Genomic DNA, 144179 nt, shown 5'->3' with positions numbered 1-144179 from the left:
TGACCTGAACAAGATGCTGAAGTCTCGTCTCTAAATGTCACTTTCATTTCTATTCATTAATCTATAATGTTTGACATACGGCTGGTTCCTTTGAGGTTTAGCAAGGACCTCCAGGTCATTACAGCAGCTCAGTGTTCATAATAATCTAAATATTGTGTTCAATACAAATATGTTTGCATTAGAAGAATGCTGCAAGTTAAGGATTTAGTCTGAAAAATTTGATCAAATGGTCTCCAAATTGCACCAAATTCACTCTTTGGTGAAAGTTAGCCACAGTTATCATTAAAATTACCGTTATTATTCAGCTATTTGTTTGCTTCTATCAGCCAGATGTGATTAAGCATCAGAAATCACGTCTACTTTAGACTTGGACGTAGCGCTCCCTGCTGGAGACGTCTTAAAATTACAAGATTACTGAATTCAAACTGAATTTAAAGGCTATTTAGTCTTTTTATTTTATTTTATTTATTAAGAAGTATTTTGTTTACTTGTAAAATAAATAAATAAATAAATATACCTTTAAAAATATAATTCATCCAGCACAAATTGACAAAATGAATTCAAATGCCAGATAATTACGAAGACTAGTTAAATTAAAGTAGCACGTGAGTAGTCGTGATTCTGAATCATATATTTCTCTTTTTAAACAGAAAATAACTTACATGTTGCTATTCTTTTAATAAAACACGATGAATAATTGATGAAAAGTTTAAAAAACCCGAACTTTTATACACACCATTTGCTACTGCAAATTTGTAACTACATCTCTGTTATGCACATAACAATATTTAATAAGTATACAATTTTGACGTATTTTCATTCCCTTCATCTTTGACATGAGATTTGTTTTATGCGTCATATCGAAAAAAGAGCTCAGAGTGATACCTCGTGTCATATCTTCTCTCTGGACATCCTCTGCCTGTTATTGGTCAAGCCGCTGCCACTTCTTCGGCGCTGATTGGTCGAGTTGTGGGGTGCGTCACGTTCGTCACGCCCTTATCGGAAGTGGCTGCAGACGAGCTTTTTGTACACCTGTGATCATGACCCGCAGAGGGATGTGAAAACTGCGTCGAAATGAGTAACCCAGTCGCGTTTTAACGATTTAAACGACTTTTATGTAGAGATAAGGAGTCGAAGACAACTTCCGGTATGATGTTGGCGGCTTACTGGTCGGTTCTGGCCATAATTTGGTCGGTTGGAGCAGCTAAAACGGACGGAGACGATGATTGGGTTCATCTGCCAAACAGATGTGAAGGTAAAAGTGAAGCTCAGCAGCTGTTAGGGTCACTTTAAGCTCCTCAGTGGGTCATCCGGTCCGCTGCTGGGCCTCAGTCACACGATCAGTCCCGATGTTTACTTTGTTTTTGCTGCTGATCTGAACTGTGTTCCAGTACTTTTCGGCCTATGTCAGGTATTTTAAAATGACCAAAATGACGAGATATTGGTCACAGTTACATGTTTAATTCAATTGTACGTTTATATTTAAACTTTTGGAATCTCACAAATTATTTTTGATTTCGGAAGTTTATACTCAAAATGTTAATTTCTCACCTAAAACCTGGGCAGTTTGCATATGATCTGAAGACAAATAACCTGTTTTTTCAATATTTCTTTTCATAAATTGTCATAATAGTACATTCAGATTTTATCTGAAGGATTTTGATAATTGTACCTTTGGCTGGAATATCTGGAGTTAAAATGTAATTCTGGAATCTTAGAAATACATTTTAAATCTCTCTATTCATATTTTCTGTATTATGATGCAATCCAAGTTTGCTAATAAAACAGTAAAGTTGAGATCAAACTGTGGCTGGAAGCAGCAGCTCTGCAGTTTGTGCTGCAGAAAGAAATTCACCTCGGTGACGTTTTTGGCTTTTCCTGCTTCAGTCTGTAAGTTCGTCAGCATCGAGATGAAGTCGGCCTTCGAAGAGACGGGCAAGACGAAGGCAGTCATCGAGAGCAACTACAACTTCATAGATGGGAAGGGAGCGCCGCCGGTCAAATACGTCAAGTCGTAAGTTTCTCTGCAGCTCTCAGTGAAGCGGTTGGGTTAAAAAGCAGAAATGAGACCTTGATTCTGGCACCAGGGGACGAGAACCCGGTCAGATTCAGTTCCTGTGGAAGAACTCGATATAGAAACGGGCCGAGCTGCTGTCACATCTCAGGAAATACTTTCTGAAATGTTAATTCATCTGCAGCAAAAGTGTGGTGAAGTTTTACTTGCTTAATGATTTAGTGTTTCTTCTTAGTTTGAAGGTTGGTCTTTAGTTTGTAGGTGATATTTCTTCTAGCTAATAATTTATGTTGCTGGTTCAGTGATCACAGCTTCAAAATCTACAAATATTACAAAGTATTTTGGTCTAGTTTCTAGTGAAAATATCTCAATACACTTGAAATTAAGATACAACTAACTTTTCACCAAACTATAGCTATATTAAATTAAAGATGTAAAACATTTTTACAGTGATCTGATCTTAATGAAAGTATGTTAGTACCTGCTTAAATGTTTTTTCAAAAATGTATTTTAATATGTCAAATTAAGCTAATTTACGTACCTACATAATATCGTTTATTACTTGAAGGTGGAGAAAATCAACATGATTTAGGTAAAGTCCACAGAGGCTTTTCAGAAAAACATGCAAACTGTGTAGAAAATATGAAGGAGTGAAAAAAAAACACCAAAAAAACAAAACCCGGCTCTATGGAGCAAAAATGATTCTTCTCTGAAAGGCTGAGGCCATTGAGGTGAGAATTGTGGGAGGAAGTCAGAAACAGAGATTTGATTTGCGTCTTTCTCCTTCTGCAGCTCAGGGTAACTGTAAGCCAAGCCTAAACCGGACAGCCATGACCTCTGACCTTTCAGCAGGGATAAAGTTCTATCACAAGCTGAACCGGGTCCGTTTGTTGTTTTCCAGAGATCTGCGATTCATCGAGGTTGTGGAGAACGTGTGCCAGAGGCTGCTGGAGTACAACCTGCACAAAGAGAGGAGCGGCAGCAACCGCTTCGCCAAGGTCAGACTCTGTCAGGGGTCAGAGGTCAGGGGTTTAGGCTCATCTGGATCTGAGGTCTGCAACCTTTATGGTCCTGTTTGCCGTCAGTATGGCGAGAAAAACTTATTACATGACCAGATTATAATTTTTGATCTTTATAATAATTAATTTATTTCTGTTTTTAGGATTTAGAATACATAAAAACATAAAATAAAAACATTTTCTTCTTTGTGACGTTGACATTTGTGAAACTGATGGCAAGAAACTCAGATCTAAAACTTTATTTCTGGTATTTTAGCGTCATTCTGTTTTAATTTAAAGCAATTGTTCCATGAATAATGAAGTACATTTCTGCCAAAATATCTCAACATTTCTAGAGAAATTATGGAAATTTCAGAATTTCAAAAATTTAGGAAATTTTGACGTTGGAAATTTCAAAGTTTAAGATTGATCTAAAACAATTTGAGGGTTTTTTCTAAATCAAATTTTGAACTTTTCAATCTGAAAAACTTTGTTTTTCCAAGATAATTTCTGAACTTAAAGTCAAAATGCTGTGAGGTTTTTGTTAGAAATTTACTCTTTTCATAGCAATATTATTGCATCGACATAAAACTTTCGTTGTTTCTTTGTAAATTGTGGAAGATCCAAAGTACCACTGGCGGCTCCGGACCCGCGGGTTGGAAATCCCTGATCCAGATCAGGTTTTGGGGGCAGGATGTTTTCTAGACAAACAGGAAAAGTTTTAAATGAAATTGGACTCATTTTGGGGATTTTTTAAGATGTTTCACTTCTTGTCTGTGGAGCTTTTTTGTGTGAATTCATTTGGAAAGGAGAACATTTCCTTAAGAATACCAGTTTTCCATGATTCCTGACCAGGTGTGTGTGTGTGTGTGTGCATATGTGTGTGCGCGTGCAGGGCATGTCGGAGACGTTCTCCACCCTTCATGGCCTGGTGCACAAGGGAGTGAAGGTGGTGATGGATATTCCCTATGAACTTTGGAACGAGACGTCTGCTGAAGTTGCCGACCTCAAGAAGCAGGTGTTTGTTTTGTTTTTGCTTCTTTTCATGTGCACCGTGGATGAATAAACGGTAAAAATATAAATTAAAAGGGTGAAATAATAACATACAATATTGATTATTTGCACAAAACAACTGGATGTTGTTTTGTGCAATATTAGGGTCAGAATAAGATTATTTTTATGAATAAAAGTTGTTTTAAAGTGAAAAAAGCTTTGATTGTTATCAAGTTCTGACGGGTCCAGCTCAGCTGGTTCTGACTTTGAAATAAACTCAGTCGTTTCAAAGTTCTGCTGCTGATCATTCATAAAAAGAATAACTTCACAAGATGCTCAACATTTCTTATTGTAATATTTATTTTTTGTATAGGCGTTTTATTGTAAAATCACTAGTTAATTCTCCAAATGTTCTGACTTTATGTTGTTACTGTAAGTTTATTGCAAATTGTGACTTTTTTCAAATAACTCTTCGACTTTATTCTTGTACTGTTTTTATGGCTTAAGTTTTTGTAAATTACAACTTCAGCCAGGTAATTCTCAAACTTCATTCTTGCATTTCTCTGATTTCTCACTTTAAAACTTTTCTTGTATTATTGCAACTTTATTCTATGGTTTTACTACAACTTTATTCTCAAATTTATTCTCGTTTTATTGCATCTTTCTTTTCCTAGTTGTGCAACTTCATTCTCATTTTGTTACAACATATTTACAGGGTGGGTCAAACAAATCAGAGAAAACACTGCAAATTCTCCCGGGTCTGGGTTTAAAGAACAGTTTGTGAGTGTGTGGACGTCTGAGCGGCGTTGCGTTTGCTGTGTGTTTCCAGTGCGATGTGATGGTGGAAGAGTACGAGGACGTGATTGAAGACTGGTACAAAGGGAACCAGGAGGAAGACCTGACCACTTACCTGTGTGACAAACACGTTCTGAAAGGAGGAGACAAAGGTGAACAAACTCAATATGATCTCAGGTTGTCGTTTGTTTTTCTGCTGACTGAATGTTTTCCCTTCGGCTGTTCTGGATTTAGAAATCTCGCTCAGCTGGAGAAATGTTTCCACTGGCAGGGTCGCACATAACGGAGATTAAAAATCCCCTCTGGCCCGAGTTCACACCACATTCTTCTTGTCCTTTTTCAGCATTCCCAAGTTTAAAGGTGCATTTTATCAGGGAAAAAAGTGTTATTTATTTCCACTTGCCTTAAAACATTCCTCAGTTTGCAGATTTTGTGACTTTACAAGATTTTTTTCTTCAGAAAAACCTTGTTTGGTGTACAGAAAAATGTGAAATAAAAACAAATTTACGAGAACAGATCAGCTGGACCTCAGTTGTTTCTCTGCTCTGTTTGTGTTTGAGCAGCAAAAACATGTGAAGCTGAAGCAGAACTGATGTCATAAAAAGCATTTTGGGAGCATTGAGCCGCTGGTTCTCAGGAGTTTATTTATACGCAGCAACCAGAGCCAAAAAACATCTGATCCAGAAAAATCCTCTGGAAACCAGAGCACAAAAACCTCCAGAGCACAAAAACCTCCAGAGCACAAAAACCTCCAGAGCACATTCTGACTGACTTCAGCTAATATTTTCACCAGTTGTTGCTTATTTGATGCAGCAATAACCTACATATTCATTCTGTCTTAGCAACATGCGCTAAGTTTGATGCATGGAAGACAATAAATGATCCATTAACAACTTCAAATGTCACTGACATTTTATTTTGTCAGAATTACACTAAAAAACATCAGAATATATTTTTTGTTTTAGTTTGTCTTTAGGACTACATTTTATTCTTTTATTCCCCTTTTCCATAATTATCATGTTTTGTTCAAGAAATACATTTTTATTGTGTTTTTGGTAAAATTTTACATCAAATTTGTTTGGTTCTTTAATTAAAAATATATTTCAGATATATTTATTGAAGAAAAAGGGAAAAAAACAGCAACTTGAGATTATTTCAGTAATCAATTATAATCGATTTGATTATTTTGATGAGTAATCAGTTGTTGTTTTCTGACTTTATTCTCCTTTTACTTCTTTATTTTCATAAATTACTTAATTCAGGTAATTTTATGACTTTATTTTTGGATTCTACCCTTATTATAAATCCTTATTTTTGTTTAGTTTTTGTTCAATCACACAATAAGACATTGATCATGCGAACATTAACTTTAGGACTTAATAGATTTGGCCTTTAAATAACTCTTTAGAATTAAGCTCCTTTTATTTCCTTCTCTTCCTTGTTTCTATGTTGATCATTTTTGTCTCTAATTTTGTTCCTTCTCACACCTTCGCCCACTTCCTCCATCCAGCCTGCCTGAATGAGAACTGGACTCCAAAGAAGAAAGGAGACCAGGCAGCTATTGCAGAGGACAAGAAGAAGAAAAAGAAGAAGGGAGGCAAGAAAGGAGGAGAGAAGGGAGACGGAAGCTCCGACGGAGAGAAGACGACAAAGAAGAAGAAAAAGGAGAAGAAAGTGAAGAAGAAGAAAAAGAGCAAATCTCCGGTGGAGAAGTCGGACGGAGGGCAGACGTCGGATGAGGAGATCCAGCCTCAGGTGCCTCTTTCTGGGCAGAAAACGGAGCTGTGAGCTGCTGGATCTTCCCTGCCTGTTTCAAACAATCTGCAGCTGTCGTCTAAACAGGAAATATGCCAAACAAGCACTTCCTGTTACCGAGTTTTAAAGTCCTTTAAGCCGAGACGTTATCGTTGTTTTAGGACTTCGTGGTATTTGTCGGACGGTTCGTTTTCATTCTGAATTCTACATCCACGAATCATTTAAATTTGGGAGCCTTTAATTAATGAATTTATTACACAAGAGTCTTTATAAAAACAAAAATTAGTGTATTTTGGACTGCTTGTGTCATAAAGATCATGGTTCTGTTGAAAAACTCAGTTTTGCCCCAAATTTAAGTGACGTGAATCAAAACTCACTGAAAGATGAGATTAAATAATTTATGAATGAAAATCAAGTATAATCTAATCCCACTTCCTTTTAAAAGATGCTTTTCTGATTGTAGATTAAACTTCCTGGGAAATGAAAAGTGTGGTCTGAGTCGAGACAGAAAACTTTCACTTTAAAGTTGTGAAACTTTTGTCATATTTTTCTGCAGATCGTCTTAACAAAGTGACTCGTTCGTTTCCTATTCTCTGTTTTCATACCAGTAAATTCGTCAGAGCTGGACCTTTTGGTACATTAATTTTCCTTTAAGTCTGTTTTTGTGCACTGTACAAAAGTTGCTATTTAAGGTGTGTGTGGTTGACCTCAGCTGTTGCATTTTTGTGTATTTTTATGAGATTTTTACTCTGAAGTAAGATGCTGGTGTTGATGTATTGGAGCTGGAACTATTTGAATCTCTGCAAACATTGAGTGAATTAAAGTAGGTCAATATGTTGCCTCATTTTATCCGGTTACAGAAGACTGTATTTTTTTAGATAACTTGGTTATTTGTTTCAAAATTATTGCATTTATTAAGGCTTTTAAAGTTATGATGCAGTGCCTTTTTCTGGCCACTAGGTGGAGTCCGAGTCCCTTTAAAATACCAATAGAAATTTTGCAATTTGTCTTAAATCTTCAAATCAAACAAACTTTATCAGGAAGTTAACTTGAATTATAAAACAATTGTACTATATTTGTTTATTTAGGGGAAAAGTGATCTAAAACCAACCTGTCCTTTATTTAAACAGTACCTTTATCTGTTAAATTTGAGTATGACCAAATTTAACAAAAAATATTAACACATTAAATATATCTGATAAATATTGTTTTTATACAAAGACTGTGACATTAAAATGACAGAGTCTGGTGTAAAATCGCTCCCGTTTCAAATCTTGACGCCATTATTGTTAGCAAAGATGGCGTCTACCGAACAGTTTCCAGTTATCCCAAAGGTCACGTGCTGGGACCCAAATTATTTTTTTATAAGGATGAATTAAGTTACAAATGTTGACATTTTTACTCTGTTTTTTGTTCTGCTTGCAAATAAATTGAATAATTGATTTGTTTTATTGTCAGACAAAAATATAAATGAAACTAAAATAATTTTATCTGTAAATAGAAAATTAAAATAATAGGAAAAGATCAACTAAGTGGGACTGTAAATAAAAGATAATTTTTGGGGTCATTAAGGTTGACAAGCTTAGATTAAAAGTCCATTATAATTATTTTAATCCTAGAGCAAAATGAAGCCAAGTACTTAATATACTGTATATTGCTGTATATTGTAGTTTTCTGGGGCAGTAACTACACATAAGGAACAGACTTAATGTGAAATATTGACATTTCTTGTTTTAGTGAAATTTCTAAAAACTCAAATGGTGCTTAGGGCAATAAAGATCATCTACCAATAAATCTGTAAATCAATAGATCTATCTATATATAGAGAGATATATGTACTAGTATATTAGTACATATATCTTTATTAATACTCTAATATTAGTATTAATATAATAATATTGGTATATTAATACTAATATAGTTATTATCATTGCCATTATAATCAAAAAAAAATTTCCTTGCCAATTTATTATCAAATTTGCACAGAATCTTTGTGGACTGATGGAGGAATCCTGACAAAGAATCTGAAACAAATACAAGAAATGATTGTTGATTTCTGGAGGATCTGCATTAAATCAAACTTGTTTCCATCATGGGAGAAGAAATGGACATGGTTGAGGGATATAAACACCTCGGTGTTCATCTGGACCACAGACTGGACTGGAGCAGCACCAGAGCCAGAGACCTAAAAACGCTCAACAGACTGGTAAAGAAGACTGGTTTTGTTCTGGGAAACCTCTGGAGAGGATTCTTCATAGGATCAAGAAAATTAGGGACAATCCTGTCCATCCTCTTCATTCGATTGTCTTGTCTTCAATGGCTCTTTGAAGAATCTTGATGAAAATAAAAATTTCTGTGGGATCAATAAAGTATTTTTTAACAAAAACAAGAAATTTAACTACTACTGGTAAAAACGTTTAAATTAAATTTACAGTTAATTCACAGCGTCAATACTTGGCCGAATGTTGCCAACACTAAAGAAACTCCACAACAGAAATGAGAAAAAACACAAACGTAAAAATCAAAAAAGCAAATAATTACGAGAAGAATGCAATATAGACTGGAGTCACAATGAACAACAGTGACTCCAATCTATATATATTCTTATGGATATATTCCCATAAATATGTCCTGTTTTGGTGTTAAAGTTCAATTTCTTTCTCTCTCACAATAGTTCCTCCTCCCTCTATAGCAGTTTCTGTCATGTTTTCTGCAACCTCCATCAAAGATTCTTGCTCCTGTAAAAAACTAGCCTGGAGAGGGAGAGCTGGGAAAGATGGCGCACTTGATGTTTGCTTTTCATATATGTAGACAAAGCCCCTTTCATTAATGTCGTCCATCCAGTGGCCACTTGCAGTAATGACCTGGTTGTCATCAGCCTTGAATACCTGTTTTCCGCGGATCAGATAGGTGTAGAAGTTTATCAGCTCAGGATCACGGCAGATTATAGATGAAATATGGTACTGCTGATTTCCGTTTTGTCCTGGCACATCAATTGTTGGATTTGGAATCACTGTTGCACTCCAACACCTGGCCGACCGATGCAGGAACAGGACTATCACTTCACTCTTACTCAGGAAGTGTTTCCTCTTGAAAACTGACTTGCAGTTTGAACAATGAATTTCCCTACTCTTATCCAGCCAACACCTTAAGAGAGAGGCAACGTTGTTAAAATGCATTGCAGGCAGAAACACAAGGGGGCTGCTGTTCAAAAGTCCAATGAAATCTGCCTTACACTTTTTGCAGGTCTTCTCACTGTTTGTAAGCATGTCCATGTTTCTGACACTTAAATTTAGCCAATCCAAAACAGCTTCCAGTAAATACGAAGTCTGGTAGTCATTCCCCAAGTCTGTCGACATTTCACTTTCTCTAAGTTCCACCTGAACTTGGGACATTTGCTGTGGGAAAAAATGTTTTCCTGGATTGCAAATTGCTGTATAGATGAGGTTGGCGAACAATGGTGTGGCTGATGATAATTCAAAAAACTTCTGGGGATTCTGAGACAGGCACTTTTTGGTCAAATTTAAATTCAGTATGCCTTGCAAACTGGCATTAATCCAACCATTTTTGGAACTGTTTGAAAATCTACAAAAATGGTAAATGTCATTTACTTTGTTTTAGCTGTCTTGGTCTGTGTCATCTGTGGTTTCGTTGAGCACTTTCTGAAGCACAGAACAGACGTCCCCAGCCGGGGACGTTTGTTCTTGTGGGAGAACAGGGAAATCATCTAAACTGGCCATTTCAAAGCAAACCTTCTCACCTGGGGACAGATCAAAAGCGTAACAGTCAAAAACTTCTTGGTCAAAAACATTATTCTCAACTGGGGACGGGTTAAAGAGGAAAGCGTCAAATGGGTCATAGTCTAATGGGTCAAATGGGTCATAGTCTAATGGGTCATAGTCTAATGGGTCAAATGGGTCATAGTCTGAGAAACAAAAAGGAAGCTAAGCGAATAGAAATGGCGTTTTGAGGAGCATTGACTGCAACTTCAGTAGAGAAGTCAGTTTTAATGCGTAATTGGAAACAGGACGGGTTTGTCAGTGACTTCATTCATAATTTATTTATGTCTATGAACATACATCTATTCTTTGACAGAGCAACTCTGATTTCCATCATGCAGACACAGTTTTGTTTCTTTTCTAAAATATGTTATATATATGATTAAGCCCTGATTTTATCTTAAAACTGTTTAGGTTTTACTTATAAACTCATTGGACAAGAAATTACATCCTTTCCTACTAGTCTGAACCGGAAGTGATCAGTGCTGGTAGGGAAACAGAGCACAATGGATAGATAAACCATATGGCTTCCAGACCAACAAAAAGAAAAGATATTTACACCATTGACCAACGTGCAAAAGTATGAGATATAGAAGTTGGCTCATCTATTGTTGTTAAAGCAACTCCATAGCAGTTGTCATGACAGAGCTGGATACCTACCAAGATGGCCGTCAGATAATAAGTTCCCGGAAGTGTGACATCACATGAGATCTCTGTGTTTTAAACTGAAGCTACTCAACACTATTGTGACAAATGAGGTGGAGTTGGAAGTTGCAGTCGAAGGGAAACTTTGGTTTAGTTGAGGATTATTTCAACAATTCAATGATTAATTGTTTCAGGTCTAGAATTTTTCATAAAAAGCAGGTGCTGACTTGTAAAATGATTTGATTTTGGACATAATAGCGGTTTTTAAAAGCAATTTTCCCTCCTGTGACGGAGCTAATGGTTTTGCACATCAGATATGATGATCTAATTAAGTTTTCCTGCAGTACCGTATTTGAGCTGTAGGAGTCACCCCATCATTTGTTTTACTGACATCTTCTATATTGCTTTGCACTTGACCAGCAGCCAAATCCACTTAACCAGAGACTAAATGAAATGGTGTGTGTGTGTGTGTGTGTGTGTGTGTGTGTGTAGGTGGGTGTGTTTCCAAAGTTAATTCAGTTCGTCAGCTTTCTCGTCCCCTTTCAACACTTTTTTAATGTGTCTCTCTTTCGGTGTGTGTGTCTGCTTGTGTTTTTTGTTAGAATTGAGATATCTCCTGCTATCACTCGACAGGTGTGTGTATTTTTACATATCCACCTTTCATATAAAAAATGTTTTGTCTGAAATGTGTGTGTGTGTGTGAGAGAGAGATGTCCTGAATGTGTCCTGAATGTGTTTATTTTTTGAATAATTCACAGCTGGGTGTTTATAGAAGAAACTGTGGCCTCAGAGCTGCAATAACACAGGGCAAATATTGTGACTTACACACACATGAACACACACTTTATCAGCCATTTCAGGGTTGACGGTTTATTTGGACACTGTGGACGGTGGAAATGGAATGTAAAGAGAGCAGACACGTGAACACACACATTTATATTACCCATGGAGATTTCTCACTATCTTCATGTGCTCCATATCTTTGGTCTGTGTTTTTTTTGCATCCCAGTGAGGAAAATTGATGTGTGTAGGAAAGGCTTCCAGGGTAACCTTGAACTATTTTAGATTTGAGCTGCTTGACTTGAGCATTCTGGTAGTTTACACAATGTCTGGCTCAGATTTTCAGTAATATTGGGATGATAGATGAGGTTGAGTGTTCAGTCTGTGCTGTACAGATAATTTATTATAAAGCAGTTGGTAGCACTGATGTTTTGTTTATTTTTAAGTAGTTATGATCCATGGTGGCGAAACCAGAAACTGTTACAAGTTATTGTAAGTTACTGTTACTGTCACCAAAGAATGAGTTACCATATTTTCCGGACTATACAGACTTTAAATTTGATCAAAAAACAACAGTGAGGTTACATGAGGTTCTGGAGTAAAACAGGTGGTCCTGTCCTGGAAGCGATTTTGTGTGGTACACGACTTTCACAGTGCTCAGTTAAAATGTTTTAGTTATGTTACATTACAACTATCGTAGTTGATCACATGTCTATTGCGATATACTGATTTATTGTCCAGGCCTCGGTTAGCGTGTTGCCACTGCTTTATTCAGCCATTGTTTACGTTCTGATTTATTGCGTCTGTCTTCTTCTGGTGTAGAATTATGACACGTATTTTATGTCAATCAATACAATAAAATGGGACATTACCGTTCAGACTGCAAACAATTTGTGAACTACTGGATATTCATCCAGTGAAGTGTGAAGCAGCAGAAATCAGATTTGTTTCTTGTTTCTTGGTTGAAAAGATTGGAATTGGGCCGTTCAGATTGCCTGAAGAAAGTTGGACTGCCTGCTGTGTAAACGTAGCCCAAATTGTCCTCAAAAATTAAAATGTGTGTCGCCCGTCACAATAACACATTTTGATGGACGATAAATTATTACCGAAATTTTTGCAATAAATAATATTAACATTTTGAGACCATTTTGAACTATTGTAATAATATTAATGCAACTACATCCTCTCAAAAAATATATAAAGAACAGTAGAACTGGAAAACAATTTAAATACCCGCAATAAAACAATTATTAAGATGGATCATGAAGTTTGAGGTGATTAAAATTACATTTAAAAAGTTAATAATCACTGAGTTTAGATAGGAAAAACAGGCAAAAAGAACAAACATCAATACTGGGTATCAAATGTTTGCGTCATTTCTGAAAACCCCAGCTTTTTAACAATGTTAACTTCTCTTTAACAACTGTTGTCCAAATGAAAATTATCGCGATCATTTTAATTTGTTAATTGATTTATTGCTGAAGGGATCGTTATTGCAATATTGTGGTACAGAAAATGCAAATGACAAAGAAGAACCGCTGATCTGCAATGCATGTAAGCTCATTACGTAAGTACCAGACTTCCTGCAATAAGTTTGGTGACTTTAATGCAACATACAAATAGTTAGAAGGTAAAGAAGTGTGTATTTATGTCAAGCTTTATGTTAAGGAGCCGTTGAATTATCACATATTGCATGTTGATCAGTGTAATGCCATAACATTTCTAAACTGACTTCAGTAATGTTTAGTTCAGATTTATTCCTGCTGACAGAGGCTTGTTGTTCAGTCTGATGTGATCTAGAGAAAAGGAAACAGACCTTTAAATGGAAATAAATATTCTTTTCATTTGAATATTCATCTGGTTCCCTCTGTTCAAATGTCCTTTCAAGTCATGTTCTTTCCCATCTGGCAGGTATCCAGTTATTACTACATTATGTACTTCATTGCATCTATGAGAGCTACTCTGATGTTATGTATTTGGAGACAAATGAAGGTTGTCTATCTGCTGGCTTTTACCATCCTGATGAGCCTAATAAGTGAAAACTGCAGTAAGGTAATGACAAATTGTTGAACTGCTGAATCATGTGGTGTCAAACATTAAAAAAATTATTTTATTATTTTTTTTAGGATTTTGTTACTTTGTTACTTTTGTTAAAAGTAAGATATCTATATCTGATGTTTTCAATTTACATTGTGACTGGTCCAAATGGCATTTCTAAGATCTTGAATTGGTATTTTGTCATGTCAAAATGTCACAGATGTATGTAAAATTTCAATTAACATAAATGTTAAAAGTAGTTTTAAAAATGACCTTTTCTACGCTGTTTTAGCATGTTTCAGGCGATAATTAATTGTAAACTGATTCAATATTTCTAAAGAAGACATCAAGTTCACAGAGATTGAATGTAAATACAGATACTTTACCATTCAGTATTCAGGTTTTTTTAGCGACTAATTGGTTTCAGTGTAGCACTGAACCAAACAGCGTCCTGACAACAATATCAGCACACTATGGTTGAAACGATTAATCGGATGAATCACAATTAATCAACTAATTTAGTAATCAGTTAATCAACTCATAAAATGCCATTTACTAAAATAACTGCACACTCAGAGCCGATATTAAGCCAAAACTATGCAACATGTGTATTTTATATTTATAATAAATGCCTGTAAAATTCAGTAAAGCAGTGTTGTTTTTGTATTTTAGGCAATATATATATATATATATATATATATATATATATATATATATATATATATATATATATATATTTTTTTTTTTTTTTTTTTTTTTTTTTTTTTTTTTTTAAAGGAACTTAATTGTTTTCATGCATTTTATAATGTACTTCTAGGATTCTACGAAAAGTCTAAAGCGGTTAATTGTAAGAATTCCAGAATGTGCCAATTTTTAAAAATCTGATTAATCGATTAATCATCATTTAAGCCCAGTTCACACTACACGATTATCGGGCCGATTTTGCCCTCACGACAATCTTAGAACGTTCTGAGTTCTAAGATTGTCGCTTCCGACAATCGTAATCGATCATCCTGTAGTGTGTTACGACTGATCGGGTCCAGTCGGTGGAAAGTCGGGACCGATTTGATCTAAATTGATCTAAAATCGGGGATATTGAACGTGTTTAATATGTCTGTCTGTGGTGTTTCCCCCCGACTGGGAGCGAGAAGGAAGTCTGTTGAATGTCACAAGTAGCCAATCAGAAAGCGCCGTGACGTAAACGGTCAGTTGGGGGAGGGGGGGGGAGTTTAACTGCCATCTGATTTTCTAATAATGAATATGCAGGAAATGCTTTCTTCTACTTTAAGCTGCTCTGATGTTTCAGTCATTCCGTAATATGCCTATATGCTACAACAACATAAACACAGCGAAAAATTATAAAATTATACGTAAACGGTTAATTAAACGACAAAATCGAAAACATTAAAAACAGCATTTTTTATGAAAAAAAGAAAAAAAACTCACCTCCATGTTGCGATGCAACAAATATAATCCTTGCTCGCGATGTATCCAGTTCTTAATCCAAAGCTTTGATTTTTGGTTGCGTATTTTTTGGGTTAACATAAGTCGCAAACTTTAAGTTACCACTGGTACGTCGTTGTCCCTGTTTGTTCGTAGCTGGAATTAGAATGTGTTGGAGTGAAACCTCACACTCTATGATCGAACCCGTTACATTTTAAATCGGCTAGTGTCTGGTCTCTCTCTCTCACGTTTTCAGAATCGACCGACTTTTCAAAAATCAGTGTGAACTGGGCTTAACCCACATGAATTATGCTAACTGTCTGTATTTTTAATGTTTGTTTTGTTAGTTCTTAGAATGTCATGCAGAGGGCACTAGGTCCAAATTTCTCCTGCCTGTACGTGAAGAAGAGTGAGGCAGCGGGGAGAAGAAAAAGAAATGGCGGACTACAGAACAGAAGTAGAGCCGTTACTACTCATAGATGCTGCTGTGATATGAAACAAATCTGTTTATTAACATACATGCTGTACGTTAACGTACATTCTGTTCCGAGATTTCTCCGGTGAGTCTGTTGTTTTATTTTCATCCGCTTACTGACGCAGAATGGCTACCTAGCTGGAGCTAACCGGGGAAAAAACCAACCGGAGTAAAAGGTGTCGGTCTGTAAGTAGCACAGTTCTTTATTACTGAGCGTTTTTGGTTGATTTTAAACGCCAGTTTGGTTTTCACTGAGAAGTAATTGAAAGATCTCACCGATTCCCGTGTAGGTTGGTTAGTTTGGACGGCCGATATCTGAACGAGCCAATGGAGCTCCAGGAGCAGGAGGGACCCGCCGCCATCTTTGTTACTCGGACAGAAGCCTGGAAGGACGGAGGGACCGGCGCTGCTGGATCTTTTGCTTGGATAACAGATAAGCTTATTGGACAAAAAGGGTCCCTCAAATCCTATAAATTGATTTTTCATTCCACTATTTGTTCTTTTTCTTAATTGACAATGTGCACATTGACTGAACTGTTATATTATAACTGTTATTATATTATATTATTATTATATTATTGTTATTATGTTATAACTGTTATATGACGGACTGGAAAATATGATTTCTTTTTGAAGTGAGCTTTAAAGCTATAGTTTAGAAACCCTATCCTCATATTTTAAGGGTGGACAATTGACATTTTTTACCTTTATTTTTATGAAGGTAATTAGTGTTACCTGGGTAATTTTTTTTTTTGTGCGGAAAGAAAAATAACTTGCATGCTTATAATCCTCCTGTGTGACCCTAGAACAAAAGTAACTTTCCTACTGAGTTTATTGCTAATTATATTAAATAGTGATTACAATCAGAAGAACTGATTATATAGATTAATTGATTACTAAAATAATAGTTTGTTACAGCACAGCACAAATTACACACCTGGAAACCAGCAAATGTTTGTCTCTAATGTGCAGAAATAGAAGTAGTAAAGCAGTTGGACATTTAAATAGCTTTGCTACAACAAGTACCAAATGTCCAAATCTAAGTACAACTAAAGGTTAACTTGTCTTAGTCTTTTGTTTCCTCTGAAAGGACAACAAATGCAGCGTAAAAGCAGAACGAATGCGAGTCGTGCTGCTGCTGCTGCTGCTGCTTTGCTCCACCTGGTGTATTTTTGTCTGTGGTGGTGTCCCAGTTGTGTTCGACTTCTTGGTGTTGAGAAGCAGGTGAAGGGTGTCTGGTGACAGAATGCCTGGTGTGTAGCCTATTTTCCGGGTTTTGACCTTCCTGGAGAACACAGAAGGAAGATGAATTGGAGCGCTGAGGCTGTCCACTCTCAGGAAAGAAAAAAAGGCCTACAGTAATCGATCGATGCTGCGCGGCTTCTTTCCTCTTTAAACTCGCTGCTTTTACACAACTCTCAAGTTTAACTCCGTCACCTCTGATTCGGCTTTCCTTACAGGTAATAATGGAGGTCAGCTTCAGGTTTGTACATAAAAAGTTTTCTGTGGCGCGACATGGAAACACTTCAAACATCCGCCAAACAAATCAAAGGAAGTAAATTACAGTCAGTGAGTCAAAAATATAAAACCCTAAACTCTACAGCTAACAGGTCGTCAGGGTCAGCTGGAGTTAGAAAGGTCAGACTGTCAGATCTGTATCCCATCTTCCTCCTTCACACGTCGTTCTTCTTCATTTCACTTCCAAACTCCTTGGCTCAGTTTTGCGTCTCCAGGAACTTTTGATTCTCGCTCTGCCTTGACTTTCAGGTCGTAGCGGCCGAAGCTGAGGAGAGCGATGGCATTTTCTGCTGCAGCTTTAGGGGTGTTGATGTGAACGAGGTTGAAGGTTTTACTGCAAGAACGCAGAGCTGGAAAATAGACACTTTCATTAAAAAAATAAACTAGAATAAAAGGAGAATTAGGTCCATGCTAAATTTGAGCAAGTTGTAATATTGACTTTATTCTCATATTATGACTTTATTCCTGTATTATTTTGCCTTTTTTAATGACTTAATAGTCATATTTAACTTTTTTGTTGTTCGACTTTATTCTCATACTAAAATATTCTTGTATTATTTGGATTTTTTTGTATGACTTCATTTTCATATTCATCTTTTTTCTTGTTTGACTTTATTGATGTAATATTCTGAATTTTTAACACATATTATTACTTTATTCTTGTATTATTTCAACTTTTTTGTATGACTTCACTCATATTTAGAGTGAATAAAGTCTCATACAACTTGATTCTCATAATATTAGGATTGACTATCATATAACTTTATTTTTGTATTATTTTATATTTTTTGTATGACTTCATTCTCATATTTGACTATTTTCTCATACTATTATGACTTTATTCTAGTAACATTCCGACTTGAACTAAATAAATAGGGGTGTAAGTTTATTCATAATGATTTCTGACTAAGTATGTTAAGTCATAAACCAGTTTCAGATATTTGGACTGTAAGTGTTGGAGCTGATTTTATGCTACAATGGCCTGCCATACGGCCTCATATGTCTTCCTCCTGCTGGTGCTTCGCTGCTTTATTTGCTACATCACATGTTAAACTGGTTAGTTGCGTGACAGCACAACAATGCGTCCACTGGGGACTTGTTTGTGTTTTAATGTGGCCACTGCTGGGCATGTTCACGGTTCACGAGAACTAGCTTAAAGTTCAGCTCACAGTCCAAATCTGAACTCATTTATGTTCACCATTTGGACCTCCAGAGCCAAATCCAAAGCCACACTGTGAATCTGGGTCATGTTTATTTAATTGTTTAGATTTTTTTCAAGTCTGTAAAAATTTGCTATGAGTCATTAGATGGCTTCAGGTTTTATTTAGACTAGTGCAATTAGTATAAAAAGCTTAATACTCCTGATACTGTGTTCAATGTGAAGAAATGTATATGTTAATATAACAGTAGTTATGTGATAGACTGGTTTCCCCCAGTTTATTCATTAATCTTTTGACTAACTTGTTGTTGTTATGTTTATTTATTATTCAAAGTTACTTAAGTCCCAATGAAAGTCCAACAGATTTACTTTCACAAGTGGAGCATTACTGCTTTCATTAGTTTGTTGATTAATTGACTTTATGTCCAACAATCTTTTCTTCCTTTTTTGTGATTTATTTTTAAAATGCTTACTTTGGCATATGTTGTATAAGAATAATTACATTAGATGAAATTGAAATGCATTTTCTTATAATTTTAGCATGGAAGCCCTTAATAAGCTGTATTTAAAATGACAAAGAGGCTGAATGTCTACAAATACTGTATTTGAAATAAGTTAATATGTTCTTATCTTCCAGAGAAGAGAGTCAACAACAAATAAACAACACAAAAACCTTGGAAGAAGAAATGGAGCGCAACTTCCTTCTTGGCGAAATGTAAACAAAATGGAGTAGCATCAGATTTTACTGGTTGCCTGATGTCTGTTCTGTCTTTGGTAAAAGACGACAAGCCATTTCTCCGGCTAGTGCTAGATACACTCGTTTGTTTAGGATGTTTTTACCCAGAATGCCCTGCACTGTAGTTCACTTCCTGCTTTTGGAGCTGTCTTAGGTTTGCTTGGTTTTCAGAAAAGCATTGAAACTGTTAACTTTAAACCAACAGAGACCGTAGTTTTAAAGTTGTAACTATAACTTAGTGTTGTCAATCAAAATCTTGTGTGGCGATGCTCATCCTCCCTTTCTCCTCCCCTTCTTGCTCTGTGTTGCGCTGCAGCTAGCATAGCCTGCTGTGATTGCGCAGGCTAGTTAGCGTACACACTGATGATGGTGGATAAACGGATTCCCTGTAACGATGAGTTGTTTCTCCACCTTTAGCACATTTTGCATCACATTCATGGGGTTGATTGTTGGCACTAAGACCCTCCTCCTGGTTCTGATTGGTTGTTTTTGGTCGGGATTGGTGCATCTCATCATACACCAATAGTAACTCAGGGAGATTTCTTTTCACAGATTATCTGTCATGACATGGTTACAGTTTTAATAAATCTGTAAAAAAATCAAATTTCTTATAAAAGTTACATGAAGCAGCTTTTGACCAAAAAAGCTAATTGTGTTCTGCCTAAGGAACCTGAGTCTCCATCTGATTAAAGTGAACTCAGTTCAGGTTGACTGGATGAAAGCAAATCGGACACCGCTCCAAAACCATTAAGTGGATGACTGCACAAAGAATTCTGGGTAAATTTTGTGTTTGTCTAGTCCAAACACAAAATAGAAATCCTACCACCGCTAATATCGGTCGTTACTCCAGTTTTGTTTCCATTTTGTGAGAGAAAGTTGCTCTCTGTCTTCTTCAGTAGTTTTTATGTCGTTTCCTTTTGTGGCTTCAGGTGCAGCGCCGCCACACGCCAGGTGTAGAAATGTTTTTTCAACTAGTTCGGTTCGTTTTACACACAGCAGCTCCTAATGGAACCGAGCCTAAAGCAGCCCAACTTTCTCCTGCTGTTGCTGTTTTGTACTTTTAGCTGAAAAGCTGAGAATGGTCTGACCGCAGCGTGGGCTTCCGGACGCACGGATCGTTGCTCATGGAACTGCTCGGTGTCGGGTTAAATTTCCAAACGCACGCTGATCTCCCAGCCTCGTGGGGACGGTCCAGCAGTGACACTAACGGCAGACTACATGGCATTTAGAGCAGAAAGGTGTGACATGCAGGCCTTCACACTCACTGTCTGCCTCTCTCACACACACATTTGCATACGCTCAGTCCGCAGGGCTTGCCATTATTAACAGCTGACCTTTGGACATTTAGGCTGTGAAATGATCACACAACAGACCTGAGGACTGGATATCACAACTCACTTCATATCTATTCTGCTCCTCGTTCTCTCTCGTTTTCTAAAAAATTTAACAGTTCATTGCTTCTTGTTAAAAGGTTGGTTTATTAAATGTGAATACAGATTTATATTTTTTTGGTGTTTTTGTATTTTGGCAAAAACAAAAATCATGTTTAATTGGCTCTGCGAATCCTTAGCTAAAATAAGCTTAATTGAATTATTGGGTTGTTTTTTCTTGTCTTTTTTAACTTGATGCTCATGTAGGCTGTTTCCATTCAGCAGTTCTTGTGAAGCTCTGTATTCGTTTTAATCAAGTTGGATTTCTCAGAGGAATCACAATTAAATCCATTTAAAATGTTAAAATCATAAACAAAAGGGAAGCTCTGATATGAAAATTTGGGCCTACGTCTATATCTGATATTAATATGACTGATAATCGGTAAAAATCCCCAAAAGCGATTCATTTCTTAAAAATCCAAGTAATTAATTAATTGAAATGAACATGTTAAAGTCCCAGCCCTGGTTTTCTGAAGCTACTTTCCTCAGATGTGAATGAACCGGCTCTCACTGTTTGTGGTCCGTTTCTAAGCAGATTGTTGACGCTGAATTGGGTCACCAGAGTTGGGTCCAACTGTAACTACTAAATGAGAAAATCCACCCATAATGAGACGGTTGACTTTCTGCAGGAAGTTTTTGTCAAATCTTCTCCCTTTCAACTAAACTCAAAGTGTTTTTTCCTGGCACGTTTGAAAGAGTCCAACTCGGCCAGAGCCGCGGTTTACTTCTGCCGCTCTTTTTAATCGACGTGAAAGCGTTTCTGGAAATGAAATAAAAGTGAATAGAATAACAATTTGCCAATGTGAATCCTCAGTCAGGCTGCAGGAGTTTGGTCTCTTCTGTCCTCCTTCGCTCTCCATCTGTTTTCCACATAGTTGCGCTCCAACCAGATCTCAAACCAAATTTAAACCCAGAGATGACCAGCTGCTATCTGCGCGAGGCTGTCCAAGGTCATCCAGCTAAAACAACACGGCAAATACAGACCGGTTCCCTCCGGATCAATTTTCACCTCAATCACCCTCCGTCCAGTCATGAAGTTATTTTAATTCCTCTTCCTCCGTTCTCACGTTCTGTCCGTCTCCGTCTCCCTCTGGTCAAGTGTCCGCTCTGCCTGCCAAGCTCCTGAGTCTCTTTAAAGGAAAAAAAGAGAAAGTTTCTAATTCGGTATCAATTTATGTCCAAAGTTGGAGTGTGTGTGTGTCTGTATTTCTCTTTTTATTCCCGTGATGCCATATGGGCCACACACACGTCCACCCCCAGGATCGCGGCTCACAGAAATAGTTGCTCCAATGTTTTGCTGAACACATGCGTGTTCTTTTCTCCCCGTCTGTTTTTGTGTCTGTAATGATCAAAAGTTCTGCTTTTTTCATGATAGTTTACTTTTAATTTGTTGTGATTCAGTTCAATTAGTTAGTTTGTATTAGTTATTAGCCAAATATTGCTTAGTTTCAGTAGAGTTTTTATTAGTTTTATTTTTTTCATACTTTCTCTCAAAAAGGTGGTTATGTTCACATCGATTGGGTAATTAACACTCAACAGATGACGGCAATTTCAAAAACTATATCTGGTTATTATTGAACAAAAATTGACTCTGGTGTTTAGTCCAAACTTTTTCTGTCGCCATTTACGGATGTGGAGTTTGGAGCTTAAATGTTTGGGTGGGAGAAACAAAAAATTCACATGGGTTCAAAAGGTCAATAAATAAATTCATGAACTCAAAAACAGCTGATATATCTGTAACTTTAGTTAGCTTTATAAACATGATATAGTTCCAGTTGTAGTTTTTTCCCTGTTAATTACCATTTTTATTATTTATTTTCCAATTAACAAGAATGTTTTCTCAATCTCAGCTTTTCTTATTTTGTTATTTTTAGTGAACTGTAATAAACTTGTTGTGCATTAGATTTGATTTTCACGGGACATTTCACATGAATAAAACAAGAAAAATGTAAATGGGTTTCATCTTTAGTCCATTTATAGTTTATGGCTGATTTGTGATAAGAAGCTGGAGACTGAGATTAACATTTTAATAATGTTTTAATAATCCAGGCATTTCTAAAATAATTAGAATATCCTCATCTTCCTAAAATACCTCTTTCAATCTAAAAGATCAAATATTTGTTGGTCATTTCAGGAAGTGAAATTCATATCTATTCAGATTTATCACACATAGATTTAAATATTTCAATGCTTTATCTTTTTGTAATGTTTATAATTATGTCTTCTCCAAATTATTGAATGTATTTTACTCGACCATCCCGATAATGCTTCAGTTCTCCTGGTTGCTGGTGCAGCTTTTCCTACCACACTTCTTCCTTTCACTCAATTTTCTCATTGATATGCTTGGATAAAGACCTCTATCACAAGACATTACAATTAAAACCACCTTTTTTTATCTCATTTATGGAGTTTTTATTTCCAATATAATCACTGAAGTTGGGCAAAGGAAAAGCAATCAGTATTAAATCCTTTCTGCAGTCAAAGAGTTGAGTTGTGGCTCTCAGCTGTGTTTACTTTGCCTCTCCGGAAGGATTCCTTGGTTGAGTTGTTAGTGGATGTTTAGGGCAGGTGTTCTCACGTTTGCTCCATTTTGACATCCAGTTTTCTTGACTAACATACCGAGAGCCAGATTTTCTCGTCTCTTCCTGCTCAGTGTTTTCGCTGTCCATTTGTCCTCGATGGAGATAAACTGTTGTTTACACTTCAGGTCAAGCTAGAAGTCAACTGTGACTGCTTCTATCAGTCTGAAACCACAGAAGAAGAAAGGCAAACTAAAAAAGTCTTTTAAAAATTAGGATTTGACTAGTTTAGGAGACTCATTCTGATAAAATGTTTAGTTGTGCACGATTAATCCAAGTATATTTTGATAAACGGTAATTGTGAGCCTCTTTCCAATAACGTAAAAAGTTTTTGAGTGTGTGTGTGTGTGTGTGGCAGGTGTTTTGCGTCACCACCCTCCATCCATCAAGTCAAATGGGCGAATGACAGGAAGAACAAAAACAAATCCCTCGCTCCAGCAAGAATAAACGTCTGATGTCGTCCACTGACAAGTGTTTATTGTGTGTGTGAAAGGGAGAGATGAAGGGACACACGTGTGCGAGTTTCACTCTGAACGAATACGATTCAGAAAATGTGTGGGAGAAATTGAAAGAGAGGGGGACGAAGCAAACGAGCGCTGAGAGACAAAGACAAAGAAACAGTGGTGTTTATTCATTTTAACCAGTTCAATAGGCAGAAAACACACACACACACACACAGAGTCCATGCTGTAAGAATACAAACAGCAGGTACAAAATTAGCAATCTATTCAGTGATTGCTTTTCAAGGTTTCTGTGTTTTATCAGTAAAGAAGCATCAGAATAAATATAAAGGCGGAATTAATGGCTACAAATTGTAGAAACTTCCATAAACAAACTTTAGGAGAACTGAGTGCAAATATTTCTGCTTTTAAAATATATATTTTTTTCTTTATTATACTCATTGATCATTCTTGGTGGCTGCAGGATGTAAAATATAGTCTTAAATGTTTTTTAATACTGCCATAAAAGTATTAAATGAGACAAGTAATTTGAGAAAAGATCAGTTTCTTCCACTTCCTCGTGACAAAAAAACAACCAATCAGAGCCAAGGGGGAGGGTCTTAGAAACCCTCAGTTACAACACATAAAAATGATTGATTCAAATCAATAAATGTTCTTTAAGGTTTCATTAACCGTTTTTATAGTGATGTTTTAATTTGTTTTATGTTCTAGGTCAATGTTGAGTATTTTTAGAATTTCCTTCAGATTTTTTGTTTATTTCACACACAAGGATTTGATGAAGGACAGAGTTAATCTTTAGATTTTGTCCAGCAGAGGCTGATGTCCAAAATCCTTTCTTCGCTGATCCACTGAAAATTACTGAAGAGATTAACTACGATTACACACACACACACACACGCACACCCCACACACACACACGCACTCCCCACACACACACACACACACACCCCTACACACACACTCAGACTCTGGCTGGCAGGTTGGACCCCAGGGTTCAGTTTGGGAAGAAACTCCCTTCCTAATTTTCCTCATAAAGACTCTAATGAAGACTAATGACGGAGGGTGTGTGTGGGTGTGTGCGTGCATGTGTGTGTGTGTGTACTTGATTATCTAGCCTATTATGGACCTTCTCTGGAATATTCTCTAACCTTCTACGGTCCTTATGGGGACCGAAGCCTTGTCCTAACATGGTGGACCCCCTTTTGTCCAGTTGGGGGTGTGGTTTTAGAGATGTGGTGTGAATTGTTGAGCATAAATGTGGTTACTAAAATAACCACATTTTAATAAAATGTGGTTAAAAAAAAACAAAAATTGATGGTCACACTTTGCGCGACAGCAAAGTGAAAAATAACGCAGACAAAACGTTGAAGAATAACTCAATCACTCATTTTTTGTGTGGGCTACGCTACACACAGACTTGCCGTCGTAACAACTGACAACAGCGCCACATCAGGATTCAACACCAAAAAACATGAACATTTCCCACATAAAGAACAGAACATTCAGTCTGGTACAGTACTGTTTTCAAGCTTGATGTTCATTTCATGATTATTGATAAGTGATCGCTGTGGCAGATTACCTACCGCTGCTATTAGCTAAGCTAACATAGCACTGGTTGATTAGCTCATTTAAACTCCTGCTCTACTTATGATCTGTCAGAGGTGGTGTTTAATTAGCCTTTTCTATTATGTTTTAAATTGAACCGAAACACTTCAAATTTCACGGCACATCTAAATGTCAGGTTTGTCAAAGTCAAGCTAACATAGCTAACCTACTTCCCTCATTTTATTATTTTTTTAATTAAAACTTTTCCTTGACCTTATGTAGTTGTCAGTGTTGACAATTAGTAGCACTTTTGTCACTCAATTTGACTTAATTTTTAGATGTTAAAGCGAAACGTTTTATTCTCATCTGGTTTTGCACTTTAAACTTCACACTTGAGACTGATGTTTAAATTACTTTGCATTTTAAGCAATAAAATGTATAAAAACAGAGCAATTGTTTTAACAGCATTTTCTGTCATATTTCTCTTACTATCTTAAACAGCTATTACAGAACATGACTTTTTTTTCGATTAGTAAACAGAATAATTGATTACAATTACTAAAATAATCTAATTTCACACTTTATTTTGTCAGATTGTTCAATCCAGTATTTTTTTTAGATATATGTTTGAAATTTTAATATTGCTAACTATTTAACCATTTGTTTAGTAAGCTAACGACTAAAGAAATATTCACTTCCTGTTATGTTTTTTTCTAAACCAACACTTTCTTTTCCATAAGATGACTTCAAAACGCTGCTCCTCCTTCTTCTTCTTTCCTCCATCTTGTCTTGACCCTGGGATCCTTCAATCTCTTTTCCCACACTGTCACCTTTTCATCCTTCCTCGTTGTCTCCTTCTCTTTCTATCTATCCTTCTTCATCTGCGGCTGCTTCCCCTCCGCCGTCCATCGCTCAGTGTTTCTGCCTCCATTAGTGGGAAATGGAAAAAGTGACATCAGCTATTTGGTAAACGGAGAGAGATGGAGAGACAGAAAGAGACAGAAGATGAAAACTCTGGATGGAAAAATGAAAAACAAAGGTCAAGAGTGAGAGTTGGGATGATTGTAAAAAAGGGGAAAGGAAAACAGGAGGAGAGACATGAGAGAGTGAATAAAAGACAAATTGGAGAAAGAGAAAGAGGTAGAGATCCATTAAAGAGAAAGTAAGGGAAAGAGGGAAAGGCCTCACCTCATTAAGCTCCTAATGCAGAGTAAACATACAGTCTAAATGGAACATACACCGTGTGTGTGTGTGTGTGTGTTTACTGTCAGTTCGGTGTGTGTGTGTGTGAGAGCGTAGCCGTCATCAGCAGGTGGAGATCAGGAGTGTGTGAGCATAAACGCCTTAACCTCCCTGACAGACAGACGGATAGTGTTTCGTTCTGGTGATGCGTTCGCTTACAGACTCGGTTAAATGACAACGAAGCAACACGCTCGGTGCGTTCAGGACCATCCGGAGACGGAAGCGCTTTCCACTGGAGACTGATTATCGTTTATTGATATTAAAAACGCCGTTTGGCCTTTAAATTGGATCACGATTATCGAGGGATTATTTGTTTGTAAACACGGCGGACGGCCTTTAAACTCTGGTTACCAGCTGCAGTTTCAACATTAGCGGACATGTCGGTTATCACAGATAGGCCTCTGGCAATAAGCAGTAAATTGATTAATCACTTGATAAATTAAAACAATTGATTTATAGTTTTTCTCCCTTTTTTCCAAAAACTGAATGATAAAAGTCTTCAGTTTGGTGTTTTGGGCTCCACTGTTTTGAAAGACAATCTTGTTCACAGAGACTTCATAATTTATTGTTTCTGTTGTTTCTTTCTTTCTTTTGGATATTCCAAACATCTTCCAGTTCCTGTGTTTAAATGTTGATCTTTGAGAACATGTTCTTGCATTTTAATGGCATAACTACTATTATATCGCTTGAAAATGTTCTCAAAACAATCATTTATCACAATAAATTATGAGACAATTGCAAATTTCATCGTGACAAGCTTAATGTCAACAATGTAAAACTAAAAGGTGTTTAATCTTCAAAGAAAACAGAAGAGAATGAAAATGAAAATGGCTGCCATTTAGTCTTTGCAGAACTTTTAACTAAACGTTTAATAGTTTATTTTGACGTTTGAACCTCCAATGCTTGCTGACTAGTGTGTGTGTGTGAAACACCACAAGACATCCCAGTTCATTATAATACTGTATATTTGCAGTCATTTCAAACCCAGAGAACAGTGACAGACCGAGATCATCAGAAGAAAATAAAACAAACAAAATGCTGAATGTTGTTTCTATCTACACAGTATGTCCCTTTAAGCCCAAGCCCCGCCCACCCTGACCAGTTCGCTGCCCTCATTCGTCCCACACACACGTTTGAAAATCAAAAAATAAACAAAACACGCAGTGGAATAAACAAAGCTTCAACACAACAGTCTGCACTCGGAGTAGGTCTGAAAATCTAGGAAATAAAAAGGTTTCTGGTTTTAGATGAGGAGCGCTTGATTTCAACACCTGCAGAAAATGCAGGTCTATTTTTTTTCTAATCCAAAATCATTGAAAAGAAGTTTGCATCAGTGCCCTCCTGTTTTAACCACCAGAAACTGTTTCTTTTTCTGCTTTCTGGAATAAAATGTGAAAAACATCAAGGAGCAGATTATACTGTACCATGTTTTAAAAATCACTCCATTGTAGTAAAAATGATTTTTTAAAGTTTTGCATCATGTCAGAAACCGATTCCACATTTTTAAGGGGAATAGAAAATAGTTTACACATCGAAAAGCTGCGCCCGACATTTTCAGAGCATCGCCTCCTTTACGGGAGAACCGAGAAAACGACGGGATAGAAAACAGAGAGGAGGAGAAAACAAGTCATGCAGAGAAGCAGTGCTGTAGTTAAATGTGAAGAGAAAAGAAAAGGGGCAGAAATGGTTTATTAGAGGATGAAGAGTTCAAAGTGTAAAATCAGCCATCAGAAGTTTTCCCATGCGTTCTTTTAGTTGTTTTCCTCCATTTCTTCAGTGTTTTTGTCCCGTAACTTTTTATAAATCCTTTCCATTTCGCTCCTCTGACTGGCCGATCCAACAATCAGCCAATGAGGTCGTCTTTATATATATATATATTTTTTCCCCATAAAACCGTAAGTCAGGACCAATCAAGAAGAGTCTCTTGCAGATTAAATCGCCGTTTCCCACCAGGCTGTCCAATCACAGATGCGTCTCTTATTTTCTTTTCCAAACGCGAGTTGTGTTCGGTCCTGTTCCGTTTTCTCAGGAATGACGACATATCCGTCAGGTTCTGGGAGGAAAAAAGGTTCTGGAATGAATTCAGAAAAACGGGAATGAGCGCAGGAAGGTTTATCTAAAAAGAGGAAGCAAAGAGAACCCCAAAACAAGTCCAGTGTGTCTCTTAGTAGTCTCATTGTTTTGTATCCGTGTGGAGAGGAAACGAAAACGTCTGGGGTTTGCGTTCGCCGTGATGTAATCCAGTGGATGTCGTGGAAAACGGCTGGTGGAGTTTGTACAGGAAGAGGAGGAAGGATTGTTCTCCGATCTAGAACATCATGGGGGTCTTCAGGAACGCCCGGGACTCTGGAGGGAAACACAAACGGGATTTTAGAGGTTTATTATCCCCCTGCTTTTATTTCAGTTTTATGTGTCAAATTTTAACAAACACTTCAGAAACTGCTAGTCAATAAATCGCTTTCTGTTTCTGTACAGCAGAGGTGGGAAGAGTTCACAAAACACATGAAGAGTCAAAATATCTCAACATGTTTTTACTAAAGTAAAAAGTAACCATCCAAGATACTAGAATTTTGTAAAAAAAAAAAAAATCTAGTCAATACTGAGAAACTGATCAAATTATCAGCCATTTAATATTTAAAAAATTACATTATCAGACGGACCAAACTGTTAGGCAGCAGTGTGATCGAAGACATACCGCCACCTGCAGGTGGGTATTAGTATAACTTAGACAAAAATGTTTCTGACCATCTTTGCAGGAATCTTGCAATAAACTCACAAGAGTGAATTTATGTTTGATGCAGGTACAAAACTGCTTTGATTTGATACAATAATACCTGAAGACACAACTGTGACCTTAAAGGTTTTATTTATCTCTCTGGAGTCCAGAGGGGCCACATTAAAAGCTCTGGTGGGCCAGATTTGGCCCGCGGGCCTCGAGTTTGACATGTGATTTAAACGTCATTATTTTGCTGTTAGACGCTCCTGGAGCAGCAGCTGCAGCTTCGGCCCTAAATGAAGACAATCCAACGAGTTTCCATCTGCTCAGGAAGTGGGATCATGATTATTTAAAGAGGAAGTCGTTTTCTTCTTGTTCTCCCTTTATGCTGTATCCGTTTATGATAGAAATCTCATATCCCCAGTTTTGCCAGGGTGGACCCCCTCCCTCCCTTCTTCCTTTCTCTCATTTCACCTCCGTGGCTCTCCTTCCGCTCCCTGCGGTGCTCTTGCTGCACCCACCCACGCATTAAACACACTCGTACATACAACAGAGACGCTCGCACACCTTCCTCTCCCCGCGGTGTCATTGTTTTCTGCGAACGTTGCAAACTGTTTACATTTCTGCATAACAGCAACCATAAACCTGCCCTCCCTCCTCTCTCCATCTTTTCCCCCCTGCCCTCTGCTACTTTGATACTCGTCTTTTTACCTCTTCACTCCTTAAAGATTTGAGTAAGACGTTCTGCGTTGAATATCAAACTTTCTTAAATTTTCTCTTTCATCTTGCTCACTTCCTCCTTCATATTCCCTCCTTTTCATCCCTCTCATCTCCTGCCCTTCCCTATTTTTATCACTTCACAATCCACTCAAACCCCCTCCTCTCTTCCTCTTTCATCCCTCTCTTCTACATGCATCCCATCCTCTTGCTCCCTCCTGTCCTCCACCTCTTATTTTTATCCCGCCCCATTCTTCTCTCTGTCCTCTCCTGGCCTCTTTTACGTTTTCTTCCCCTTCAGGCTGCAGGTTTAAAGAAAAAAAAATTAAAAACTGCTCTGAAACTTAAAGAGTTGCTGTGACGATCCCCTCAGTGCTGACCTTAAAACTGTAATCTGCAACTTTCCTCTGGTTAAAAGTACCAACTTCATCACGACTTTAACTGCAGGACGGTCAGGGTTTCGGCTAACGATGCTTTTATTTTTGGAAAACAGAAAAAAATCTGAGCGCTTAAAAAAACAAAAAGACACCAAAGCGACAAAGATCAAAGTCAACAGCAGCTCAAAATTAAAGGAGGAAATTATTTCAGTAACTTTTGAAATTGGACATTAACAACAACAGTAGCTGTGTTAACATTGACCATATAAAATTGAAATTACGGAAATAAATTTGGCAACTTAAAAAACACCTTTTTGATAAGACTTAACTGGGAGGATTTTTCAGGCATTTTGAAATTAGTACATTTTAGAAAACTCCAATGGAGACATGGATGTTACTACTGGCGAAAACGACAAAGAAGACAACAGGAAGTGGTAGATTCATGACGGCATTAAATGTTTTTAAAGGATCACATTAAACTTATTCACACGTGATTTTAATTGTGATTCTTATTTAATGGCAACACTGCAGCAAAATTGTTTTTTCAACATCAGCGGAATGTCGACGCAAATATTTTGTGGTAGTGTGACAATGTCAAAAATTATGATAAAACCTATCTGTTGCATCTAAGGTGCAATAAGGACCGACTGCATTTGGAAGCATTTATAGCGCCACAAATATTCTTCTGGAAAAGCACGTCCATTTGAAATAAGCTTCTTCAATAATATATTCAAATTTATTGATGCTTTTGTGATTAAAAAAAAAAAAAATTTCCAGTAATGTCATTAATTGAAATTGAGACATTAAAGATCCATTCACTTCAAAGAGTCGCTCAAATGACCCAACGAACAAGACATTTTATCCATAATATAATTTTATTTTAATTGTTTTTGTGAGTGAAATCCACAAAAAGGTTGAATCATTGTTTCTCACAGAAACACTCTCAAGGTCTGAAAGTGGTACAATGTGGGAAGACGATTCTTCAGCTGTGAATTATTGAACCCTGTACAGTTTGAGCTAAATAATGTTTTCACATGGCGGAGACAGGAAGGAGGGAATGAGCTCGTTACAACTTCTCATTCCGACTCTTTATCAGTTGTTTTTCTGAGTGAAACCAATGTTTATGAAGCTAAATTGGGGCCATAAAGTTTGTTCAAACAAAAGTTTTAAATCTTTTTTATTTGCAGTTGGCTGATTAAAAGACTTTTACTGAACAGCAGTAATCAGAATCAGGTGTGTTAAAGCAGGGAAACACTTTAATGGGAAATAGCGTCACTAAACATCTCAACAATGTTTTTTCTTACTCTGACATTTTCAAATAGAGCAGAGATCTGCAGATCTTTGGATTTTTCACAATAACTTTTAATAAAAACATGGGTAAAAATAATAAACCAGCTAATAGAAAGAGAAATGCAGGTTTTATTTTCACGGAATAGTTGCAGAATATCACTAAAAGTACCAGCAACATGTTTTTAAATCTACTTTTTTTGTCATTTGGTTAAAAAGTCCATAAAAGTCAACATCCCTTGGAAGAAAATCTATTCATGTTTTATGCTTTTCTTTATTTTACAACCCCAGAAATGTAAATAAGTCACCGCTGTGTAGGAAAAACAAACATCCTGCAGCAGATGCTCATCAGAGTTATAGGCCATCTTTTTTCAAAAGGTCAAGACCCCTGAAAAGGTTGTAGACCCCTGAACTGGAGCATCCGCAGTAGCTAAAATGCATGAGGATTAGCCACCATCACCACTTCCAACAAATACTTGAAACTCTTTTCTGAAATCATTTGTAACCATTTATTTTAACTTCAAATACCAAGTGTGCATTTTTATGCACTGATACTCAAAAGCAACAGCCTTAGTGCAACCAAAGAAGCAAACAAACATGATTTTACTGATTTCTATCCTTGCGATTCCTAATCAGTAGCATTGCGCCGGCTTACTTTCAGCTTCCCAAGCTGTATTTTCTTAATATTTCAGAAACAAATCTATGAATACTGAACCATAAATAGATGGAAGTCTATGGAAAAAGAGTGAATCGATCATTACCGACGCCATGTTGAGGGAGGCAACATGGCGTCAGAAATACCTTCTTGTGACTTCGAGCCTTCATTTGAAACTCCTCTGTAAGACAGGAAATGGTCAACTTTGATTCCTCTTCCTTCAGTAACAACTTCTGCACTGGAGAGTGTTCTCGGCATGACCTGATAGTGCAAAGTATAACTTGTGGTGTGTTCACTGGTTAAAAAAAGATTGGATCTTTGCATTTCTGACTGATCAGTCAACCTGAAAGTCAATGGAACTGGAACATTTTCATCAATATTAAGGAATTATTAACAAGTTCATATTTCTACCTGAATATTTACTTGTATTTTCTGTCAAGTATACTAAGATATTTATAATAGAAAACAAAATAAAACTTTTTTTGTAGTGTTCTGAACGTTTCCATATTATGCCAGTGTTGCCGCCCTTTGAAAACTCAAAACATTTATAAATATTATATTCTATTAGCTTCCCACCAGATGTTGGTATTAATATTTAATCAATGTAAAGCAACTTCCTGATTATTTCTTCCTCTTTTTTTACTGTGTTGCTATTAAGGGATAAAGGTTTTCTTCTCCTCACATCTGTCACCAAAATTAAATTCACCTCCTGCCTGTTGTGTGTGTGTGTGTGTGTGTGTGTGTGTGTGCGTGCGTGTGTGTGTGTGTTTGGTGTCCTGGTTAAAAATGACGCTGACCTGCCTCGTTAGGAGTCTATCAGCAGGGTGGAGAAAATGTCACCGGGTCTCAGAGCAAGGTCGCATTTTTCAGAGCTGTCCCAGGAAATCCTCATTTCTCCTGCAGCTGCACCCTTCGTTTTATTTCCTCTCTTCTTCATTAAACTTTTTCATTTTTATTTCCATTATTCTTCAGGTCTTTTTTCCATTTCCCTGCTCTCTAAAGAAGCTTGATTTACTTCTTTCTTCCATTTTTTCCCTTTCGATTACTACTTTGTGTCTTCTTTCTTCTCCAAATACGCCCAGGATTCTTCGTCCATTTTTTCCGTACTCTCTCCCATGTTTCTCGTCTTTTTCACTCCCTTCTTTCTCCTCTTCTCTTTTTGATTGTAATGCGATGTCTTTCTTTGTATTCAGCAGTTTTCTCCTCACTCGTTAATTAAGAGTGTAGAAGGTGAGAGGCAGGGGAGGCGTGTGTGTGCGTGTGTGTGTGAAGCTAAACCACCGTAGGTGCAAAATGCTTTTATGGCAGGAGGGATGAGTGTGTGTGAGAGAGAGAGCAAGGCAGCAAAGGGGTCCTACTGGGCCAATCAACATTAATGAAATCAGGTGTGTGTGCGTGTGTCGGAGTGCTTGGCTTGCAGAAGTGAGGGGGATCTAAAAGGGGTCTAAAGAGGAGTGAGAGCTAATTAGAGCTCCCTGTCTCACAAGTATGTGGATCAAACACACACCTACGGAGTGCGAGTGCGTGTGGAGATGTTATACGCTCGCAGAGTTTCAGGTGAAGGTTTTCAATGTCAGGGAGGACTGAGCACAGCTGGTGGAAAGACGATGACACACGCATACTAACACACACATCGCTACTGTAAATGTGAGGGCCCTGCTCGGCTTAACGCACTTCATAACCCTGTAATTTAAGCTAATCTGGAACCTTTCTGCCCATCTCTCACCACTTAGGAACAAAATCAATGCCACCCCTGAAAAGTGTATAAAAAGCCTCTAAATAAATAAATGTAAAGGATTTTATTTATACAAAATTTCTAGGAACTCCAGGGTTTTCCCTCAGTGCATTATAAGCCTGGCGGGCCACCAGGCTTTACCTGCCCCCTGCCAGTCTGTTCAGTAACAGAACAGACAGATTAAGCTGTGTTAATAGTTGATGCATTGAACTGGGCACCGCCCTGTTAGCCTCACGAGTTATAATGAAACAGAGCATCTCTGAATTTTTATAACTTTCAGTAATTTTAACAGAAAACATGGTGAACAACCTTAGTCCTTTTCTAGTTTTGTTTCTGAAAATCCAAAACCCATCCCACTTTTTTAAGAAATTGAGAAACTAATTTCAAATGTTGCCATTTTTTTCAACCAATACTTAAAAAAAGCACATGAAAAACCTCAATGAAAACACAAGTGTGAGACAACGTCACTGCAGCAGAAAACTACCTTAATTTCCCCACATGTTTACCGTGTGAACGTTACTGTAGTAAACTGTTCACAACCGTTGGACAGCAGTAACTGATCCACGTCTGGCCCTGGTTTAGAAACTGCATAATAACTGCTTTAAATGCATTCATAGGCTAAATAAAATATGTTAAGACGTGTGTGTTTCCTAAGGTACACTTCAAAGGGAGGCCACAACGTCTGTCTAATGTCTCCACTAATCCAACTGGGGCCCCCACACACACATGTGCCCACCATGTGTGTGTAAACTCAGCCTTTGAACGTACTTGTGTACAGTATGGTATCTCTTAATATGTGACGTGTGTGTGTGTGTTGTTTGTACCTTGTACAGCGCCGTTGTCTTGCTGGTTTCCATTAAGTTCAGGTTTGTCCTCGGCTACAGCAGCGTCTGGTATGAAACACAGAGACAAGACAGAGTCTCAGTGGGTCGGCCAATAAAAGCCCAAAAGCACCTTGTTACCGGTTCCACACGGGAAGCTGAGACACAAAGACGTTTGTGTTTGGATAGCTGCATGGTTTCACACCCAGATCAACTGGAATATTAACAGCAAACATCTTTCTTCAGGTTTCATCAGAAAACGTTAGTCGCTGAAAAGTGTTAACACACAGCAGTGAGGAATGTGTTAAAAGTAAAAATACCAACAGTTGTTTTCACACATTTTGTTCATGGGGCGGCCCTGAAATCTGTTTGAAACTGCTTGAAATTAGTCAAATTCAAAATTTGTAATTCATGTCAATTCAAATTCTCCAAAGAGTTATTATAGATGGTGACGGCTGTTAAAAATGGATAATTTATAATACTGAGCCTAACAGAAATTAAATGTTTGATTGTCAGATTCTGAATGAATCAAACAGGAAGTGCTTTCAAATGAACATTTGTTTTCCAGGAGCGTTTCCTAAAAAATGTAGGTGCTGATTTTAGGATGTCACATATTTTAAACTTTTTTTGTTGATTTCATTCCTAAAAACAGATTTTTCTAAGTCTATATAAAACTGTTGGGGATAAAAATGACTTGTTAGAATAATGTATATTTTTAAAAAAGACATCGCTGTTTATTGAAAAGTTATCTGAAGTGAATAAATCTTGACAAATTGACCCTGCAGGGTCTGAAGAAGAAACATCGGTAAAGATGTTTGTGCATCTTTACCGATGTTTGGCTGGCGTCGTACCGTTCTTGGAGTTGTTGTTGGCGCCGTGCAGCGGCTCAGGAGACGGGGAGGAAGAGGACGAGTGTTTGAGAGCGTCCTCGACTCTCTCCCTCCTCTTGGACTCGAACTCCAGCGCCTCCTGTAGCTTTCTCTTCGCCTTCTTCTCCTTCTTCAGTCGTTTCTGGATGGAAGCTGGACAAAGACATTCCTGTCATGTAGCGTCTCTTCAGACGTGAGAAGCTCTGAGTTTTGTTTCCAACCTCTGCTCTGTAGCTCGGAGTTGAGCTGTCGTTCCAGACTCTCGCGCATCTCTCGTTCTCTGTAAAGCTCCATTTTCAGCTCCCTCTTCTCGGCCTGGATCTGTTTGTCCTGCGCTCGGGCGTTCTCCACAGCCACCTTGAGCAGGCCCTGAATGGTTCGGCAGGAAATAACAATAATGCTTTTAAAAACAACTGCTTTACCCAGAAGATGTCACAGAACAGACAGTTCAAAAAAAAGGTTTGAAAGAAAAAAGTAGTGATGAACTCTGACCTGAATATTCAGAGCCACATAAAGACGGTTACAAAGTAGGCCTTCTATCATCTGAAGAACATTTCCAGGATTAAATAAGACCTAGAAAAACTAATTCTAGTCGCAATGATTACTGCAGGAGTGTCTTCAGGCCTGGCTGAAAAACATCTATCAGATTCAGACTAAAACCAGGAAGATAGAGCACCTCACCCGAGTCCTGGCTTCCTGTAGCCCGGAGAATAGACTTTAAAATACTGTTAGTTTATAAATCACTGAACAACTGAGCACCACAATACATTAAATATCTGCTGTCGTCACAACAACCTTCCAAACCTCTGAGGTCTCATGGTTCTGGTTCTGCTCTGCATCCTCAGAATCAGGACTAAACATGGAGAAGCAGCATCCAGTTTCTATGCACCACAAATCTGGAACAAACTTCCTGAAAACTGCAGCGCTGCTGAAACACTGAGTTCCTTTAAATCTAGACTTAAAAACCAGCAAATTAAAGTTGGCAAAATTTCAATGTTTCAATTTTTGTTTGTGTTCCAGGTCTTTGTATTTTTATGTTTTACATCATAAAAACCTTGTTGCTGAAATGTGCTATACATATAAACTTGATTGATTGATTGATTGATTGATTGATTGATTGATTGATTGATTGATTGATTGATTGATTGATTGATTGAAACCATCATACCTGTATGTTGGTGAGCAGAGTCTCTACCGACGACAGACCGTCGGCGAACAGAAACGGAGCAGGAAATCCAGGCGGCAGGGTCTGACCCAACGGAGACTCTTCTGGAGGGTCAAACAAAACAAACATCAACCCAATCACTAAGTTTTGAATAAAGCAAATATGAAAAATACTGTAGAGTGGAGCTCCAATATTCACAGGGATCACATCTCACCTCATAAAGCTAAAATTCACAACTAAAAATAATAATTAAAAAAACACTAGCTAATAGCTAAGGAAGCTAATGTCTTTCTTATGTCTGCTCTTTGAGATGCAGCCAATCATTGCAAGGAAACTGAATGGCACCCTCGATTGGCTATGTTGAGTATGCTAGCCAATAGTATGTCAAGTAGCATTGTGCATACTGAACCGCGAATCGGCTCCAGTCCAATGTTTGAGATTTGTTAAAGTACCCCTACTTTATCACACTGCTAGATGATGGTAAAGACCTTCCAGGTATGTGTAAAATTTGCATCAACAGGCATTGTTGTTAGTTTCAGGAGAATATGTGCTAATCAAACCTGAAACTAACAAATCTTGTGCTGATGGAGAAAATTGAAGGTCATTAAAAAGCAGAGAAACAATTCACCTTAAACACACCATCTGTACTTATTGATTAAAACAAATTATTAGGCATAATTTGTGTACTTTGAGTATATATTCTCTACTCCACTACATCCTCTTAGCAGGCCAGAGGATGTTATAATGGATTACTCAGATCTTGGTAAAGTTAGGAGTTTTTATGTTAAATAAACATAAAATGAATCACTTGGAAAAATAAAGAATACTTGGGGATCTCATTTTGTACTGATTTTACAAATCAATCATGAACAAAATGTATTTTGAAGATAGAAACAAGTTACATGTCAAAGTGAAAATTAATTTCTGCAATAAATTTAATAAAAATTTTAACATACGTAATTGGATAAAATATTCACACCCTTTGAAGTGGCTGACCTAATTCAACTGAGGTCCCAGTAAGTGCTGTTTGCACCTTTTAGCTGGAAGAATGGAGGAAAACTGAGACCCATCTGCTCAGACTGGCATAGAGACTGGGAGGGATAAATATTTAGTCACCTAATTTATTTTCTAAAAATCAGTTTTCACTCACATTAAATGTTTTGTCATTTCTATTTGTAAAATAAAGTCAAATTTTGTTGATCATGGCTGATTTTTGAAGGCAATACAAACAGGAGTGAATGTAAATCTGAACACAATGATGTCCTTATCCATATCCAATCATAGTTGATCTCTCTGCTGTTGCTTCATGCAGCTCTAACGCTGGACAGTAAGTATGCTTTGGGACTTCCTGGTGTTGTTTTAAGAATCAAATGCCTACGGACCGATTTCTGTTCAGCACAAAGCCTGGAGAGCTTTAAATATTCACGGTTTCATTAATATTTCACTATACAGTTCTGGTTCACAAAGGAATAATGCCTCTGTTGCACTGCAAGTTACCATAATTATGAGTGTTTCAAACAATTTAAAGAGGCTTGATGCATTTTCTTTAGGAACTTGATTTGTTTTAGGAGAATCGACTATTTGTGATGAAACCCTGATGGATTTTGTTCATCTCCACTTTTAGAAACTGGATGATTTTCATGAAGTGTAGCTGTCATCAGTAAACTTTATGAAATGTTTGAGTTTCCTAACGTTACAAGACAGCGAAGCGGCAACGTGGAAATCAATTACACACACACACACACACACTCAGAGGTTGTTAGTATTCAGACAATCATGTGGGGTGCTAATTGGCAGGGATTAAAGACATCCTTGATTTGTGTGTGTTCATTGCGAGTGCGTCACAGTGTCTGCTCAGCCCTTAATGCCCAACACTCCGACAACTGGGTTAACTCTGCTGTGAAATTAACGCTGATTAAGATGCACTCTAACACACACACTCCCTATCTGCCACTTCATCCATACATCCCTCGACTCCACCATCACACACTCGCTCATTTTCTCCAGCACTTTTTGCTCCTCTGCATCCTCCACTTTCTTTACTTTTTTACTAATGTTTTTGTTTTCATTTCATTCTAAAACATTCAACTAAATTATGTCAGCTTTATTGTTTACAGCTAATTTAACTTTGACTTATTTTGACCCAAAATTCCTTCGTTGTCATCAATAGTTTAATTTTGTCCACTTTTTTTTTCTTGTTTTACTTTATTTTGACCAAATAAGGGCTTCCAGTTGTCTCCCATCTTTTATTTTGAAAGGTCACTAACTTTGCTTGTCACAAAAACAAATTTTGCTTGCTAGAAATGTTTTCGATATGATCATGTTGTTTTGATACCATTTTCAAATAGCATTTTGTAAAGAACACTTAATTTAAATATTGTTTAAAATTAGTAATTATTGTTACATTTATTCTTTTGCAATGTTTCCAGCATTTTTCTTTATTTCAGCTTAAATTGTAACTTTGCTGTAAGTTAGATTAAGTAAATAATTTTGTCATTTTAACAAATATCTGTCTTGTTAAAAACTTACTTTCACTTTACAGAAAGTTGGAAATCCTGAGCTGGATATAACAAAATGATCCCAACTTAAAGTGGACGTTGCGGTTTTTAGCAGTTCCAGTCTGCAGTCACAAAGCAATTGATCCAGATTGGCTCAGAAAAATCTTTACTTGCTTTTTAAAGCGGACCTATTATGCAAAAACACACAATTTGCTCGTCTTTTGTCATTTTATTTGGGTTTCTACTGATTCTAAAAACAGACCAAGCATTTAAAAAACATACCTAGCAACACAAGTTAAGTTCCAGCACATTTGGCCAGCTTGTTTCACCAACTCCTTTTAGGTGATGGAAAACACAAGTTAACCATCCATAGAACACTTGCTTGTTGGTTGTGCTGGAGGCTCCACTTCTGCTTTTCAAAGATGTGCGGTTGTACAATTGAGCATCTGTTTTTTTAAAGTGACAGGAGGCCCTAAAAGTATAATGACCATGTTTAGCGTATTTATTGCTCTGATCCCACATAAAAAAACAAAAACAAAGAAATCACAGGTGGATGCGTTTTCGTTTTATTTCGCCCGTATTGATTTTAATTCCCTCTGCTGATGTCTGCAGAGACACATCAGGAGCATAAATGATAAAATGTAAAGCGAGAGTGAAAAATTAGATGAACGGACCGCGTTAGAAGAATGGAAAACTCCGAGGGGCTAAAAGGGGACGGGACAGCATGCTTTTAGTGCATGACCTGCTGACCCCTTTTAGCCATGCCTTCTTCACTCCATCTCCCACCTTTTTCCCTTCCTATCTATCCATGTTTCCTGTGATTGATGGTTCAGAGACAGCTGATCAATGGCTGATGCTTCTGTTTCTCTGTTTGTGTTGATCTGAGTGTTTGTAGGGATACAGTGGATGAGAAAAGGCCTCCTAAGTGAGAACAATTTGTCAGATGTCCAAAGAAAATGGTTGATGGTTTAGATTAGTGTGGATAATGGAATATCCTCACTGCTGTAAGTAAGTGTGTGTGTGTGTGTGTGTGCTCCAACCTTTGTCCTTTGTTATTTTCTTGATGGGTGCAGCAGAGTTGGTCAGTGCAACATCAGCATCACCCGACACCAATCCTGTTTGGGAAAAGACACACACAGTCATTATCTAGGTGTGTGTGTGTAAACATGTGCAGCATGTAAGTTCTTACATCCACCTCCTACATGCAATTCATAACGTACTTCAGTATTTTTTAATAAAACAAGGAGCTAAAATGTAATAAAACTGCTTAAATCCCACGTATAACTAAATTGGTGCCACTTTACAATAGAGCTTCGTTTACAGACGGTTGATCGATAATTTATAAATATTTTATCTGCGCAAATATAAACTTTATATGTTGAAATTGTGTTGTGTACCCAGTCTTTCAGGCGAGCTGGAGGCCGAGCTGCTGGGCTGCGACTGCAGAGGAGTGTTGGTTTCATCAACAGATGGAGACAGAGAGGGGCTGTCGCAAACTCTCTCCTAAAAACACAGGAAGGGAAGCGTCACACACCAACAAGTTAGAGAAACAAAAAATACAAGTTTTCCCTCAAACGTTTAGTCAATTGGGTCACAACAGGTATTCTTTAGGAGTTCAATGGTCGTAATGTTCTGATTAATTGGTAGGAAGGTTAAAAATATAAAGAAGATTATGGGAAGATGAACCAACTGATGGTTTTTAGTTAATCTAAAAAAGATGAACTCTAATAGACTGATTTTGGTTTTATCTTGACAGAAGTTCTCTCAGAATGTTCTACAAAGCAAACAAGTTTAATTAGTTAAAGTTTCAATTAGTCAGAGCCTTCTTAATGGTTATTGACTATTGTCAAGCGTCCCAAGTTAAACGCAACACAATGAAAGCCCAAAATCTGTGCTTGAAAAGCCCAAATCTCGTGATGCTTTCACAACTGATTCACCAAAATTGAAACATTTGTGATATTTTCAGCTGATGTGGTTCACGTTCACACTGCTCTGTGTCAAACAAACCAAACCAGTTCCCCTCCTCACCCGTGGGGGCGCTGCACCAAGAGCCATGGAAGAAAATGACACAAAACCTTCTGAATAAGAGTAACGCAACTTCCTTCTTCATACATTGTAAATAAAAATAAAGTCAGATTTTAGTGGTAGTAGGATTTATCTTTGGTTTATCTTTCTCCCGTTAGTGTTTGACACATCGGTTTGTTTTGGATGTATTTACCCAGAATGCCCTGCACTGAAGTCTTTTTCTCGCTCCAGTCTGCTTAGCATTCACATTTGAACTTGAGCCGTACCAAAGTTCATTTCAACCAAACCGAGACTCGCAGTTTGTCCAGAGTTTGATTGAGTTTGATTCACACTCCTCCAAACGAACCGGACCTTCTAAACAAATGAACTGGAATTTGATCAAAACAGACTGAACCGGTCTGCCATCAGTTCTGCTGCTGTTACCTTGATGACGGGTGCGCGGTGAACGTGTGTGTGTATCTGCTGTGCGGCGGCGGCCATGTTTGCGATGGTGCTGAGGTGGTTCATCTGGGACATGGCCATGGCCACGGACGCAGGCGGCAGCCCCATGGGCAGCAGAGGGTGGGGCATCATCATGAACGGCAGGTCCAACCCTGAGACAAAAGGAGGAAAAGGAAATTGTTACTTTTTAAAACTTTCCACCTTAATGCAAAATATAAGGTGATGGGACTTATTTTGGTTTAAAATCCATCATTTTGATGATTAAGATGCTGTGACATGTCGCTAAAAACTTCATGTGTCTGAATTAACTTATTCTTAAATTATTAGGCCAGAATTTCTCCACTTACAATAATAACCAACGCAGATATTTGATTAGAGAAAAAAAAAATCTTCTCACATCAGATCTTGATAACTTTATAAAAGGTTTTTTCTTATTAAATTACTTTTTCTTGTAATATTTAAGACGTTTTGGTAAAGTTCTCTCTATTCTGTGTATATTATCTCTGTTTTTATATTAAAACAATGTAAATTTTGTTTTCTTCATAAAATTCACAGAAGGAATGATAAGTTCCACTTTTTGAAAAATATTTTCTGTCATTTATTTTATTTTATTTTTTAGAAACAAAAGAACAACTGAAGCTGGAATGAAAAAGGACAAAATTAAATATATATTTTTTACTTAATTTTGGCCTTTTTGATATACCAGCTTTGATTTTTTTTCAATTTTGGCTGAAATTAAGTAAATAAAATAAAATAAATTATTTAATTTTGACTCCTTTGGTTCTCCGTACAAATGGAGCCATATTTTGCCTTTAGTGAATACAATCACTTGAAATTATTTTTTCTTTTTACTCTGGTTACCTTTGGATGGTATTAAAAACTGCCTGACAATATGAAACATTTAAGCTTTAACCTTTGACCTCGATGACCCCGTCGCCCTAAAAACAGTCCCCATTTTCAGAGTGGCGCTCCACGGACACACACACGGCAGCTTTCTTTGCAATGAAACAATAACACTGATTGCTGTTGTCGTGATGACTGAAGTGATAGAATAATCAATGTGAGTGTTTGTCGCTTCCTGCTGCCCGGTGTGAGAGAACAAATGCATTACTTCTGCAGAAAGAAAGGGCCGAGTATCTGTTTGTTTGCCTGCCCATATGTGTGTGTGACCTGTGTGTGTGTAATGGTGGTGTTGATGAATTGAGTCATTTAGTAGAGTGTGTGCTGATTAATCCAAGCAGAGTGGTAATACAGGAGATGGGGACAGATTAAATGGCGTACATTAACAAATATTGCCATCTTTTAAACACACTGTGTGAATGGGTGTGTGGGTGTGTGTGTGTGGGTGGAGGTGTGTGTGTGGGTGTGTGTGTGTGCAAGCTTGGAGAGGTATTTCTGCCAGTTTCACCAACTCAAATTTAAGACTCTTTAAGGCCGTTATGAATGAAATTTAAGACTTGTATCGTGACAGAAGTGTATAAAAGAAAAATTGCGTGTTTTACATCATGGTGCTCAGCTTTTTTACCCAGAATGCACTTAGCCTGGTTAGGGGTGGACGATACAACTGAAAAACAGATCACAATATAAGTTGATATCAATAATTATTGATTAGTGTTTTTGCTTTAAATATCTAAAATATTACCAAACTGGAGTTGTGACTTTTCCTGTTTTTCTCTCTGCAGTGTTTTTACTTCTAAGCTGTTATGAGGCACAGTGGCAAAACCTTAAACTGCTGCTGCGCCAGTTACTCAACAGGCTGTTGCTAGGTAACAAGTAGCTCAGCAGGTTGTTGCTAAATGTGGCAGGTTCAGTGGCTAAACCCTTTCCTCTGCCTACATCCCCCATAATGCTGTGCAGTTTCTGGATCGGATCTATTGATACTGATCACATCACAATATATATTATTGACTTACTGTCAAACTCTAAGCCTTGTGTGGCAAAGATGGACATTGTCTTTGCCACACAATAATTCACCTACCGAAGAGAGATGTGCTAAAGCTAGCTTGCTAACTAGCTAGTGAGTAAGTGTTATTAGCAGCTTGTTAGCAGTCGCTGTCTGCTTGTGACTCAAACTTTTGTCAGACAGAAAAATCTTACTATAGTAAATATTCCTACCACAATAAAAGTCCAACTTCAATGTAATTTTCGACACATGAATGCAAATCCTTTTAAGGACTTCCTGTGGATGAATACTCACGGTTAGCCAGTAGCTGCTGCTGTTGCTGACTGATGGCTCCCAAGGCGGACCCCCTCCCAGGACCTCCCGCTGCACCTCCTCCTCCTCCTGCTGCTGCTCCTCCTCCCACCGCAGGCGCGCCGCCGCCGCCTCCTCCTCCTCCGCTGTGGACTCCAGCAGGGGGGCTGGTCAGGCGCTCTTTATCCCAGGAACACTCACTCCCTCCTGGGTAGAGGTGCACACATTTATATGCAGTCAGTGATGAAGACTATCGGATCCAGAATGTCACACAGGTCTCACCTTCCTCACTTATAACCAGCATTAACTAGTCTCCACACATTAACGCGTTTGTTTCCAGATGGCTGCATTAACCTAGTTACAGCAATCCAAGGCAGGACTCAGTGAACAGGAAAAATATTCCTCCAGGCTGGTTCAAGCCGACACCTGTGATTTATCCGCACTCAACTAAAAACGCATCATTCAGGATGGTTTATGGGTCGCAGCGTACAGCCATATTCAATAAATTACAATATACATTCTGATGAGGCTCGTTTGGCAGATTAAAAGGACATTTAAGAAGGTATTAAACACACTTTCCTGCTGCTGCAATTTACTACTATTTTAGTGATTATTTTACCGATTAATTTATTAATCAGATACAAAAGATTCTAGAAAATTTTTTTAACATTTTTAACTTTTCCAATGAGAAATTAATCGACTTTTTTTAGAAAATTTCTGAACTGATTCTCAAAACATTTTCAGCTTTTTAAGTTCAGAATTGTCCACGTTTTTCTAGAAAATTTCTTTAAAATAATCTAAACATTTGAGTTTTTTGGCAGAAATTTTGTCATTTTTTTTCTTGTCAACATCTGAAAATTAGAAATACATTAACAGATGCAAAAACAACTTATTCCTTAAATAAGAAACTATACGTTTTATTGCCTAAAATGCAATTAAAAGCATTCTTAGCTAAATAAATGCTGAAATGCAGATGTGTCTTTGTGTTTCTAATAACATGGAAATCTCAGCCCGTTTTGTTTGACTTAACATCGATTATTTATGAATTAAACAATAACTGGATAGCAAAAGGTGCTTAATAGAGATTGTATTTTTTGAATAATGGGAAGCCAATATTGCCCTTGAGGCATCGGATATATTTACACAGAAAGGTTTTTTATATTAAGCGCAAAATGTAAATATTTTGTACAGTTTTGGCTTTATTAATGCTTAGGTTTTTGTTTTAAGCAAATAGGCTTTTTAAAAGTCTATACTATACTTAATTTCAATATTCAATTCACCACAATTAGGTCTATTAATCACTTCTGTCTAACACTTTTAATTAAGCCTACATCTTTATATTAGTTTCTTGAGCTGAACTGCGTTTTCCTGAGATGCTCAGAATAATTAGTCGTCACAAAACCAATGAGCTATTTAGAGTTTTAAAAATAAAAATGTTTTCCACAGTTTCCTTTGAAATAGATCTGTAAGTCTTTAGTATTTAAACAGAGATGGAAGTAAATTATTTATTTTGTTTTGATTATAGTCGTTTTGATTGATATATTTCCGTATTTCCTCTGTTCTTGCTGGGCAGAACGGAGAGCAAACAGACCGAAGGTAAATCAGTAACATTAACCTCCGCTTCCACTTTTTCCTCTACTTTAACGTTGGTCTCTGCACTTTTCGATTCTATTACTCATAATTGTGTTAGTCTCTTCCTGGACCATTTTTCAGATGTTCTCTCCAGAGAGAGGGAAGATGGTGTTTCCTGTAACTCATCACATGAGCTGAACCCGACCTGTTCTGTATGTCGACTCGGTTCTGACCCAGCAGGTGGAGGCCAAACTTTGCACTTTAATAAAACGGAGATTAGAGCAGATCTGGGATTAAAGTTTTCTTAATGGTCTGCAGAAAAACATAACAACTGCTTCGTAATAAAATAAAGACGTTTATACACAAAATGTCTTAAACAAAATAAATGTTTTTATTTTTATGACTGAATGATGACAAAATAAGGAAAATATAAATAAAGTGTATAAAATACATACCAGTTAGAAATGCTTCTTTTTCACTTGGTTCTGAGTATTTTGTTGCAATTTTTAATTTGAGCCACTAGATGGCTCTAAACTACAAAATATTAGGGCCACTCTAAGAAAATAAAAACAGGAAAGTTGAGAATATAGTCAAAATAATATGAGAAAAGCATCAAAATAAAGAATAAAGTTGTGGCATTATTACAAGAATTATTATTATACTCTAACTGTATTCTGTTAATATTATGACTATCCTCTTAATGTGCCTATTTTTGAAATATTGACTTTATTCTCTCATTATTTCAACTTTATTCTTGTAATTTTATTTTTTCTTAGTCTGGCCCTATTACTCTGCTGCACTAAACATGAGATGAGAGAAAAAAAACCCTCGTCTTTATCGAGTTCAGGCCCTAAAACAAGTTTTTTACAGCAGGAAATCTGACTAAATGCGTCTAAACATCAGGAAAAAAAACATTTATTGTAGCTTTCCAGCGTTTTAAACGTAGTGATTATTAACCAGCAGAGACAATTGATGTTTTAAGTGGAGTCAGATGAATTTATGGCATTAATAAATTATTAAAAGCCTCCCACTGTGTCAGCTAACTCAGCCTGATTATTAACAATGACAATGTTCTGTTTGACTGGAAAATGTATTTAATGGCCGTCTCTCTTCACGCCGCTCGCTCTCTCTCCTCCTCTGTGTGATCCTGCCTCGCTCGCCCTCCACACCTCTGCCTCCGCTCCACCGTTCTCCCGCTCATCCATCTTCATCTCCCTCCATTAGTTTGAATTAGCGACCGTCTCTCTCTATTATTGCCTACTGAATTCCCTGCGCTCGGTGTGTGTGGACGACAGCTGGGCCTCATCGCTGCTGCCATTTACACCGGGGAAGAAAAGAAGAATAAACAGATGGGCAGATGTTCTCTCTCTTTCTCTGGCTCTTCTCTCATTTTTTATTTTTTTTTTGCTTGGCCTCTGTCACTTCTTGGTCTTTTCCACATCTTTTTTGTCTTTCAGTCTGGTGCACCTGAATCTTGGAGCTTTTCCAGCGTAATGTTTGAATAATCAGCTAAAGTTTGGGAATGATTGCAGTTTTTCAAATTTAGCAGAGCTAAATTTGGTTTGAACAAACCTCAGTCGTGGCTTCCAGCTGGAAGAAATTCACCTTTATTTACCTGCTTAGAGGACCAGGCAACACTTTAACTAAACATGCTTAGAAATTTGCTGAAATGCATCTTTTACATTAAAGTCTCCTGCTGCAATAATCAATAAATTAATTAATTAATCACTTGATACAAGCTCAATCATTTCCACTTGCATCTCTTTTCTCTCCCTCTTTCAACCAAGAAGCAGGATGATAAAACCCTTTATTTGAGGGGCGGTTTTATTTACACAGATTAATTTCTGTTGTTTCGTTTATTTATTTTGTATATTTAAAATGCCTTCAGTGTTAAATTTTCATTGAAATTTTAAATTGATCTTTGAGAATGTGTTCTGGCTTTATTATTCGGCCAGCAAACTGTTATCTTAACAGATCTAGATCTAGAACCAGACCTTTAATACCTGGTTCTAGATCTAGAACCAGATCTAGAACCAGACCTTTAATACCTGGTTCTAGATCTAGAACCAGATCTTTAATATCTGGTTCTAGATCTAGAACCAGACCTTTCATATCTGGTTCTAGATCTAGAACCAGATCTAGAACCAGACCTTTAATACCTGGTTCTAGATCTAGAACCAGATCTAGAACCAGATATGAAAGGTCTGGTTCTAGATCTAGAACCAGACCTTTCATATCTGGTTCTAGATCTAGAACCAGACCTTTCATATCTGGTTCTAGATCCAGAACCAGACCTTTAATATCTGGTTCTAGATCCAGATATTAAAGATCCAGAACCAGACCTTTAATATCTGGTTCTAGATCTAGAACCAGACCTTTAATATCTGGTTCTAGATCTAGAACCAGATCTTTAATATATGGTTCTAGATCTAGAACCAGACCTTTAATATCTGGTTCTAGATCCAGAACCAGACCTTTCATACCTGGTTCTAGATCTAGAACCAGATCTTTAATATCTGGTTCTAGATCCAGAACCAGACCTTTAATATCTGGTTCTAGATCTAGAACCAGATATAGAACCAGACCTTTCATATCTGGTTCTAGATCTAGAACCAGATCTAGAACCAGACCTTTAATACCTGGTTCTAGATCTAGAACCAGATCTAGAACCAGATATGAAAGGTCTGGTTCTAGATCTAGAACCAGACCTTTCATATCTGGTTCTAGATCTAGAACCAGACCTTTCATATCTGGTTCTAGATCCAGAACCAGACCTTTAATATCTGGTTCTAGATCCAGATATTAAAGATCCAGAACCAGACCTTTAATATCTGGTTCTAGATCTAGAACCAGACCTTTAATATCTGGTTCTAGATCCAGAACCAGACCTTTAATATCTGGTTCTAGATCTAGAACCAGACCTTTAATATCTGGTTCTAGATCCAGAACCAGACCTTTAATATCTGGTTCTAGATCTAGAACCAGACCTTTAATATCTGGTTCTAGATCCAGAACCAGACCTTTAATATCTGGTTCTAGATCTAGAACCAGACCTTTAATATCTGGTTCTAGATCTAGAACCAGACCGTTAATATCTGGTTCTAGATCCAGAACCAGATCTTTAATATCTGGTTCTAGAGGTGTTTCATCTTCCAACTTTTACAGAAATCCTGTTTCGGAACCTGGATCTAGTGAGTTAAAAAATGCTCGCAAGTGATTTAAAGTGTTTTAAACTGACAAGTTAAGTCTGTTTTTTCCTTCCTTCCCCTTTTATTCACCCGTTTATCTTTTTCTTTATCACGATTATTTGGCTTTTATTCCTCATCTCCACCTAGTTTCACTCTCTTCCTCTTGTGACACAGAGACGGTTTCCGTTGACATGAAACTCGTTTTTTCTCTCCATCTCTCCTGTCATTCATCCCTCGCTCCAATCTGTGTTTTTCTCATTTTTATTCTGTCACCGCGTGCCGAACAGGCCAAACGCCAGAACATCTTTTCTTTTTCTCCCCCTCTTTCTCGCGCCCTAAATATCCCTTTCTCTCCCCCACCTCCTCCTGTGTCCTCCCTCGTTTTATTTTCTTTTTCATTTCATACGCTGGTTCCTCTCTTCTATTATCCGCCACAGTTTCCCAGGCCGGTGTGAGTGTCTCGCACAAAGAAAACAAGGTCGGACAATGAAAAGGAGGCTCAGCGCGAGCGCACAAAAATCACTCCGAATGAAAGAGAAGAAGACAGAAGGAGGCGTAGAAAAAAAGAGAGCAGGAGGGAATAAATAAAAAACGACTTGGCGAAAGAATGAAATGACAGTAGAGAAGAAGAGTAACTCTATCAACCCATTTGCCAGGTCAGCTGAAGAAAAGGAGAAAACGGAGAAGAATCAGGGTGGAAACAAATGAAAGGATCGCTCCCTCCTTTATTTCCTTTCTGCTTTTTGTTTTTTGCTTCTTTAATAATTCAGAGAAACAAACAGAAGAGATTGAGTGTCCAACTTTTATAGGTAACGTGTAAAAAAAAATAAGAACAGTTCAGACCTGAATAGTTTCTTTTGCTTTGATTTCAAAGTTATCAAAAGGTTTTTGTTCCAGGTATCAGGTAAAAACCGCACCTTCTTAAAAAGGAACAAAAACGTTTCACTGGGAATCAGCAACTGTTGGAGAAACAAGTCGATCCAGTTATTTACAAGGAAGAGATGCACCAGAATGAGCCCTGAGAATCTGTCAATCAAAGTGGGCTAAAAGCATTTTTTCTGGGTTTATGAGAACCAGAACCGGACTGTTACTCATTGATCCAAAGTCCTGATTTCAGATAAAAATAAATTCTCCATTTCGTTTGGAAATCGAGGTCCAATCATCTGGGGGAAGAGTAGAGAGGTTGCCAGAAGTCCAGAGTGGTTTGGGTCACCATGTCAGCTGCTGGTTCTGGTCCACTGGGTTTCCTGAAACCCTCAGATTTTATTTTCCAGCTGGATTTGGTACCAACCCAAACTGCGAACAGTGGTCCAATCCCCATGGTGTTCCTGTTCCTGATTGGCTAGCAAACTGGCCTGACCTTAACAAAGAGCCAGTTGACCTGAAGGCAACAAACCAATCTGGGCTTCCAGAACCTCAGCAGAACCAGGATGATCACATAAAATATCAACTTTTATTGATTATATGTAATATTCTCATTTTCTGAGACACTGAATTTTGGGTTTTTGTTATCTGTGAGCCAAAATCACCAAAACTACAACTAATAAAGGTTTAAATACGTCACTAATTAATCTATATAATAACATGACATCATTTGTTTTGAACTAAACTCATAGAGCTTATTCAACAAATGGTGAGTAAACGTCTGGAGATTATTTTCTTTCTTAGGGTTTTCTGGGTCTAATGTAAAAACATAAAAAACTAGGATAAGACGCAACTACATTTGAATTTAAACCTAAATTATTATTATTGGGAATCACTGCACTTGATTCAGAGGCAATGAGCAAAATAAAGAGTCAAAATTAAATCAAACCACTGAAAAGTAACTGAATTTAGAGCAAAAAGATTTGAACTCTTGAAAGATTCAGGCTTCGTTTTGGATCTCTTTACACATGATTCACATGCAAATCAAAGTCTGCTTCATGGCCAATTCATCATATGTGCTAGACATACAAGAAATCAAAATTTCTCAAAACAGGAAAAGCAGACTAAGTTTAAAGAAGTTGTGCTGACGAAGTCCTTGTTATCCTGAGAAGAACACAGTAAACCAGATGTTTCCCAGGCTAGTTCCAGGGTTATTACAAGCTCCTTTCTTCTTCCATTCCTCTAGTTTCTCAAGTTGCTGATACGGTTAGTTTTGTTCATTTTGCTGATGCGAACACAAACTAACAGTCTAAAGGCCTGATAAGGTGGGTGTAGAGTTCATTACAGCGCACAGAAAGAACAAACGGCCTTAAAAAGTTTAACTCGTCTCCAGGGGTTTCTCTAGATTATTGCTAATGTTCACACAAAACTTCCACAGTGTCCCCGTATTTGGACTCCTTTCCTGAGTCAGACTGCGAGAGGCAACTTTACTCATCGTTTCCCAGCATGCCTGTGTTAGCGTTAGCGTGCAGCACCTGTGTTGGAGTGCAGGTCGTCGTTGTCGGACTCGTTGCCGTTCTGGAGACTCATCATCATCTTCATCTTCTGCAGCTTCTGGAGCTCTGCCATGGCGGCCGCGGTCAGTCCTTAAACACACACATCACTACTGTTAGTCATCTTGTTGTCATTACGGTCAGCTGATTTGAAACCCATCAACTCTAATGTTCCTCACAGTCACAAACCAGCAGTCTGGCCACGGCCTGCTGCTACCCAGGATGCCTTTCTGCACACACAGCGACGGTCAAGACGGGTCGATGTCAAACTCTTTTCAACGCGAGTGTTTAGAGCAGTTTTAGACACCTCAGGCCTGGTGTACATTAACTCACACACAGCTACACACACATGTACACGCAGTCTTTTGTAAGGAACAAGATCCTCGGCTCTGTGCGCTGACCTGGAACTGACTTCTATACACAACAACCAGCAGAGTGAGAGAGAGATGACCCTCTGTGTGTGTGTCTGTGTGTGTCTGCGTGTGTGTGTGCAGGGTAGCTTTTGCATTGTGCTGAGTGCTTTTATGTTCAAATGTGTGTGTGTGTGTGAGAAAGAGACAGAGAAGGGTATGCATTCATGCTTATCTCTGCATACTTTCGTGTGTGTGTGTGTGTGTGCGTGCGTGTGTGTGTGTTTAGGTCAGTTGGTTTTGCCCCGGTCACGCTTGACGGCCTCGCAGGAATGTCCATTACACTGTACAGTTGTCTGTAAGCTATAAAGAAAACAAGGTAGAGGGGAGAGAGGCAGGGAGGGAGGAGTAGTTTGAAATTTAATTTGAAGCAGAATGGATGGATTGATGGAAGGTTGGCTGGATGGATGGATGGATGGATGGATGGATGGATGGATGAGTGAGTGAGGTATGAAGGGCAGAGCTGCACGCAGGTTAATCTAACTTACACAAAGTAATACATATAGCCACATTTTACGCCGACTGATGCAGAGTAGAAGCTCATCTCTTATAAATATTTGTATACATCGACACCGACTTTGATCCAATGATATAAAGCACAAGGAAATAAAAAAAAAAGTTCTTTACGACGCATGCTGTGTGCACTAATAACGTTTTAGGGCTGTTTGTAATTTAAAAACAGAGTAAAAGAAAACTAGATTTAAGTTGCTTTGGTGAAAACAAACATTTTCTATGAAATGCCAGTAGATAATTTTGTTTTAGGTGTTAAGATGCAGTTAGTCAGTGTGGGGCGCAGCACTGTTCACTGCCTTGTTATATCGCACTCATGTCATGCTATGTATTGTAATAATGTTAAAAAAAGTTCTGCAACGCACTCTGAGAAACTTTCTACTGCTACCTTCAGGTTTTCTTTCTAGAGACCCGGTCTTAACTATCTTATCTAATGTTATTTTTAAACACAATCCTTTGGTGAGCTAAGCAACGTCGCACTGCGAGCGCACATCATGGCAAACAGTCCTTTACATGTAGTACTGCACAGACCACTAGGGGGCTCCCACCACACAGTTTGAGAATGTCTACTTTAAATCTGTAAGTTGCTCAATTTGGTGTTTTACTTGCTTTGTTGTGACCTTTTGTCTGTAAAAAACATCTAAACTTCTAAAATGCAGAAGACTCTCCATGAAATTACTTTGCTTCAAAATTTGAAAAGGTCGATGGCTCCCAGATCCTGGGATGTACTTCAATGTGGACACAAACACGTCCACACAAAGGTCCATTTTCATGGACACATAGTCTTTGCTACATGGTAAACTCTTCACATTGACTGTTTTGTATGCAACACCAAGCTGATAAGGTTGAGAGTCAGCGGCATCTCTGCCATTCGCTTTATATTTGGAAGAACAACTGATTAGAAAATATATAAACGTGTAGGGTACATCAATGAGGGATCATAAGACCTTCAAGAAAACAAAAACAATTGTGGAAAGAAATAACTCAGATCCAGGTTAAAGGTGAGAAACCACTGACACCATTGCTGAAATTGCAGAAAGTGAGGAATTTGTCTTGAGAAATTTAGGAAATGGGTATAATTGGCTCTAAAAGTGAACAAGTTTCAGCTCAACCCTGAAATGATGCGATACCGTTTCATCAGCATATTGGATTACCTTCTGCCTGCATATCTCAGCATTCAATGGCACTCAAAAGTGAAAGCAGAGAGTAAGGTTTTGCTAATTTGAGAAAGACAAAGCTTTCAGTCAATCAAGGCATGGTGATAAGTTCGACCTGCAGGCAAGGTTGGCTGCCGCCAAAACCTGAGAAAACCGGGTCTTGGTGGACAATGTCTGGAAGAAGTTTCTGTTTTAACCAAGACTTCCAGTTACTGTGGCTTGAAGGTCATTGGTGTTTACCATACTGGCATTGATCATCCACTGGTGGTCACAGTCAAGCTTAAGGTGCCTCTAGGGAGCCAAAATAAAAAACTGCAACTTTGAGTGGGCCTCAGACAAGTTGCAAATCTATCTTGGGACAACACCTAGATAGTGGCAGACCAGGTTGGTCGTCTCAAATTGAAGAAAGTGGACCAGAGATTGCCTCAACTATGAATGACCACAATTCTCACCTCCCGGGAGAAACGGTACTTTGAGGGTTAGCGGTGTTTGATGTGGTAGATTTTTGGCAAATACATTTTTATGACATGTCTCAAAATGACGTGGATTTTCAGCTGACAATACATTACAAGTGGACACAACAGGATCTGTCAAAAACATTTAACAAGGTCTTCAAGTTGAAGTGTAGGAGTTTGAAGTTTAAGAGAGAACTACTACTTGGGAACAGAAGAAATGAAGGGGAATAAAATGAAGTCCCTGTGTGGGGTCAAAACTGTATTTACAGATTGATTACTGCTCTGAAGAACACCTTGACCCTCTAACACACTCCAGGTTGCATGTAGAGATACATAGGTAAACACACACACACACACGCTCAATCAAGTACACACAGATTCGGACACAGAGTCAGAACGCCCGCTTCGCCTCAGTGCAACCAGGAGTCGATCAATATTGAGGGCAGAGCCACAATGCTGTTCTCCATCATGACTATCAAACACACACACACACACACACACACACACACACACACACACACACCGCTCTGCTTCTCTTTCTGTCTCAGATCGATGGCTGTCCGCTGTGTCCACGGTTACCGAGCATCAACCCCCGTCGTAAATGGCGACCACGGAACCTGGGGAATTAGTCTGTGATTGATTGACAGACTGCTTCAAAGACACCAGCACCATATAGACCCCTCTCTGTGTGTGTGTGTGTGTGTGTGGGAGACAATATATATTTTCCTGTGTACCTGGGAAAGTGTGTGTGTGTGAGTGTTCCCCTGTGGCCTGTCTGCACCTCATTTACCCATCTGTTTTTCCGTTCCCGTGCATCATAATGCTTTTCGAAGGGCGGATGGAGGAAAGAAGAAGTCGTAAGAGGGAGAAAATAAAAAGACGCATCACACAAATTGAGAAGAAAAACAGTGAGTCATCACCATAACATAAGAATACATAAATCAGGAATACAAAAAAGCATTAGAGATGAGTGCAAACTTTGCTGTGACTGACTTTGGCATTGATGAACTAATCTACAACATCTTTGTGACTTTTATTTCAGTTGTACCGGTCAGGTCCTGCTGCAATATGGTATTTAAATACACAGGGCTATCCAAAATGGCAAGCAATATCCAGTGCAACATTATCATTAAAAACTGATGAAAAGTTTATTTTTGGAGATGTAAAGTTTGGCATTAACCCATTAGCTACAAAAATTCAGAATATGTTACAGCAGTTAAAACTCTTGCCAACTGAAAGAAAACGATCACAGAGATGCTTTGATTCACTGACACTAAATAAATCCAACAAGAACATTTTAGGATTCAGCTGGAAAGTTTGACTTATAGACAGATGTCTGATGAAACATAACATTATTTGTCCATGTCCATAAACACGACATGGATACAAGAGTATTCAAATGAGAGTAATATAAGGGTCTCACTTCATAGGACTTGTGATTTCTGCATTGCCCATTCAAAGCAGAAGAAGGAAAAGGAACTGTTTAGAAAGAATAAAGGGATTTCTGGTCAAGGAAACCAAAGTCCTTGTAGTTCTTGAGAAATAATTTATCCATATAGAAAAAAACAAAAGAATCTCTTCATTGTTTTACAAAATGTTACAAAGATTTGGATGGGATGTAAAAATCCCAAGAAGACCTTTGTTAGGGGTACCGTCCTCAAGGGCAAGTCTACTTTCACTTTTAGACTGATTCCAGCAACACCTAATATTTGAAAGACTACGGCTTTGGAGAACCTTAGTTTGAACCGCTGAAGTTGTGGAAGACAACAAGGCAGAGGTCAAATTCACGTAGACAGTGTTTGGATTTGACCAGAGTGAACTTCAAGGTGTCACATTAAATGATAAGAACATTTTGAGAACCATTTCTCTTTTGCTTAGTTTGTGCTGTTCTATTGTGGGATTTGAAAGAGCAGCGGATGCTTGTCGTGTCGTTTCATAAGAAAAGCTTAACTGGTGATAAAAGAAAATGTCAGTGACCCAACTCCAATGCAAGCAAATCATCCGTTTTCCTTGGTTCAGTCTTAATGTCTCTGGAAGAACCAAGACATTATACTGGCCCAACAATGACTGAAGATGCTTGATGATAAAAGGAAAAATCAAGAAATCTATAAAATCAGTAAAATTATAACTTTGTGGTTGTTATTTGGAAGAGTAGGCAGATATATCTATATGTTCATCGGACATGGATAGACATGTAGTCCCCATCCACCTGTGAGACCGTTTCATAAAAGAGGATGGTGTGGTATAAAAGTACGACTTCAAAACTATCTCGAGTGTGGACAAGGCCTTAGTTGAGTGAAAACTGAAATCCACACTTCAAGCTATACTGTTTAAAATACATTTCAGAATTGGTCGATGTGCTTAAGATTCATGCAGCTGTTCCTCTTAGCCAGGCTCTCAAAATCTGTTTTTTATGTTAGTTGTTACCTGGACAGAGTCGTAGCAGATGAAGACTGGTATCATCTTGTACCGTCAAGATGATACCAGTCAGTTTTACATCCAAAAACTTAGTTTTCTGTACCATCACTCTGCTTAAACTACAGTTCCTTTATCTGCTTCATGGCCTAAAAGCTAAGTCAAAATTTGGTAAGATAAAACCAACTAAGATGTCCTCTCTGTATGCTACCTTCATATTTGCTGCTGCTGGTGATCTTCAAGACCTCTGAACCCCCTACTGAGCTTGCATGAAACCCTCCCCATTTGCCAGTCATTGTAAATATTTAATTGACTGCACCTACATTTCTGAAGGAGTGCTCTAAGAGACGGAGTGACACTTTGAATAAAACAAAACAGGGAAACGGAGAAATTGCTCTTTGTGTTCTGGATTTAGAAACACACGTCTGGATTTTTTTTTTTTGTTTGTTTTGCTTCCTTTTTATTCTTGCGAGCACTTAGGAGCGCCAATTTACAAATGCAGTAAATTGCTCTTGTGCTGAGTCAAAGAGATTTCAGCTCAGCACTCTGGCACTTAGATCGCCCATCTTCAGCTTTCACCGACTGTCCAAGACGCCCATTTGAAGCCGTTCTGCACCAGCCATTTTGGGCTATTTCTAATAAACTCAGTGACTTTAAAGTAATTGTATCTGCACGTTTTTTGGCTCTCGGATGTTATTGCATAAGTAAATTACTCCAAAGGCATTACAGCTGGTACTGCGGATCAATCACAAAACCTCTCCTTTGGGTTTATATACAGGATTTGTTGGAGGAAATTCTAAGGAAATCAAATTAGATAATAAATAAATTAGATGTTTTGAACAACATCTGCATTCAAAAGATAAGTTGCTTTACATTGTGAACAAACACAAACCACATTTCTACTGCCTCAGAAATTCTTTCCTAAATTTTTCTGGCTTATTAAGTAGAATGATGTTACACCACCTTTCACTTTAAATGTAAATATTTCAACCGTATGAACTCTACAAGTCACTTATTTTTATGTTTTTCTTTAATCAACTGTAATTTCTATCGTTTGATCGACTCTTTCCACCCAAAAACTTTTACCATGAATTTTCTTGCAGAGCTTTAGCAGGAAGACAATTTGTTCATCCTGGACTTTATTTATCCTACAAGTTTATTCAAAAATCCTATAAACAAACTTCTCAATTAATTCGGTTTTTTAGTCATTGAGAAAGTAAAAGTCGTGCTTCAGCTGAATTTTTTAATATGTACACAGCAAAACCACAAAATCTTACCAAGTAGTTTTGCTCTGGTCTCAAAAAGCTTAATACACAAGAAATGAGACAAAACTAACTTAAAAATCACTTTTCAGCAAGATATAGAGGCTTGTTTTAAGTCAATAATGCCTTAATATTTATGAAAAAGGTCTAGTTCCACTGGCAGATTATTTTACTTATGACAAGATATTTTTTCCCATGTTTTTAATTTCAATAATCTGCAATTGGAACTAGAAATTTTCATCAATATTAAGGAATTGCTTACTTAAAACAAGCTCATATATGTTGCTGAGAAAGTACTTTTCAGTTGGTTTTCTCGTGTTTCAATATATTTGCACTACTAAAACCAAACCTACCTGGTAGGATGTTGTGTTTTTACAGTGTAAGTCGTGTAAAGCATATGATGCTTGTGTCAACATCCAACCAACAAACATTTGCTGTGATGAAGATTCATAAAAACGCGATAATTATAAGTTAAATGAATTTCAAAGAAAACATTTCCAGAGTGCACCAGTGGGGGGCGTTTGCTGCTAAACGCCTCCAGTTCAGCGTTTCTTGAGAAAAGCAGCACAAAGTGATGCAGGAGGAGGATGAGGAAGATGAAAAAGGCTTGATGTGACTTCAGAGGCCTTCCTCATCTTCCTCCTCCTCATCTTCATCTCGTTCTCTGCAGGTGTGCGGCAGAGTCCTCACACTCGGGTTTCCTTTCAGGAAGAGGCTGAACGCTCCACATTTTCAAGAGTGTGTGTGTGTGTGTGTGTGTGTGTGTGTGTGTGTGTGTGTGTGTGTGTGTGTGTTTGAGTCTCCAAAATGTGAACTTAGAGACGATAAATGAAAATAAATATGCGTTTATGTTCCACTGGTCTCTGTGTGTGTGTGTGTGTGTGTGTGTCTGTGTGTGTGTGTGTGTGTGTGTGTGTGTGTGTGTGTGTGTGTGTGTGTGTGTGTGTGTGTGTGTGTGTGTGTGTGTGTGTGTGTGTGTTGGAGGACAAGGCGAAGCATTGAGCTGTTTCTGAAGTGAATTAACAAGTCAAATGAGTGCCGCATCACCCTGCATAGGTTACCACACACACACACACACACACACACACACTAACACACTCCCACGCTTATCATCACAGCGTCTTTGTTGAGGAAGATGAGGCCAATTAAACTGATATCACTCTGTTGTGGTTTAAAGCCTCTCTCTGATCTTAACGTTTTATCTTTTTTACTTTTTCCTCCGTTTTGTTGTTCTCATAAATGTCTCTCTTCACCTTCAGTTTTTCACATGGATGATGTTCTTCTTTAATTTTGTTTTCTTCCATCTTGAACTTCCTTGGTCCTCCGCTCCAGTCCTTCCTCCGTGTTTTTTCTTGCTAACGGTGTGATGAATGTCCATCTGCGACGGGCCGACGCCCCCCATCGCCGTGGCGCCCGCGAGGTCGTAAACAACAGCCCGTCTCCCCCGGCAACGTGGCGTCTCCATGGACGCGGAGCCGCTAAGACGACCGACTCTGCGTGTGTGCGGCCGAGGCGGAATGCGACATGCGACGACTGCCAAGTGTGTGTGTTATATATGTAGTGTGTGTGTGAAAGCTAATGAGCGATCATAAGTGAGCAAATGTTTTCTCTGGGTTCCACTAATGCTCCACAAACACACACACACTTATAGATCAGGTACGTGTGTGTGTGTGTGTGTGTGTGTGTTGTGTGTGTGTGTGTGTGTGTGTGTGTGTGTGTGATTAGTATGCCACAGTGAGCTGTGTCCATATGTCACCAAACACAAGCATGTTTTATTTATCCCGGAGAGGAAGAGGGGGAGAAGGAGGCCAACAGTCACTGTCAAGGGGATGGAAGGAGGGATGGAGGAAAGGAAGGATGGAGGAAAGGAGGAAAGGAGGAATGGATTGAGGAAAAATATATTAGAGAGGTGAGAAGATGGAGGATGGAGGAAAGTTTGGAGAGAGTCTCCATTAAAGAAGTGATGGTGATGTAAAAGGAGATGGAAGTTAGAGGATACAGGGCCGATCAAAGAATTTTTGGGGCCCCAAACAGATTTTCATTTCGGCCCCCCCCCATATCAACGTGTCAAAACCAGCTAACATGCTAACTACAATTAGCATAATTTCTAATTAGTTTACATTGTTTACATTACAGAAATAGCAAGTCAAATAAAATGTATTTAGTGGTATTTAAGTTTGCCGTTTTATTTTAAGCATTTCACAGTAACATCAGCTGATAAACATTAAATTTACTGTTAACAAGTTCAATTTGTAAAATTTCCCCAGCAGGAAGAAATGAACCATTATTTGTGTAACAGCTATGAAAATATTCTAGAAATAGTTTTTCCATGTGTAAAACCATTTAATCTGTATTATGTGATGTTTACATACATTTGTTTCAAACTAACATCTAAACTGAAGCTTCAGAGCGTCACAGTGAGGAAGCTCTGACGATAATTCAGAGCTTGAACTCTTAAAATCTTATCACCAAAGTTAAATATTTTTGTAATATTCTGACTTTATTTTGGTCATACTGAGTTTGTTCTCACATTATTGAGTCTTTATTCTCTTAATATGGTTTTCTGTCCTTCCACTTTATTCTTGTATGAATTTGACATGCTATTGTCATTTTCAGAACACAATGCGTTTATTTTTGCAATATTAAAACTTTTTTGGTAATATGATTTTATTCTCCATCATCATATTGTATTATTACAACTTTATTCTCATATTATAATTTTTTTATCATCTGTCTGGAAGTATTAAGACATAATTCTTGAAATAATTCAACTTACTGTCTATTTTGGTAACATACTGACACTATCCTCATATTAAACTCCTTGTATATACTTTTTTCTCACAATATTATGATTTAATTCTTGTAATGTAATGTTTTTTTCCTCTTATCCAGGCCCTAACAATCCATCATATGGCACAGATGGTATTTTATGGAGCATATTTCATATTTTTTTAAATAAAAAATAGTTTTTTTTAGATGTGGGAAATTATTGGTTCATATTATTAGATCAACTGATAGAGGAAAAAGCAGCAGAAACAAAAGTGAAAGTAAAAGAGAATATTGACAATAGCAGATAAGAAAAGGATATTGAAACAAAAACAAAAGTTTAAGATTAATATTAGAAGAATGAATATTAAAGGGTTGGATAAACAATCAAAAGTCACTAAACATGCAAAAAAGTTCAAAGGTTATAAAACAGATGAAGAAATTTGGGGATTAGGATGAAAAAAACAAGAAGAGCAGAAGAAAGATAAAAGTTAAGAGATGAATTAAAATGGATCAGAAAAGAAAAAATGATAGAAGTACAGAGCAACTTTGGGGAGGATGAGAAAAGGAAGAAGTGAGAGGAATAAGACGAGTGACAGAAAAAACTGGCAAGAAAAAAAAGATTAAATAAATGACAAGATGGAGAACATGAAGGAAACGTAAAACGATGGAGACATTTTCAGGTAGAGGGATAAAAGAAAGAAAGGAAAAGAAAGTTAAGATGAAGAGAGAATTGGGAAAATTACAGATCAAAAACAGATTAAGAAGAAACAAGAGTAAAAGTTGAGATTAAGAAAAACTTCCAACATGGAGGAAAAAGAAAAGAAAAAAACAAAACAAGAAGATGAGAATAAAAGGAAAGGAGAGATTTAGAGAAGAGACAAAAATATGAAATCATTGAGAAAAGTGAGAATGGATTGTTGCTAAAAGAGCAAAAAGAAGGACAAGAGGATAGAAAAGGAGGGAGGAAACACAAAGAACAGAGGGAATAAAAAAAAATATTCCAACAAACATTAAGATGAAACGAAGTAAGATGGAGGCGAAGCGATAAAAAATGAAAATGTTTAGTCAAAAATTATTTCTAGATTTATAAAAATGAGTACAAATATAAAGAAGAAACAGTTAAAGAAAAGACAAGAGAAAAAGAAGGAGGGAATCTGCAACATAAAATTATGAAACGAGAGACGAGCGGCTCAAGAAAAGAAGAATAAAGACAGGAAGAGGGAAGAAGGGATGACTAACATCAGGAGGAAGAGAAGAAAGTGAGTAAAGATGGGAGGAAGGGACAGGAGGAGTAAAGGAGGTGGGAGGGATGGACAGATGGAGGAGTGGGACCCCAGAGACGTGTCATTCATCACACCACCCTGCAATCTGCCCTCCTTCACCCTCCTTCTCTTCCCCTCATCCATCCATCCATCCGTCCGTTTGTTCCTCCGTTCATGCTACTGTCACATTCTAGTCTCTCTTTCTTTCTTTTCCTCCCTTCCTCCATCTTTCTCCAGGACTTTGGCAGTCATTTTTAGGTTTCATTATCTCCTCTGGCGACTTCCCTCCATCCCTCTCTCCATCCGCCCTCCGGTCTCTTGGCTCCTCCCGCCATTTTCTGTGTCAGCGAGAGCAAAAGCGACAACAACAAAAAGGATCCTTGAGAGAGGAAGACGAACCCAACGAGAAGCTAAAGGAACCGATCAAACCGTGAGGAGCAGACGAGTTAGAGAGCAAATTAAAGACAAAACAGGAGAAACTACAACAAGAGAGACACTGTGGGAAATATCTGAAGTTCTTTAAAGTTTAGAACCACCATGTAAAGGAACAATAAAAACTATTAGAAACAAGAAGTTTGGGGCACTTGGCTGCAGTTTCCACCTGAATACATCACGACACCAACAATGACAGATTTTTGTTTCTTCGTTTTCTTTTCAGATTATTTTGGCTTATTAAACTTTCGCACCATCAGCGAATCACATCCAGGATTAGAGCTGCGCAATAAATCAGTAACAATACATATCCCGACAGACCAATTATCAATATCAATAGAAAATACATTTATTATCAATAATTTCACTGAACACCAATCCAGAACCGCACAGCATTCTGGGAGATGTAGGCAGAGGACGTAGGCTCACTGCCAGCTAAGCTAAGTTGGTGGAATCAACTGACCCTCTCACTCTTTGGTTACCTAGCAACCCTCTCACTCTTTGGTTACCTAGCAACCCTCTCACTCTTTGGTTACCTAGCAACCCTCTCACTCTTTGGTTACCTAGCAACAACCTGTTCAGTAAATGCCACAGCAACAGTTTTAAGCTTCTTAATTGCTTAGAAATAAAAAAAACAACATAGTGGGATAAAAACTGACTAAGACAGGAAAGGTCAGGAAAGGTCACGTCACCAGTTTGGTTGTCTTTCAGATATTAAAAGATCAATCAGAATTGATCAATAGTGATCAATTCTGATTGATATGAAATGTTTATAGCACAACCATTTTTTCAGCCTAGTTTTAGTTTACGTTGTTCCTGCTGTGTAGAATATTACACATAAGACATTATTAACAATAACAGGTATCATAAAAACAACGTAATGGAGTGAGAACTGTGGATAAAATGGAGGAAATATCACGTCACCAGATTGACAGTATTTCAGAAATTAAAAACAACAAAAAAACGAATCAATAATTATCAGTAGACTGATATGAAACGCTTATATTGTGATACGTTGTTCAGCCATAATGTCCAGCCAAGATCACGTGTAAGTCTGTGCAAGTAAAGTGTTACGAAAACAGGTTTTGTTTTTTAAACATGAGACTGCACAGAGACAGGAAGTGAGGTCATTAACGCGTCTCTTACCGGTGTGGGACAGCAGGTTGGGGGACAACAGGCCGGGGAGCCCCGGGTGCAGCAGCCGGGGACTTTCCTGCATCCCAGCACCGGAGCAACGCTTGGGAGGACGGCCGGGGCGAGAGCTGCAGGGCAGAGACACACATCATTCAATTAATATTCATGAAATATGACGACGCAGTAAGAGCAAAGAAACACAGACAGGATTCTGATTCAAACACACCGAGGAAATCACGGCTGAAAGGACGAAACTCGATGCCCAATGAAAACTGAGTCATTTTCCACCTACAATTTAGAATAATATGTTTCATGTTATTAAAAATAATTGTTTAAATGTCAACATTTGAAATTTTCTGATCAGTTAGCATCATCCAACCACTGTAAACAGATATTGGAAAGTATCTTATTGAAAAGCTCTTATTTATAATCATTGCAGTAATCAACTGTTTAGTGATTAATCGATTAATCACTTACACATTCTGCTGATTTTTAAGTGAACCTCAAGTCTTTTTATGCGTTATTTGAAATAAATTATACTACGCATGTGAAATTCTTTTAATAAATATCTAATTTTTAAGTAAGGAAACTTTACCACTTGAGAAGTTTTGGGTAAAACCTGTTTACAGACAAAGAGGTTTCTTTATTTTAAATCCAAAATGTGTTTATATGTTTAACAGTTTTGACTAAATATATGTTCATAGTGTGTTGTTCTTTCAGGAAATTGCCTTTTTTTTAAGTCTCTATACTCCAGTTGACAATTAATCGATTGTTGATCGATTATTTTGACAATCGATTAATCTCGACTGATTCGATTAATCGTTTCAGCCATAGTTTGATTTAACGCCATGAGCCACATTTATCTTAATATTACCCTAAATAATAATAAACGCATTATTTTTATGCACAACTTGCAGCTTGTTTCCAGGTTTGTGAACAACTTGGCTCGGAGATTAGCGCTCTGATCTGAATGTCACCAGGAAATGACAACAGCTGGATGCACCGCAGGTCACTCGGACTTAATCAAATCACAAACCGTCACCCAACAGCAGCTCATAAGCACTTTCTGCTGAAGCTCGCATGATTTGCACATAAAAACGCCCCTCAAGACGTGTGGGGAGTTACTCGACAGCAATATCGTCCCCACTTAACACAAAACACTTAAAAAACAAAACACAGGCCACACTAATTGCCAAATAACCGAGTTCCTCACTATTAAAAATGGAAAAAGAAGTTATAGCAATGTTATTAAAAAAATTATGTTTCTCCAGTTTCGATCTAAAGATTCAATATTATTCAAAAGTTCAACATATGAACATTAACATTACAAGAGGAAACAGCAGCTGCTAACAAAGTCCTGCAATAAATAGTGAGGGGAATATACACTATTTTTTTAATGAAAGAACGTTAGATCCAAATTTTAAAAATATTATCTGAGAAACTTTGACACATGACGCAACTTATACAAGAATAAAACATGTAACCATCTTTCTGAATACACAGGAATTCATGTTCTACATGTACAAATGAAACTGAATAAACAGTGTTTCATCCAGTCTCTAACACGCACACACACACACACACACACCCCCACACACCCACACACACACACACACACACACACAGTAAGCTACTCTATTATTCATGTGCGCGTAGGCATAAATAACCACAGTCAAACACTGTATTACAGTAACTGCACACATGCAATTTAACATAAAGGGAGGCACACATACACACACTGGAGGTGCGCATGCAGGCCAACTCTCTGCAGGGTGGCTAAGTAACAGATGGCCATCCAAAGTCATTTACACCTAGAGTGAGGAAAAAAATAAAACCTGTATATGGCAAAAGCCCACAGTGTCACCGCATGAGAACAGAAATGAAGAGAGGAAATAATGTACGGCAGCAAGTTAAATTAGGGCATAAAATAATAACGGCACCAGAACCTTGAGAGGACTTCTGCTGGACTCGTTATGGACTATTCTCAGCCTCTGGTTGCGTCTGGTTGGCTGTTTCAGAGTTTAAAAACACATGTGTTTTTAGATTTATTTATGTTTGTCAAAGTCAATCTGAATGTTCCTGTTGTGCCAGAATGGATCTATTAAACCAGTTAAACTGTTACATTATCAATAAATTGCTGTTTCAGTATTTAATACCAGTTTCTTAAAATTAAATGTCATCGAACATCTTTTCACACTGGTCAGTCCATTCAGGAATTTTGATTGTTTTGCTTTGTTTTTGGTGCTAACTTAGAAATATTTGACCTAATGCGCGATGTTAAATGTAACCTTTTTATTAATCGCCGTATTGATCACGAGCTATAACTTGACATCAAGGAAGGCGGAGGCACCAGTCACTTAAACGCAATGTTTGTTTTTTTTAACAAATTTTGTAAAAATTATAATTTGTTGATTTTGCATGAATTTTGCTGATTTGTTAAAAGTGGAGGGACTTATTATGTCACTTGGCGTTGAGAGGGCCGCATAAAAAGCTACAGTGGGCCAGATTTGGTCTCTGGGCCTCAAGTTTGAAACACAGTCTTAAAAAAAATCTCAAATTACACAACATACATAACAAGCTAACAACTAAAAACAGGCTGTTTGTCAAACGTAATGTTCAGTATCTTAAAAATAAAAAATTCTGAAATGGATTCTTCAAACAATTGAAGAAAACTCGAGTCTACAGTCAGAGGCTGCCTCAAATTCACTGTAATACAGACTGCTAGAGCAGATCCTCTGTACTCACAGCCATTAGCATCTACAACGTTTTGAAGAAAGCTAGCTTTGAATCATTAGCTGCAGCTAACCCATAGAGTTACTAACTATTTTTACAATGGTTTCATAAATTAATCAAATGAATTGTCACCCTTTTACAAATGTTAAAAAAGGGCAACAAAAAATGAGGTAGGAAGCACAAAGAGTCCTGCTAAAGCTAACTAGCATCTGTTTAGCTAATGCTAACTAGCCTGGCTATAGCTGGCTGGCTAGCTAACAGGCTTTTTAACAACTTTCCTTTTTTAAGCAAGCCTGTTGAAATAAACAGGAATTTCTACTATAGCAGTTTATTTAATTTAATGTTCAAATGTCTATTTTTTACTGCTTCACTGTCATCTAGCTAAAACTGCCTAATAAACATAAAAATGACAAACCAAGGTAAGTTTTCTGTTAAGAGTCGTTTCTTCTTATCTGTATATAAACTGGAACAGATTTATTTTAAAAGTAATGAAAGTATCTTTTGTCTCATTTCTAGTGGAAATGCCTAAAAATAGTTAATAAAAAAAAGACAAAATTAGATTACAGCGCAATTGTTTAAGCAATTATTCCTTAATATAGATTTTAAAAAGATTATATGGCAAAACATTTCTTGTTACAAGTAAAAAAAAATCTGCTCTTTTCATTATTAATCCGTACTGAACAGATATTTCCACTAAAAACTTAACCAAGATACTTTGTTGATTTTGTGTTTTTGCAGTGCAGACTCCAAATTGTAGGTTTGTTGCGCTTTGGCAGTAATATCCAGTCGGAGCAGAACCACAGCAGAGCGGAGGGGATGTTGGTCTTTTCAGGAACATGTTGAGTAAATCGGTCAGATCCCGGTGGGAGGAGCAGAGTGTGTGTGTGTGTGTGTGTGTGTGTGTGTGTGTGTGTGTGTGTGTGTGTGTGTGTGTGTGTGTGTGTGTGTGTGTGTGTGTGTGTGTGTGTGTGTGTGTGTGCGCTAAAAGTTGTGAAGAGAAAACGACTGCAAATGTTTTTTGGGTGTGATCTGCATGTGAGAAAAAAAAGCAAGAGGATTCAAAGGAGCATGAAGACAAAAAGGCATGAACCTTCACTTCCACCATGAACTCCACTTCACCTCTTTCTCTCTCCCTCCATCACACACACACCCACACACACACACACAAACAATCACTTTGCAGTCAGCTGCGTACACCAACACACACTCACAGGTGTTCACATTCAAACCTTAACGCGCCTCTGTCATCGCTGCTACCTTTCAGCATGTTACAGTAGCAGCTGTAGGTGTGTGTTCGACTGCATCCATCCATGTGTAAGCAACTTTAAGGTGTGTATCCACGTGAATCCAAGCCTTGTGTGTGTCTGCAAAAGGACACATGATATCGGCTTCTCATTAGCCTTACAGTTCTTTGTTCAGAGTAATGACTGCAGCGTGTGTGTGTGTGTGTGTGTGTGTGTGTGTGTGTGTGTCCCGTAGGGTTGCCATATGTTGGGCATTAATCCTCGTCAACGGTCCACTCTCCTTACTGCACCGAGCTCAGGAACAAAGAACAGGTCACACACACTCGTAAGCGACACACTCCACATGCAGAGTGTGTGTGTGTGTGTGTGTGTGTGTGTGTGTGTGCACTTCGCATGCAGTCCGTTGACCTACATTCACATGGTGACCTTTCACCTTGACCATGTTCAGAGTTTTAAAGAGGAACAAATTCATTTCTCCCCACACCAGATCGCCTTTCTTTCTACAAGTAGTACATGAAATCCCAACAAAGGGAAAAGGTGCACCACTGGCTGACCTTTGACCTTCACAGTTACTAATATTCACACTGTAGGGAGATTCAGGACGCATTAATGAGTCCAGAAGAAACCAAGTAGAGGAAGGAACCGAGAATCTGGAGATGTTGGAGTTTCAAATGAGCAAAGATCAGTTTTTCAAGAGTCAACCAGATTAAACTGTTCACACCGGTTCTGTTTGATCCGCTTTAATCCAGTTTGTTTTTGTAGAAAGTCCAGTTCACTTCTTGAGGTGCGAATGTGCAAATCAGACCAACAAGTAAAGTCTGGTCCGCCTGAAAATCTCTGCCTCTCTTTGGTTGAAGTGAACTCTGGTTTGGTTCGGATGTGAACATGAAGCGGACCAGAGACCGCTCCAAAAGCAGGAAGTGGAATTCTGGGTAAATATTCATTTGTTGCAAACAAATGTGAGAGTCTGCTGTTAGCAGGAGAAATCCTTTCATAAACATTTCACAGATTTCCTAAAATCTGAGTAATTCAAGTCATAAAGACAACTTATAACTGATCTTAATCAAAATGATTTATCTTTGGAAAATGAGCTTTAGGAGGGAATTAAACATTCTTTTCAATAAGCAAACATTTATTTTTTAACAGTTTTATTGGTTAAATATCATTTTCATTAACCGTTAGCAGAAAATCAGTATTATTAAGACAAATAAAAGTATCTGAGTTTATTCAGTCTTTAATGAGGAAGAAATGAATGGACTTTTCAAAGCTATTCTAATGTATTCAGTGATTTTATATATTGTATATACTGTGTTGCACGTCGCCATTCATGTCCACTGGCATTAGAGTTGATCAAAGCGATTGGGGCGAGGACAAACTTACAGGAAATGAGTCGGGAAGATTTCCTCTTTTAAAGCCCGTCTGAAGTTTGAAAAGGAATAAACAAGCGAGACAATCCGCCGGTTTGTTTACAGTAATTATGTCTCAATCACTGAATAGGTAATAAATTAGAGATGGTAATTAAAAACCAGACACATTGTTACTTTGAAATGTTTTTCTGCTGGTGTATTTATGTGTTTTAATGACCTTTTTAATTGGACAAGGAAAGCAGACCAAGGCACGAATGGAAAACACAAAGCTGACATTTCACACACACACACACACACACACACACACACACACACACACACAGACGATGTGATGAGCCACCTTGAAGTAAGTCTTCCCACTTTGACACTCGCACCCCCTCGCCTGTCCTCCCAAATGGCCGTCTCTATGGTGACGGAGCCTTGATCAATACTCCGTCATTGGCTCTGATGGGCGGTCAGGGTCACACACACACACACACACACACACACACACACACACACACGCACGGCCACACACTACGTGTCGTATGTACAAACAGGCATGGCGGTGAATAAGCACGGACTCACTAACGCGTTTGACAGATTGATTTAGCTCAGAACGTCCAGAGGTCACACACTCCAAACACACACACTCACACACACCCTGCGTAGTTTATCAAAGCGCGGCGCGGTCAATAAGAGGGGTAGAGCGCCGGGTCAACCCTCTTTAGCTAAAATCTTTCATCTTCTTTCCTTTCTTTCATCTCTCCATCAGCCTGCCGACCCGTTCGCCCCCCTCCTGTCTTCCTTCTCGTCCCGTTTCTCTTCTTCTTTGTTTTCGGTTTCAGTTTGTTTTCGTCTGAGATTTTGGGTTTCTGGTTTCCTCTGAAGTGTCTGAAGCCTGGCTGAAAGTCAAACTTCATAACTAAATCAGTTTTTATAAACTTTTGATTCACTTTGCAACTTTGTGCTGTCAGTTATAATTTTACTTTAAGGAAATTGATTGTTTAATTATTCAAATCTGTTTTTACTTTTTATTATTATTATTGTCATTATTGAAAAGCAACACTTATTTCTAATTACTCATCAGTCATGTCTTGTGCTAACCAAAACTTTCTTTTTTACTTAATTTTCAGACCAGAATCTAAATCTAAAATCTGAGACAAAACTGTTTTTATATTAGATGTTAAATCTAAATTCTGGCAGTCAGCTGATGTTTCTGATGTTTCTGTTGTTTCTGACCAAAGTCTGTGGTGAACATTAATCTTTAATTGCTGCTTCAGGATCCTTCTTTAAAAGCTACACACCGTTTTAAGTTAATATTTCACTGACAAATTCATTAATGTTTTGCAAGTTGTTGACAACTTTTTTCCTTTCGTGGCCTGAAAACTTTTCCACGTCAGATTAACGACATTTGTTGCTTTTATTAAATCAGTTAGCTTTGATTTCTAATGAGCTTCAAGAAAAACTGTTGTACTTTTTGTTTAGTGAAACTTCTAACCTATTTTAATAATTAAAATTATACTAGAAATATACCTCAATATGCATTGATTCAAAGAAGTTTTCAATATTAAATGCAAAGCTTCGGGTTTTGTTTTCATGATGTCGTCTGTCCGACAGGTTAAAGCAAAAAGACACAGAATGGACTGTAAAAAAACACAAAAACTCAACTTTTTGCTTTTGTAAAATCATTTGTCTTATAAAATTAAAGTTGCCTCTGGGATAGCCAGCCACTAACTTCCTGTTCACTATTGTATCACAAACCAGGAAGTTTCTTTGTTGCAAAACCTTCACAACTTTCTTGAACAAAAACAAAAAAATCACAACAAACCAAATCGTTTCCTGTTTCAACTCAACCAGTGTTTTGAACATCAATGCAGAGTCTGCAAATTAAATCTTTCAACTTGTGCGGAGAGACGATCAGCGGCGAATTAGCGAACCGTTGAAACACACAGATTGATTTCAACCTCATGTCTGCGATAAGCTGCAGAGTCAGGATGTCTGCAGATGAAATGCAGCGACATGAACTCAGTTTATGGAGTTCGCAATTATTTTCTGCCACCAGCATCATTCATACAAAACCCCGATTATAAACAAATTATTTTATTGTTTTAAGTGACATAAAATCCTAGAGATTATGCTAGCTTGGGATGGTTTTCCATCTGTTGGATTTTCCAACAGGAAGATGGAAAAACATTTTCCGAATAAGTTTTGACATCCATCTGTGCCTTACCAGAGGCACAAAACTCAGTGGGAAAGTCTAAACCTTGTTTTCTTGGATATGTAATCTATGCTAGTTAAAGTAGCATTAAGATCTTTGTGTAGCCTTGTAGGTGGAAACATCTAATTCACATTTTCTGTTTCCTTTTTTCTTAAATTGAAAGTTTAAGAAAAGATGCTTGAAATGTCATAAATGTAATATAAATTTTAGTCCATTTTGCATCAAGTTATGCAGTTTTTATTAGCTCCATTCTGGTCTGCCGCAGCTTTCTATTGGCCCTCTGGTCTCCAAATTACATCAATAAGTCCCTTCAGTTTCCATAAATCAGCAAAATCAACAAAATTCCCACATTTTTTCTGATTTCATTGAATATTCTTCTTACAATTGGTGAAAGAATTGGGTTTAAGCGACTGCTGCCTCAGCTGTACTTGCAGTCCGTGACCAATATGATGATTAATAAAAGTCAAAAATTGTGAATTAATGCAAATATCATAAAAATTCCTTACAAATATTTCTAAATTACACCACAAAAATCTGAGTTTGATTTAAAATAAAACACAAAAAATCAAAATCCTGGAGTCTTTTTGTTAGTATTTTAGTGGGTTTTATTAAAACATTCCGGCTCTTTAAGCGCATTCAGATTTTTGATTCGGCCCAAAATGAAACTGAGTTTGAACCTCCTGATCTTTGTTTGCAGCTTAAATCAACCTCCTCGTTAAATTAGAGTCGTTTTCGACTATTTATCCCGTCTCTGTAGCAGAAGTGCTGGTTTTGCTGGACATTACTACCTCTCCTCCTTTTTCCATCCATCTCCGCCGCGTCCCCCACCTCTCTGCTTTCTGTCTGCCCACATCTCTCAGCCGTCATAAATCGTGTCAGCGACTTGCATCCTCCCTCCCTGTGTGTCTTTACTCTTTGTTTGCCGCAGAAGAACAATCTATTCTTTTTAAAGAGACACCAGAGAAATGGGATATATGTCAGTCCACACACACAATCACACGGAGAGGCATCATAATCATGGAGGCTCACGGACTCATGAGAAAGAGGGAGAGAGAGATGGATGTTTACTTTCCTCTGAGCTTCCGCCTCTTTGATTGGACAGATGAATGACTTCATTGTGTCTGTGTTTCCTCCTCTCTATCTCTCTCTCTCTTTTTCTGCTCCTCTTTTCAACATGGAGATGGAAAATAAAGACGGACAGAGAGACAGAGGAAGGGTGAGGTAAGCAATAATAAGTATTGATTGATAAGGGAAGTAGAGCGGGAATAATAAAGGAGGAGGAGAAAAAAAATCACCTTAAAACAGAGAACTGAGGGAAACAGAGAAACGGTATCGATTAGTTGGTGACACCTTTCCTCTTCTTTTCATCCCTCACTTCTTCTTCCTCTTCTTTCGCCCTTATTATCTCCGGCTATTCATCTTCCTAGTTTCTCACTTTTGACTAAATTTTATCTCTTATTTTAATCCATTCCAATGAATTTCAATTTTTTTTTTTTTTAAATCTATTTATTATTAATTTGAAGCAACATTATGTCACATTGCTATCATCTCGCAATGAAATCATCAACAGTAATTTAATAATTATGTATCAATCTATGCGTCTTTCTGTACTTTAATGCGGGTTTTGTTCAAACTTGATGCAAACCAGATTAAAGATAAAACAATTTTTGGATTTTTTTGGAAGTGAATATTCATCTATCCCCATTAAAAAACCAATTCTGAACCAGCAAAACTCTGGAAGAAAGTCCGACCTACCAAGATGGCGGTTTAAAATCTTTCCACGTTTCGTGCCTCTGGTAAGGCGCAGACCAGAAGTTTCACTGTATGAAATATCTTAAATAATAACTACCAAACTTCTGTCGCGACGTTTGAACTTTGAGTTAATTTTTAGGATGTTAAAAAAACAGAAAATGCAGATTAGATGCGTTTCCGTCTTCCAGTTTGGAGCAAAACAACTAACACTGTTTGAAATGTAATTGTGTGTAAGCAGAGGTTGAAAACTAGAATGGAGTTACAAATCTAAAAAAAATAAAATAAACAGATTGTTTACAAATTTGATGCTTCTTCATCTGCTTAATAGTAAAATTACACTTTGAAAAATTCTCTGGTATTTTTATTTACTTACGAAAAAGCCAAGTTTTTACCAGTTAATGTAATAAAAGTAATTTAAGTCGCAGAACTGATGCAATTTGATACCTTGCAGAATTGTTTTAAATAAATGTTACATTTTTGTTTTCCTCTGATTAAATGATTTAAGCTGAATATATAGATGATATAGAAAAATCTGTTTTTAATTTTAAAATAATTTGTTCACCAAATTGAAAAACACTGAAAGATTTGCTTCTGTTGTGGAAAGAGGAAAACTTTTACCTGAAGTCGAGTCGATTAACCGCCCAGAAACCCATTAGAAAAAAACAACCAAGGGAGGAAAATATGATTAAATTATTAAAAATTTAGCCTTTAAGAAACCCAAACTGAATACAGAAAATAAAACTAAACTCAAATGTCATTCATTCCCAATCGTAGGAGAGAACAGAAAACATTTCTTAAGATTTTATCATGATTTTTTCTGTGTTGAAGCTCCTTTAAAACATCACACCTTAAAATTCATGGAAAACTTTCCAGTTTGTAAAAAACGCCTCTCCATCCGTCCTCACCTCCCTCCTTCTCTCTGCAGAGGAACAGGTGTGCAACGGGACAAGAGACAAAAACACTCCTGCATTTTTAACCAGCAGCCATTAAATATTAAAAGCTGCTCACGCGCGCGCCACACAATCGCTGACGAGACAAGTTATACAGGTCGATGGGCTAACGCGTGTCTGCATGTCTGTGTGAGCGAGTGCGTTATGGCTTTAAGCGTCATTACCTTACTTCCTTGGCATGTGGGCAAACACACACACACACACACACACACACACACACACACACAGAGAGAATCGAGGATAATTCATACAAGCGTTCACGGTGCTCTCACATGTTAGCATTTAAGAGGTAAAACTATAACAGACGGCATGTTTTCTCTCTGTCCGTCTCCTCCCTGCCTCCCTCTCGGCTCTTTGAAGTTCTCCATAACAAACTATAACAACAGGAAGTTTTCAATGCGCCACATCGAGAAGGAATGTCACATATGGTCGAGCGAGGCAGCGAGGAACTGAGGGACTTAGGGAGGATTAAAGGGGAGATAGAGGGATTGTGTTGACAGGATAAAGTCAAATGTTTTCCTTTTGCTGGGATGAAAATATGAATTTTTAAGAAAAACTGTTTTTTTTTTTTTACGTGTCATTTTGAATGACATGATTTGCCTCTGGTTGAAACAATTAATCGTGATTAATCAAAATAATTGTCGACTCGTTTGTTGCTCGGTTTTTATTTAATTTTTAAAAGTGACTTCATTAAGTGATGCATTGACGACAGAAAGAAGAGCGTTGATGGATTGAGCTTCTATGAACCACAAATCTGGAATAAACTTCCAGAAAACTGCAAAACAGTCGAAACCCTGAGTTAATTTAAATCCAGGCTGAAATCCACCTGTTCAGAGTTGCTTTGCAAGCACAATACATGAAACACCAACCAATTTTACAGGGTTGAAATGATTAATTCTGATTAATCGATTAAGTTAGTAATCAATTAACCATAAACTGTGATTATTCAGACTCAAAATCACCATTTACTGGAAAAAAACACATTCAGAGTCGTAATTAAGCCAAAACTTTGCAAAAGTATACCCATTTTTTCGCACCACGGGTCATGTGATCGATAGTGGGATGTTACTACTGGTGGAAATTATGAAGAAGACAACATGAAGTTGTATGAGGATGATTGTTTTCAATAACTCATTGTGCGAACAAACTTATTCACATGTCATTTTAATTTAGCTTTTTGTGAAATACTTTTTTTTTTATCTATTAGTGGAATATTTGTAAGGTGAACTGCCGTTAGAGCAAAACTAACATGAACATGAACAGCGTCTCTCGCTGCGTTTCTATAAAGCATTAAATTGTCTACATAGAAATTATAAAAATAAATTTGCTCAATGGAAACTTTGGACAAAACTCATGTTTGTCAATAAAACCATTTCTACACTTGGATGAGGTGTTTTTTTTTCTGCAATCAAAACTGTTCTTGCTTCACACGAGTTACATGATCAACAATCGGATGCTACTACTGGAGGAAACAACAAACAGGACGACAGGAAGTAGTAGGAGGAAACGAATGCGTGTGTGATTTTAACTGAAATTTGTATTTAATGAAAACACAGTAATGTAAAAATAGCTTCTTTTTGTTGTGGATTAGTGGAATATCAACACATTTTTATGCACATTTGTAATGGAAACGCAGCTAAAACTGACATCAACCGGAGCCACTGCTGGGACCCAAAGTTTAAAAATAAACCCCGAAGAGGGAAAACGTCCCAACGAAACGGAGAGAAAGGATGACGGTAATGAGAGGAGAGGTGAACGGAGACAGAGAGACCAAACCATCAGATCAACAGATTCTTTGTTTCCCACCATCTTTTCCCAACTGGAGTTAATTTTCTCCTCCTCACCCAATCCATCCCTCACTCCCAACTTCTTTTATCTGTCCTCTCCTTCCTCCTCCTCCTCTATCAATCTCTTTCTCCTGCCTCCATCCCTCCATCCCTCTCTGCAGTTAAGTCAGTGTAATGTAAATGATGTGCCATCGATCGCCTCTGACAGTGCAAGGACGCTCACCTCTCCTCCTCCTCCTCTTCATCGTCTTGTCATCTCTCTCTCTTTTTCACACCCCTCCTTCACTCCCGCTCTCTTCCGCTGCTCTTTCCTCCACCTCTCATCTTTTATCTCTCTCTCTCTTTCGCTGTCTTCCCATGCCTGTCATCTTTCATCTGTCCCTCTCCCTTCATTTTCCTCCCTCTTTCGGCGGCCATCATTTATATCCCTCTATTCCTCCATTGTTCTTTGGGAGCATCTGCTCTCTCTTCCTGCCTCGGCCATCTTTTATCTCGGCCTCTCTTCATTTTCCTCCTGTCTTTCGCTCTGCTGTCTCTGCAGTCCATCTTTAACCTGCTAGCCTCCCTTAAAGGAACACCGACCAACAACGCACCTGCACCTTCACTTTTCCCACAGCGACATTTGAAATTGCCAGGAACTTTTCCGGCAACAAACTTTGGAGATAAAAACCAAACAGGTGAACTGAAGCAGACAGTTTTAATTTGCTCTGTTTCTATTAATATATATAATAGTTTTATTTATTTTTTAAATGTCTGCTCCAAAAACTAACCTACATTAAACAATTAATTGCATTATAAACTAAATTGTTTCTCTCTTCTTCAACCAAAAACCAGATGATAAAAGTTTCCAGTTATTGTTTTGGTCTCAACTAATCCTTAATTTATAATTCATTTTATTTGTTGTTTCTGATATTTTGGATATTTAAAGTGTCTTCTAGTTTCAGAGTTAAATCTTCATGCAATCAATCGTTTATTGATCTTTTCAAATTAGTTTTTTTGCATTATTGTCACTTTACGTTTATATTGCTTGGCAGCGATATTATCGTTTATCGTGATAACGGTTTGGTTTCCGTCAGCTCAACAGAACTAAACTAGTTTTTCTTTTATATTGGACAATTTATTTGATTTTACATGTTTGCTGCTGCAGGAGACATAGTTTGCTAATATTTAATACTATTCAATCATCATCACTTTTATCAAAGTCACAAAGACAAAAATTCAAGTGAAATTTAGAAATAATTTTTAACAAGTTGAAAACGATGCTTCTGTACTAGAAAATACTAAAGTTAACATGAATAGTAATTTATCAGACGACGCTACAGATGTAACAAGGTTGAGTGTGAAAATAAGTTCATACTTTACGACTTTTGCTCTTGTTTTAAACTTTTGTTTGCATATAATCATTATTTTTACACTATCTTCAATAAAGTCAACACTAAGCGAAACTAAAATGCGACTAAATAAAATTAAAATAAATTAGATTTGCTGATTAGTCCAGTCTATGTTGTTCATTGATCTCTCAGAAATGAGAAAACAAAAACAACTGTTGCTCATATTTCTTATTTTTCCTGCTTTCTCAGATTGCGTTCAGGTGTCTCAGGAACAAAACCGCTTTTCAAACACGCAAATGTTCTCCAGTTTAACTCTTGTTGGGTTTGGTTCTGTAATCTGGTGCTGAGTAATTGTCGGGTTTCGTGTTATTTGGCTGCTGAGGCGCTCGCCGCGCGCCGTGAAGCCAATAATAACTTCTATATGCTTATTTGAACGTCTGCAGGACTGTGGGGTTAAACGGCAGTGATAAATCGTCCGTCATATTCCTGTGAGCCAAGAAATGAATCTTAATGTTCGGCGGCAGTTTGTCGCAACTCCAGGGAGCCGTAGATGTGATTGTGAATAATGTGCAGAAAATAAAATCAAAGCTTTCTGTTTCTCCAGAAAAGCCGTCTTTTCAACGCTTCCTGCTGGGAATTAAAACCCTTGAGCGCAACGTTTACAGCACGGTTTTTGTTTTGTCTGAATGCAGGTCGAGTCGTCGCTTCCTGCTGCTCGTCAGACTGTAAAACACTCAGAATTGATAAATCCTTTTTACAGCCGCAGATATAAATTTCGACCTTCCTTATGAATATTCTCCACACCAGACATCGAAGGACTCTGTGGGTCAAACGGTTCTTCACATTCAAATACAAAATAATAAAATGTTAAGTGCTTCAAAAGAAGCCAGATTAACTTATTTTTGAAAATGTTTCAACACTTCTTCACCTTTGAAAGATAAATATGTACAAACCTGAAATATATCCCTTAAAATGTGCTCAATCAGAATGAAAATAGAGATTTAATTGTTATTATAGAAGAAAATAAAGTATTTACTCACTTTTGCGAGTGCAAAGTACCACTAAGAATGCAACAATATGACAATTTGGGTCAATATCGTGCCCAATAATCAATATATATGGATATTATAGATAAATAATGTAACAAATACTTAACTTCCTGAAACAAATACTTAACTTCCTGAAACACAAACATTAACAATGTTGAATTAAATATCAGTTGTTAATTTTGACCCAGTTTTACTGATTGGGCCGATATGTTAGAAAAAAAAATCTCTTTCCAGTTATTATCCAGTTATCATCCAGCTACATTTCACCAGTTCAGAAAGTAAGTTTATTGAAAGATAAATAAATAAAATTTATGCACTTTATTCCAAATTATGCACCACTTTCTGATTTAATTGTGGTTCTTCTCTTTTGATTACAAACGCAATAGGAAATGAGTTTTGTTTCTATTAATTCTTGCACAAAATCTACAAATAACATCTAGAAAAGGTTTTTAAAAGCAGCTAATTGTTTTTTTTATTTTTTAACAGAAGATTCATTTTGTCCTAAAATCTGAAAATAGAAAAAAAAAATTGCTTAATTTTGTTAGCTTTCATAAATACACATTGTGTCATTTTATTCTTTAGCATCGCGGCCAAAAGTGGCTTTCTGAATGGAAATGGAAGAGAGGTTGCCTGTTGTCTACTGTTTTAATTATTTAATAGCGACTCTTGAAAATACTATGTAGATTCTCTATGAGGTCAAAGGTCAGTTGAATTTGCTGGTAAGTCCTGCTGGAAAATAAAACCAGCATTTCCATAAAGATTATCAACAGGAGGAAGAACGAAAGGCTTTGAAACCTCCTGCTAGACGGCTCCATTGACGGAAGATTCTGTTTCTCCTTCCACTCAACTTTCCTTTACTGTTTCCAGCCCTCTCAAACTTTTTCAGCCGAGATGTTTCTAACTCCGCCTGCCGTCTCCCCCAGGATTCAGGCCATAGCAAATCATATCTTAATGAAAATAAATCTTCATTGGTCCTATTTGATATTTTAATCATCTCAGAAATAATCAGCAACTAATTTAGTAACTGATTAAAGTATACAGATTCAGAGAAGTAATTAAGTCAAAATTATAGAAAAAATATTTACATTTTGCATGTAATATTAAAACAAAACTTTGTCTGCAAATATGTTTTAATATGTTTGGCTTAAATAAAAAAGCTTAACTGAAAAATCAGCAGAATGGCCCAATGTTTTTATCTGATTAATCATCAAAATGGTCAATTAATCGTTAGAATCGTTGATTGATCGTGTGAATAGTCAATCAATCGGGCAACACGATAGAAATAAACATCTGTTGTTCATGTTGGTCCAGTTTTACTTCAAGGTTTCTGCAAGTTTCCTCAACTCAAATTTAAAACCCTCAGATCATTTTAAGAACATTTTAAAAATAATGTAAGACATATATCTCCAAATATTTCTAATGTTGTATAAAAAGCTTGAATTAATAATCTGCAAAGTGTGATTAATCAATTAACCATTAGAAAAGTAGATTAACGATAAGAACAGTCAATTATTAACCAGAATAGTAGATTGTCTAAGCTGTTGATTAATCGTCTGATTTGATTAATCAACAACTAAAATAATAGTTAATAGCATGTATTGAATCTATGTATTAGATATAAGATTAACCTTTAATTAATTAATCAACACTTCTTCTTCTACAGTATAATTTGTTGTCTTCCTTGTCTCTCTTGTCCTCCTTTCATTCTTTCCTTCGTCACTTTGCTTCCTGCTTTTATTCTCCTTATTTAAATAGAGGACAGACAATCCAATAAACACCCACCGTCCCAACAGCTGGAGTGTGTGTGTGTGTGTGTGTGTGTGTGTGTGTGTGTGTGTGCGTGCGTGCGTGCGTGCGTGCGTGCGTGCGTGCGTGCGTGCGTGCGTGTGTGTGAGAGAGAATCAGAAAAGCATCGAGTCAGCAGAAAACTCGGATGACACTCTGAGTGCTGGACAGGAATGTGACCAGGGGAAAAAAAAAAAGAAGAAGAAGAAGAAGAGAGATGAAGAAATAAAGAAGGAGAAGGAGATGGGACAGGAAAGACAGATGGGACAGAGAGAGGAGAGGAAGAAGAGATGAAGAAAACTCTGGGGACACAGAATGACACATGCAGTATTACTCACCGTCCCCATACATCACACACACACACACACACACACACACACACACACACACACACACACACACACACACACACACACACACACACACACACACACACACACACTGGGGAGCACAAACAGCAACACAAGGACACCAAAAGACAAACAGTCTCAATTTCTCTTTCCGTCCCTCCAACAGCAGAGGCGTTTAACAGCTTCAGAGACGTTTCCAAGTCCAGAAATAAAAAACGTTTGTTCTGCTTCTGCATCACGTGACTAAAGATGGCGGTTCGGCCCAGCTGGAGCCCGACTGGTCACAGTTGGACCCCCATCCTGGTCGGATGAGAAGGTGATGCAGCGTGGTGTCGTGGCTCCTGGCGCTCGTTATGTCAGGAATGGTCACGGTTTCTGATCGGACGCAATGTTTCCATCTCAGATTCTGGTTTTACTCATTTTTTACCCAATTCCTGCTTTTAATCAGCTTATCTGCGACACGTGCTAAAGTCTCCCATCTTCTCTCTCTGAAGAACCTTCATTCAGTTTGGATTTATTGAGGAATTCATTTAAAAAATTGAGTTTAATTCAAATATTTTTTGTCATTCAGCTCTTGAACCTACCAGGAAATTGTGTAAATTCAGAATAAAATGCGTCAACATTTCATTCATTTAAATTAAAATCTAAATAAATTTCTGCCAAAACAAAAAAAAGGAGAGAAATTTTCTAGAGAAAATAAATATTTTGGAGTTTCAAAAACCAAAAATGTTTTGACTCGAAGCTCAGAAATGTCCAAATTTCTGTTTCGTTTTGTTATTCTGGGGGGGCTGGCAGGCATTGACTTTTCAAACTCAAACATTTCCAAATTTCGTTCTTGAAATTTTTTTAGATAAATCTGAAATTTTTGGGGGGGCTTCGAGCAAATTTTCAAACTCAAAAATTTACTATTTTTTTTATAGAAGATTTCTGAAATTTATCTCAAAAGGTAAATAGTTTGTTTTTGTAAAAATGTTCGAATTTCGTTTTTTTCCTATAACATTCCTGAAATCAAATTAAAACAGTTTTTTCTAGTTTTTTGGCAGAAATTTAACGCCTCCTTGTTTTTTTTAATCTACAATGACCAAATTACGGCATTACAGTTTAATGCTATTGAAATTAATGAACAAAAACGTGGCTCTATGTAAACATAGCAACTTTTAAAATAATTTAAAATGCTCTTTTGTTTGTACCAGAGGTAACGATAGAGGTTTTGTTATCTTTAACTCAGGTTAAAAGCTTAGCTTACGCTAAATTAAGATAAAGAAATTTACATGCGTTTCTTCAGAACATCTTGACCACATGGGGGCGGCAGCGAGCCCAGCTGGCCTTTGGCAACAGAACAAGAAAAATCGACCATCTTTCCTCTTGATTTTCAAGCATGAAACGTTTAAAATGAAGAAGAAAATCCCCGGTGCGACGCGTAAAGCAGGTTTTAAAATCCGCCCACGCTCACACGCAGACACACGCCAACTACAAACACGTGAGAAAACAGTCGCAGAGTCAGAAGGTAAGCCTAGATCCTACAATAAGTCCAGTTTTATGACTAGTACATAACACCAACAGCTGAATCAATATTAGTTTACACTGGTCAGGGTGGACACACACACACACACACTTAGAGCTCAGTTCTTCTATAAACACACACAGTGAATCTTCCAGAATATAGTATTATTGCAGACACACACACACACACACACACACAGATTAGTGCTTATTCTATTACGCCCTCGCGGTGGGTCGGCACGGTCACACACACTGAGAAAAACACAGAGCCATTATGGAGCTGATAACGGTACTGTAATAAATAACACACACGGAGCTGGTTATTATAAAAATGATAAGCACTGAAAGAGTTGTAAAGTTTTTACAATGATGAACTAACACATCAACTTTATTAACAACTGACTGTCGTCGTTCTCAGGCTGCAGCTTCGCTTTAGCACACCCAGTTAAACCATTTTATTTCCCTTTTTTACACTTTGTAACAACTAATCTGGAGTCGGAAACATTAAAACTCCTCCATGGTGACAAAGTGACTTTAGCTGCAAGACTTTCACAGCAGCTCTGACCAGATTAACAAAAAAAGAATCATATTTTCCGCTGATAATCACACAAAACAGATGGTTTGTCTGTGACAACCTGAAACATTTGGCATCATTTATAGAATATCAGCCATCGGGAACATATGAGGGAAATCTTTCCCTTATCCTGAAAGTCGGGCCAAGAACAATTATTCTCTATTTGTTCCATACTTACCTGAAATATAACAGATTTTAAAAATATGTCTGAACTCCGTCTTCACAAAGATATAACAACTTGATGTTTTTAATTTGTTTTCTGGCTCCAGTGGCCTTTAATCGCCATAGTCAAACAGGAAAGGGGGAGGTTAAAGGTCATACAAACAAATTCAGAGTTCATTAACGCAATCTGGATCCTTTATCCTCCTAACTGTCAACAAAATGCCATAATTTACATTCTGACTTTGTCTAGAGAAATATCGTAATCCGTTTATGTAAGGATTACGATTCTGTTTTGTTTCAGATATTTAAAATGTCTTCCCGTTCCAGTAAAAATGAAAGTTTATTGGTCTCCCACCATCCACTGATGTCATTCATGCAACAATTTATGTGAAAATGGAGTCAAAGCAATATTATCGTTTATCGTAGTAACCTCTGGGACAATTCATTAGTTTATTACCCAACAAAATTTGTAATTGTGATGAATAGAAATCCAACGTAGCAACAATTTAGACCAATAAACACTTTTTAGAAATGCAAGAGGAGTTTTAAAGCTACCCAAAGTGACTAAATTGGTTATAAAGTGGCTTTTTAAAAAACATAACTGAAAATTAAAATATTGCACTAAAATTGGAAAAGTTTGAAGGTCTGGATTTCTGTAAAACACACAATCCTGTTGCAATATTCACTAGATTGTGTCAAAACAAACGTTTATTGTTTTTTGTTTATTGTCATTTTTAGATGTAGAAAAGGTTTTTTGTGACTAAATATATTTTCAAGTGACAATTTGGAGCATTTTATGGTTGATGTGCTTTAAAACAGATACAGATAAGCCTGTCGCAATTATCAATCTCAATATTTACCATTTGCAATTATTTATTGTTTTTCTTTTCTATTCTCACCAAAATCTGGATTACAAAAGTTTTCAGTTTGGTGTTTTGGTCTCAACAGTTTACAGACTTCACAATTCATTTTATTTTCTGTTTCTGTTGTTTTGTTTGTTTCTTTTGGGTATTTTAAATATCTTCCAGTTGCAGTTTATTATGACTTAAAGTTTATGACTTAAAGTTTATTACTCTTTGAGAACATGCGATACATTTTGCTGGACGATGAATTGTCTCAGAAGTTATTGCGATAAACGATAATATTGTTGTTCTGAGACCATTTTATGAAGGCATAGTAATGAAAGGACACATTCTTGCTTTATTTTTATAATTATAAAGACTTTATAAACAAAATTATCCTTCAGAAAAAGGTTTAGTTGAGACCCAAAAACCAGTTACCATCCAGTTTTTTGTAGAAAGAGGGCAAATGGAAATTATTGAGCTAATTTTAATTTATTGTACGATTAATTTATTTATTGCTTATTGCAACAGCTCTATTCTCATGTCATTTATTTCCTTACCATTAAATTACTTTAAAATTGTCTCAAGACATTAATATCATCATTAACTGCAATAACTTCTGGGACAATTTGTTGTTGATTATTGGTGCTACGTTGCTTCTTTATTTTGTATTTTTTACCGTTTTTGTCTTTCCCAATACAAAGCAGCACATGTCCAACTCCGCCATCATCTATATAAATATAATCTGACATGAAGCTCTTTATTAAAAGGTTATCAAGTGTCACTGGTAGCTCTGTGTGTTTTCTAAATGAGTCGACTGTTCCTGACAGTAACAAGCGCCGCAATATTTCCTCCAGCTACGGTGGCCCAGAGATGACACAAACAATAACACTTTCCCAGCAGAGAAGAGTAATCTGGTTAATTAGAGCAAGGTTTGAGGAGAAACGTCCAGTGAGGAGGCAATATATCACCCTGCTAACTACCGGAACAATAAAACTGCTTTATCATTTGCTTTTTTTGGCCTTCCTCCATCCCTCCTAGGTTAAATATTCAGCTTTGTTTTGTTGCTGGTTATGTGCAGCTGGAGGGCAAATCCAGCTTTTAAAAACGGAAAGAAAAGACTCAAAAACAGCAGCTGGTGAAGCAATTACCAACCTGCTCACATTGATCAGCTTTCTCCAGAGACAGAAACCTGAACGCGTTTTTCAGACGCTCAACGTTGAGCGGAGAAATACGGCGTTCTGCGGCGCTTTTCCCAGATCCGATCGGACTGTGGGACTCCGTCGGAGGAAGTCTGCAGCTCTGACTGTGTCCTAATTTACGGGGCTGTCAATAGCATCTGATTACACACAAACTGCAGCACTTTATAAGGCAGTTAACTCTGTTATCAGTCCGTCAATGGAAACCAGAGAGCGCTGCTTCATTATTACAGTTAGGCTGGAGTCAAGCTAATGTTTCAGAGCGAAACATTACAGCCAGCTGTAGCCACAAATTAAACATTAACCAATAAAACATCAATTATCTGGGAGCTTTGCTTAAGAAAACCTGATTTTTCTCTAATCAGCATTTGAAGTGGAATGCTGTTGGTCCTAAAAGTAAAGAGGAATATTCATTATTCCTCTTAGAGACATTTTCTAAGTGTTGTTATTTGTATATTTGAAACAGAGCATTAGGACAAGGCTTTCTGACTAAAGTAATAAAGTTGTGCAACAGTAAAATTACAAATAATACGAGAATAAAGTCGTAACATTTTGAGACTTAAGTTGTATGAAAATAAAGTTGAATAAAATTAAACTCAAATATAAAAACGTCCAGTTCTTATGATTACTACAAAGCAGACTTTGGACAAAAGTCGAGAAAAATCTCTGATTTTGTTTGGTTTTTAGAAGTTTAGTGATGATTTTCTACTAGTTTGAGAACAAGATGCACAAAAATATGTGCAAGAAACCTTCATCAAATGTCAAATACATAAATGTGTGTTTTATCTGGGAATGCCTGGTGTTTCTGTGCTAATCAGAGAAGGAGTCTGTACATATCAGAGTCCTCTGCAGGCTCTCGTTGCAGCGGGTGCATCAGCTCAGTAATGCAACGCTTCGTTTTTTTGTTTTTTTTGCAGCCACCCAGGAACATTATGCTCCAAAACACAATCTATTTAATGCAAAATGACACCGTTTGAGCCGTCAGGGGATGCAAGCAGGTCTCCCAACCAGCAGACGTGTCATTCTGCATTAAAGGGCTGAAGGTGAGTCGGAGCACTTTGGCGAGAGGAAATGAACATGCTCCAATAGCGAGCCGGCCGCAGTTGGAAATATCCCAGTATAATCATTTTATCAGACAGTGTAATTACATCGGAGACAGAAACAGGTATTTAACAGAGCTGGAGTCGAGTACCAACCTGGATGCTGCTGGATTTTAACAACAAATCAAAGCTTTAGTGGAGTCTGTGGAGATTTCTGACAGTTTTTATACAAGCTTTCAAATTTAGGAGAAAAATCACAGAGAGCTGAAGAGAAACCAGTGATACAACATGTGTTAAAGTATACCTGGTGTTTAAAAAGAGTAACTAAACCCAACATCAACGGTTTTTTGCATATTAAATTAAAACAAACTCAATTTCCATGTGTTTGATTCATCATTTTTCTCTCTTCTCTCCGTCTTACTAGCAAAAACCAGACGATGAAAATCTCAGTCTGATCTCAACCTGCCCTTCAAGAGACTTAAGTATCGTTTTTACTAAAGTTCACTTTTATTTAGTTGAGACTTTTTGTTTATCTACTTGAGTCAGTTTTAAACTAACGAGTGTGTTTGCTAGTTTTTCTCAGTTATAGTAGTTTTAGTTGGTTCATGTTTAGGTTACATTTTTAGGTGCAGAATTCAAAATGGTTAAAAGTATCGTGATTATGTTTACGTCGATAATTAATTGTCAAAAAATGGTAAAAGAGTTTGGAGCGCCGCAATGTGCTGACAGCTGACACGAACTGCTTTCATATCTGTTCGAAAGACTAATAAATCGATTCATGAACATAAATACAATTATATCTGTAATTTCAGAATGCTTCAGTTAGCTTTATAAATGCGGCTGGTTTAAGTTTCCCCCCGTTAATCAACCAAACTGTTTTCTCAGGCTCAGTTGGTGAGTTGTAGCTACAATAAGGTGACTCAGACTGATATTTCCGTCGGTCCTCGTGTCGGATTGAGTCTGTAATTGTATCTCCAGATGAATAAATCCTCCTCCTGCCTCTGTGAGTCAGCAGGAGAAACCTCAGAGTAAAACCCAGACCTGCTGTGACACACCGGCTCTCCGGTTCCTTTTCCTGTAAAAGAGCGTGACTCTCTCTGTCCGCTTGCATTTCACAGACAGCAACCAACGTTGCTTTTTTTTTTAACTGCTTTTCTTCATTTAAAAAAAAAAATAAACTGGGTTGTTATTGCCCTCATTATGCTGTCCTGGTCTAGTTAATCTGTTTTCCGGGAGTCCAGTTCGCTCGCTGAACAACGCTGACTCAGCCCTAACCACCACTTTAATGGAGTCAGCATTAGTTGTCTATTAATTACAGCTGACTGATGATTTTCCCGTTCTTTTTCTTTTTGTGTTACGACACTGAGTAAATGGCTGAGCAAATTAAACATTAAGCAGCGTTTGTCCTGTAAATATTGCTCATGTTTGACACTTGAAGCTTTAAACCGTCTCAATGCTCGAAGCGCTCAAAGGAATAAAGTGAAACAGAAAACGGTTTGGGATTTGAAATGATAATGAAACAGTCATGGCTGATGCATTCACGTGGCAAGAATGAGATCACGGTTATGACTTATTCCCAGCGTAACAAAAGGTTTTCTACTAATTATTTAAAAGCCCCAGAAACTGCGTGAGTCAGATTTCCAGGAAATAAAACTTGGCTGAAGCTGATACTGTGACGATTGGCCCAAGTTTTAACCATCAAAAACACAATTATGAAACAAAATGAACATAAACAATAGTCTCAAAACACTTTAGTTATTATCGTAGTATTTTCTTTTTAAACAAAAACCTTAAAAATAAGATTAAATACTTATTAATTGGTACAGGAATGAAAGTTATGAGGTATTACTGTTACTACTTTATGTGGGAATTAAACAAGAAGCATTTTTTATGTAGTCAATAATAAGCTGCAGTTTCCTGGTCAAAAGAGGTGAATTAATTACAGAAGGAGCAACTTTCTAGAAATAAATGCAAGAAAATTATGACATTAATCTAAAACATTTTCTACAAAAATATGTAAGTGTTTTGACTTTAAAAAAAAAAGAAGTCAAAAACAATTAATTTTGTAAGTCTAAAAATGTTCAGAAGTCGAAAATATTGGATTTTTGACATTGGAAAAAGGATTTTTCTAGAAAACTCCTGGGATTAATTTCATATTTCCAGCGTATTCTCTGAGCAAATGTTGAACTTTTCAAACTCAGAGATGTCAAAATGAGATTTGGAAATCGGTTCAGCAACATTTCAGCTGCTGCGGTTCACTTTCACTCTTCATTGATTGAAACCAACTGAAAATCCTTTTCCCTTCCTCGCCTGTGGGGGCGCTGCACCAAGAATCAAAGAAGGAAACAACACAAAAAAATCAGAAGACACTGAGCACAACTTCTTTCTTCACAAAATGTAAACAAAAATAGAGTAGCATCAAATTTCAGCGGAGCGAGGAGCCATTTCTGAAACTGGTTATTTTTGTAATTTACCCATAATGCCCTGTACTGCATCCCACTTCCTGGTTTTGGAGCAGTCTCTGGTCCACTTGGACTCACGTAGGACTAAACATGACTGGTGTGAACGCAGCCTGGATGATTTAATAGTTACACCTAAAACCATTAGGGATTTCTGACTTACAAATATGACCTGGGATTAATATGTTTGATGAACCTCAAACATATTAATCAAGATTTTTAGGTCATTTAATTCTCACGTGAACTTCCCAACATCCATTTCCTCATTAATGTTTGTTTGTTGCCTTTAGTGCAAAGTTCAGTGAAGCTGAAAAAACATTAGCAGAGCTGAAAACAGTTTGATTTGCTGATTTCTACTTTTTACCAGACGTCTGTCTGAGACCTAAAACACGTTAAACTTGGTTTATTGAGCAGAGCTGATTTAGGACGCGACACAAAAACTGTCCAGAGCTCATCTGCTCAGATCAAGAAAACAAAGCAAACATGAAAGACTTTGCTTTTTGGTCTCTGTGCAATTGATTTTGAGCTTTAACTTTAGCTCTTATTTCACTAAATATGACATTTTTATGACAAAACACGAGCTGCATCGTTTAAATCCCGACCTTCCCGGATGATTTAGCCTTTTTACAGCTAAAGCTTTGGCTCACTTTGAAAGGGAATTCCCAAAACAAATCTAATGAAGTTGATGCAGGTGTTGCAGGCAAAAAAGTTGCTGAGTTGAACCAAAGCAACTTAAACCTTATTTACAGCAAGAGAAACCACAAACTCAACAAGCTCATTAAATGAAGATTATTTGAGCTTTTGAGAGAGTTTGAAGGAGTAAATGTGAGCGGGATGTTCGACGCGGCGACATTTACCTTCAAACATTTTGGCTTCGCCTCATTTGCTGCTGTGCGGATCAGGACTTTCCATTAAAAAAGAAAAACTTTTTTTTAAACGATCGGGAGGGTTTATAATTAGTTTGGGGTTGATGGTGAGCTAGCACCGGTGTCATGAAGCAGAAGAATGTCGGGTCTGTTTTTGGGTCAGTCTAAACAAAGCGTACGGGAACAAACCGCGAAACACCGACACACACTACAAGCACTGCATTAGGAAAACCCACACAGGTGCCTATGTTGCCGCTGACACACACCATGAAGAAAGCATTCACACGAACACTGGAGCTTGTGGTATTTGTTGGCCTCAAGTGGGTCAGTCACACACACAGGACAAATAATCATGCAGCTTTCATCCTCAGAGGCAGGAAATGCTGCTTTTAAGCTCCGTGTTTGAGTTAAAAAGACCCTCAGACACACACACACACACACGCACGCACACAGCTGAAACTCATAATGAAAAGTCGTCTCACAAACTCGTAAAGCTGCGTTCAGGATGTTGATTTATTTTAAAACATGTTTATTCTCTCTTTACGCTCCAATATGTGAACAGAAGGCTCTAAAAACTACAAACATGGCTGGGATTTGAACAAAAACCTGAAGGAATCCAAACAACAACAGAGTAAAGATTTGATAATCCAAACAGGATAAATAAAAGTAAAACATATAAAAATAGGGGGAAAAAAAGTTGGGGATTTATTTTGTGTTTTCAACAGAACTTAATTTTCTCTAAACTATCTGGTCCATTTATTTCATAAAACTCCACTGTGGGGAACAAAACTGGACCGTTTGATTAATTATGTCCATAATCCTAAAACCAGTCCAGAATGCAACCAGAAACAGTAAAATAAAAGCAACAGTTTGTTCACGTCGTTTACAGCTTAAAAACAACGACTGAGAGGAAATGTGTCACCACAACAAAGTGTTAACGGCAGAGAGAGGGATAGATTTCCAGTTATGCAAAGAAAAAGCTGAAACATTTAGGGTAAATTGTGTTTAATGAAACTCTGTTTTTATTGTGCAGAAAGTTTGGTTCCTTTATGGAGGTTCGAATGTTCAACCAAACTCCCAAAAGTGACTCTGACCTGCCTAAAAAAACTTGGTTTCTACTGGGTCGAAGTGAATTCTGGTGCAGTTTGGATGTATATGTGAACACCAAGAGGATCAGAGACCACTCCAAAAGCAGGAAGTGGATTCCAGCGCAGGGAATTCTGGGTAAATGCAACCAAAAGAAAGAGTTCTCCATTTCTCCCGCAAGATTAGCTGATTTTATTACCATAAACATTTAAATGTCTTTTTTACTGTTCTGTCTGCAAGCACCAATAAAAACACTCCAAAAATAAATTTGATTTAAAGCAAATATGAATGTTTCTGCTGAAGAACTGCCTTGCCTAACTTGGCTGTTTTGCATCCATTGGAGTAGAAAAACCACTGGAAAAGGTCCCTGTTAGCTTAGGCACAACTAAAAAGAAGAAATGGGTTGAAAAGATCGGATGAAAACTATACAGAAGAACAAATAAATAAAATCAAAACAGCAGAAGAATGAAAGATGTCAGAAGAAGATGCACTGAAGCAGGATATTTAAAAGAAGACGACAAGATTTTATCATAAATCTGTCTCCAGGTTCCCTTGCTTTCTTTCTCTAAGGTCAAAGGTCACCAGTGTCAAAGTGAAAAAAAATCCCTCTCATGGAAACATCAAACACAAACTCATCTGTGTTCAATATAACACTCAGACTCTGTCATCTGAACGAGAAAACCGCCCCACCCTGTTGACTTCATGAAGCGCTCTCACTCACATCTATATATAAAATATCTATATATTGGATTTATTTTCCTCTGGTGAGCCAGATAATGTCAGCCATGTTTTTGTTGGACGGTATTTAGGTACAAAAAGAAAATAAAGAAGTAAAATCCAAAGTAACTCAACATTTCTGGGTTTAAATAAAAGCGGTGGACTTTATCTGGACTCGCTCAACAGTTTCAGGCTCCGGCTAAAGAAAACAGTCCCAGAAGATGGATAGATTCATTTTAGGCTGGTGAGCCACACGCTGAGACTCACAACAAGCTACTTCAGGCTAAAGCAAAACAACTGATTATCTATAATAAACCGTCTAATTCTTCAGGGGTTGTTTGGTTTTTTGCAGGTAGATGAAAACACTCTGCTGTCGGTTTGTGCCAAGAGAAACTAAAAAACAAAAACCAACATTAAGATGACGCATTTAGGCTGATTTTAATCTTCTAATTGACCCGGAGATTTTTTTTTTTTTTTTCCAGCCTGTTACGATAACAGATGTTGCTGGACGATAAATTGTGCCAGAAGTTATCGCGATAAAACGATAATATTGTTGCTCTGAGATAATTTTCAGGTAATATAATGGTAATTCAAAAACAACATCAATAAACTCTGAATTCTAATGAACGTTCAACACAGAAACTGGAATAAATGTTAAACATACAAAATAAATAAACAAAACAACAAGTGAAATGAAGTATGAAGTCTCTGTAAACAAAATTGTCAGTCAAAAAAAAGTTTAATTGAGACCAAAACACCAAACTGGAGACTTTTATCATCCAATTGTTGGTAAAAATCATAAATTGTCTGTTTTAAATTATCATGTGAGTAATTAATTTAATGACAGACCGAGGTTAAATTGTTAACTTAACTGAATATGCATGCTGACGATACAGTGATGTACAACGTAGCTTCCTGGTTAGCATTGCTTTTGTTATTTCTGGTCAAAAACAGACATTAAATGAAACCGAAACAAAATTTGATCAAGTTTGGCACCAAATACTCAATCAAAAGAAAGAAAAAGCTCAACCAAAAGCAGAGTTTCACCTAATTGAGTATCCATCTTCCTGCCTGTCTGTCCATCAGCGTATGTGTAGCAGCATTGTTGTAGTTAACACAACCTCAGACAGGCTGATAATAGAGCAGCTGGAGCATGAAATCTCTCAGAAAGGAGGATGAGAGAGAAAGAGAAAAAGACGAGGCAGGCCAGGCAGAGACACAGATAAGAAACAGAAGGATGAAACCAACATCTGAGTACAGAGAGAGAAACCAAAACGCATAAGAACAGAGGAGTGGGGGGTCGGCGTTCGGGCCCAAAGAGTGCGACTCGGGGTCAGAGCGAGAGGGCAAGCAGGATGGGGGCGGGCGGGCAGAAAGAAACAGACACCAAATTCATTGTTTTCATTGTCTAATTCGAAGAGGGAGACGGTTCTGGACGGACGGGGGAGGAAGAGGAGTAAAAGCCATTCGCATGTTCCCACTTCGCAGTTCTGGTTTTAAAATGTTCGTCTTCAGAGCAGCTGGATTCCCACAGCTCCAAATGCTCTTTATTTACATTCCTATAATTCAGCTGCTGGGTTTTTTCCTTTTATTGAAACTGTCCACGAATCATGTGATGACCTCCGGGGGTCGTCGAGAGGTTACAATAAAGTGATTAAAAGATGGTGACGAAAACTCAACTTTTAACCCGACTTTGCTTGCGTGACTTTTTTAGAGAAACTTAATTTACTTTTAGTTGCTATGGAAGATTATTATTTTTATTTCCTCAGAAAGCCAGAAACCTTTTCCCTCAACTTTTATACTGACATTTTCCATCACCGCTTTTATTAAATATAAAACAACAACAACAAAAAACAATATACTTTGAAGGTTTCTGACTTGGAAAGGAAAACAATGTGTTTAAGATTACAGTTCACTATTAGACCTTCCAACTTTAAAGGCAACAAATTCTGGTTTTTGGCATAAAATTAAGAGCCTCTAAAATATTTGCTCCATAAACATAAAACAGCTCAAACTTAATGCCAATATGTGGACAGAAATCATACTTTTAGTGCATTTTGTACAATTTCTCCATTTTTTGGCACTTCCGAAGCCTAAACGATTAATTGTGTGAATTGATTTTTGAAATAATCATCAACTGAGCAAATAATAAATCATTTACTAGAGTATACACACCCAATAACAACATTTAGAGTTGTTATTAAATTGAAACTATATAAATGGTAAATACATTTTTAATCCAAGATTTATGAAAACATAGTAAATATGTTCTACAAAAACTCGCCAATTAGCAGTTTTATCTTCACCTGGTTCAAATTTTGTTTAAAAAAATAATAAAATTTTTTAAAAAGCTAATTTTTCTATTCATTAATTAGTTAATCCAAAGATTAATCGCTAGAATAATCTACTGTACTGACATTAAGTCAATACAGTGGAAGCATTTTGTTGTTACCACTTTACGACAAATGATCAAACATCCACTAAAGGACTGCAGGGAATTCTGGGTAAACTCAACCAAAACAAATTAGCAGATTAGCGTTAGCGGCAGAACTGAACAAAAGAAAAATCCAACAACCATTAAAATCATTTTTATTTACATTTTGTGGAGAAGGAAGATGCGCTCAATGTCTTCTTCAGAGGCCTTTGTGTTGTTTCCTTCAAAGGTTCTTCGAGCAGCGCCCCCACAGGCGAGGAGGGGAACAGGTTTCTTAATTAATTTGATCAATAAAACTAATTTGTGCAGTATTTTTTTTTTATGGTGCAGAAAGAAAAAAAGAAAACGAGGTCCAACTCTTGCAAAAATCCTTTGCAAATCGCTGGGATTTTGAAAGGCAGGATATGATAATTCAGTGTTATTATGATATAAATGAATCACTTTAAGATTTAATGGAACAATCTTTTCTTTCTGAATGAGAGTTGTTGATGGGAGTCAGACCCCTGCAGACAGGATGTTGCAGCAATAACTAGTTGCAGAAGACGCCTCTCTTCTGGTCACATCATGAATGAAGCAAGCAACAGTATGTCTTAAAATGTTCATTTTCTGGGGTGTTTCCGCTTTTCTCCCGCAGCGTTGCATGAACCTTTCAGACTGGTGAAGCAATCTGAAAACGGTGAGAAAAGTTTCACGCGTAGATCTTTGAATTTGTTGTTGGCTTCATTGGATTTTATTGCTAAACAGAGTTCACTCTGTTTCCAGATGATCACAGAGCGCCCAGTCTGAATGTCCCAGGCGGAGGCTAAATTTATCCACAGTCAGGGGGAAAAAAGGCTAAAAGCCCCTGATATAGTCTGCATAAACACACACTGCCTTTATTTCTGCTCCAAGTACACTGACTCTTTAAGAATGGCGCTGTATATATATCCAACAAAATGTTTCACGAACATGTTTACAACTGGTTTTTTTAATGACTTCCTGTTGCACGTTCTCACACTCCCACACACTCTACTGGGCTGGGAGGTCGCTGCCTTGCCCATTGGCACGGCGGTGAACCTTATACAAGAAGAGGAAGTCTTTCATTTCTGTCCTCATTAAGAGAATTAGCTTCGGATCCCACTACACACCATGGATATAGATAATAAACATATTTTTCCCACTAAATGTCAACATTTAAAGCAGAAATTTAACTTTTTTCATGTCTCCACAGAAAATCCACATTATAAAAGATAAAGCTGTACTCTGAAATATAACCAATATCAAGCCCAAAACATTCTTATCACTTAAAGTCTGTAAATGATTCCCAACTATCCCAAAGTTTGATGAATGGAAGAGGCAGAAAATGCAGGTCTGATATGCAAACCAGTGAACTTTTACCACCATAAAAACCTGGAAAAAAAACAATTTATTACTGGAATATCACTGGGAAAGCACTGTATTCATCCAGCTAATGGTTTGCATAATAACCTCTGCAAACAAGCACACGGCACGGCATTTATACACAAGATGCAAAAGGTAAAAATCCTCAAAACTGAGTTTATTGAAGTCTCATTGATGGATGAACATTAGTTTAAAGCAGGAAAGCTTAATTTTGTCCATAATTTCTACATTCGGGTCATTTCAGTGGAAAAAATGTTTCTGCAACCAACAAACTGCAGTTCTTCAAATTGCGACAAGAAGCAAAACAGCTCACTGCCTTTTTTATGGCAAGACATTTTATAATTTACTAGCCAGGAGGACATCTTTAAATCAAAAAGTTACTAATCGAATATTTCTCCTTAAAATAAACAGATATCCAAATGAACATCAATCACATTCTTAGTGAATATTTTAGTTTTCACCAACATTATGTATCATTATTATAGTACAGCCATCCACAAATACATTCTACCTGCTTAGAATGAACATTAACATACATATATTAACATACAACATCAACATATGAACAAGTAGAAATTGAATCTTTACAAGGATAAAGTTTCACTCAGTTCGGATTTAAACTGAAATTCGCGATCAGGTTGCTTTTGATTAAATTAAAATCAGCTTGCCATATATACTTGCTCTCATTTTGGGCAGTTTTATGTTAGCACACCAAACAAGCAACTGCATGAGATTTGTTTGGCTTTTTTTCACTAATTTCACGGGAATGAACAAGTTCCTCCATTAGGAGCGGTCTCTGCTCCGCTTGGCGTTCACATGTGCATTTAAAGCGCACCAGAGTTCACTTCAACTGAACCGACAGGGAGGTTTTTAGGCGGACCAGAGTTCACCTTTCATTACACATTCAATTCTCTCCAAATGAACCAAACTTTCTTTAGAGAAAGTCCAATTTCCAATTCAATATTAATATCGGTATCGGTCCCATCTTTTCAGTCTAGTTCTATTTGTTGAGCTCACAGTTTATTATTTTATTTAAAATTTCTAATTTCTCTTTGTGAATCATCTGAAGGAAGCTTTGTTGCAGTTTATATTTTTGTTTGAACAAGGTAGGCAACCTCTTATTTGTTTCTGTATTATCTATTTTGCATTGGTTGTTACTGAATGGTTTTTAAATGTTTGACCAAGCTTGTGAAGCTACTGGTGTATTTTAGTGTGCTGTTGTGGTGCAGAGTAATTCAGTAATTCAGTGGTTTTTAAGACAATTTAGCGCCGTTTTTCTTTTTGAGATTGGCATCAGCAGATACTAAACCTCAGATATCGGAAGTGAAAAAAGTGGATCGGTGCATTCTTACATTTTAAACAAACAAATTAAAGTTTGATTGAAACGTTGGAGCCGTCACCGCTCCAACGTTTCAGACCATCTGGCTAAAGATGAATTTGTCTGGAGCCTTTTGGACAGACACACCCTTTAAGAAAGTTTAAATGAAACGAGACGTTCCACAATGAGCAGAACCAAGCTGCACAAACACCGGACACGATGAACCAAAGGTTACAAACACAAAGCAACACACAAAAATAAAAAATTAAAGAGAAAGTCAAGCAGAACACACACACAGCTCCCTGCCTCACACACAGATAGTAGTTGTTGCTTACATAGACGCTCTTACCATCCTGTAAACTGCAATAAAGCAAACACACACACAGACACACCGTAAATCTCACCGTAATACGCCCTCCGAGTGTACGAGTGTGTGTGCATGTGTGGATGTGTGTTTTATAGGTGCTGTAAATTTGGCTGCCGGCGTTGTTTTTATCAGCATATTCGCAAGCTGTTTAGCCAACGGTGCAGATGTCACTGTTACAACCACACACAAACACACACAGGGCGTTTGACGCTGTTTATACAGTGTGGTATGTGTGTCTAATCCCATCTAAATTCACCTGGCTGCGTGCGTGTGCGTGTGTGTGTGTGTGTGTGTGTGTGTGTGTGTGTGTGTAAGCACCATTTGCATCTGCCTGCGTAAGCCCAACTCGTTTTCAAACTTATGCGTGTTCGAAGTGTGAAGGTCAGCGCAGGAGTGTGAGGAGAGTGTGTGCGCGCTCGCCGATGTGTGTGTGAGTGTTATTTGATTAATGCTGAGAACCGTGAAGTGTTTAGAAAGAGGTCGTGACCTTTCAGCTTCCATTCAATCAGACAGCGAGGCAGAGAATACCTCCATCCTCCTCTTTTTTTCCCTCTTGCCCCTCTCTTTCTTCTGGCTTTTTTTTTTTTTTGGCCCCTTGAGAATCTGATAAGCCTTAGTCAGCACACACACACACACACACACACACACACACACACACACACACACACAAACACACACAACACACACACACACACACACACACACAGACATGCTCACACCAAATGCTAATAAAACAGAGATGCACGTTTACCTGAAGTGCAGGGATGATGCCTAAACGCTCCGGCTCAAAGGATTTTAGTGTTTTATGTGGAAATTGGAGATGATTTTAGAGGTTTGGTTGAGAAAATGAGAATAAACTGAAACATTTTCATTTTTAAATGTTTATGGACAATCACACTGCTACTGATAGTGACCAATAATGACGAAGCATCTTGATGAAACCAGTCCTGAACAGAGAGGTGATCGCTCAGGTTGATGGTCTAAAATACCTTTAGTCCAAGTAAGATATTTTTTTTAATCTTACTACGAAACATTTCCTGAAGGATACACGGAAAATGTCATCATTTATTTACATCATAGAGTAGAAATAATGAACATAATAAAACACTTTTGAACAACTTTTATCAGATCTTTTAGCTTCATTTTACCCATTTAATGCTTGTTGCTTCATAGTTGAACATAATTGATAAATTGATCAGCTAAGCACATTATTACTATCAATATGAAATCAATTATTGTCCCTCCAGGACAATATGATATTGTAATCACATCTACTAAACTGAATTCACTTATTATTTGCACAGCTTTGTAAATTTTTCACCAGTTATGGCAATGTTTGTTTACGACCAATCATCTTAAAGTTCTCCTTCTTTTCCGACCAATCACTGAAACCCGGCTGAATTTCACCCAATCACTTTCTTTCTTAAAGACGTATCCCTTTCTGCAATTGTAAAAAATAAAAGTCAATTGTAGTCTCAGGTATTATAACAACTCTGCTCAATTCTCATCTACGTTCAGCGTTCCGTCTGGGGTTTCTTCCATTGAGCTCAATTTCTCCAGTTGAATTTCAATCCAGACCAATCAAAGAAACAGAAGTGTGATTGATGACACTGAGTTTTTAAAAGGGACGCGTAATTTACCTGTGATTGTGGTTTGATAATGGTGGAAGTGAACAAAGTTATTGATTTCATTTTATTGCTGGCAAAGATGTCGTTTGATTGGTCACTTCACTTGGGTAACCTTCACTTCTCCGCCTAGATTTCATCATAATCGATACAATCATCAAACATTTGCAGTATGGCAAAACTAAAACTTCATATTTAAATTCAAAAAAGTACTTAAACTTTTAAGCAAGAGATTGAAGTTTGTTTTAAGTTAATACTTTCTTAATTTCGATGAGAAGGTTACACTCATAACATGGAAAAATGTCTTGTTTAATTTGCACTTTTTCATCCAAATTAAGTATTTATTGACTTCATGCTGAAAAGTTGATTTTAATCAAAAGTAACTAAAAATTTTATTCAAGAAAGAGAGTATTTTTACTCTAGTAAAAGTAAATAGTCATCCAAGAAATTACTCAAGAATTAAAAAAGTATTTAGTAAAATGTTCACGTAGGTACTGAGTAACTGGTCAAATTACCAATAATTTAATATTCAAAAATGACAATAATGACATTAATGAGTAACAAAAAATAAAAATCAGGCAGAAGAAAACGTTTCCAAATCGATTTCAATAAAAAACTTTAACAGAAACTGTAGGTGTGTAGTCAATGTGTGGTGAAAACAAAACGTTTGTTTTTCACTCAGTAGAAAATCCAGTAATTTTACTCAAGTAAGAGAAGAAAAACTTCATAATGAAATTACTCAAGTAAAAGTAAAAAGTACAGATCAAGTAAATGTAACTCAACTTGAAAGTCAGTTTTGTCTTTTTCCAAGTGTACTAAGATATTTGCTCTAGAAGCTAAACCAAAATACTTGGTAAAATTGTATGTTTTTACAGTGTAGAAATCCAAAAAGTCACAGAAACCTTTCAGATGAGCCCGAAATGTCTTCAGGTGATGAGATGTTGTACTACAAACTGGCGATAGGTGAGCTTTTATCCAACCATCTCGTCTGAGTCAACACTTTCTTTTTTGCTCACGTTTTCCCCCAGTCATCTCTTTCCCTTCCTCCTCCTCTATCTGTTAATTTGCTCTCCATCGCTCTCTCTTTGAACCTCTCCTTTAGCCCCTGCAGCCCCAGCCAATTACCCACTGTTTGTCCACCCGTTTTCAATAAAACACCGCTTCCCTCCCTCTATTCCTTCCCCTGCTTCACTCTTTTTTATTTCCTTCCTCCCTTCGTCTAGCCCTCCCTCCCTCTTCCGTCCACTCCTCCCGCGCCCCCTTCGTTCTCTTTTTTCATTTTTAATTAACTTCTTTTGTAAGTTAGCGGCGACCCCCCTCTCCGTTCCTTCAACATGCCTCTTGCACTCCCACACTCGCCTCTTCGTTCTCACAAACACACACTCGTTAGTGTGGCGCCACAGCGCCAAAACGCACATGTAAATGGAGGTTAAACATGCTATTTACATATCAATTACAGCCAGACACCGAATCAATGATTAATGCGATCTTGGATTAGCGCAGAGCTGCTGTCTGCGGGCGTTTCACTGTTGTGTCCAACCAGTTTAAGATTTTATCAATTTGATTAAGATTTGAAGGGTTTATATTCAAAGCTAATGGATTTTGATGACTTTGGGTCCTTGAATCACTGACTTGTGTCAGCTGGTATCATTTAGGGATAAACTCGCAGTTTTTCTCTGCTGTCTGATTGGAAGCTGGTGTGTCAAATGTGAAGATTTTACACACTAGATTAAGATTTAGTCAAATCAAGGGCGTTAAAAAATTATGTCTTCTAGGACAGCTTTAAAAAATGAAAATATTTATTGCTTTTACTTGAATAAATACACAAAAACAACCCAAATAGCTTTAATCCAACATTATCCAGGCCTGATTTAGTTTGATGAAGATCACCAATGAAGATAAGTGACAAAGTACTCTTAAAATACATTTAATTATTTTCTTCAGACACTCCAGGAATAACAAAGTGGCCATAACCAGTTATGGCCACTTTGGCGGCCAGATGTTTGAATATTTCTCAAATTATACATAAACTGAGACCATCCACTGTTATTGTCTATGAATTTTCTTCATAAATATACTTTATAATGGTCATTTCTAAAAATCTGCAGTTCAGTTATGGTTCATTTTAAGCATTTGATAATAAATTTGGTTATTATCATTTGGTTACTTCAGATTGGACCATAAAATTAACAGTTTAAAACACCTCAGACTTGATTCATTTAAAGCCTTTTTTTGTGGTAGAAAGGAGCCAGTTTTATTTTCTAAATGTTTTTACTCTAATTGACATGGCATCCTATTGGGAAAGTGGCATTTTTACATGAAATTCTTGCAGCTGAAGTTAGCATTCGAGCTAATTGCTACATGCGCTAGTAAAATAAATTTTTTGGTGTTTCAGTCATGAGTTAGAATATTTTAGTTAAATGATAGGTTAAACCGGGTTTATAAGATAAAAGATGATAAAAAAATATATGCAATTTTTAAGTATCTTCAGTTTTTTATTTTCAGTTTTTATCAGGTCACAAGCTACTTAGCTAGCTCTTTATGAGACAAGAGACATAAAATCTATTTTCATTGTTCAGTACAGATTTAAAATCTATCAGTTAACCAAACGGTTTATATAATTACATCAACTATTTAGCGAAATAAACTTTCGTGCTTGTATTGATGATTATTTGAGCCTCCAAGTCTGTAAAACAGGTTAGCTAAGTAAAACCGCTAGCTAGCTGTCAGGCTTAGCTTCTTACGTCTGCCTGTAAATATTTACATTAACACACAATTAAAGCAATTTTTCAATCAATATGATTGAGCAAAATGAAAAACATTTTAAATTGTTAAAAGTATTTTTTGTTTTTTTAGGTTTTTTTTTATATTCAAAATTAAATAATCTACTAAATCTGTGAACCATAAATCTGGAACATTAAATCTAGATTTAAATCAGTCAATAAATCAAAAGGTTTGTATAATTTAATCAAGTTAAGTAATTGATTTACAGACAGAAACGTTTTTCTTCCCTTTATGGTTGTTTGAACATCCACGATAGTAAAAATCATTAGCTAGGTAACACAGCTAGCTAGCTGCTAAAGCTAGCTTCTTGTGTCAGCTGTAAACATTAACACATGATTAAATCAACCTTTAAACCATTATGATTTAGCAAAATAAAAAAACAACTTGTTACAAGCAAGAATTTTGACTCATTTTTCAATTGGAAATTAAATTATCTGCTAAATCTGCACAGTGTAACATCTGTTCTCTAAAAATACTATTTGATCAGCCTGATAGCCAAACTTACAACTGAAACATTGTTTGTAAAAATAAAAATAAAGCTGAAAGTGGACTGCCAATTAGCAGAAAAAATGGTCAAATGAAACCATTTAAAGTTAACACAACAGAACCAGACATTTCCTATATAAAGCGTCCTGAGCCATAATTAAAAAACGCAGTTAATGAATGAACAGTTCGGGTCTTTATGAGTGACTGCTCTGTGTTTCACTGTGCTTTCATGTTACAGTATGTGGTTTTACTGGCTTCACTGTGCTTTTATGTTAGGTTGCAGTATGCGACTTTACTGGCTTTACCTGTGGTTTAATTTCACTTTATTATCCTCCTGCAGGGAATTTATGCGTTATGTTTTTACTTTGATTCTTTATAACTCACACACAGGTGTGTTTTTTTTTTAACATCTTGTCAAAATGAAGCCATACTATAGCGTAATTTTATCTGTGTGGAAACATTTTTTCCACACAGATTGATGTGACACTAATATGTCAAGTATGTAGAGAAATAGCAGGAGCAGAAATAAGAAAGAGAAATAAAAAGACTCCGAAATGTTGCACAAACTGGGGCCTGTTGTATTGACACAAGCAGGGACACCCACCAAACAAACACACACACACACACGCACACAGCATGAAGGGTTTTTTTGACAGTGAAGTATGTATTGTTGCATTGTTTCCTTTGAGTAGAAAATTACAGTGGGCCGTATCGCTTCAATGACAAGCTATCAAAACGACAGCATGTCTGCCAGCGCGCACACAAACAGCAGCATTCAGTGGGAAATCACATATATGGCCAAGTTAAGATGCAAATACACTCACACACAGATATAGCATGCAGCTCCTGAATGACAAGCTGGTGGCTAAAAAAGCAACACGAGAAACCCTTCCTGCTGTTGACGACTGACAAAGCAGCAGAGAGGGCTTTACCGGCTGCAAAAAATGTAAATATAAGGACAGAACAAGTCTTTTTTTATGCTAATGCGCAGGTGTGGGCAAAGTTTAGTAAGTCGGAATGACATTTTAAAATACCATTTCTGGTGGCAACGTCGAGGAAGAGCGTAAATGTTAACTTCAAAAGCGGAGCGTTTCAAGGGTTCATTGCGTTTCATAATAGGACCACATAAAGATTTGGGCTTTTAAAGTGAAAGGACGCGGCTTAACCAACCAGAGTGAAGATCATCTGCTGAGAAGACAATGGCGGATATAAAACAGACAACTGTTGACCAAAACTAGCTCTTTATGTGGGTTTGGGGCTGAAGAGGTGAAACTCCCACCCCGTCATTCAGTGCACCGCGGACAGGTCACCAGTCAGAGCGCCCACACACCGAGAACAGAGGAGCAACTTCACATCATCACTGAATCAACATTCATGTTTCTGGACTGTTTGAGGAAGACGGACCGGCTATCAGTTCACCGCTACAGGTTTCCGTCCCAAAGATTGGAAGTCCTTTGAATAAGATGCAAGAACCAAAGTTTACTCCAGGTGTTTGGAGCATTGATGGTTCAAGTCAACATGTACATGGACTGAACTGTTCCGATCATTTAGACCACTAAAAACACACTGAACAGTTTCAGTTTTTCTCAAACTTTTTCAGGCAGAGGATCCCTGAACCCATTAACTCTCGCAGTCAGCATAACTTTAAATTGTCCCCACAAAAACACTTTATATGCGATTTTAAGATTTCCAATGAAACATGGAAATCAAAAAAGTTGTTCTTTAGTCCCAAGTGTTGTGTGTATTAAAATGTTAGGGATATGTGTAACTTCCAAGCATAATAAAATGAAAAATCGACTTGAATTGGTTTTGCAGAAACAAAAATCCTCTTCTGCACTATTCAATACGAAATAACCAAACTCTTACACATTTTTGTTTACTTTTTGTGAAGAAGAAAGTTGTGCTTGTGTCATTTTTTGTGTCATTTCCTTCAGTAGCTCTTGGTGGAGCGCCCCCACAGGCGAGGAGGGGAACAGCAACAGCAAAAGAGGACTGGCTGATTTTGACATATTTGCGAAGGTAGATTGGGTCGGTGGATAAGATCGGTTTCACATGCAGGTACCAGCCAGTCGGCTGATTTATCCCTGAACTCAAATCTTCCGCCACTGAACTCAAAGATCTGAATTTTACCAACGAAACAAGAAGCAATTATTCCATCACAATGACTAAATTTCATAATGTAAATATAATCACAGCAAAAGAAAAAAATTTAAAGGGATTTCAGAGATATACACTTTGTATTAGAAACAGCTCTGGTCAAAAGGTTTGCATTTATTCCACAGCGCTTACCCTATAAAACTGAACTGTAACGCATTCATAGAGAAAGTTTGTAGCATATATTTCTTAAAATGGTGTTTGCAGTTTTCATTACAATACAAATAGTTTTAAACCATAAAAGTTCACATTGAATGAAAGTTTTATTCCCCAAGTAATAAATCTCAACCGTGACTTTTTTCAAGAATAATTTTCTCATTTCTTTCTTTATGCTTCAGAAAATCTAGTCAAATCACAGAGGGGCAAATAACAGCTCCAGAAAACCACTCCTGTTCCTGGAAACGGTTCCTGTAGCGGAAAACAGATCTTTATGAAGCCATTATAAACTAAAATGTTGGAGACTAATTTTTCTGATCCAGTACTCCAGTCCAACGCCGTGAACGTTTCAGGCGTTGCGGTTTAAAGCCAGCTACAAACGCGCGCTGTCAATATTCAGAATAATGAGAAACTTCACTGTTTTTAACAGCATAATTTTAGTTTCGGGTCTACCGACTTACATTTCCCAAATTCAGGTGAAGACTTCAACTCTTGATGAGAGAAATCTGTAATTTTCATGACTAACTTGTCAAATCCAGATCTCTATTTGGCGGAGAGTGTTTGTTATAACTTCATTTTCTTGTCCCGAATCTTTTTATACGTAAACAAAAGAAGAAACAACTGAAGTTTGGAAAGTTGGCAGTCGACTGAAGCGCTAACATGTTTGTTTGCTCTCACACACACACACACACACACACACACACACACACACACACACACACACACACACACACACACACACACACACACACACACACACACACACACACACACTTGGCCAAACTGATGAGAACTCCTTCCTCCATAAACGTCTCAGTCGGTTTAACCACTGTTATTATTCTAATCATGATGACATGTTTCTAAATGGATTATTATACGTTTGCATTAATAACAAGCTGTCTGGGAAGGATTTTTGACGCGCGGGGTGGTGATGAGCACACACACACACACACACACACACACACACACACACACACACACACACACACACTCTGAAAACCAGGCGCTTTCTTAAAAACTGAAAAATAGAGTATGTTTTGAAGGAAAAGCGTCTCAAATCTGTTACGAGAAAGAACACTTGTAGACTTCCTGAAATGTTCCTACACTCCTAATTACAAATTACAAAGTTTTAAGTGATAATTTGGTGGAGTTGCTGGTGGGCGACACACACGTGGATGTGCATGTATGCTCTTGTCATGTTTTTAATTGATTTCTGCTATAATTATGTTAGTAATAACACACTGACAAACAGACACTCTGCCTCTCTGAGAGTGGATGATAATTACGTTTTCTTCCTGTTTTTATTAATAACATGTTGTCTGTTGGGAGAGCGCACACACACGTCACCCGTCATCCCCTCGCTGCCCTCTCTTTACCCTCTCTCAACTCTTCTTCTCCTCTCTGCTTTCATCTCCTCCTTCGCCTCTGACCTCCTCGTTCTCCTCCTCCTCGCTGTCTCTCTTTGATACCGCGGCTCACGGACGCCGCTCGCCGTACACTGTAAATCTGTCGCCCGCTTTTCTTTTTCTTTCCCCTCTTAAAACGTGCGCGCGCGCACCTCTGACAAGCTGTCACAATAAATAGAGATAAGACCAGGTGGGGGGAGAAGGAGGGAGGAGTAAATGACAAGAAGATTGAATAAAAAAACAGAACGGCGAGGAGGAAGAGATGAAACGAACAGAACAGGGAAAGAAAGAAAGAGGGAAGAAATGGGATTAAACTCAGCAAGAAGAGGAGGTGAGAGGAAGAGTTGAGATATGACGAAGGGAGGAGGTGGGATAGAGAGATTACCAGGTGAACGAGAGGAAAAGCTGTTGCGACACTCCCTAATGCAATTTCTAAACCAATCTGCTAAGTGCACCTAAGAGACTGTGTGTTTGTGTGTTGAAGTGTGTGCTCACAGGAATCTAATAATCTCGTTGCAGACAACAACCCATCCTCCTTCATCTTTCACCTACTCCAACCCTTCATCTCTCTCTTGGACTGCTTCCTCTATAAACCAGACACATCTGGGAGGGAAAAAAGCCGTTTCTAACAGCTGTTCACGACAAACCGGAGCTGCTTTACTGGGGGAAATGGAGGTTTGCAAAAACAAACTTAAAACGTGTTAAAATAAGCATTAAACTCTTTTTTTCTCAGAGTTTTTGTACATGAAGAACTCTAAAGATTAAATATGTAAGCTTGCTTTTCAAATAGCGCTACTTTTTTAGGTACTTTTTAAATATTTGAAGGAAAATGCAGCTGAAATTCATTGGTGCAAAGCTACTTGACATCCTATTGGCTGAAAAGCAACAAATCCAAGAGTGCCATTCAGTTTCCTTGTCTGTGATTGGCTGCATCTCTTAGAGGAAATAAGGAAGACTTTACATATTCTGCAGTACTGCTAAAATGGTTTCAACTATGCATATTGATATATATTAAGCTATATTTGATCATTTTAAATATTTACATCCAAATCTACACAAAACCCTCCAAAATACATACATTCTTTGTGATAAGTGTGTATCCCAAAACAATTTTCTGGGTAATAAGATTTATTTTAGTTACATAACTAAATTTAGCTTGTGTTTTATCTATTTTGTGCTTTTAGGTATTTTTGTGTGGTCAGATTTAGAGATTTTCGCAATATCAAAATAAACATTTCTCTTTATGTTGATGATTAGCTGCTATTTATTCAAAACTGCCAAAACTTCGCAACCATTTCTACTGCCATTTCTTGCCCAAGTTATAGGTATAAATTTGGACATTGGTGATTTTAGACCCCCTTGTTTCCTCAATAATACATCTTGTTGCTTTATCACAGGTTTCAGACGTATTGCATTCATTAAAACACCATTGATTGGACTAACCAGGCAGAAAGAGCCTCACCAGTCTGTCTGATCTTTTGCTGCTCCAAACCAGAAGGCTAAAAATGTTAAAGATAATTAACTCAAGAACAAAACATTTTTAGCTTATTATCAGTTTATAAAAACATAAATTAAGATTATTTACTGATAGTTTGCTGCTGGATGTGCTTAAAATCGAGTATAAAAATTAGCGGGACAACATTACTTTGTTTCTGTGCCTAATAAATGAAGCTAATAATTATCTCTGTTGGGATTACCATGCAGCTGAGACTCTGCCCTACAGCTGCCCAGATGTTGCCTGCAATAAATAATTTAGATGTTGGCTCAACTAAAAAAGAAAGATGAAGAAACCAAAAAGAACCTGAGAATGAGCATTTTCTGCTTTTTTCACGCAAACAAAGAGCAGTTTCAGTTGCTGAAAACTTGCAGACTGAAACAGCCTTTGTGAAACATTATCTATTTCCAACACACACACTGACCTGCCTCTCCCCTCTCGACGTTTTGTTCAAACCACACACACACACACACACACACACACACACACACACACTCGCAGCAACGAAGAGGATCGGTTCTTTTCCATGGTGACAGAGGGTCATATTTCTTGCTTTGATCTTCACCTCTCCCTCTGTGATCCTTCACTCTCCTCTGTTTTCATACAGAAAACAGAGACAAGAGAGAGAGAGAGAGCATCTTTCCTGCGTCTCTCGCCCCGGCTGGTCGGTAGGACGGTAACTGAAGCATGAAACCACTTTTTCGGCCCCTGAGACACGAGCAGGCACACACACTCAGCCACCAGGTTGCAGGATGGCAAACTGTGAAAAACATTAAACTGAACACAAGATGTGAAAAAGCTGCTCGCTTTACACCAGACATGTTTGTGATAACCCAGGATGAGCCGAGCGCGTTTTTTAAAGAGATACATTAAACAATGAGCTGCAGCAAAAGCTTTTGAAAGGAAGAGAAGAAAGAGTTCAAACCTGGAGTAAATGTTACGTTATCTAAACATTTCATGTTGTAGCAGCTGTTATGACAGTTATTGCATCTATGCTTTTAAACTAAAAGTCGTAATTATAGCAGTACTGTGCAACTTTAGTGTTTATTGATCATAATCAAATACCATGGAAGGAAAAGTCTCTTTAAGATCTGAACTTTTTAGACAATTAACAAATTAACAATTTTTATCCTGTGAAATTACACACTATAATAATTGCTGGGAATCCATTTAATTCTTATAGTATTACAGATTTATTTTTGTCCTCTTACAACTTTATTCTCATAATATTGACCATTTTTGTGGAATCATAACTTTATTCTCAAAGTATTACCACTTCATTTGCATTTTATTACCATATTACGACTTAATTCTCAAATTATTACAACTATAATCTAATACAACTTTTTTATCACATTATTATTGTGTAATTCCAACGTTATTCTCATATTATTCCAGCTATTACTATTAATATTGTATATTATGCAACTATTATACTTTATTCTTTTACTATTGCGTCTTTATTCTTGTATTATTACATTGGTCCGGTATTATTATAATGTTATTTTTATCACTTCAAAAACAAAATTGCCTTGCTCTGGCCTTAATACTGGCCTGAGCTGCATTAGCCAATCAAAACACGGCGTTTTGATCACATGACACCGGAGAGCGTTGGGCTGGGCCAGAGGTGACGTCTTTAAGATTAGCTAGTTAGCATCTTCAGATGTGAATAGTGCTCCAGTTGTCATCACCCACTTAATACTCAAATGTCCGTCAAGAAGTACCTGCTGAAATTATTCAGCAGAGAATAAATTGTTATGAAATTATCTTTACTTATCTTCATTAGCCATGCTAACAAGCTAACTGCTAAGAACCAACACTGGCCTAGCGCATCGTGCTGGTGTCGCATGTTCCACAGACCGTTATTTGATTTGCTAAAAGCCACTCAATTTTTGGCAGGGGTCACCAGAAGGTCATCACATTTGCACGCAAAGTTTTGCAGGTGAACTTGAAGTAAAAAACAAAGTTCATAAAGTCGATGAATCTGATTCTACTGAGTACATTTCTTCCATAAAACACAAACCGAATCTTCGTTAAACGAGGTAGAAAGCTGCTTCATTCACAGACAAATCGTTTTCAAGATAATCGTCAACTGTAGCTGCTTCAGAAACAACCCGACGCGATCCGATCGGCCGGCTGCTGGCCGCCAACACACGCTGTCACACTGCAGCGGGGTGACCTCGGCTCCCCGCCGGCCAGCGCTTTAACCTTTATCAATTAACCAGCAGCACAAAGCGGAGCTGAAACCAGACACATGGACAGAGACGACGCGCACGAACTCCGGCGAGACACACAAAACCAAGCGTGCACATGTAACCAGAGCCGGAGTGACAACTGATAGCTCTGTTTGTGCTTTCTAGATTGTCTCTCACACACACACCTCGACAAGCAGGCACAACAACTGACCACATTTCAGCCGGTGTGCGTTTTCACAAACCACTGTGTTCCATTAAAAAAACTTAATGCTCCATGCAAAAGAATGAAAAACAGCACAACGACAGAAAGAGTTCACGCTGAGTGTGTGTGGAGCTTCTTCTGCAACGCTTCAACAAACCAAAACGACTTCTCTCCCCCCTGAGTTACAGACAATACAACCTCCATCATCGGTGTGGGTGTGTGTGCACCGCTGTGATGGCTGTGTGTGTGTGTGTGTGTGTGGGCTCTAACAGCCTGTCGTGATAAGGAGAGCCCAGAATAACACTCCGACATCAGCAACCCTCCCTCCTGTCACTCACTATCGATTCTTCCTCTCACACACACCCGGACACACGCAGCAAACCAAAGAGGTGACAAGGAAGCAGAAAACACTCCGTCGCTCTCGCTCAGATCAGAACCGGCCCATCCTTCAATTAAAAACAACCTGAATACGGGCCAAGCTTTAAATCAGGGTTGCCACGCTGATCATACTTCGACTTCAGAACATTTGATTTCAAATTTACATGATTTTATTGTATTTTCTTTTTAAACACAAAGACCAAACTTGATGTGCAGCATCGACCATTCAAAGAGTCAAAGGTCAAGTCGTTGGTCTGTTTGGTTAATGGTCCAAATCACAAGTTTCAGAGAAAATCTGTCTATGCTTTACAGAAAAGTTTGTCTAAAAATCAAACTTTTCTCGTCTCGTCTCGTCTTTCTGGCCAGGCAGTCGATAGGACTGCTCTCAGTCTTGGAAAGTTTTGCCAATTCAGAAACAGAGAGACACATTTAATAAACTCCTGACATGTTTATTAAATGTGTCGTCCTGCTGCACAACGTCTGATTGTCCATCTGCCTTTAGGATCGTCACATCCAGATTAACAATGATTCGCACCACCCAGATGGAGAAATCCAACTTTCTTTACTATAAATGTGGAAATGTTATCATATACCTCAGTTAATCTATTGAGGTCTATTTTTCCCCTTCTGAGATGAGTGGGATTTTGTTTTTTGTGCATAATTTATTAATTTTGATCAATCAAAAATCAACTTGAAAATCAAGCTCATAAATGTCTAAATACATTATGGAAGAAAAGGACTCCATTTGTGATAGTTTATTTGAGTTTTTAGACAGCATAACATGGGGTACAGTCTGGATAAATTACTAAATTCACATGTTTTTGTTCTTCACTTGTCATAAATTTCCATAATTTTACAGTTTTACCAGAAAATCTGTCATATTTCCCATATATTGTCCAACCATTATCATCAAGGATAAAAAATATTCATAAAACAATCACTTTGCTCCTGCTGATTGATTTAATCTGTGATCGTAGCTTGTTGCAGGATCTAAGGCCTTGTTGTGTGTCTGTGACACCTCTGTGTGTTCACACCTCTGCAGGAAGCCACCACCAAAATTAGCCTCCATCCAACGTCTGCGTTATATTTATTCAGTTGATTTTTTTCTTTATGACTTTAAATTCATAATTGATTCGATTAAACCAGATTAATTGTGAATATGTAAACCAAACTGCCCCTTTGTATCGCTGTTCAGACGATCATCATCAAACATAATCAGCTTTGTTGAACAACTTTCTGCACACAAAGCCACAAAAAGCATCGAAGGAAACCCGTTTTACTGTTTATCTGGCCGCAGTTTGTTTACCTGCTAGAAAATAAAGACGGCAAAAAAGATAAACGATTTATACTCACTGCAATTCAAATTCAAAAAAAAACTTTTGATCCCAAAGTATGTAAGAAAACATGCAGTCTCTGAAACTTGCATGAAGGTAATGCACTCAGAGGGTTGCTCATTTTTTATTTTGTGTTTTTGATAACTTTGAAATACATATTTAAGTTTTGGTTATCAACTCTTAAAATTTTTTTCAAGATAAACTTTTACATTCATGCTTTTATTCTGAAGTGGGCAAAGACTGTTTACACAGCAGTTCCACTTCCTCTCCTCCCGTTTATTCTATACCCAGAATGCATTGCTCCACAGTAAACAGCTCAAAACCTATCGATGTCCTTTCTGACCACAATGATCAATAAGGCTAAATTAGCAACAGCGTCACTTCCTTAAGCCTAAACATGCAGATAGCAGTGCAGTAATAAATGTTGAAGGCGATATAACGTGTTGAAGTTACCGTTTTAGCATTAGCTTCTGCTAAATTCTATGTTTACACATTAGCGTTAGCAGAGCGAATGTTTAGGTTTAGTTCTTTACAGTTAACACAACTAACTTTTTAGCTAGCAGTGTGGACTTCTACACAACTTTACATAAATGTCAAACTGAAGAAATATTTCATATTTTTTAGAGAAATTTGGACTTCATTTTGTTGTTTTTAGTTCACCCTCACTCAGAGCTCCTCAAAGGCTGACGCTCTAAAACTTTTAGATGCTTCAACACATCAGATTTAAGTAACTCAGTCATCAATAGGTCTTTCTAGAACTGGATTTTCCAATTATTCAGACTCCTACAAACCCATAGTTGCTAAAAAGTAAAGCAAAATAAATCAGTGGACCTAATAAAGCCACTGAGATGACATCATCGGCTTTCAATTGCTCTCCTAATGTTTGGTTTCTCAACAAGACGTGTGGGAATGTTGTTTTTAACGGCACAAATTTCTCACTTTCCCTGTTCTCTCGCCCCGGTTGACGCGGCGGATTCTTAATAATCCCGCATCGAAACCACTTCAAATTAAAAGGAAACAAAACACGGGTCAACGAAAACCGTCGTCGGGGAGCACAAGTGGATTTAGGAGGTAATCGTGTTTACGCACACAGAAACACAAACACTCGCATGGATTACAGAGGAGATGAAGTATGTTGGAGCACAGCGGGAGTTTTCTTTCTCTTCGTTTGTGTGTGTTATTATTTAATTTCTCCGCTTTTCTGTTCCCAGAGCTTTAAAGAGGGCGAGGAGGAGGAAGAGGAGGAAGAGGAGGCATTAGAAGAATGTCAATATGATTGGAGGAAGAGGAGTGTGTGTTCGCTGCGCGTTCAGCAACAATAGCTCTCCAGCCGTGTTGTTCCATGTGCATTCACATGATCCATTATTACCTCTGACATGTACCGCTGGGCGAGCGAGCGAGAGAAAGAAAGAGGGAGAGAGAGAAAAAGAGAGAGAGACAGAGAGAGACATGACTGAGAGGAATAAAGAGACAGAGATGCACCTGTGATTGTGTCAGTCAGCAGAAGACAAAAACGACAACATTCAATCCTTTATAAACTGCAGAACAGTGTGTGTGTGTGTGTGTGCGTGCGTGCGTGCGTGTGTGTGTTTGTCTGAAAGCAGAGGTCACACACCAAGGATCCACAGCAACGCAACTCAGTTAATTATTAGCCGAAAACCAACCGTTTGTCATCTGCAACAACAAAAAAAGCCCAACTGGGACCAAAACCAGAGTTCCCAACAAATGAAGAAATTCACAGGACTTTCCAGGACAATTCCAGGACGATTCCATGATTACAGTGAAACCTCATAATGTTTTACATCAGATTTATTTTATCAGGGAGGAAGAAAAGGAAGAATCAACAGAGCATTTCTAGAAGGTTCTCCAGGTTTGAATGAAGGAATAAATAAATAAACAGAAAGTAAGGAAGGAATGAAGTTTGGAAGGAAGAAATAAAGAAAGAAAAATGAGGCTTGGAGGAAGGATGAACAAAAGAAAGGAAGGAAGGATAGAATGACGGAAAGATTAACTAAAAGATAGACATGAAGAAAATATGGAAGAATGGAAGAAAGAACTAAAACAAAAAAAAGACAGAAGGAATAAAAGGAAGAACTAAAGAAAGAGGAAAGACAGGAAGGATTGAAGGAATTACAAAAAAAGTAAAGAAAAAGAAAGGCAGGAAAAATAGAAAGATGGAGGAAACACTAAAGAAAGAATGAAGAAAGGATGGAATGAAAGAAGGGTTGGGTAAAGGATGGAAAAACGAAAGAAAGTCTGAATCGAGGAATAAATGATGGGAGGAAACAAAGTGATGAAGGAAAGGAAAGGAAGGAGATGAAGTTCTTTCTCTTTGCTGTTCCATAACTGGAACAAATTTCCATGAAATTCAAAACTTTCCAGGAACTCTGAGCGTTTCCACAGAGCAACGGTCTTCAAGGTCGCTGCTTGATCCAAACGGCTGAATGGCAACAGATTGCTGATGTATTTAATCACGTTTTGGTTAAAGCAGAGAAACACCTGAAACCCGTAGAAATCCGGTCCCTCCAGAACCAGAACCGCCCACAGACTCTGATTAAACCGCTGACCTGACGACCCCAAAGTTACTCTAGTAAGAGTAGAAAAGTATTTGGTGAGAAATCTGCTCAGTAACTGATCAAATTATCAATCATTTAATTCTTAAAAGCTTCATAATGAGATGGACCAAAATATAGCATGAGGTGGAAAATTCTAAAGATAAAAATGGCAATAATTCAAATAAGTAACCAAAAAAATAACAAAAACAGGCAAAAGAAAATTTTCCAGATCAGTTTCTCTCAAAGGAAAAACTTCAGAAACTTTAATAAAAGCTGCAGCTGCGTGTGTCTGTATCTGAAATTCTGCTTAAAACATGTTTTTAGCCAGAAATTTTACTCAAGTTAAAGTAAAAATACTTCATAATACAATTACTCAAGAAAAAGTAAAAATATTCCTAAAAATACTGTGTTTCACAAAAAGTTACTCAAGTAAATGTAACTGAGTAAATGTGACTAGTTACCACCCAACCATGCACATCATCACACTTAGAAGATTTCTCTCCAACATCTCAAACATGCATGGAAAAATAACCAACCAATCAAATCAAAAATCAGTGAAAATAAACCCAAAACATTTCTCCCACATTTCTCCGCCCGCACAACGTTTCGACTGCTTCCTTTCCAGAGACGAAGCGACGGAAATATCCTGCTCCGGTGTAAAAATAAAGCCCGTTATCAGTTCTGTTAACACAAACAGAGTCCTCTGCACGCTTCAAAAGCGACTCCTCTGCATCCTGCTGCCAAAAACACGCTCTGCTAATTAGCTCTGTTCCTCACAGCTGACACAGAAAAACACCCAAATCTGGAGAATTGGACAAATTAAAACACTTTCTGCACCGATTACAGTGAGACGGAAACAAAGATTTTACTCTTTTTAACAAGAGATTTCAGAACAAGCTGCAAAACAACACTGGTTACAGTCAGAATCAGAGGCTGCAGCGTGTTTGCACACTGACTCGCTCTGCAACGCTGCATTTCCTAGAAAACATCAACATTTTATGTGTTTTAAACATGCAAACCGTTTCTGACACTCGCAGCGACGGACAAAGTCTCCAAACTGCACCTTGTTTACTTTCTGTGGTTTCAGTTCTACAAAATGAAACAAACTCGATTATTTTTCTTCTTCCTTTAACGTCTCACACAACAAGCTGCAAACTGAACCTGGAAAAGAATTAAAGATCCAGATTCGCTTTGAGGTTACGACGTCCATCCATCCATCTTCTGTTTTCTAACGTCTCTAAACACAGAGAGGCAAACATGACCGAAAAGTGTTTTTAAAAACAGAATGAAAGGGTTTTATAGACTGAAAACAGTGGAAGTTTGTAGTTCTAATGCATTTAATTAACACTGGAAAAATGTGGTTGTTTTTAGTATTTCACCTGCAGGTCACCAATCAAAGCAATCAACACAAAAATGGCAAAATCTGAGCTATTTTTTAAAATGATCTACTTAAATATCTCATTTATAAAAGATAAGTAACATATTAAATGATATAATTACCTTCAGAAACATCACAAATTATATAAAAGTCTGCACTCAGATTTCAATAAACATTGTGCAAAAATGTTTATTTAACTTTTCCAAACATATAACTGAACTAACTTACTCTAAAAAATAATAAAAAAGACTTTAATAGTGACAGTTTGGACTCTTTCATACATTTACTCTGCAGTAAAAACAACAAAAACAGGAAAACTGATGTAACTCAGGTTCTTTTTCTCTTTCTTGAGAGATGTAAAAAAAAAACAAAAGCAAAATCTAAATGAAAATCCAATTGATTGGCTTAAAACTGCGATGAATATCCAGAGTGATTCGGAACTTTGACATATTGGGTCGAAATGGTGCAGAACTCCTTCCCTTGCAACAAACAGGCAGAAAAATGACTGAAAGTTGCGCAAAGTGCGTTTCTCCCGTCCTGAAACTCAGTATGCCTCCCTGAAAGTTGCGCTCTGAACCAGAACCGATCCCGGTTCCTTCAGAGCTAATTGCAACATTTTTCCAGAACGAGTCGGAACCTTGACTTCGAATTGGGTCGAAATGGATCCTAAGCAGTGCGGAGCCGCTTCCGCTGCAAGGACGACAAAAGAAAAACTTTCAGTTGCGCAAAACGCGTTTGACCCTAAAAATCAAGCTGCATCCCTGAAAGTAGCGCTTCGAACCCGAACCGAGCCGGGTTCTCTGCTAGAAAACATCATTGGAATATTTTTCCCAGACGGAGTCGGAACCTCGAGTTCAGATCGAGTCGAATGGATAATAAACAGAGCGAGCTGCTTCCCCTGCAATAAAACCACCAAAAACAAACTAAGTTGCACAAACACCCGAAACTAAAGTCGCATCCCTGAAAGAACCCGAACCGAGCCGGGTTCTCTGCAAGCTGATTGCAATAATTTTCCAGATTGAGTTCGGATTGGCTCGAAATGGATAACAAACAGCGCACAACTACTTCACTTGCAATAAAAACCACAAGACAAACAGTGAACGTTGCACAAAGTGCGTTTCTCCCGTCCTGAAACTCAAGTTGCATCCCTGAAAGTTGCGCTCTGAACCCGAACCGAGGCGGTTCCGAGGACTGACCTGGCGCTGGTGCAGTCCTGGTACAGCGTCTCAAAGTCCTTCCTGGAGATGAGCTTGCAGCGGTTCACGCCGGGCTGAATGGCGCCGAGCCCCCGCAGGACGCGCACCTGCTCCACGGTGCACACCACGGGCGTGATGTCCAGCCTCTTCAGCTTGGTGTAGACGGTGTGCAGCCCGCCCACCAGGTGCTTCAGGAAGAGGTCGAACACCTGCGGCAGGCAGATCAGCTCCTGCCCGTCCACGTTGAAGCTGGCCACCTTCACGCCGTGCACCTCCACCAGCTTGCACTCGCTGCACAGACCCGCGCCGGAGGAGGTCTGCACCAAGCCCGGGGAGCCGGGGGTCAGGCCGCTCAGCGAGCCGAGCCCGCCGAGGGAGCCCAGGGCGCCGCCCGGTCCGGGCAGGAAGGCGCTCAGCATGCTGCTGGTGAGCCGCGGGGACGGGGACAGCGAGTGGGAGTGAGAGTTGGAATTGATGTGCGCCGGGCTGGAGGTGCTGGTGGACACGGCGGAGGAGGTGTGGAGCGCCTCCGGGGCGGAGCGGTAGAGCCCGACGGGAGTTTGCGTCCCCGAGTTCGGGGAGAGCAGCGTAGGAGAGCCGGTGAGCGACATGGAGGCGCTGGAAGTGGGATGACTGGGACAGTTTCCAGCTGGAAACCACTTGTTCCTCTGCTTTCCTTTTACTTTTCCACTCACTTTTCCTCTTCCTCTTTTATTCCCTTCCTCCTCTTCTTCTCAACTCTTCCAATCCGGGACAAAGTCTCGCCGTGGAAATCCGTGCGTGGACTGTCCGGTCTGTGCGTAAAGCAGCCTGGATCAGACTCCAGGTCAGCCTCCGCCTCCCGCGCGCATGACAGACACGCCGATGGACCAATCAGAGCAGACCTGGAGAGGAAGGCCCGCGCGTCTGTGCGCGTGCGTCTATTATCGGCCGCATCTCTCTCTTTCATAAACTTTCTCACGAGCCGCTTCACTCTCTCCAAAACGGGAAGTTTGTGTTTTCCTTCCGCATCATTTTCGTCCCGACCTCGAACAAACAGCACGTGTTTGTCGAGCGCGCGCGCGCACGCGCCTGCGCGTTTTGGTCAGTTGTTGCTCACGCGCGAGCTCTGGCGGCGGGATGGACGCACGTTCCCGAAAGAACCACGATGAAGGTGAGTCAAAGTTTGGGAGCAGAAAAGGATGAAGAAAGAAAAGATCACCAGGTTGAAACTCAGTGATTATTTAGGAGCATTAAATTAAAACACTGAAGCTAAAACAAATAATTAGTAAATTCAGTCAATAATTTAATTTTAACTTGAAACTTTCCCAGTCTCAGAAAAGTAACGTTGTGTTTGACTTGTAAATACAAAAGTTTCCTTGAAATATTTAGATTCTGTATGAAAAACTACAAAAGGGAAGAAAGAAACAAAAACAAGAAAGAAGGGAGCAAAAAGTAAAGATGAGGGAAAGAAGAAAGAAACAGATTGGGGAAATGAAGAGAAGAAGGAAGAAATGAAAGAATAATAAATGGAAAGGAAAGAAAGGAAGCGACTGAAGGACACAAAAGGAAGGAAACAAGAAGAGGAAATAAGGATGGATGAGTGTCAAAAGTAGGAAAGGAATGAAGGAAGTACAAAACGAAAAGGGATGAAGGGAGAAAAGAAGGAAATATGAAAATATTTTATTCTCTATTTTGTACAGAATCAGAAAATCCTGAAATCACTTTGTAGAGACAACAGTCATATTCTGTCAGCTACAATATTTATGAAAAGTTAATTTATCTCATCTCTCATCACAAAGTGAAACACATTATATTGATTTACTGCAGACTTGTTTTCAAACTTTATGAAATTCTGCTTACAGTGAATAAAAACATTTAAGATCGAAACATTCAAAATGTGACAAACAAGGTTCCTCGGAATATTTTCTGATTTATTGAATATTAACTACAGAGTAAGAAGTTTTAATCAAATTAAGTGGCCAATCAGAAACAGTGACAAACGGTCAATAATTTGGGAATTTTTAATTTCTGTGGTGGGAAAAATTAAATTTGTATCTATAAAATCTGGCAGCGAATGAAATAATAAAATACTAAAAAACAAATGTGTTGATGTCGTTTTCCAATTCAACAATATGTTTGTGTTTAGTGGCTTTACAATCCTCTCACAAACAATAACTCCCCCTAAACTGGAAAGATCATAACTTATTATGTGTGTTCAAAGTCTGTTTTTATTTATTTTACCTCATATTTAGAAATATGTTCTTATCTGTAATTAAACAATCATCTTATTTAACTAAAAAAAGATCTTAAATCAGTTTGTTATCTTAAAAAGACTTAAATAAATGACTTTTTAAGGTTCTCTTGCTGTTTGGAACATGATAAAGAAAAGAAATGAGATTTTATAACTAGAGAGAATAAAACTGAACTGGATGGAGAGTTTAGGATAAAAATGGAAACCTAAATGAGCCTGAGAGATTTACACCACAGAAGAAGAGGAAGATGAGGATTAGAGGAGAAAAGCCAGCAGAAGAACAAAACCCAGAGAATTAGAAGTGAGAGTTTAAACAGTGAAATGGGATTGAGTGGTGTGGATTACAGGCAGACTGGGTTTCATAATCCTGTGTAATCTCATTACTCTGAGAAACCCTGACTGACCAGAAGAGAGGAAACAGACGAGGAGCCTGAAGGAGACGTTAAAAACTCATCAAACAGGAAGTTGTTCTTTATTGGCTCAAATCTGTTTCACTAAAGTTAATGCAGAATAAAAATACTTCTACTATTACATTTGTTTCCCAAAAAAGTTACTCAAGTAAATGTAATTGAGTAAATGTAACTAGTTACTACCAAACTCTGCTCAGGTGAGAGTAAAAAAGTGTTAAAATACACAATCAGATGAACCAAAATATACCTTTAAGTGGAAATTTTGTCTTTTAAAGCATAAATCAGAATAATTGATATAAGTAACAAAAAAATTAACAAAGTCAAGAAGAAAATATTTCCAAATCAGTTTCTTTCAATGAAAAACTGAAAAATGCAAATTTTTTATTAAAACATGTCTGTTTTTTCTCAATGCGTAAAAAAATCCAGAAATTTTACTAAAGTAAGAGTAGAAATACTTCATAACAAAATTCTAAAAGTAAAAGTAAAAAGTACAGTGTAGTAAAAATACTCGTAAAAGTCATTTTTAATGTTATTCAAGTAAATAAAACCAACTCTGGATATTTGCTAATCCAAATATTATAACCTCTGACTGGAAGTTTTGTGCTGCAGAGATGAAGGAGAAGGAGAAGCTGCTGAAGGGTGGAGCTCAGGTCAGAGAAAGAAAGAAAAAAGTAAAACAAGGAAGGAAGAGGGGCAAAAAGGAGAGTCGGAGGGTAATCATTTGTCTCTCAGGACTAATAACGATCAAACTGAAGCTGGACTCAGAGAAAGACAGAGAGAGATGAGCTCTTAGTGGAGGTGAATATCTCTCAGTGGGGAAATAACGACCAGGATGAACTTGGAGCTGGACTTCTTGGAGTGGAGAGAGAAGAAGAGGAGCAGACGGAGAGGAAGAGGAGGCTGAATGAGGCAGAGGAAGGAGGATGAAGAGGTCAGGATGAAAATGCTCCAAAACAAAATGAGTCAGACATTTTTTTTTTTACTTTGTTTTAGTTTTCCGTCTTCTCAGTTTGAACAAGAAGATGAAAAACAAAATCCAATTTACTTGATTCATTGTAATAAAGAACTTTAGTGACTTTGTCAAAAGATGAATTTACCTCAAAGTGTTGCCTTGTTTTCACTTTTTTAAGTCTTAAAAGCATTTTTTATTTTATTTTAACCTTTCTTTTGTTCCTCTTGGTTTCTTTTAACATCATTCTCGTGTAAATGTCACAACAGCTGTTGACCAACAACAAGGGAATGCATGGCATTTCAAACATAAAGAATAACGTTAAAAACTTGAGTGAGAAAAATAATCAGAACTCTTTATGGTTAGACGCCAAAGAATAAAAGTTTTAAAGTGGGTTTTATGAATGTCTAGGTTAGCTATGTAGCTAAACTAGCTTTAGGGAGTGAGCTGGAGCTTGGCAGACAGAAAGACAGGACTTTGTTTTGGGTAAAATAAATTTATTTAATTTGAAGTTGAGTGAAAAGGTTTAAAAACAATGAGATGTGTTTAAAGTGAACACATAATAATGTTTTTTTTTTCTTTTCAGCATTGTGTTTTATTTTGTGTGGATTATTATTTTTTTAATCATAAACACAGTAAATCACTTCCTTTACTTCAGATACATGAAGGACAGAAACTCTGTGCTGCTCTATGATAAATCCTGGACGTTGTAAACCAACAAGGTGGAAAATACAACAGATTGGATCTTATAAAAAGAAGATTTTATGTCAGCTGTGTCCAAATTAACAGGCACATAACTAGCAGTCATTCAAAAAGAGCCACTCTGAATGACAGGAGCTTTAATCTTCATCACCTTGCTTCTTTTTAAAGTAGAGTACATGATTTTGTATGAAGGTGTTGATAAAAATCTTTCTTCAAGTGGCTCAGCGTAAAGCATCCTTTTCCCTTGAATGGTGTCTTTGTTTATCGCTCTGTCCCTTTAAGAGCATAAACGACAGCATGGAGGGGTAATAATGTCATTTATCAGTGCAGAAACTCTAAGGGCAGCTGCAGGATGTACAGGGCCACCTGACAATGATTTATGTTCAAGGAAAGTTACTTGGCTTGAAAACGAACTAAAGTAGACGATGACAAAGTTATAAGCAACAAATCTACTTTAGATGTTATTGATGGAAAAACTTTCTTCACTTAGTCTGTGCACAGTTATAACACAAGTTCCTTTATTCTGTTTATCAACATGGAAATGGATTTCTGAAAAAAAAGGTGTTTTGACATTATTTAATTTGTGTTTATTATAAACATTTGTAGTGAAATTATGAGATTTAAGCCTATTTTGTTACACAGCTACACTCAAGGTTGCAGATTTCACAATAATAATTTTATTTATTTCACTGGTTTTACCAAAATCTCCAGCTGATGTCGTTTCTACACTGTAAAAACACATTTAAATTTTCCGGTCAAAATTACAGGTAAAGCATTTTTTTCTTTCATGCTTTGCTATTGGTGACTTTACGGGTAAAAGTGGTGCTGGAGTCCATGTTTTACTTTAAAAAATTATTTAAATTAAAATTAATATGGATATTTTTACAGTGTAAGGCTAACATAGACTTTTTTCATAATCTCATAATAATTTTATGCTTTTATTTCCTTTGTTCTGCAGTTGGTCCGTCTCTCCATTTTTTGAAAACCTAACTTTATTACTCTAAATTATTTTTCAGTGCAAATGTTTGCTTTTTGGTCTGGGAGGGGTAACATTTAATTTTTACTGATAAAAACAATTTTAGAAATACAATATGACTGTAATAAAAAACAAAACAAACAAAACTAAACAAACAAACAAAAAAAATTGTTGGTCAGGGGCCCTTGGAATTACTATAACATTTCCCTCCAATTCGGCGCCCTGGCTAACGTAGCTTTTACCTGCTAGCCTAGTCGGACAAGTAGCTTACGTTTATGTTACTACATGGACTCACTATCAGTCACCAGAACCTTGTTATTCACACAAAGAGTTCGCACGTCCTTCACAAATCCTCTTAATCATTGATTGGAAGCGTCCACAGATGACTTCCATGGAGAACACGCTCCAACTATTCAGTACTGTGAAATCAGAGGCAGCTTGTCCACATCGTCTGACATTTTTCTTCTCAGTCTCATTTGGGTCGACCCCGACAGCAGCCATTTTGTTTATGTATCTTATGTATCTGGTGAAGAGTGTTCTCCTATTTTGTTTTTGTTGGTCTGGAAGCCGTGAGTCCGCCATGCATCACGCATGTGCTCGCCTACCAAGATGGCGCAGATCTGGTTCAGACTTATGGGAACTATGCAGAAAATCATTCCTCGTTTTCTCTGTACGTCATCAGGTGGTTATTATTGGATTACAGTTTGTGGTTGTATGATGAAAGAATATGGAAACATTCAAGGAGAAAGGATATTTGTGCCAGACGCTGTTAAGTGTTGCATACTGGACCAGTTAAGCAATTAACCGATCCTCTAACATAAACACTCTTTGCATTTTGATTTGAAGGACGCAATTATTTCATCAACTCAAGCATCATCTGCTCCCGCTTGGTCTCAACATCTACAAATCCATTTTCCACCCCATGTGAGCGTGAAACAGGAGATTTTTATTGAACGTTTGAGATGTCCAGTGGCTTTTAATTTAGCTGATGATTGTTAGAGAAGATAAAACAGCCTGCGTAGAAACGAAGCGTCGCTTGTCACGCCGTTCGGCCCTGAGACGCTCGCTCTGCAGCCTGACACTTGGTAATTGTGTTGTTGAATTAGATCATTAAAGAACACAACTTTAGCCGACCGACGTCAACATCAGCGCTCGAGGTGCAGCGGAGGATGATGGGAAAACCCACACACACACGCACACAAACCCAAAGTGTCATCAAAGACTTACTGTAAATCAACACAACTTGCTAACATGCACAGGGTGTCATCTACGGCACACACACACACACACACACACACACACACACACACACTGTAATGAAAGCTTCAGGCTGTTATATGTGAGATGGATGGTTTGACTTTAAGCTTGTATAAATAAAAGCTAAATAAATCCTGATGGCCTCGAGGGATGACTCACAAACAGCGTCTGTGTGTGTGTGTGTGTGTGTGTGTGTGTGTGTGTGTGTGTGTGTGTGAGTGAAGGAAATGATCGTATAGAAGAATTTTAGACAAAAAGTTTAAAGAGCAACACACACACTCAGCCTGAGGCTCTGTCTCCTTCATGTTTACGTCCCAAAGTGAAGTGAAAACATTTCAAAAAGCCAGCAGACCAATGTCACCCAGTTGAAAATATTCACTCTTCTATTTTTCATCCAACTCAACCAGAAACTGGATCCTTCAGTTTCTTCAGTGTCTTTAGGTTTGGCTCACGTAAACCCAGTATGACTTAATTTGTTTAAACTTCGATCAATTCATCTGCTGCTAAAGTCTTTACAGGATTCAAAAATGTATGTAGTGGCTAAAGTATTCCTACACCTTTTCACATTTTGTCTCAATGCAGCCACAAACCTGGAGGTAATTTAGTGTAATTTTTTTGTGATCAACACAAAATGGTTCATGAAGATGAGGAGGAAGGAAAATGGTGTTGGTGTTTCAAACTTATAAAAATGATTCCTGGAAGGTAATTGCATCTCCAAGTATCTTCTTCCTGGTTTACAGGACAAGATAATTATGCAGATTTTACCTTTTCGACTGTCTTAAAGCTGCAGTATGTAACTAAAATGATCACTATGTTGGAGGGTCTTATTGTTGTCAATCATGCTCGCTCACACTTTACCCCTTTCTTTCTGCTACGCTACAACTGATTCCCCACAACGTAGGCTGCCAAGAACGCTAAGGCTAGTTAGCATGGCCATGAATGATGACGGATAAAACGTTTTCCAAGGATAGAAAGTCGTTTATCCGCCATTAACACATGGAGCAGCGCATACACAAGTTTGATTAAGTTTCAAAAGTTGAAAATGTTCTATTTTTGAAACTCAGAAATTTCCAAGTTTTGTAGAAAATTTCTGAGATGAAACTCAAAATTTACATGCCACGTTTATATGTGGCATCTACAATAGCCACATATACATTTATACATCTTACTGTCTGGACATAGTGACAAATATGTAAAACACATTGGTTTTTTTAATAAAAGTTGAAAAACTGCAGTCTTAAGCTATAAGTTTTGTACCACCAGATTTCTACTTATTTAAAACTATATCCCACTTTCACTCAATTTCCTGCTTCCTCCAATGTAATTACCCTCCAAATGTACATGCATCCAGTGTCATCCACCTGCATAAAATGCTAAAACTGAAGACATAATTTCTTAGATGTTCCATAGTACCATTGGTTTACTAAGATACAACGTTTTAAAAATATTATTACGGAAAAATCCACTGCGTTTTGCACAAATGGCAGCCATCTTGGATTTAAAGGGAATAAGAGGCGTTCCTGTTCAGGTTTCTAAGCTGGAACTTAAGAGCACAAACTAAACGTGTTCCTTTATTGACTGCCCTCTAGTGGCCGCAATAACTTCTAATATTTTCTGCAAAGTTTGAAGCGTCAACAAATGTAAAAAAAATACCTAAAGTTGAACAAACCTCTGCTCTACCAGCATTATTCAGATGAGACCAGAATACTGTTTATGTTTCACAACAGACTTTACAAGCGACTGATCTTTATTAGAAACAGTTAATATTGGTTCATTGGTAAGAATGCAAATCTTATAATGATTTTCTAATCTAGAAGTTCAGCTACAGACCTCTGTGACATGAGCTTTGAAAGGACAAAGGCATACAGGGTCTGAAAAGGTTTTAATTAAGTATAGAAATGGTAAAGCTTTTATTTAGTGACATTACAGACGAGTCTTGATTATGTCCTGCCGCCTCAAAGTTTCAACTCAGACATGAACCTTGAGACAGAGACATTTTATAGCATAAAAAATGTTGGGTAATTTCCAGTCTGGTGTAATAAAGCCAGAACTAAACACTGTTTTGAGTTCAGTCTGTTCCTCATCTCTCTCTTTAACTTATTGTGTTTTTTTTTATCTCCGTCCCCGTCTGTCCTCCACCTCTCCTTCCCTCTCTGCCCTTCATTCCCCTTCTCTTTATCACTCAGCTCATAAAAGCTGCTCATCCAGAAAGAACAGAGTTTAGTAGGAGGATGGAGAAGAGAGAGACAGAGAGAAATGAATGAGGGGAATAAGACAGATAACAGACATAAGGGGGGACAAAACCAGGGCGCCATTCAGAAACTGGGGAGATCTCTATCTCATATTTAGTCATTTGTATACATTTCACTAAAATAAGTAAATTTAATCACATAAAAGTCATGCATCAGTCTTCAGCTGTTTTACTGTCTAAATTTGATGAGCCTTGCTTTTAAAAATTGTATCAACTGCGTCCAAGTTGACCTCTGAAGGAACAGAGGAAGCATCGTTTTGGGTGTTCGCATCATTTAACTTCACATAACCTGCTTCTCTCCTCGATAAAATGCTCCAGAAAACAGCTGCAGGGCAGTCTGCAGCTTCTGCAGTAACAAGTGTTCAAACCTAACACAAATTTTATCATTCATTTTCTCTCTTCAATAGTTGGTATACAAACAACTGTCACACAATTTATAAATGAACAAACAGATATGATGTGAAATTCTTTTCAAGAGTGAATAAATATTTGGGGATAAATAAATCTTTTAATAAAAATCTAACGATAATCTGAAAGCACAGCAGAAAATGGGTGACTCAAAGGTCACAGTAGAAATAAGTTGGACCAAATCAAGAGTCAGAAACACTGAACGGATCCACAGGAAGTTCTTCCAGCCATTCAGAATAAAACTTGATGTCGCGCAGCTGTTTCTGCATATTTTAGCGATTCGCTGTCTGACCAAGACGACCCTAATCTTCTTCGGTTGGAACTACGAAGCAATTTCATGGCGATGTCCTGAGTCAGACATGAGTAAGCGTTGTACTTGGCCTTGGTATGAGCTCAGGAGTACAGAACAATAAGGAGACAGTGAATCTGGTATCTGGTTTGAGCTTTCAGGCTGTTTTCACACCTGTTGCTCCGGCAGACTCGGGTCGATCGAGGACCAAAATTGCAACATTTATTAAATTTTCAGCTGCTGCGGTTTGCTTTCACACACCATTGTGTCAAACAAAGCAAACCCTTTGAAAAACCTGTTCAGAGGTTGGAATATCTTCTCCTGGCATCAAGAACCACTGATGGAAATGACAGGAAAGTCTCTGAAGAAAACGCTTCTTCTTTTGTTTTGAGCCTTTTCTCCCGCTGGCGTGTTTGTTTACAGGTCCTTTGGTCTGTAATTCAGAGGAACTGTACTTTTTCCTACCAAAAATACAAGCTATATGTTTGTACACAGATCTAATCACTCACCGCATAGTTCAGATTTTACTGCCTGGAGTGAACGCTCATATTTAAATCAAACTTTGATCAGAACCTTTAAACCCAGTTATGTGTTCAGGCTGAACCACTAGAGTGACATAAAAGGTCTTGGCAAACCTTTCTTGTTTTGTCTTGATTTAAAACTTGGTTTTAAATAGTGCTTCCGGTTTCTTCTGACATGTTTCTCCTCTTCATGTTTACTTTCTACTCAAAAATGTGCTTGGGTTTCGGTGCAGGAAGAATATTTCTGTGGCGTTTTACTGGGTTGGGATTCGTGGGCTCCGAGTTTCAATCATTTCAGAGAAACCAGCTGCTGCTGCTTTTCTTTCCAGCGTCGTTTATCCCGATTGTGCTACTTTCTGGCTTTACAGAACAAGAGAAAGTCAGTAAAAAGAGAGAGTCAGAGTCAGCGCAGGTCTCAAGGTGACCAGTCATTGTCCTAATTCCTTTTTTAACACAGTTAAAGAGGCCAAAAGCACAATTTTTTGTTTCCCCTCTCTTTCCACTCGTCCCTTGCCCCTTTATCCCAGCGATCCTCATTGTATTTATATTCAGCTCATTCTTTCAGCATTCCCGGCCCTTCATCCTGATGCTCCCTGCTCTCTCTGTTCCTGTCGTCTTTGCCAGCAGCGATGTCTTCAAACTCTGATTGATGAGGGTTGCTGTCGGTTACTGTTGTGTCCTGCTTTCTGTTTATACTAAAATACTCCTTTTACTGTTTCCACCTTTTTTTCTTCCTCCTACCAAAAACTTTTCAACTTTTTCTTCTTTTTTCTGTCTTAAGCAAACACTTGACAGTCGGGTCCATCCTGCCGGGTTGTTTTCTCAGGACGCTGCATCAAAGTTAAGCAAAACTAGACGGAGGTGAATTGATTATATTGATAAAATGGATTTTTATAATCTATAACAGACCATATAAATGCACAAACTAGACTTTTTGAAATAAAGTTGCTTCATGGAAATGTTGCAACTTGAACTAAGAAACTCACATAAATTTTCACTTTTGAAAAAAACAAAATTCTGTTTGATAAAACGTTTTGCGCTGCAACGAGGTGTTTTTTTTTTTTTTAGGCTTACACTACAACCGGATCAACAATATCCGATTGTTTTTTTTTTTGTTGTTTTTTTTTACATTGATGGAATATTGTCAAAATTTTACGCAGACTTGTAATGGAAACACAGCTTGTAGAAAGCTAACAACTACCCAGGCAAGAATGCATGCAACATAAACGAGACAAAAAAACCTGTTTAGTTAATGACGACAACAGCAGCAGCAAGCATATTAATGCAGAGTGAAGAGAGCAGGATGAGGAGAGGTGCTCAGTTCATCATAAAAATAGAGATTCTTTCAGAGTAAGACATGACTGATAGCTGATGGCTCGCCATGCTATTTTAGTATGCTAATTAAAATACCATCGCCTACTTAGACTAGGCATTTACTTTCAGTCCTGAGAAAAACTGCTTCAGCACAGATAAACTGTTGATGCAGCAGCTCTAATTGTCTGCCAGGGAATGGGAGAGAGTCATCATGACATAAAGCAAATGCAGCATGATGTAATTGTATCCCATTTTTATGTTTTTGTGTTTTAATATTTCCTATCATGACTCAGCAGGCGCTTTGGGTCAGTTTGCCTTTTCGCCAGTCCCCTGAGAAAACTCCGTTTGAAAAGTAAGTTAGTCCTAAATGTTGTCATCCAACTATAATTACAAAGAAAAGCAACTGGGACACCCAGAGGGCCCATTTATCCTCAACATTACACGACGCACAAATAGATGGTGACATTCTGTCCGTCTTCTGCGTTTATTTAGTGCATATTTCAGTCTGACATCATGTATTTCCAAAGGTAATGAGCTTAGCAAAACCACCTTGAGTTTGACACATCTGGGGGAGACTGGCAAAGTTAGAAAATCCTATTTACACACATCAAAAAAGGAGAAAGGCCTTTAGTTCTTGGCATACATTAAAAGAAATGTAGCAGTGAAGCTAAATGCTAAATTTTTCTAAGAATAAGCCTTTGTTTAATATTAAGGAAGTACAAACTCTGGTTTAATTGGGGACCAAAATTGCAAAATGTGTTACATTTTCAGCTTGTTGCAGCTTGTTTTCATACAATCCAAACCCTTTGAGAAACCTGTTCCCCTCCTCACCTGTGGTGGCGCTGCACCAAGAACCAGTGATGGAAACTACACAAAGACATCAGAAGAAGACACGAGCGCAACCTCCTTTCAGAAATGCAAACAAATTTTAGCGGTTGTAAGATTTCCCTTTTGTCTTTGGCAAAAGACCAGGAGCCATTTTTCCCGCTAGCCTAGCGTGTTTGTTTTGGTTGTATTGAAGTCGGAGCGTCTTTAAAAACAACTTCTCTGGACAATGCTAATATCTTTGTCATCAGAATATTTGTGGTAAAAGTTGGTAAATGCCTAAAAAGAGTCCATTTAACAATTCAACAAGAACTTACTTTTGTAGCAGCTCTATTTGCAGGTTTCTAGCAGAATGGCCCGACTGCTCATAATCCCACCGACCGCTCTGGATTTTTATCAGTTAAGCATAAACATGTGCTGGACTTGAACTCTTGCAGGAACCAGGAATGACGTCTTGTCCGTAGAGGCCTGGGACTCTGTGCCAAAGATAAACCAGTTGTTACATTAGTCATCCAGATTGTTTTAAAATAGGATTTTATCTGTCACAATGCCTCAAATACCCATTTTTGTTAGGAATCCACTAATCTTATGACCCCAGAGGGATAAAAACTAAATGCTATGAAACGTTTTTTATGTATTATTACAAAAGTTTGACAAGAATTTACAGATATTTACCACTTTTCTTTAAATAGATAATATACATAGTGTATCAAAACAGAAGGTACTTGAAAGCACTTTTCTTTACTGTTTATTTAATTATTAACACATAATCAGTGCCATCAATCACTGTGACAGCCACCTATTGTCAGCCTGGCTGTCATGCTGCAGCACTGCTAGAGAGCATGCATGTGTGCATCTGCAAGGGAAGCACAAGCAAAAAGAGAGAGAAGGTGAGAATATTTTATTTTAAAAAGCTGAAAGAAAAACAATAAAGTGAAGACAGAAGATGTAGTGGAAGGAAAGGAAGAAAAAGGCGGTCAAGATTCATCTATACAAACACAATCATGACGTCTGTTTTAAGTGTTCAAAAGTTAGAGATTAGAGATGAAACGATTAATTGAACAATGAATAATCGATTAATTGACTCAAATTGCATTTTTAACTTCACCTGGTTCAAACTCCATAAAAATATAATATCAGGCACGTTTTGCAATCTGTTTATTAATCCAAAAAACATGAAACAACTTGACAGACAGTATTTATTTAGCTGCAGATGCATCCTTTGCTACAAATGACCAAGCAAACGTTCAAGGAATGTTATATTATTGCATTTTAGGCATTACATATTTTTGTTTTCTCTTAAAAAAAGAGATTTTTTTGTTTTTGTTTTACAACCAATAAAACATTAGAACCTTTTGCTGTAATGTAAAAGGTTCTACTGTAACCTTTTACATTGTAAAATTCAGACTGAAGTAAAACAGATCTGTGATTTCCAATCATAGATGGAAATCAATGAAGTTTTCAAACACTGCTAACATTTCAAATAAAGTTCTTATTCAAGATGACAATATGTCATAATAAATATCTGCACAATAAAAGATCTATTTAAACAACACAAAAGATAAATAAACTTTAGCAGACTGGCCATTTTCATTTCTGTATTTATTGAACTCTGTCTGGAAACAAAGAGGTTTACCTGCTTCTGGGTTCCACTTGAGTTTTTTTTTTTTTTTCTCAAAATGTCCTCTTAGTGCAACAAAGACTCCACAACTGGAGTCCTGCTGTGTGGGAAGCGTTTTGTGTCTTTAGGTCTTGATTTATTCGCATTTTGGTTCAACACCTGCTGTTTTTTATGCTGTGGATGTGCCAGTTTAGACACTGCTGCCGCTTTGTTATGCACTATAGGTAGTTGTGAAGCATTGTTGTTTCTCATTTATTTCATAAATTGGACATGAAGGATATAGGAAAGAGATAAAGAGTGTTTCAAGTGGACTATGGTCAATCAATCAAAAACCTACAACAAATTTACCCCAGTTTTTGCATAAATTTGTGATAAATGATCTGTACTGATCTGCACTTTATGAAGTCAAAGTGACTGAGAGAAAATGGCAGCTTGAACCAGTAACAAAATAGAACAAAAATCCCCCAAAGAGGGCGGGGCCAAGAGATACTGAAGGGTGTGGCCTGCAGAAGATACCTCAACCCGAAGAGGGCGCCATTGAGACGGTTATCATTTTCTTTAAATAGATAATATGTGCAAAATATTTCACAATTTTCACAGAATCGTAAAGATAACATCCTGAAAAACAATTTATAGAGTTTAGTTAGTCTTTAAGCCACTGCCTTTGTCACAATTTCCAAACTTAATGGGGATTGTTATTTAGTAACTAATCTGGATTTACCAATTTTTTGATGCAATTTTCTGGGATTTAGCATATAATAATAATTTTGGTAATTCTAACTGACCTAAAACAAGAAAATTATAATCTAATTCAACTAGAGACATTGAGAAAAAAGTATTTTTGTCTTTTTATTAGGATATGAAAATATCTGGTTGAAGGCATTTAATCAAACATTAGATTGCACTTTACTGCTAAACTGTGCAGTTAGAATATCACTTTCCAAACTTTAAATTTCAAATAGTTTCAAGGATTTCAAGCACCTGTACAGATCGACCCTGAAAAACAGAAGAAATCTGTGAGGTGCAAATACTTTTCCAAAACATTCAAATCCACTGATGTTTTCCAAAAGGAGGTAAAGAGCAGAAAGTTTCCCAAAGAATACAAACATTTGTTTAAAGAAATTGCCCTTGGTTGCAGCATTCAACCTTGTCACAGAAGTTCTTTAGAACCGCGGTAAAACAGTTGATGCCAAACTGGGAACACTGGCAAAAAAAAAAAAAAAAAAAAAGGGCGACTCCTTTCTGTGGAATAAATCAAAACCAAAGTTTGTTTACTGGGATCAGGTGGGGGTCACGCCGGGCCCCCAGGAGGGGGCCGCTGTTTTCATTTCCTCAAAACTACAATAATTAAATTAATAAAAACTCAATGGGGGACAGGGAAATGGCAGAGGAAGAAGGAAAGCATCTGGACGAAGGCTTGGATTTCAGATTTGCCTCGGAAAATGATATTGATCCGAGTGCCAAACGGAATTAAGGAACCGAACGCGGCGCGCTTTGAAGAGAAGTTTCTCTGTCGTTATCGTAAGCTGCTATAATCCATCATATCTGGGAATCAAATTAACATATATTTACATGAACACACACACACACACACACACACACACACACACACACACACACACACACACACACACACACACACACACACACACTTTTTAATGCCCACACGTGATTTCTCTGTCTCTTTCTAAGACACGTGCGCTAACACACACAAACAGGGGCCAAATCATTACTGTAGGTTAATTAGTGTTATAATTAATAACCCAGCAGACATGCACGTGTGTGTGTGTGTGTGTGTGTGAGGAGAGGTCGGGAGTTAAATCATATTAATATCAACATTGATTAAGCAATAAAAAAAAAGACTTTTAACTAGCGGGGGTGTATATCACTTCGCCAAGCAGGCATCGCAGTTTAAATCTATGTATTAATTAAAATGTGTGTGTGTGTGTGTGTGTGTGTGTGTGTGTGTGTGTGTGTGTGTGTGTTTCTCGCCAAGCTTGATGCTGTGGTTTCTGGAGCGAGAAGGGATCAACACTCTTTAAGTGAGATAAAGCAGATTTTAGGGGCAATGATAGCAAATCGTGGATTTGATTCAGAGAAAGGAACGGAGGAGGGGAGTGGGATCCAGGGAAAGTGAGAGGTGGAGATAAAGTGGGAAAAAGGAACAAAACGGAGGGAGAGAGATTGGCTGACTGCTGTGTGATTGGATAAGCAACAGTGACTCTTTGAAATTGTGATTTCCTCAGATATGCATTTCAACGTATAGCTTAACTTTTCTCATATAGATAACAGCTTCGTTAGCCGTAAAACTTTGTTAGCCGGTTACCAACTTGAAAGTGTTTTGGCTTTAATTTCTAAGAAGACAGGAAGTTGGGACTGATCAGCTTTGAAGAAGCTTTTTTTTTTTTTAAGCCTCTGAAAGTTGGGCTTGTATGGCAGCAGCTCTGAGGTTTCCTCCAGCGCTGCTGGGGACGTAACCGAGGCGGAAAATAATTGAGTCTTAACAGTGCTGTTGGAGAGCTGCGGTGAGTTATTGGCTGTGTTAGGCTGCCAAGGCTTTCCCAAGGCCCTGCAAGGCCTTGCTGAAGGTGAGCGCGATAAAACATGGCGGCCTGGAAGGTCACACCTGCAGCAGGTGAGATTTCTGAGTCGTTTTATCAGCACGAATCACAAAGTCTGCAGACAGGACAGGCTTTAAAGGTGACCCCCTATGATTCCTTGAAACGGCTGGGAATGTGGCCTATACAAAACATGCTCAGTCCATTTTGAGCTCCTTTCAGGAGCCAATTTAGATCAAAATAAAAAGTTCTTGGTCTCAACATAATGGCTACAAACAGATATGTAATTATACATCAGTACATCTTTGAAAAGCAGAAGTGGAGCCTTCTCCACAACCACCAAAACCACCGTTCTCCACAGAAGAGCAGAGCCAAACGAGGCAACTGTTAATGTTAATTCAATATTTGTTAGTGTTGCTAACACGGACTGAACGGCTTTGTTCATTTTCTCTGCTGCCATTTCTAAAACTACAGATGACGTCATCGTTCACAACTTCTTCTGTTCGCTGATTGGCGAACAGAAGAAGTTCTGCATTAGGTAATCCAAGTAAATGAGGGAAATTGCAATCTTCAATTTTACAGAAGAGCTTCAGATTCAACACATTACAACTTTTTATAAACTGAGTAATGCTGTGAGAGCTCTGGAGGAGACAGCTAAACATTGCATGAAACATAAAAACCACCATCATTCTACTACTTCCTGTTGTTTTCTTTGGCGTTTCCGCCAGTAGTAACATCCGGCTATTGATTAAGTAACTCATCTGGTGTGAAAGAATGTGTGAAAAAATGTGTAATTACTGCAATTTTGCAAAATACATCCGAAAAACACCTCAGCTTAATGCAAAAACTTTTTAATCAAAAAATTTGAGTTTATTTTTTTTTTCAAATTTGGTACTCTTCCTTTAAGCAATTTTATTTTTCTCACTTCAAATTGCACAATTTCATAGACCTTCATTTTAAAGAACCTTGTCAAGAAGTTCCCTGTTTCGGAGGAAAAATGATATTACAACCTGAATGAGTTCAAAAATATGCACAACAAAGACTAACTTTGAGTCTTTAAAATCATATTTCCGTAAAAGCGAGTCTCTAACAGCGAATGTTTCTCTGTGGAATGAAAAGTGAAGTGAGGTTTAAGGACACACAAACACTTTCAGATTTCTCACTTTCACTCACGCATGCACAAATAGTCACTGCAGGGTGTTGAAGGGAAAACTGATGAGAAGATCAATCATCAGCTGTCAACAGCAGCTAATAGAGTATGAGAACAACATATTAACAAAATTGGTTGGATTAACACTCACACACATACATACACAGCCACATATACTTCAAGTGTATCACAATACCAATTAAAGTATTGATTATTGATCAGTTTAATGGCTGATTAGATTAGCAGCAATAAAAAACAGAAAGAAACATTTAAATTTAAAACTGGAAGGAAAATTTCAGATCAAGATTTTCAAAATCTACAAGTCAAACTTCATTTCACTGCTGGTCATTGTTTTATTTAGTAGAAAACAGATTATTCTCCATGGAAAAACTCTGGCTCTACTGCAGTGTTTTCTTTTCAAACATTCGATCTTTGAGGGCGGCTCAGTTTTACAGATGTTCATTTTCACACTGGACATGAAAGTCAGACCGAAGGAAACGATGAAGGCTCAGTGCAAACGCAGCAGCTTCTGAATGGAGTTGGAAAACTTCTCAACTGAACATTTAACACAAGCATCGACATTTTAAATGCAAAAATTTAGTTAAATAGGTTAGGTCGTTGTCGGTGTCTATGTGGATTTTATGTCAGTTAAAAACTTAGAAATATATTTCCTGTTTATTGCTCAATATATAATGTATGTTCATTATTTTCAGAGGGATTTTAGTTTTATTTTGCATGTATATTAACATCAAACTGTCGAGGGGAAAGCAGATGGAAACTAGCCATGGGCTACAATCTGGCATATTTACCAAGAAATGTTTTACATAAAGTTTTCATTTTAAAATGTAGTAGTTAACTACAGAAATTAATTAATTTTTGCTTTTTCCTGTCAAGACTTTTAAAACAAATATTAGCCTTTATAAATTATATCCCCATTTTCTTCTTGCTAAATGAAAAATATGTCCGTTTGACATCTGAGTTAGTGTGAAACTAGTTTTAATAAAAAAACATCGGACTAAAAATAGGACTGGGTCTTTAACAGCAAACTAAAGCAGATCTCCTTTCTTTGACCTCCTTAATGATCCACTGTGTGTGTGTGTGTGTGTGTGTAGGTGTGTGTAGGGTGTGTATGGGTGTGTGTGTGCTGACCTTTCCCCAGTGTTAGCCAGTCTGAGCCATCACAGGAGGTATTAATGGACTAATCACATTAAACAGAGAATCATTAATCATCTCCCCTCAGCGCTGTCACTTCCACGCAACGCCTAATCAACTCTATTGTTTACACACACACACACACACACACACACACACACACACACACACCACACACACACACACACACACACACACACACACACACACACACACGCACACCCATGCACGCGCTTATAAACACACACAAATACAGAAAACAAGTGTGCAGCTGTGTATGCAGAATAACACATTGAGATGAAAACTATGAACTTCTTTTCTGTATAATATCTATTTTAATCGTTTTTCCCATTTGATTCACACACAAAAAAAAAATCTATTCCTCTCACCCTGTCCATCTAACATCATCATCCTCACTCCGTTTCTGCTTATTCAGCAGGGGCGTCATTAAGATGCCGGCTAAAAGGCGAAGATGCACACACACTTTGCATCTTTAATGATCACACACATGGCTGGAAGTGACACAGTGCTGAACCAAGCTAAAAACTTTCATCGTAATCCTTCCTCAGAAGCTCATTCCTTTGCTTGATTTTAATCAAATATCCAGCAGAGTTACTGATCAGCTGTCACAACTCTGAAGGGCCCCTGTTGTTTTCTGAGCGCATTATCAAAGATGCTTGATGAATGCGTACCGAGGTGATTTTGCTTAAGCAGTTTGACCTGATGTGGTTTTTAAGAAAGTTTTACACCAAAAGTGAGAGATATTTTCTGTCCTGACAGGAATTAAAAATGGTTTTGAATTTATTTGCTGTCATATTTAATAAAAATTAAACTTCATGACATGGTCAAATTGGAGGCTTTTATGAAAATATTGTCTAATGGAGTCAGGCAGAATTTTATTGATTTATTTATTGATTTTATTTAAATGGGACAGTATTTATTAATGAATGTGCAACGTTCTTGCAAATATTCTGTATTTAGCAAAATGCTAATTTCCTTTTGTAGTCTCATGAAACAAAATACACACATACAATTTCATAGCATAAAATAATACAATAAAAATTATATTTACAAATGGAAAAGTTATATTAAGAAGCATAGTATCGAAATAATTTATTTTTTAAATGTTCGTTTTCTGAACTATGTTTAGTTATTTATTTTGTCACACGCAAAAAAAACTCAAACTTTGCTAGAGCAAATTTTTTTATTAAATTCAAATGTACTGTTAAATACTTGCCAGCTTTTGTTTTACATTTTGTCATTATGACCCAAGAAAAAGACAAACTGAACCAAAACCAACAAGGTTCCAGCTGAAACCAGAGCTGCATGAACAAAAGACCAAGTCAGTTCCCTGCGTGAGCTAACGAGCTAGCAAAGGAGCTAACAAGTGAACAATGAGCTAGCAAGGGAGCCAATAAGTGAGCTAACAAACTAGCAAGGGAGCTAACAAGTGAGCTAACGAGCTAGCAAAGGAGCTAACAAGATGTTATATTATTATTAAATAAAATTGGCAAGGGAGCCAATAAGTGAGCTAACAAGCTAGCAAGGGAGCTAACAAGTGAGCTAATGAGCTAGCAAGAGAGCTAACAAGTGAGCTAACGAGCTAATAAGTTGATTCAAAATAAAAGATGCTCAATTATTTCTTTAATGAAGTTCTGATTCGAGAAATAGAACAAAGATGGCTTTCAAACTTTCAATTTCTCAATTTGTTGTTTACATCACTTTCCCAATTATACAGGAAGAAAAAAATCAACGTTGTTCTAAATGTTTAAATGTACTTTCACTACATTTACATTTTCAAAGATTAGAAGGTGAGCGTTAAAATATCCCCTTAATTAAAGAAAAAACAAACTTTTTTGTGCTGTTTTTACATATGTTCATTTGTTTTTACTTAAATTGAATTTAAATTGGAAACAATATTCAATCATTTCTTTTTTTAACAACAATGAAGATTTGGTCACTAAAGCATTTAACTGTCGGCGCTGATGTGGCTGAACAGCTCCCTCTTTCTGTTTGTCACTGTAATCATTATGATTTCCGAGTCCAACCTGATTAGAAAATACTAGTAGATGAATCTGAAGCACAAAGTTACAATCAGAAACTGAAGAATCCACATCAATCAAAATCACAATAGAGATTTTAAATCTGATTTTCCTGACTGAAGGACATTTTTCTCTCTCTCACTTCAGCGTTCGTTCATTTCTCCTACAGTGAAATTCAAGCACTTTTCAACATCTTCAAGGTAGGTTTGAATATATATATATAAAACGTGCATATTAACTAAAGAAAATACAGTTTTATTTAACAATAATATAACATCTTGTGATAGTTATTCTACATTTTACAGCAAGGATGAAGTGAATAAAGCAAAATGTTATTTAAAGTGCTATCTCACACACACCATACAGTTGATTGGCTTGAGAAGAAAACACCAATTTAACAAGAAAATCCCCCAATTTCAATAACATTGTTTAACGTAAAAGATAAGCCAACCTTTTTTCAGTTATACAGATCAATGAATCAATGCACCATTAGGAATAATAAATATTAATTACATTGAAACAATCCAAACAACCTGTAAGGCCAGTGATCTTCCTGCTTAAAATTAAATGCCTTTATGGTTTTTTTCCAAATAGAAATAATTTTGGTAATTCTAAATGACCTAAAACATTGACATTACAGTCTTTTTTTAACTTTAGATAGAGAGAAAATAATGTATTTTTATTATGTGAATGAAAATATGTGGTTTCATCTATAAATAACGTTTTCCAAATTCGCGCTTTTAATCAAACGTCAGACTGAACTATCAATATGAAGGACTTTGAAGACCTTTGTACAGAAATGCAGACCTTTCCTTGAAAACACTCGTTAAAACTGAAACATTTTTAGGGATTCAATCCACCTTTTGAACCGGGAGGTGCCAGTTAGCACAGCTCAGATATTCCACAATCTGTTTTTCCTGGTGTCATCCAATCTGACCATCAAAGTCCTGGAAAGCGTGTGTGAAAGATTAGACATGGATGGAGGGAGGAGGGAAAGACCAGGGGAAATTCCTTCGCTGCAGATGTAAAGTGGTTGCCTGGACCGCCGGAGATGAAAATATCCACAGACGGAGAGATGTAATGAAATGGGTGATAGGAACAGACTGAGCATGAGAAAGGCAACAGAAACACAAGACAGCAACTAAAGATGAGGACGAATAGAGACGCGCGAGGATTAGAGACACGAAAGCATGATTTAATTATCTTATTGGATTTTTTCTTTGGATTTGGAGAGATTTAAAATACAAGAACTGTTTAGAAACCAAAACATTGACAGTTTGAAATGATTCCCCATGAAATATGTCTTTAATTCAGAAGATAACGGTATGACAGAGTATATTGCCATACTGACAAAAACTTATAAAAATAAGACTATGAAAGCTGTCATAAAATTAAGAGAAGAATGAGATCATAATACAACTATAGTCATAATTTTATAAAAACAACGTCCTAGTTAAAGTCCAGACCTAAATCTAACTGAGAATATGAGGCATTGATGTTCTCGATCCAGTCCAACTGAAATCCATGAATAATTTGTCCACAGAGGTCCATTTAATTTCTAAAGAAAATTCTGTATCAATTAGAGATTAAAACATTGCAAACTGAAAATAATTGGTTATATTTCTTTGTGAAAGTTTAATAAACAAGCATTTAAATATAACAAAACGACCCAAAAGCAGTACGGAAAAACAGAAGAAACAGCTGGGAGGAGCAGAAAAGGGTGTAAATAGCAGGGTGTCCTTATAGCGAAGGACTAATTTGTAAGATGGGAGACAGAGAGGTAACCAAGTGGAAAACACCATCTAGAAAACTATGATTAAACTCATCCATGGTAATAATGAAACGTGCTCCAAATCCTTTTAACACATCCTTCACACACACGCTTGAATCCAAGAAGTTTCTTTTTAAACCGTGAAAATTTGATGTCAGATGTATAATTTGGGTTCTGATCATGTGTTAGTGTGACATGAACTGTGTCTGGATCTCAAATGGATCTAAAATGTGACCAACAACGTCGTTCAACCTACAAATCTGTATCCAAAATCTGAGCCGGGTCAGGACAATGAAGAGAGCTGGATTGTTTAATAAAATTATTTATTTCCACTCAAAAGTTGAAAATATGCCTACTTCAGAAATAGCATCTGTACATAAAAGACAAATTACAAAATTTGTAATTTCTCTTTTCTACATTGCATAATGTGCAATGTAGAAATGTGCAATTTCTACATTGCACATTTTCCCTTCAACTGTAAGTAGTTCAAACTCAATTAATAACTGAGCAAAAATGGCCGCCAAGAAACCCAAAGGAACAGAGTTTCTGTAAACATGGCGACTATGACAACCTCATTTTCAGTCTGAGTGCCAACAAATAATTCTGCATCAAGTTTCGATTGACATCTTAACACAAGAACATACAATCAAGAGTCATATCAACAACATTTATAGGAAGTGTTTATTCCTGGACTGACCTGAATTTGGGATATTGAGGATCAAATCTGAAAGCTCAAAACTCACCTAAATGTGTACAATGGGGGTGTTTCCCCACCTAATAAAAAAAAATGCAACATTTGTAACATTTTTTAGCTTGTGTGATTCACTTTCACACTGCACTGTCAAACAAACAAGATTTGAAAAACTTGTTCCCCTCCTCGCCTGTGGGGGCGCTGCACCAAGAACTAATGAATTAAACGAAACAAAAATCTCTGAAGAAGACACTTCCTTTTTCACAAAATGTAAAAAAAAAAAAAAAACAGAGGCACGAGATTTTAACAATTGTAGAACTTCTCTACGTCTTTGGCAAAAGACTACGAACGATTTGCTAGAGTTAGACACCTTTTGTTTTGGTTGCATTTACCCAGAATGCCCTGCGTTTTAGTCCGCTTCCTACTTTTGGAGCAATCTCGAGTTCACACTGCATTCAAACAGCACCAAAATTCATTCAACCAAACCAAGGCGTGGGTTTTTAGGAGGACCAGAGTTTGTCTTTTTGGTTCATTAGAGTTAAGTTGCATATTCACAACAAACTGGACTTTCATGTACAAACTGAAAATCATGTACTTTCAATGAGTGCCCAAAAGAGCCAGGAGGAGCCAGGAAGAACAGCTTGTGTGAAATCTGACATTATTCTGCACATCAAAGCTAAACGTCTTGAAGAAGTCTCATTTCCTCAGTGTGAAATCGTTCGTTTGATTCCTCTAACTGGCTTAAAGATTAGTCTTTGGCGTCTCTTCTTGTCAGCTTCCAAAGAAAAGGAGAATAATCTCTGTGGCAAAGAGTAAATTAAATCAAGTGTGCAGACATAATTAGGGTTTTTCTGTCTAATCTTTACTTTCTGTTGTGACTGTGGCTCTATTTTCTCAGTGTGAAATAGGCTGTTTCAAACTCCTAACTGGCTTATGACTGTTCTCCTCTGACTCAAAGGCAAATCCTGTTTTCTGCCCTTAAAATGAGAGAAAAGGATTCCACCTCCTGAATCAATGTCAGTTTTTGTCCTTTCTCCTGCTGCTAAATGATTTATGTGCTGTTTAAAACACACTTTAATTTCATGGCTAAATTACCCATTAGTTTGTTGGGCTAACATTTTCCAACTGTTCTTTCTAACGAGACACCATATCTGCTCCAAGTACAAACTTGATTTCTTTTTTTACCTATTTTCTCATGGTTTATCCAAAGTTAAACTTGGCTTGGTTTGGTGGCTTCACTGCAAATTGCCAGTGATTAGGCCAAATCAAAACCTGACAACACACAGTAATATCTAAAATTTCCTTGGTCACCTAACAAAAATGACAAACACCAATCCGTTCCAACTCTAGAGAAGGGATGGTGGCAGGATAACTCCTTTTACCAAAGTCCAACGTTGTCCCAAACAGGCAAAGCTACGAGACGCCGTCCTGTTGGGACGTCCATCGTCCCAACAACAGATTCAACTGACATAGAAGAAATTGCTTCAGCTTCTGTCACAATGTTGATTTATTTACTTATGTTGGCACAGGTGGCAAAACAAGCAAACAAACCAATCATGAACCAGGGTTTCCAATGCATCAGGCTAAGTGTCATTGATTTAGTTTAAGTAGCGTTTTTTGTACACCAGTAACACTGACAAAGGCAGATTAAGCTACGTTTATAGTTGATACATCAAACTGGGCTGTGAACTCATTGTGGTGTCCCGCACACATTATTATTTACAAATTATGCTTGTGCACCTGTGAACTTTTGTAACTTTTGACATTTTTGACACAAAGACAATGGACAGTGTGCCTACCACTGGGCTTAGCGGGTTTTCTAACAGAAACTCTGTTAAGCAGTGCAATAAGTTACAGCTGGGGAAAAAGCAGCCCGATCTGGTGGCTCCATGTTCTATCAGCTGTTGTACACAAACCAGCCACATTTTTAATGCACATTTTGAAATTGTGCTGCAGAAAACGTTTATGGAAATGGCAAGGTCCTAAATGAGACGACGCAAAACAACATTTTACGCCATATTGAGATGGTTTTCAGCTTTTCCAAAACAAGAGATAATGCGCTAAAGTGAAAAAAAAGAGTTAATGGAAACACATTAAATAAATAAGTCTGATGAACTTTTATCTATTAGGACTGATCGGTGTTTCTGCCGCCACCGTGTGTTAGAATCGCACTTCTTTCTCTACGTCTCTGGACAAAGTATGACCGACACTCGTTGACAAATCCATTACATCTTTCCCAATAACAACACATGACTCTCTCTAGTCTTCTGAGATTTCTGTTTCAAACTTCAACTTCCTGTTCATTAAACCCATGAGTAACGTCAACATCTGACAAAATTATGCTTTGCATTGCCTGGTTGATCGGCTCCAAGGCAATAGATGGAAACTGTCTGACTCTCACTCAGATCCCTGAAGGTTTGACAATCAGTAAGTTCACCAAAACGAAACATTTCACAACGAGCTGCACTCTCCACTGAATTAAAACCGGTACCTTATTATCTGTGTTCTCAGAGTGAAGCCTTGTAACTAATGTCTAACACAGTCTTTCATTTCCTCACTGTGAAATGGGTTCTGCTGTCATCTTAACTGGCTTACAGGCGTCCTCTTCTGTTTCTGACATAAATCCTATTTTCAGCCCTCATCAGTCAAGAGCAAACGCAAGGATGTCTCTGTTTCAGTAACTCATTTAGACACACACATGCAGCCTGTTGCTTCAGCTGCATTTGAAGACAAATCCCTTTTTCTGCTTTGGCCTCTCCGACAAAAACCATTTATCTCATTTCCTAAAGCTGCCTGTTGCATAAGATAAAGGATGACATTGTACCAAGACCTTTATGTGCTGCCTTTCATCTTCTGTGCCCCACTTTACATTTGATTTTACTCCTCTTCTTGCTTTCTCAATGCCAGATGGTTTGCATGTTAGCTGCTGGAACAAAGTCTGAATGCTGCTACTGTAAGTAAGCCCTGGTTAATTCAAAGACAGTTGCTGCGTTTCCATTACAAACAGTCCACTAATGGTGAAAAGAAAACACAATTTTGCAATTGCGATGTTTCCATCAAATGAGAAAGGTAAATAAAACCATGCGAATAAGCTTGTTCGCGTGACAAGTCATTAAAAAAATAAATAACATGTCGCCCCATTATTCTCCAGCTACTTCCTGTCACTTGTTTGTTCTGCCAGTAGTGATGTTTGGTTGTTGATCACGTGGTGCAGCTTTGATGCACCACAAATCTGAACCAAACTTCAAGAAAACTGCAAAACAGCTGGAATACTGAGTTCTTTTGAAGAAACCTAAAAAACCTCAATAAATTGAACATCGACCACCATATTGATGCTCACAGATGTTTTTGACTAAATGTAATGTTTTCTGATTGTTTCTCAAATTGGTGACTTTTTGTGTTTTTATGATGTAAAAACTTGGAACTGTCTTGTTGCTGAAATGTTCTACACAAATAAACTCCACCAATTTACCTGACTTATGTGATGTGAAAAAAGGCGTTTCTGTTGCAGCTTTTCAAAATACATGAAGCAAATTTATTTAGGTAATTCCAACTTGCGCAATTACATGGTCAATGGTGTGTTGTGAGTGTAACAATTTGAAGTAAAAAGGGATAAAGACGTCCATATTCCTTGCAAATGCATGTCACTAAAACAAAATACCCATATTACAAGCTTTGCATTCAAGAAAGAAACAAGAAAAAAGAAAGCTTGAACATTGGTGGAGCAGGCTGGTTTTTCCCAGCAGATAGAATCTCGTTCAACAGCTTCCTCCCAGTTTTCCCACATCAGATCCATCCTGCAGCACATTACAATCAGACCTCTATTATCTCCCATTAAGCAGCCTGGAAACTTTGACTTTCTCTTCACCTTTTCCAGCCATTAACTCCTCAGTCTGGCTGCTGATACAAGCGTGTGACATAATCACATATATGTTTTAGAAAGCAACTCGGCCTCGTCCATTCCCATTCAGAGCAGGAAACGATTCAGACGCCGAGGCTCATCCATCACTGCCACAGAAAAACATCCAATCACAGCCATTTAAGTTCAGGGACGGCAGTCACATTAAGTCTATGAACTGCAAGTCATTCTCTTGTCGCCATTTAATGTCTGGTAGACTTTTCAGCTGTCATTAAAGCCGCTTTTGTCCAGCTAGTAATAAAAAACAAAGATAAAAATCCAGAAAGCGATTTTTTTGTAACTGTTGGATGAAGTAAACTCAACTTTAAAAATCAGGTCATGTCCAATTCTCAAACTTGAGCTGTTATAAAAGTAACAAACTACAGTTTTTGTTTAACTAACAATGCTAAAATGATCAAACAAGCACAGATAGACCTGTCACAATAAGCAATAAATCAATTAATCGCATAAAAAATGAAAACAAACTCAAAGAATTCAGTTGATTTCTCTTTTGAATTTAGCAAAAAAAAAAAAACTACCAGCCATTTCTCCTGCAAGCTCTACACTCACAATTTGTTTTAGTTCCATTTACCCAAAATGCCCTGCGTTACAGTCCACTTCCTGCTTTGCGTTCACATATGCATTTGAGCCACACCAGAGTTCACTTTAACCAAACCGAGACCTTTTGCTCTTTTGGTTCGCATCAGACTTCGATTCCACAGATGGGAAACAATAACCCAGATGCAAAACTAGAGTTTCATTAAAGCGGACTGAGCATCATTTGTAATCCACAGAGCCTCCATACAAATGTTAAGTCATTAACGGCTTGAATACAATATGATCATAACCCAAGATGATGATGACCTCTCGAGGAACTTTTCTGGGAGGAAAACCAAACAGCTGATAAAACTGTGGGACATGAATAAGTTGACTCTGAGTTTCCCAGCAGCAGCTGTCTTTCCTTCAGCAATGACTTGCATATAAATGACCCACTTTCACTGAAATGCTACAGGGCTCTTTGTGTAGTCATGACACCAGAATATATGACGAGACCTCATCTAATAAAGCTTTTTAGCAATATTTCATTCTACTATATGAAACATAAATATCTCAGAAGACATCCAGATTAAAAAATAATAATATTTAAAAACTCTTTAGGTTGTTAGTTATATCCAGATAAAGTGCTTCATTGAGATGTTCCCATTATTTTACCAAATTTGATGAGAATATCTGGATTTAGACAAGATGCACAAATTCCATCAAATATTAAAATTGCAATGTTATACCAGCAGGGGGCAATAATACATTTCATTTTTATTTTCCTCATTGTTATTGTTCTTCTACATATTTTATTGGGATTTACCAAGATAGATCAGCACAGATCAGTGCATAAAAGTGATGTGAAAGAAAAAAGGGACACACTGTTTTCAAAGAGTTTCACAAATCACAAAAGTGACATTTGTATTCAGGTTTCTTTGCTCTGAATTCTTCTAAACCAAAATAGTTTTTGTTTTGGGCCAAATCAAGATGATGAATGCTCTTAAAGGGCCTGTTGTGCCAGAACAGGCACTTTAGTATCAAAAAGTATCAGATTTCATGATACTTTTTGTGATGTTTTGCAATAAAAATCAAAGCGTTTGTGGTACTAATTTGGGAATAATTGTTTATGATGGTAAATTAGACTTTTCATTAGTCACTGTAAATATTGTGGATTATAATCTGACATCAGTTAAGGCTGAGGTAGCTGTTTAGTACAAGTAAGAAAGATGTGCTCTAAACAATATCCTTAAAAATCAAAGTTAGCAAATAAATCCCACCTGTGTGTTATTTATTCTAAATATAAATGAAAAGATCAAACAAAACACCAACAAAATGAAGGCCAAGAAATGTAGCAGAAAATTGGGAGAAAAAGCCTTTGAGAAATTTAAAACACAGCTGCACGACAAGCTAATTTCATAAAATATTCACTAATGCAGATTAGGTAAAACAATCTAAAGCCAGGAAGACAGGAAACAAAAACTGGAAAACCAGCAATAAAATGTAGACTCATAAAGAAATCTCTTCATAAACCTCTTTTTAATTTGAATAACGCTCCAAGCAGCTGTCTTAGTTAACACGGACTAGAAAATGTAACTTCCTGATCTACTGCATCGCTCTCATTGGACAGTGGGTAAAATATGAACCTGCCAACAAGCTGCTGCTGCAGTCAAAATGTGTGTGTGTGTGTGTGTGTGTGTGTGTTTGCATCTCAGGAGAGAGGCAGCAGCGTGAAGAGGCCAGATGCTTCAGTGCCAGCCAGGCTAGGTGTGTGCATGTGTGTGTGTGTGTGTGTGTGTGTGTGTGTGTGTGTGTGTGTGTGTGTGTGTGTGTGTGTGTGTGTGTGTGTGTGTGTGTGTGTGTGTGTGTGTGTGTGTGAGAAGCAGAGAAAGTGAGCTGGCTGAAGAGGGGAGATTGA

At 37.6% G+C, this 144179-nt stretch overlaps 2 protein-coding genes and 1 long non-coding RNA gene across 3 annotated transcripts; 2 read left to right on the top strand and 1 right to left on the bottom strand.

Annotated features, from left to right (window-relative positions):
* Nucleotides 1–999: 999 nt before the first annotated feature.
* Nucleotides 1000–7404, top strand: cnpy3 (canopy FGF signaling regulator 3). The gene is made up of 6 exons (XM_055060835.1): nucleotides 1000–1255; nucleotides 1888–2014; nucleotides 2916–3012; nucleotides 3908–4030; nucleotides 4835–4952; nucleotides 6311–7404. Exons 1-6 carry the CDS (start codon nucleotides 1150–1152, stop codon nucleotides 6586–6588), a joined length of 849 nt encoding a protein of 282 aa, XP_054916810.1. The 5' UTR covers nucleotides 1000–1149; the 3' UTR covers nucleotides 6589–7404.
* Nucleotides 7405–15507: 8103 nt separating this feature from the next.
* LOC129379896 (uncharacterized) lies at nucleotides 15508–16166 on the top strand. Its single transcript, XR_008608251.1, has 3 exons — nucleotides 15508–15763; nucleotides 15840–15900; nucleotides 16005–16166. It is a non-coding gene; the product is annotated as an uncharacterized LOC129379896 (long non-coding RNA).
* Nucleotides 16167–27338: 11172 nt separating this feature from the next.
* LOC129379883 (dachshund homolog 2-like) lies at nucleotides 27339–115483 on the bottom strand. Its single transcript, XM_055060820.1, has 12 exons — nucleotides 114707–115483; nucleotides 62880–62995; nucleotides 51044–51154; nucleotides 43888–44091; nucleotides 41673–41842; nucleotides 40622–40727; nucleotides 40265–40339; nucleotides 36730–36830; nucleotides 35783–35930; nucleotides 35544–35714; nucleotides 34696–34761; nucleotides 27339–28730 (listed from the first exon to the last, which is right to left on the bottom strand). Exons 1-12 carry the CDS (start codon nucleotides 115315–115317, stop codon nucleotides 28693–28695), a joined length of 1917 nt encoding a protein of 638 aa, XP_054916795.1. The 5' UTR covers nucleotides 115318–115483; the 3' UTR covers nucleotides 27339–28692.
* Nucleotides 115484–144179: the final 28696 nt, after the last annotated feature.

This window comes from Poeciliopsis prolifica, unplaced genomic scaffold (genome assembly GCF_027474105.1).
Source record: "Poeciliopsis prolifica strain line A6 unplaced genomic scaffold, Auburn_PproV2 SCAFFOLD062, whole genome shotgun sequence".
In the NCBI taxonomy this organism is placed as follows: domain Eukaryota; kingdom Metazoa; phylum Chordata; class Actinopteri; order Cyprinodontiformes; family Poeciliidae; genus Poeciliopsis; species Poeciliopsis prolifica.
This window is presented reverse-complemented; position numbering and strand designations above follow the sequence as displayed.

What these genes read in the sequence shown, in the direction of transcription:
- cnpy3 (XM_055060835.1), top strand. Translation starts at nt 1,150, where the DNA reads ATGATGTTGGCGGCTTACTGGTCGGTTCTGGCCATAATTTGGTCGGTT. An exon ending in GCAGCAACCGCTTCGCCAAG is followed by an intron (nt 3,013 to 3,907) that starts GTCAGACTCTGT and finishes GTGCGCGTGCAG; the next exon opens with GGCATGTCGGAGACGTTCTC. An exon ending in TTGCCGACCTCAAGAAGCAG is followed by an intron (nt 4,031 to 4,834) that starts GTGTTTGTTTTG and finishes GTGTGTTTCCAG; the next exon opens with TGCGATGTGATGGTGGAAGA.
- LOC129379883 (XM_055060820.1), bottom strand. Translation starts at nt 115,317, where the DNA reads ATGTCGCTCACCGGCTCTCCTACGCTGCTCTCCCCGAACTCGGGGACG. An exon ending in GCAGCAGCTACTGGCTAACC is followed by an intron (nt 41,843 to 43,887) that starts GTGAGTATTCAT and finishes CTTTTGTCTCAG; the next exon opens with GGTTGGACCTGCCGTTCATG. An exon ending in ACCGCGCACCCGTCATCAAG is followed by an intron (nt 40,728 to 41,672) that starts GTAACAGCAGCA and finishes CTGTGTTTTTAG; the next exon opens with GAGAGAGTTTGCGACAGCCC.